This window comes from Sarcophilus harrisii, chromosome 1 (genome assembly GCF_902635505.1).
Source record: "Sarcophilus harrisii chromosome 1, mSarHar1.11, whole genome shotgun sequence".
Classification (NCBI taxonomy): domain Eukaryota; kingdom Metazoa; phylum Chordata; class Mammalia; order Dasyuromorphia; family Dasyuridae; genus Sarcophilus; species Sarcophilus harrisii.
Genome location: NC_045426.1, coordinates 311,298,063 through 311,442,241, shown reverse-complemented (window position 1 = coordinate 311,442,241; position 144,179 = coordinate 311,298,063).

Genomic DNA, 144,179 nt, shown 5'->3' with positions numbered 1-144,179 from the left:
AAAATAGGAGTAAAACCTGCTTAATGGGCCAATCTGAAGAGCCCCAAGTCCTTGGTGTGGGTAGGGATGTGTTGGAATCTTTACAAAGTGTTAAGACATTGGAGTTGATTTAATCTTAGAAAGAGTTATTTTGGGCCAGAACTTGAACTAGGTACTAAGTACAACTGATGGAAACAATGCTTGTGTTCACACCTTTAGAGAGCTCATAAGTATCTAAGTACTCCAATGGAGTTCACACATGTAGGGCTTAGTCTGAATTCATACCTCTCTCAGGACCAGAGAGCACTCTGGGAGATTAACCCAGAATCCCTCTCCCTCCAGAAGGTGGAGTTAACCTTTGGGAGATCACATAAATAGAGGGAGCTCTTGGAGCTTGGGAGAGACTGGAGATTGAGAAGCCATGAGTCGGAGCTGGCTGGAGGCTGAAGAAAGCAGAGGCAGAAGCCAAGGACAAAGCCAGGCAGAAAGAGGCCTCAACTAACCGGGCTAATTTGGAAGGAGAAATAAACGTTTGCACTTTTACCAGCTGGCTGCGATTTTGGAGTAATTATTTATTTCAACTGAGGCTAAGGTTGCCTCCAAGAAAACCACCACAGGGGTGGATCAGAGAAAGAGGATGCTGAGCATGTTCAACCAGCTCATCAACTAAGTCTTTGGAAAGGGAAAGGAGAAAAGCACAGGTCCTATACAATTTCCATAAAGGCTTATGCATGTCAATAAGAGGACAGGTGCTGCAGTCATTTAGAGAAGTAACTGTGGAATAAACTGTAATCATTTGTGTGAAATTTCTACAGAAAGAAGTCAAAGCTTTCCCCCAACCCTAACCAAAAGAACTTTGGAAGCCTAATCCATCACTAGAAGGTAGAAATTAAATAGTTGTTTCTTATCTTCCAAAGAAGAGTCACACACGGACAGAGTGCCCCCGGGGGCTGAGGGTCACTGCAGCAAACAGGGAGTTGTGGTGTGTGATTTATTAGAATGTGCACAACTCTCTTGGCTTTTTGTCCTTTAAGCAGTGCTGGGAGCCAACCAGACCCAGCTACTTTGCATACTAATAAAGATTGGTGCATGTAATTATTCAGCAGTCACAGTGTTATTCCTTGGAGATAAATCATCCCTGGTTTATTTACCCTTCTTTACTTAAGTTATTTTAAGTTGGCTTTAATGCATAGTTGAGAATGAGCCATATCTTAAACTGAGAGGCATTAGCCACCGGTTCTCCTTAAAGGTGGTTTTCAAAAATCATTAGGCTGTAGATATTCAATTTATTTCCTCCCGTGTGTCCTAAAATATGTCTCTTTGGTAATGCTCACTTCTCCCTTTATCACCTATTGTAGCACTTCTTGGTACTCCCCAGTTCACAATCACAAATCCCAATAAGGTTTGGTCTACACCTGCTCAAAAGTATAACTCACAATAGGTGTTTTGCTAATCAGTCAGAAATCACAACCACTTCAGAGCATAAACTTTTAATGACAAGTATAGTAAGAAAAGTTGCAACAAAAGTTTCCACTTAAATGTGGGACACATTTTTTCACACTTACATACAACATCACTCAGAAGAGTAGACATATTGTGAACATATATATCCAAACACTATCTAAGGAAGGGGATCCATTTAGGGAACCCACATAACCAGCACATAGGCAGGAGAGCACACTCACATAAAGGACATGTATATTTGAGCTTTCGGAATGAAGAAGTGACTGAAACTGATACTGATATCTTTCATTGGTATCATTGAGATGCTCCCACTGGGCTTGTTCCCTGGCCAATTTATTCAGTGTGCATTTTCTGTTGGGCTTATAGTCTTTGTCAGGAATGTAGTCTCTGGGAATATTGTTTTCTACTTATTTCAAGTGATTTCTGCATGAGTCTTCCTATGCCGGTTGATCCCAGGAGAGGTTTCAGTGGGCATGATTGTGAAACTTGTTTTGCCTCCAGCTTTTGGTTTCAGTTGGAAGATTCAGGGGAGATGCTTTTTTTTCCCCCATAAAAGAAGGGTGGATTCTTCGATTTCACTGTAAACATAAAATTCAAATATTAAGCTATACTTCTCTTCAAAAGGTAAAGTCCTAACCTTTTCAGACATTATTAGCCTGAATGCATCATACATGCATGTAGCTTTTCCTCCCATTAGGAACATTTATCTATTCTCAGAATCTTGGCCAAAACATTCTTTTTCAAGAGAAGATTCATCATCTGAAGCACCTAATTCTCTGAAACACCAAATATCCCCCGTTAACTATTATTCACAAGCTTAAATCTATTTTTAACTTCTATTTCCTGTTCACTAAAGGAGGTTGCTCTGTCAGAAATCTTATTTTGACTTAGAGTTAGAAATTCCTTGTATCTTTTTGTTTAATGTTGGATAGTGAAGCTACACACAGTCTGCATAGTTTTGGGGTTACTTTTCCAATAGTCTACAAAGAGCTTACTGAATCTGGATCTTCTTTAATTTCTTTAATCTTTAGCACAGTGTTTGGCACATAGCAAGAAGTTAATAAATGCTCACTCTATTGATCAATCTACCAATTATCTAGCTACCTAGATAGCTAGCTAACTGCTACCTAGTGCATAGTTCAAAAAAGTGCTCAAGATACAATGGTTGAATGAAAAACTCATACTCTACTTATCCAATGTATCATGAGGAAGAAGATATTCATTTATGTAGGGGAAGGTTGATGGGAGTAAGTGCAGCATTGTGGAAAGATAATCTATTATTATTTGCATTTTAGACCATAAGTCAGTAAAATGTTTTCTTTCATCTGGAATCACAGGCTAAGTTAGGAAGAAGCATTAGTTTGATCCATAGAAAAGGGAAGTCTCTATGGGGCAAGTGGGTTTCTAAATTTGAGCCGTTTCCCACAGGCTTTTTGACTATATAGAAAACACATAAATCAAGTTGAGTTTACATCTGGTCAGTTACTGGCCTTAGTGTATACTTTGTTTTGTTCTAGGGTGGTCTCAGAGATTTTCTAATCTGCTAGTATAGTTTTGGCCTTAAAGGCCCAATACCAAGTGGACTCCGTTAGGTTACTGGTTAATATGTACACAGATTGGGATAGATAAGAACAAAATATAGGCGTTAGACATAACTGCCCATTTACACTGACTGGAAACTGCCTTACTTATGTAAAAATAATTTTAAAATGTAGGCACTTTCTTTCCTCCTCTCTTTGTCTTTTTCTTTCTGTCTTTGATTTTCTATCTCTATCTCTGTGTGTGTCTCTGTTTGCCTCCATTGCTGTGTCTCTGTGTCTGTATCCCTCTTTCCACAATCTCTCATGACTAAAAGTATAGTGAGTAGTCACAGAATAAAAAGTTAACTGATCTTTACAGATATTGAACTCAGGATGTTAGTGTTAAAAAGATACTAATAAAGTAGTTCCCCCTTAAACCTGAAGCACAGTCTCGCACACTTGCAAATATCATTAATGCTATGAGCAAATTGGCTATAAATCAAAGTGGTGAAATATATCCCATTTATTCACAAGCTGCTATCTCCTTTCTAGGTAGTTTTTGCTGAAATTCTAGGCTGAGAGGACAGTTTCCATAATCCTGAGTGATAAACTTCTTCTTGTATTGGTGGCATTTTAATAAAAATAATAGTAAAAAAAGATAATAAAAAGCATGTACATAATACTAAAGTTTGCAAAGTACTTTTCAAATGACATCTCATTTTATTCTCACAACAGTCCTGGAAAGTAGATGATATTTTACAGATAAGGAAACTGAGGCAGTCTAGAGTCAGAGAGCTAGTAAGCTTCTGAGACCACATATAGACTCAGGTCATCCTGACTTCAGGTTAAATACACTATATTTTAGATTACCTAAGGATTCTCCAAATGTAGGATTCTCCAAAAAGTAAAGGTAACATTTATAGGCTAGGTGGGGATGAGCAGTAATTTGATGATTTTTCTTTCATGCATTCATGTTGCAACATTATAAATTATAAGAAATTATATCTGTATGTAATATTTATATATATGCATGTACATAGACATATCTATCTAATTATATGAAGAAATAAGAGAAATTTAGGGACACTAATAGAGAATGAGATAAAAATAACAGAGGAAAATATTGACCACATATTGACCATAATAATAATGTAAAAGAAAATTACACTAATAAGTATCATACAATGGTTAATCTGGGGGTCAAGAGGACAAGGAAGGTAAACATTCTACCTACTTCCTGGTAAAGAGGTGGTGGACTGGAAGCACAGGATAAGACATACAATGTTTTACTTAATTGCTCCTTTATTACTAGAGAGGGGTACACTAAGAAATGTAGCAATACAATAAAAGCTCCAATAAAATATGTAATAAAAGAAATTTCATTCTTTTGGATCCTTTAAAACATAATTTCTTTTGGAAAACGGAGTGGAAATATAATTCAAATGGATTTAAAATCAAGGTGCCCTATACCTTCTATTTTCATCCCCACACCCACCCATCCACCTCCATCTCTCATAGCAGTCTTGTCCTATTCTTCCCCATAGTGTGAAACATACCCCATGATTTCCCTGGTGCTCTCTTCATTTTCTGTAAGCTTACATGCCAAATGAGTCATAGTGGGGAAATGATTTAAAATGTAGTTTGGGTGGGAGTTAATCATTAAAAATGCATTTTCTTTGGGAGTTTGCTTTTTAAAACTCTGGGCTTGAAAATTTCTACAGGAAAACTCAGCTTTAAATAATTAAATCTTGCATTGTTTTAATTTTCTCCAGAGTGCCTCTTGAGAGAAAAATAAAGTTGTAAATTCAGTATTTATGTCTTTCCTCAAGCATTAGTTGCCAAATGAAATGGATTTAACTATTTTTTCCCCATGTGTTTAACTTGGTCTGAGAAAGCTCTCTTTAAATTTGTTTTAAAAAAACAAACACCTTACTTATGTATAAAAGAATTGCACATGTTTAACATATCACTTGCTGTCTAAGAGAGGAGGTGGGAGGAATGGAGGGAGAAAAAATTTTGGAACACAAAGTTTTGCAAGGCTGAATGTTGAAAACTATCTAAGCATATATTTTGAAAATAAAAAGCTAAGAAAAGGAAACAATGAAAATAATAACAAAAAAGTATCTTATTTAAAAAAAAAAAGAATTCCAGATATATTGATATCTTATGTTTTAAAATCAGAGTCATTTCTGGATTTATTTCAAGCCCTAATTGGAACGGAGCCATCTCTTTAACAAAAATAGATGAGCAAAAACAAAGGATACAATCACTGCTTCTAACAATATATGCAGCTTTCTGCTCCTATGGTCCCCTACCTCTCTACTTCTTTACCTTTTCTTTGGAACCAAGATTGATGATTGAAATTATTCAAACTTTTCCTTAAGTGTTCTTTTGCCCTTGGTTTTATTGTAGTTATTGCTTATATAGTTCTCCTGGTTTTCCTTTCTTCCCTTTGTATCAGTCCATACAGATCTTCCCATGTTGCTTTAAATTTTTCTCATCCATCATCACTTAGAGTACATAATATATCAAAACGTAATTTGTTTAGCTGTTTTCAAATAGATGAGCACTTACTTCAAAACCCCTTATTTTCCAGAATAATAATGAGAAACCATTAAAGAAAGATGATCTAAAGAATTTGTGAGTTCTTGTCTCTGATTGAAAACAGACTGGACATTAAGAAATGTGGTTCTGTAGCTCCCTTCCACCTACAACCCCCAGAGCTAGGGCAAAGTCAGCTTCTCTTTTGGTCTGTGCTTCACTCCATAGCACACACAATTCATTTTCAGGAGGAATCAGGAGCTATGTGCTTCATGGACAAAATCAATTATTTGTCTGAGTGCTTTAGGCACCTGTCTCCCCTGTACCAGGGAGTCCAGATATGTTGAATGTGAAAAATATCCAGCAAAGTTAACTAGGAATTTCATTTTTGAAGACACATAAATTCCCAAGCAACACTAACCTCATCGTTGGGTTTTTCCCTCCATCTCCCCAACTGCTGGCCTCATTGCTGTAATTACCTTCAATCCAGGCAAGACTTACTTGTGTGGAGCTCCTGAGGTATTTTGTGGCCTTGATGCAGACATGGGGAAGGGATTTTCTTTGTTATAGGTTGTAGAGGGTTGGAACTTAGGAGAAGTATACTTGAAACAAGGATACTTACACCAAGGTGTTAACCCAGTGGAATGGATGAGATGATGGTTTTCTAGTATACATATACTTAGTACTTAGCATGTTGATGTAATGGTTCTCTTGTTCACACATAATCAGTATTCTGTAATGATATAATTGTAATAGGGTATTTAAAGGCTGAAAAGGACTGGAAATGAAACATTCTATCTTTGACCATCCTCTTGGTGGCTCTCCTGCCTCCTGCACTCCTCCACAGATCAAGAGTGAGTCAGTCAGAGTCAGACAGACTGTGGAGGAGAGACTGAGTGAAGGAGAGTATGAGAGTGAGTGTGCTCTAGCTCGATCTCAGATTAGAGACTGAAGAATAAGGACTTTAGATTCTATTTCTGACTATCCTTGTGGTGACTATCCTGCTGAGACCAAGGCCTGTCAAAAAGACCTTCTCAAGAAATCTAGCCCCCAAATTACAATAGGTGTTCTGCGTGGGGGGAAATCTCTGTAAAGAACAAAAACATAAACCAAACCCTTTTATGTGTTTAACTTTCCAAATAAAATGTACCTGAATCACTTGGCTAAGGGGATGATGCAACATGGTTTCATTTCTTGAATGAAGGACAATCCTGTTCCCTTCACAGGAAATGTTTCTTCAATACTATCATCCCTACCACCAAAAAGGTCTTCCTAAATATGACTTCTATGAATTGGGATGTGTAATTGACTACAAGACCTTACTGGTCCATATTCTCTTCTCTACCATATCCACAGAGACAAAGAAGAGAGATATTTCCTTTTGTATGCCCTTTTCTATCCATGGCATGCTTTAGCCAACTCAAACTCTTATTTCTTCCCTTATAAACCCTTATTTTTTCCTACCACTAAACCCTTCTCTCAGAAAAGACTGGTAGAATTTTTTATGCTTCAGTTAGAATTTAAGCTATAGGATTACAAATCTTGTACACTGAAAGGACACTTGAAGATCATCTAGTTGAAGATGAAGTTGAAGATATTCACTTGACTCATATGAAAACAGATCCAGAGAAATTAAATGACTTGCCTAAGAGTGAATATCAGAGCAGAATTTAAATCTTGACCCTTTGGTTCCAGAGGGCCTTTTTGCTCCTACTGTAGCACATGAATATTGCCATTCTTCCATGAGCATGGAAATTTGAAATCTCATCTCTGATTACAGGATTAAAGCATTTGTTCCCATTGGGAGATTTTTAGGTATCTTACAGAATATAGAGGAATCTAGGGTAAGAGGACAGGGAGAAAGGAGAGGAAGAGATACCCTTCCTGAAATCAGAATATATTTGCAGTTGACCTACCCAAAGGCAGCCCTCCTCTCATTTTGCCTATTTATATTTCTTTTCTTCCTAGGGTGTTTGTTCTTCCCCTGCATCATCATAGATCATTTTGTGTTACTGTGTCACAAAATTGTGATTCTGAAGGGTTAAAGACTCTCTTTTTACTGACCACCAATCACCATTCAATCAACAAAGATCTATTAAGCATCTACTGTGTGATAAACACTGTAAAAAAAAGGGTATTTACATTGTTCAAGCATTTTGCATTTGTGATCTTATTTGTTCCTCCTAAGAGTCCCGTGAAGTAAAAGCTATTCTTTTCCCATTTTACAGCTAAGGTAAATGTGTGCTGAGCAAGATTAGGTGATTGTCCATTATTACTGAGCCAGTAAGTGTCAGTGCTACTCAGATTTTCCTTTCTCTGAGTCCAACACTCTTTGATCTAGGGATTAAAAGTAAAAAAAAAATATAACAGTCCCAGCATCCAAAGAATTTATATTTTGTTGACTTCGATTCCTGCCATTTTATTCTGTAACTTTGAATGAATCTTGCAGAAAACACTAGATTTTGTCTGTAGAGAATAATTTCATTGAAAGCCATAATAAGTAGTATCTTCTCTTCTAGGACATTGGCTTCAGAAACAAAAGTTTTTGAAAGTGAACATCTGAGAATTTTCTAAATATGCTTGACACCTTCAAATACTATAACTTAAGTGTCTTTTTGTAAAAATTGTTTAAAGATTGGACTTTGCACTCCTTTGGACCTATGTCTATGTGGGTCATAGAAGAAGACAGAAAAGATAGAAGGGAAGAGAAGAACAAATAAAGAAGACAAAAAAGGAGAAATGAGAGGAGAATTAAGAAAGAATGCCGAGAGAGAGAGAGAGAGAGAGAGAGAGAGAGAGAGAGAGAGAGAGAGAGAGAGAGAGAGGGAGGGAGGGGAATCAAGAAAAAACAGAGGAAGATATATAGAAAGGAGAAATGGAAGGTAGAAAAGGAGGTCATTTGAGAGAGAGGAGAGGAGAAGGACTGAGAAAGGAGATATGGGAAGGCAAGAGGAGAGGAGTGAGGGAAAAGAGCAAAAGAGAAAGTTCTGTTTGAGAAAAGACTTCATTGCCCTAGCAGAATAATGAGAATTTAAAATACATCCACATTGTTCTGTCTTTTATCTTTCACTTCCTTTCACCTCTCAAAGTAACACTAGGCTAGTCTGTAGTAAAACAAATCGCTGCTCTCTGCCTGTGTGTGCTGATTACAACATTAATCCATCTCCTATCCATCTCCTGTGTGAGGACTTCTTCTGTTGTACAGCAGTCCTCATTAGAGAGCTGTCTCAGGTGCTTTTTTCTTCTTCTCCTAAAGAGCAGCATTGTCTCCTTAATTCAGGAGTTTAAGCTAATCTGACACCTGAATGTAATACTGTACATCGGGCAGATTTAATAAGCCACTTCTATCCGGCACATCGATGTCCACCTTTTCCTTGGCCTTTCTTTATCTGTACCTCCCCCGTTCACAGAACTGGCAGGCGAAAATCAGCATTCAGATGAGAGACATGCTCTCCTCCACCTGTATCTGTGCTCCATCTCCACTCAGTCCTGTCTCTCTCTCCGAGGTACCAGTGAATAAATGCTGAAACAAACAGTCGCTGCTGGGGCTGCTGGCTGAGATAACATAACTCATAATGCCGCCCTAATTACTTACATTATAAAGCTGGCAGGTCTGGCACACTTGCTCTCTCAAGGCAGCTTTCCAATTAATCTTTTCCTTTTTTATTAAGGATCGTGTCTTGCAGTTGTCGTGGGGGGTGGGCGGTGGGGGTATGCACCAGTTTTAAAGAGTTCAGCATGATATGGAGGGCAGAAGACTTTGGGGTTAACAATACTGACATTATCTCAAACATGTTCTTTTCTCATTTTGGAACATCTGAAACAATATGGAGCACATTACTGTCAGCCTGTTCTCTGGGGAGAAGATGTATTTACCATGCATATTGGCTCTGGCTGCAGTGGTCAGCCAGGTTATGAGGAAGCTGGGGCTGCAAGTGCATATGCTTGATATTCTTGGCAGAATGGCACTAGGAAGGATGAGCGATTCAGTTTAGCTTGATTTCATCAGCGGTGTGTACATTAACTGAGAGGTGTTATGCTTCTGAGGGTCAAGTTCACTTCCTAAATTTCCTTCTGCCCCACCAGGTGGTCCTGGCCCAGTTTTTTGTATCTCGAAGTCCAAGTGAGGCCAGACTAGCAGGCATCTGGTGGGTGAAAAATAAGAATGGGAAATAGTTTATTACAAGTGAAGGAACAATGCCAAAAAAGTGGAATTACTAGGTTTTTCCAGAGTTCCCAGTTCTCACTGTAGTTTCAGCTTTTGCCCAGTCATTCCTCAATGAATATTTGCTCACTGAGTGAAAGAAACACAAGCAAATGAATAAATGAATCCTGGCACACATATGGCCAGTGCCGGACTCTAGCTTTCTAAAGCTGTTCTTGCTCATGGAATATGAGAGATTCATGCTTATTATCCTTATTTCATTTTGCCTTTATCTGAGAAGTAATCTTGCTGTTTCAAGCTGGTCAGATCCAGCTGTTTCCTATAAATGCTGCTCCCTGTTTACTCAGGGAATCTTTCTGTGTGTATGTGTATATATGCATGCACATGCATGTTTCTATGTGCACTCACTGAAGGGAAGGGCTTAGTGCTTCCTAAAGTATATTTTTAATTTATAAAAATGAAAACAAGATGATGTGAGAATTTAAGTTTTGTCTGTTCTCCCCGAGATCTCTTCTTAGAGGATATATGAAATATGAGAGACTATAAATTCAGCATTTTAAGATTAACAAGGTGATGTAAGTGAAGCTTTATTAGTGAAATGTGCTTTTCTCATCCTCTCTACAGACAAAGGTATATGTCCAATGTCCCTGGAACAATGATCATATATCTGAGCTTCTTGCATGTAAGAAACTGATTTTGAAAAATATCACAAATATCACAAAAAATGTAAACATTAATGGGTATAAAGAGAAGCCTTTGTTATCTACAAAATGGTCAGCTGACTGTAGGATTGTAATCTACATTATAAGTATGTATCTTGACCCCTAGTAAGTCAGTCTGAGATCACTTCTCTTATTGTCTTCTGGAGATCCATCCCCCCTTTGCCATCAATGAGGAGTTCTGGCATAAACTGTTCTTGGGGCAGTGTTTGTTCTGTGGCTCATAGATCTAAATCTAAAATGAACCTTAGAAGTCATTTAAACCAATCACTTTATTTTACAAGAAGGTTAAGTGATTGGCCTAAGATCATAGAGGTAAGAAAGTGTTGGAGACAGGCTTTGGCTTTTTATAGACAAACAAAAAACCTCTACAAATTCCCCCTTCAACCTCCGCCCCCCCCAAAAAAAAAATTAAAAATGTAGAAGATGAGTATTATTCTATCTGAATCAACTTTTTATACTCTTGACTAGTGAGTTTTGGTTGTACTTTTTAAAGAGTAAGAATGATAGCTAATGTTAATGGGGTCAGAGATCTCAAGCTGAAAGAGGCTATTTAATCCAAGTTCTTCATTTTGGGAAGGAGGAAATTGAGGGCACAAAAAATTTTTGACTTCCCCATATACTAGCTAGTCCAGCAGGTAGTAAAGTATTGGAGATAGGTTTTGAACCTGGTTCCTCTTACTCTAAAATAGGTATGTTTTCCATCTCATCATGATTCCTCTTCCAGATCTGTTTTAGTGAATTCTTCTCCTGGCTATCTCACTTCTGAGGAGACAAGAAAGACCACACTGGACTATTTCTATGCCCCAGATATCTCTTTGGTTAAGGTGGAGAGAAATGAATGCTTTCTTCAGAGAAATGTAAAAGAAATTCAGAGTTGAATTTAATTTAAAAGCACACTCACTGGATTGGAAGTCGTAGGATCTGGGTTTGGAAACCAACTGAACATTTTATTATCTGTGTAATGAAGGAAAAGTCACTTCTTATTTCTGAGACTTGGTGTCCTCATCTGAAAATGAGAGGGTTAGATTAGATAGCCTCCAAATTTTCTTCAGTTCTAATTGATGTTCCAATGACCCTAATATAGCCAAAGCAGGTTGAAAAAGAAACCATTTTAAGCTTCTAAGAAAGTTTAAATAAGAAGCACAGCCTTTTCCCTTTCTCCTAGCTTCTGCATGTCTTGCCATAGCGTGCAGCGAACCTTACCTCCCTCACATTTATCCAGTTTGCTTTATTCCTTGATACTGCATTAACAGAGACCACAGGATTATCACCATGAACATGAAAGCATCCCCTGTTTTTTAAACAACACCATAAATCAGCTTTGCCTTATTTCAAAATCTAATTCAATTACAGACAAACTATACCTTCTGGACGATTAAACTGTAAATTGCAGGTGTCCACTGGGTTATTAGATTACTAAATGTATTCCTTTCCATAACTCAGCTCCCTGCCTACTGTATATTTCTCCATGCTTGCTCAAGGATGGGGACATTCTGCCTGACATGTACCACACTGCATAATATTTATAGTGCATCTAAAATAGAGAAGATCTTCTTCAAGGAGACACCAATGCATCATGCAAACTCTTAGGAGTGATGATGCTTTTCAAAGTGAAAATTCCACCTGATTGATCTCTTGCTCTCTTCAGGGCTCAGGTATTTGAAAAGAGAAATCATGAAATGTGACTTTTTGGGAGTTTTCCATGGAAACTCTCTTCTACTCGTCTCCTTGTGGTGATGACAGGCGAGCAAGAAATCTTATTCTCTTTGTGATGAGTTCCAGGGGAGGCCAGTGAGTAAAAAAGTGCCGGGAGCCAGGATTTGGGAGGCAGATCAAATCTGGGATCAAATTTGAAATCTACCATTTACTAACTAACTACATGAGGTATCATGTCAGACTTGGGGCCAAAAAAGACTTAAATTTGAATGCTACTTCAGGTACTTTCTAGCTGTGTGACCCTATAAAAGTCATTTATTCTCTCTTTACCTCAGTTCTCTCCTCTGTAAAATGAGGGGCTTCGATTAGGAGACCTCTGAGATCTTTTTCTACATAGAAAGTCATAATCTTATGACCCTAGGAGAGATACTGAATTCCACAGATAATTGTGTTTTTTATCTCTAAAATGAATAGGTTGGTTGAAAGCAATCAGTACTGGTATCATCCTTCTCTGTCCAGGGAACAGAAGTAGATTTCTTTTTTTTTTTAAACAATAGCTGTTTATTTTCAAAATATATGCAGATAGTTTTCTACATTCAATCTTGCAAAACCTTGTGTTCCAAATTTTTCTCACTCCTCTCCCTCTCCACAAACAGCAAATAATCCAATATGTTAATCACGTGAGATTCAGAAGTAGATTTCCTTGGGTATTATTACATTAGTAGGGAAAAGAGTTCTGCAGTCAGAAGAGAACCAGGATTGTATCTGATCCTTTCTGGCTGGGTGACCAAGTTATTTAACTTCTCTGAATCTTATTTTTCTCATCTGTAAAGTAAAAGAGAAAAAAATCATACTCTAGTATCTACTTCCAAGGCTCATTTACAGATCAAATGAGATGCTATAGGTAGAGTATCTCGAAAACCTGAAAGTGTTATATAAATGTCAGCTATTACAATGTTCTTCCTGTGGACCTAGCACATGTCTCAGGAATCTTTATTGAATTAAAGGAACTATGTTAGCACAAAGAACTCTTTGACTGCTTGTAGCTCTCACCCCCTCTACATTTCAGGCCACTTAGCAATGCCTAGAGATGCTTTTTCTCTCTTAGAAGGGTCAGGGAGCTCAGCAGGCAGAGGCCGACATCAGCGTTTTCTTTGACCTGTTTGTGGCTAACCAAAAGTACCAATTTATGATGATAATGAAAAACATTGCACAGTTGCTTAATGAATCTGTCGCCCTCAAGGGTTTCTCAGCTACAGAAATTATAGTTATCACAGGATGTGCTCTCTCACCTGCCTTTCCCATCTCCTTTCTTCTGGCTTTATTAAGGAAGAGATCCTGACATTGATTTGGGGGGTCTCCAGCTTCTTCTACTTTCCTCATTGCTAATATGCCAGATTGTCATTTCTCCTTGCAGAGGATTGATTGACAGCCCTGCTACACGGCCCTAGTGCTAATGCCTCATCTTTCAGTCCTAACATTCATCACGCGCATCCCCAACAGCTCAAAATAAACGAACTGCAGCCGCAAAACCCAAAATGAGCCTGGTCCCCTTTGAAAGTCTGGTCTGAATGTCTGGCCGGTACAGGAGTGTGAATTTAATCTGAATTCATTTGTCTGCCTTTTCTGCTTTGTCTGAGGACTCACTGGATTTAAGCACCATGGTTCCTGCAGAGAACTTGCACTAAGAAAGTGGGGAATAAAAAGCAGCAGCAGAGGGGCCTGCATTTGGTGCAGGCCTTGTTCCTGACATCTTGGGTCAGAGCATTGAGCTGGGTTGTAAATCTGCTACAGAGAATTCATTGTTGCTGCATCTTGGCTTTTAGGCTTTTATATAATTGTACCGTGGATAATATTGCAAAGTCCTATAAAATTAAAATCAAGTTTGAAATAGGGTTTGTTAATTACAGTATTTAACTGTTGTCGTTATTGTTTCCTAGGAGATTAATGAGGTGAATTATTGTAACATAATTAGACTACAGTATATCTAATCTCTTATATACCCTTGTGGTTTACTGTTGTTCAAGTATCATTTGAAGGTTAATTTCACTTAGCTGGTATATATTTGGCAATGCGCTTTATATTGAAATATGTTTTTAATTATATTTGACAATCATTAGGCAGTGGCTCTGCCAGCCTGATCACTGTAAATTCTTATAGTTCAAGTAATGATATAACTAGTCATGTACTTGGCAGGCAAATCCAGTTGGATAGACAGTATTTCCTTAGACATTCAGATGGAAACTTAATATGATTTTAGGCAAATCATAACTGCACTCAGCCTCAGTTTTCTCATTTGTAAAAGGAGAGGTCCCTTCCAGCTCTAAATCTATTATCCTGAAATCAGATCTTCATATACTCTGTGTGTCAATCAAACTGGTCCACTTGCCATGACCCATACATTTTGTTCCACTTCTCACCTCCTTTTGGCATTTACAGTTCTTTTCAACCTGGTCCTAGTCAATCTTTCTAGCCTAATTATGCATAACAACTCTTCACAAGTATTTCCATCCAGCTAAAGCAGCCTTATGGTTGTTTCTCATGCACAGTATTCCATCTTCTGTCTTTGTATATGAGTACCAGCTAGGTCTTATGCCTAGAATGCTCTTCCTACTGTCTCTCACCTCTTAGAATTGATACCTTTATTAAAGGTTCAATTCAAGTATGATATCCTTCAAGAGACCTCTGCTTTTTCCAGTTGTCACTACTTACTTAGTTCATTCATTTTCTATCTATGTTGTATATATCTTGTATTGACTCATCTGTGTTATGTGTTGTTTCCTTCAATAGAATGTAAACTCCCCAAAGGTAAGGACTTTTTTTTTTCTATCTTTTCATCTCCAGAGCTTAGCACAGCATCTGGTACAGAGTAGGAGGTGCTTAAGAAATATTTTAAGATGTAAGTTGAATTCACAGGGCTTCTCTCTTGGCCATTCAAAGTGGGCTTGTTTAGAATTATACCTGATTTTATTCTGGAGAACTCATAAGCATATTCTGACAGAGATGAGTGCTAATAGACACTGTCACTAGTATTTGTTTTCAGGGGTTCCATCATAGAACATGAATGGTTCTTGGTACAAAGAGAAACACTATGTGATAAAAGAAAACACACTGGAAACTATTCTCAAAAGATTTGGGTTCCATCTTGGTTTTTCCCTTATCAGTTGTGTCACCTTGAGCAAGTCATTATCTCTCTGATTTTCAATAACTTCATTTTTCAATTCCTTAATTTTCATTCATCTTCAGAATGAGAATAGCAATTCTTTAATTATGAAGCATTTATTTTTTTCTCTTCTACCCAACCCCAACTTCTAAAACAAACAATAATATCCTTGTAAGCAAGCAAAATGAATTCCCTCAGAGGCTACATCCCAAAATATGTCTCATTCTGCATATAAAAGCTCTGGCAAGAGGTAGGTAACTTTTATGAAATGATACAGAGGGAAATTATTCTTGTCTTATCCTCAAATTACTGTTGTAGGGATTGAATTGAATGATGTTGGTAGAGTATATTGGAGGAAGGCTATAATAAACTGTTTTGTATTGAAAGTAAAGCTAAAAGTGAATAAAGAAAATAAAGGCAACAGATTATATTCAACTAGTCAATCAATAGCATTTATTAAATGCATACAGTGTTCCAGGCATTATGTTAGGCACAGACACCACCCTTTTTGAACTTACATTCTTCTGGGAGACATGTCCACATAGAAGTAAGGACAAAATTCAATGAAAAGTACATGTGAGATAATGAGGACAGAGTACCAGCTGTAATAATAGCGTTCTCTATAAGATTTCATTTAAAAATGAGCTTTGAGGAAAAATAAAGATTCTCAAGGTGAAGTTGACAAGGAAATACATTCCACTGCATTTGTGTTAGAAACTGAGTACCATATGATGAACAACAAGAAAGCCATATTGGTTGGACTTCAATGTAGGTGAATGGGAAAAAAATTATGTAGCAAACTTGGAAAAATTGGTTGAAGTTGATTTGTGAAGTGCTTTCAATGCAAGATAGAGGAATTTGCCTTTGATTCTAGAAATAAAAAGAAGTCCCCAAAGTTTATTGATCTGGGGGCAATGATATGGCGCTTCAGGGATATCACTTAGGCATTTGCTACTAGTATAGTTTTAAAGAGAAGAGAGACCCGAGGCAAAGAGACCCAGTAAAAGTCCATTGTAATAGTCCAGATGAAAAGTGATAAGGGCATAAATTGGGGTAGTGGTACCTGTGTGAGGAAGAAAAAGGGGGATGAAGGAAGAAAATAAACAAGGAAAGAAGAAGTGATGGAAACATTTATTAACCACCAAGGCACTTTAGAAACATATCATTTGCTCTTCACAACAACTCTGGGAGGTACTTGCTATTATTACTGTCATTTTGCAGTAGAGGAAACTAAGTCAGACAGATGTCAAGTGACTTGCCCAGAGTCTCACAGTTAGTAAGTGTATGAAGTCATATTTGAGCTAAAGTTTTAATAATTCAAGGACCAGCACTCTATCAATTGTGCCACTTAGATGTAGGGGAGCCAGAGAGAATCCTCTAATTCCAAATCTAATTCCTTCAAGGTCTTGCTAAGAGTTGGGTATACTAATTTTCATTAACTAATTCACAATTGAATATTAATAATAATAACTTAATATGCTTTTTTCTCCAGCATTTTAAAAAAGAAGAGGCTTGGAACAGTAGTACTTCATTTTAAAGGAATAAATATATATTTGAGAACATTTCAGGCTCTTGTGCAGCTCCTTGAGAGAGACAGATAGACAGAAAGAGACACATATACACAGAGGGGCAGAGAGAGACAGAGGCAGAGAGAAAAAGAGGGAGAAGGAAAGGGAGAGGGAGAGAGATCTGGGACCAGTGGACTTTCTTTGCTGCCCTCAGATCACATAATGCAAGTAAACAACTATTTTCCTTAGTCTAGAATCTGCTCCTAACCAATTAATTAACTGGTTTCCCATTTATATCATGAAAGCTCTGGGACAAAAGTGCTCAAAGGTCCCTTCTAGTGGGAATATTCTAACATTCTGTGCAAAAGTTTACTAGAGGCTGACACAGCTGAAAATGAAGGAAAGAATCAAAATATCACCCCACTTATAGCAGTTTCATCAGCATAATCCTAAATTTTGTTCAATAACCTTTGTTAAGATATGCTTGTGCTTACAGTCTTTAGATTCTTTTCTATTATCTCTAAAGACATTCCAGTTTCTGCCTCCAGATCAAGGATAATAAATGGGCTTGTACTTGTTGACTCTTTCCTTTATACTATCCCTCTTCTTCTCCCCCCCGCCCCAGGACAAAATATATCTCTCATTCCACAGAGCCTTTGAGAATCTCTTCTGAAAAAGATATGCCCCCAACTTGCAATAAAGATTTTAAACAATCCAATTTCTGAAAATGAAATTGAACTAGCTGTAATAGAATTTCCAAAGTATGTATGAGTGTGTGTGTGTGTGTGTGTGTGTGTGTGTAGGCGACCTTAGTCCAGACACATTTAAGAATAAATTCTACAAATATTTAAAACCAATTAATATCTAAACTATGCAAATTATTCTCAAAATTTGATAAAGCATTCTGCCAAACTCCTTTTATGAGATAAATACAGTTCTAAATAGCTAAGCTGTAGAACAATAAAGAAAAGAGAGAATACTAGACCAGTATTAGCAATGAATATTGACATAAAATGTTAAATAAATTCCTAATAAAAAGACTATAGTAATTTTTTAAAACTCTATGACAAAGTAGCATGGAAACAAGGGATATTAAAGTACTAGGAAAATGATTAACAAAATTAATTATATTAAAAACATCTAAAACCATATAATTTTTATGTTAGGAGGTAGAAAAAGATCTCTGACAAAGTATAACTGTCATTTATGCTGAAACTCTTACAAGGCAGAAGAAACTAGGTAGTATGGCTATAAAATACTGGGTATGGAATTAGGAAAGCCTGAGTTCAAATCCAGCATCAGACATGTATTACCTATATGATTCTAGGGAAGTTAATTAATCTCTTTGTGCCTTAGTTTCCTTATCTATAAAATTGGGGTAATAATATTACCTACTTTTTCTATGAAAATAAAATAAGATCATGAACATAAAATGCTTAATAAACTTCAAAGTACTATATAAATGAAAATTATTATTATTACTTTGAAAGTCACTTTAACATGACAAAAATTATATCTAAAACCAATAGTTAACTTTATTTGTAACAGGGAAACATTTGAAGCTTTCCCAATAAATATAGAAACAAAATAAGAAAGTGCCCTCTAAGATTTGATTTAATTCTAGAAATACTAACAATAGCAATAGGAAAAGAAAAAGAAATTAAAGGCATAAACATAGGCAAAAAATCCATATATATATGTTGAATACCTGTATAAAGAATCAGCAAAAAAAAAAAAAAAACAAACCCTGAGACAATCAATAAATTCAATGTTTCTTGCTCCCAATCAGTTTCTCTGTTTTCCTCCTCCATTCCCCAAATTTCCTTGTATTTATTTTGAATCTATTTTATATATTATATATGTGCATATCATCTTCCCTGAAAGAACACAAGCTTGTCCCTTGAGGACAGACTATTTCAGTTTTGTCTTTCTATCTCCAGTATGTAAAATAGTGCTTAGGATATAGTGGATGTTCAATAAATACTGATGAATGACTAGCAAAATGTAAGAATATTAAATTAAACCATGACATTGCACAAAATTCCTATATAACTATATAAAATAGAAAAGTAAATAATAAAAATCAGTCCCATTTAAAATTATTTTGTAATACGTAAACTATCTCTGCATCAATTTATTAGGGCATATTAAAAACCTACCTTTACTCCCCGTGTGTGTGTGTGTGTGTGTGTGTGTGTGTGTGTGTGTTTGTCTGTCTGTCTATCGATCTATCTAGTTATTCATCCATCCATCCATTCATTCCTCCATCCATATACACAACTATCAAATTCTCTTTAAGGAATGAAAAACATCCTAAATAATTGAAGGCCTATCTATTGCTCATGATTGTACTGCACTGAAGTGAGAAAAATGGTGATACCTATATTATTTTACAGATTTAGTGCCATACTAATCAAAGCATCAGTAGGAAACTTTGTAAAAATAGACAACATAACAATATTCATTTAGATGCAAAACATCCAGAATAAAAAAGTAATAAAGAAGGGGTATTCATCACTTCCAGACCTCAAATTACATTAATACATTACAAATTACATACAATAATCATTGGAACTAGTTAAAAAAATACAAAGGTCAGTGAAACAAAGTAGATAAAGAAGAACCAGAAACAATACACTCAATAGTTCAGTGTTCAATAAATCTGGAAACTTAAATTGTTTTGGGGGAAGAATTCCTCGCTTGACAATTTTTGGGAAAACTTGAAATCCATTTACATAAATTTTAGGTTTAAAGCATCGACTTATATGGTATACCACAATGAACTCAAAAGGATATATATCTTAAATATTAAAGGTTAAAAAATAAAACAATTATAAGAGAACTGATTAGCTACTTTTCATAACTGTGGCTAAGGAAGAATTCTTAACCAAATAAGAGACAGGTTGTCACAGAAATGAAATAAATAATATTGGTTATATGAAATTTAAAGCTTCTGCAAGAACAAAATCAATGCAAGTAGGATAAGAAATGTCATTGTTCTGAAAAACATTTTGGCATTGAATCTCTCTAATGGGATTCTTATATTTGAGATATTTAGTGTATGAATATAAATACATAAGGCCATGTTTCATTCTCTGGTTGACTTCAAGAGATTTGAACAAGAATCTCACAAGAAGAATTACAAATTATTAATAACAATATGAAAATAGCTAATAACAATGTGAAGATTAATAATAAGAGAGGCAAATCAAAACAACTATATTTTTACTTCACAAAGATCAAAAAGACAATGCTAAAGGAAATGCAGAAAACTACATTACACTGCTGGTGAAGCTGTGAATGGTCTCGGCCATTCTGAAAAGCAGTTAGAAATTATGCTAAAGATATGATTAAAATGTTAATACCCTTTGACCGAGAAATCCCACTATTGGGTATATGCCACAAGCATTAAGATGAAAAGATAAAAAGAAAGGTCTTACTTATACCAACATTTTCATAGTAGTGATTTGTGTGTGTATGTGCATGCATATGCATGTGAGAGTAGCAAAAAACTGCAAAATAGATGCTCATCAGTTGGGGAATAGTTAGACAAATTGACATTTCTTGAGAAATACTAACATTCTCCTGTCTAAAGAATGATATGATCTCTTCAAATTTCTTCTAGTTCTAGAATTAGTTAGATGACTTGAGCAGAATCAGACACTACTCTGAAGTCTAAACCTTCTTGCATGACAAAATTTGCTCCTTTTTGACAGAACTATGCAAACATAAGATACAGATTCAAAAAATAAATCATGGCAGACATGGTCATATCATTGTCTAAGGAGGATAATGCACCTTCTTTAGAACATTAAGAGAAACAGGGGCTACTTCCCCTTCACCTGTAAGTCAGAGCAAAGGTGGAGAGGACATTTTGGGTTATTATGAGTCATTTTGAAATGTTTAATTTAGCGAAGGACAGATACAGCATGATTCATGGAAAGAAGATCATGCCTGACAAATCTGCTTGAATTCTCTGAATACATCATGGAATTGGGAGACAATAATTCCTTGATGGGCAATTTATCTGAATTTCAGGAAAGCATTTGATCCAGTATGACCAAAACTGATTGATTTGCAAAAGCCAAAATTGTGCTTTAGGGAAGGAATGCTGAAGTGGAATCCAAGAGGTTTAAGTTGAAACCTATTCTACTTGGGGGCAAGAAGTCTGTTTTTAAGAATAAAACAGATAAGTTCATGAACTGGCTGTAACACTTTAAAATTGGAAAACAATCTTTTGGGTGGAAAAGCTTTTGGAGCATCAACCTTGAGGATGCTATTATATGAGTTGTTAAGTTTCCCAAAGGCACTGCAGTGAACAATAGCAAATAAAGATGAATTGTGCAAGCCGTCTGCATGGTAGCAAAGGAAATCCAGTGGCCTTCTCATCTGAGATAGCAAGATGAGAAACTAAAAGTGAGATGAGATAAGATTCCAAGAGAAATCAGAACAGAGAGCAGCAGTGAAAGTAAAGGAAAGCACACAGGTTTTGGAATCTTAGAAGTGCAGAGGTGAAAGGGACCCCAGAGGCTCATGAAATGTCTGTCCTGACTAGGGACTCATCAATCGGGAAAGCAGGACCCAGGACAAAAGCAACACAAGGGGCACACATCGGATGCCATGGAGGTGGAGAATTCTGGAGAATACTTCAACTTGGAAGGGAAGTTTGCATGGCCAGGACCCAAAAGGAAAAATGGTAGTCCTAGCTAGACATTCACCAATTAAGAGAGCAGAATCCAGGGTACAAGCATCCTGAGAGGGGCAAAGTTGCTTGTATAAGTGACTTGCTTTATGTCACACAGGCAATATCTAGCAATTATACAACTTTTTAAGGTTTACAAAGCACTTTAGAGATATTATCTTATTTGATTTATTTGGCATGGTAAATAGCAAAGCCAGGACCTGTCTTCTGACTCCAAATTCAGTGTCCATTCTACTATATAAGAGACTCAAGATCTTCCCTATACAGTATTATGAGACACTCTGTCTATGCACGAGTCCCACCTCACCAAGAAGGTATTCAAGTTTATTTTGGAAACTTTGGGACTATAAAGTATAGTATACGGGGAAGAACACTGTAATCAGAATTGGAACTGGATTTAAGTCCCGACTCTACCATTTTAATGGCTGTGTGATAGACAAGTCCCTAAAACTCTTTAGCTTCATTTTCTTCATTTGCAAAATGAAAACGTAAAGCCAGATGGTGTTTAACCTCCTAACCAGGTCTTACAATTTGTGAATTTAAGGATAGAATGGGACATATCCAGCTGAAAGCCAAAAACAACTTCTTCTCATTGGATAGAACAATAGAACCAGGGCCAAGAAGACCTAGATTCTCACTCTGGCTCTGTTTGACTCACTGTTTGACTCCATTACTCTCCTTTCTAAGCCTCAGTTTTCTTAGCTCTGAAATGTGGAAGAGGATGAACAGAAATTTTCATTCCTATCCCATAGAGTTATTTTGAGGCTAAAATGAGAAAATGAATGCAAAGTGTTTTGCAAACTTTCAAGTGTTATTGAAATACTTAAATAGTAATTGAGAAGCATGTATAGTGTTTTGTAAACTTTAAAGTACTATCCATGTCAGTTGTTTGAGAAGTGTAATTCTTTCATGTTTGACATTTCTTTTTGAGTACAAAATAAATATCCATCCCATACCTAATATGTATTGTAAATTGGGTGCTTCTCTTCTATCCTCCCAAATTTTAAAGTGCTACATAAATATCAGTAGTCATTACTGTTCTTGGCAAGAGTAGAGTCTAGGAGATGAAAATCCTCAGGATCATTTAAAAGACACAGCTAAGTTCCTTTGAATATCTGTTTCTTGCTTCCATATGCCTATACTTTGCCCTAACAATTCAGCTACAGCTTGAAAAAAAGACCAATGCTAAAACAGAAACGGGATACTAAGATTTTAAATATAAGCTACCACCTTGCCTGGATTCTTCTTCCTCTTCCCTTAACTGTGAAGCTGCACAGGTCATTTACTCAGACAGCTCGTTCCTCCACCATACAAAAGGCCACGTCTATCAAAATTGTCTTTTCCTGCCCATGATGGAAGGAGTCATGACATCATGTCATCTTTCACCTTAAACTGATGGTGATAAATGGTGGCAGGGTGAACTTTACAATGCTTGGCCCCAACAACTGTCAAGTGATTACACTGATGGGCCACAGCATGTTCACAGCCTGGACAAGGAAAACATCCTTAACTCCAAAGACATTGTTGAGACACAAGAAGAATAGTAGCTGCTCTGCAGAACTTCCTGAGAATTTATTGGATGTTTAATGCTGCTGGAAGTACTTGGTAGGATGGTGGGGCACAGGTTGGGGAGCAGCATTGAGAGTGAGTGAAGAGGGAGGAGTAATCAACCAAGCATTTATTAAGCACCTACTTTCCTATTATATGTCAGATACTCTGCTAGAAACAAATCTATCCACATGGAGTTTATATTTCTATTGAGTGAGATACCATATACATATATACCTATATGAAAAATAAACAAGGAGTAATTTTAGTAGGGAGACTCTAGAATATGGGGAAATCAGGCAAAGTCTTCTGAAAAGACAGTGCTTGATTTGAATTGGCATACAAATGCTCAGCTGAACTTACAGAGGATAGAGCATTTGTTTCTCCTTGTTCTGTGTCCAAAAATTGAAGTTTGTGGACTGAGTCTGACCTCTAATTCAGAGAATTAGGTTTCCTGATATCATTCATTGTTTCATTAGAAACTCTCGCTGCCCAGGCATTCCCAGAATAAGCTTATTATAATAAAAGTTACAACTCAGAAGTTCAAGTTCTTCAAAAGGGGAATAAGAGAAGTACCCAATTTATAATACATATCAGGTATGGGATGGATATTTATTTTCTTCTCAAAAAGAAATGTCAAACATGAAAGAATTACACTGGGCACATTACAAGGGTTACCAAGGTTTGGTTATTTTATTTTAATTTAATTTTTAACTTACAAAATAGAAAACAAGCATTTCTCTAACAGTACAATAAAAAGATGATTGTATTTGAAATTGTAACTCTACTACATAGAGTTTGTTATTCCTCTCAAATACACAGCAAAATTATTATATAAATTTCCTTTTTTTTTCTTCCTTCCCCCTTTCCCTAGGGATGGCTACCATTAGATACAAATAGCTCTCTCTATACTCTGTCAGTTCTTCCTCTGAATAGAGATAGCATCTCTCTTCATATGTCCTTTATAGTTAATTTAAATACTTATAATTGTCAATACTTATAAGTCAAAATAATTTATTTACTTAAAAAATATTGATGTTATTCTATGCAATGTTTTCTTGTTTCTGCTCATTTTCATTCTTCATTATTTAATGCAAATCTTTTCATGTTTCTCTAAAATCACTGAACTCTAAAAACACTGGGTTTCTTATAACCCAGTAGTATTCAATTAAATCAGGTTGTGTTCAGCTATTTTCCAACTGATGGGCATCTGCAATTTCCAGTTCTTTACCATTATAAAGAGAGCTACTAGAAACATTTTAGAACATATAAATTCTTTTCATTTTTCCCTAATTATCTTTGGAAATAGATCAAGTAGTAGAAATCTTGGGTCAAAGGCTTTGGTTGTTTAATAACTATTTGGGCATAATTCCAGATTGCTCTTCAAAATGGATCAGCTCACAATTCCATCAATAATGAATTAGTATCCACAATCCCTCCAGCATTTGTCACTTATCCTGTTTATCATTTTAGTCAATCTGGTAGATGTAAAATGATATCTCAACATTGTTTAAATTTGTATTTATCTAATCAATAATGATTTAGAGCATTTTTAATATGACTATAAATTGTTTTGATTTCTTCTTCAGAAAATTGCCTGGTCATATCCTTTGACCATTTATCAATTGGGAAATGACGTGTATTCTTAAAGATTTGACAAAGTTCTTCATATATTTTTGAAATGAGACCTTTTAGTTATTTAAATTATAACTGTGATTACAATTGACTGGGAAGACAATATTTAAGCCACAGCAGAACATTAATCAGTTTTGCAAAGCTACTAATCATATGTATTATGTATTTCACTTCAGCATCACATTCTTGGATCCAAAAGCATTATCTTTTTGGATTCAAACACTGTCTTCTTTCTATTGCCTCTGTCTCCTATGGAGCAGCTTCCCTTGATATCTTCTATTATATTCCCAGGCTTCCCAGGATCTTTGGACATTTTAAAAATCACAATGTCATTGCCAATCCTAGACATATCAATCATCTAAGTCAGAAAAAGAAATAAACTCAAAAAAGCAGAGGTCTCCATATGTTCATGGCCACATGGAAGGTGGATGAAAACAAGGAAATCTTATTTTCCACCATCCAAGCCTCAGAATGAAGCTCAATCCTCACATTTCCCAATAAAGCTATAAATGAAAAAAGAAAGGTAGGGGAAAATTGGAGAATCCTAATGTTTACAGGGTTGTGAGAAGAGGCAGCATGTTATAGTAGAGAGAGCACAACTGAAAGTTCGGAATTCCTGCTTTAGAGTCTTATCTCCTATTTAGATACTACTAGCTATATCAGTTAGTAAACAAGTATTTATTAAACACTAGCTATGTGCTAAGCCCAATGCTAAGCACTGGGGATATAAATAAGAGTAAAAATAAAGACACTCCCTCCTCAAATTTAATGGGGGACGATAATACATAAAAGAGAGTTGGGAGTAAAGATTGGAGGGAGAGCCCAGAGAATAAAAAAATCGGTCAGGAGAACAATGAGGATGGCTTGTCTAGGCTCAAACTGGAAGTTTTGGGAATAACTCAACAAGAGGAGAAAAGGAAGATAACAGAACAAAAGCATCCTACAATTTGAGAAGGCTGTAGGTGATAAGGGAAACTCTTTCACTTGTAAAGTAAGGAAGTTGGACTTGAGATGGCCTCCATTTTCTCATCTGTAAAATGAAAGGGATGGATTTGACTTTTCTAAGGTCCCTTTCTACTATCTATCTATATCTTTATGATCCCACAAGAATGGGTTGATACAAGCAGAAATTACATACTATAATAATAATGATGTTATAATTTAACAACTTGTATGCATATCTCTTAAAGATCTGCAAAGTGGGTTTTTTGGGGTATATTATCTCATTTGATGTTCACAACCCTGTGAAGCAGATTATGCTATTATCCCCATTATACCAAGGATGAGGGTAGCTGATTGATTTTCTCAAAAGGAAGTTAGTGTATGAGAAGGATCTTTAACTCATATTTCTGGATTCTAAGTCCAAGTCCAATTCTTTGTTCAGTTCTGTTCACAGTACCACATAGTTGCAAGAAACAAATAGGAAATAATATTGAATAATTAAAGGTCAAAGATAATTAGGAAGAACTCAAGAGTCAGGCTGATGAGTTTAACCTGTATCATAAGGCATGGGGTCATGTGATTGCTAGCAGGAAGTCATCTTATATACTTGGAAGAGATTATATTTACCTAGTGAGTTTCCCGTTATTGGGCAATATACATATACATATAAATGTAAATTTTGGTATTCAAGTGAGATACATATATAGACATACATACACATAAATATAGATAGAAAACTTCTCTGTGTATGTATACACACATACACAAATATAAACATGTAACTTGGAGACCTTCAATATTGGGAAATTCACTAACCTCAGAAGTCCCTTCTATTTTCTAATAACTCTAATTGGGAGGGAAAGTTTCCTTATAAATGAGGGGAAATTTACTTTCCTGTAATTTTCCCCATCTATTGTAGTTCTGCCCTCTAGAATCAAACAGAAAAAAACTCACAATCTCCTTTAACATGATTTTTTAAAAATATTTGAAGATATCCATCATGCACTCAAATCCAAGTATTCCTTTCTCTAAAAATGTGCTTAATTAGAGATTCATATTGGAAATAAGGCTCTATGATCACACAGAATAAGATGTACTTGATTGGTTGGTTGTTGTCCTTAGTTTTCAAAGAGGACCAAAATGATATCACTATGTTAGGGTTGAGTTACAATGTGTCTGACTGGCTGATCAGACCAATATGGATTTGTAATGCTCTGCTACAAGTCAGACACAAATAGTCCCTATGAACATCTGGGATGGTCTCTAACTTTGTGCATCTCATGTTTCTTCTATGCATCTAATGTTTCTTTTGAGCTAATTCAATTCTGCTCTGCTCATAGAACATAGCACTTTCTCCAGTGAGGGTACATGATGCTGGGAGTTTCTGTGCCAATGTCTCCTATGTCACATAATCAACTCTAAAGTTCTTAAGAAAGACCTTGAGAGTGTCTTTGTATCACTTTTTCTAACCACCTTGTGGGTGTTTGCCCTGTGTGAATTCTCCATAAAATAATCTTTTTGGCAACAAGCTGTACCTGAATAGTAATGTCCTCTAACTTTGCCAGAGTAGATAAAGCAATCCTACTCTCAAGGAGCTTATGCTATACCAAAGTATAACCCACAAAGTAATAACCCTATCTGCCTTTGAAGACTACTAGGAATAGAAAAATCATTACCTCCTGAAGTAGCACATTCATTGATGTGTTAGATTTTTCTAGTTGTGGGATATTTTTCTTATAAATTGGTCCATTGGTCCATTATCTGCTTTTCTAATCTGCCCCTGTTACTAATTCTGGCCTCTAGGCTTCAGTAAATTATTATAATTATAGCTGCTTATATCTCTATCACTATCACTGTATTTGTATTCCCAGCACTAAATACAGGTCCTGGCACACAGTAAATGCTTAATAAAAGTTTTATCTACTGTTTTGTCTGTTTATCTGTCTGTCTATTTATCTAGCTATCTATCTAATTTGTGAATATGTAATGAATTTTAGAAGTCATTATAGTTTTCTTCTACTTCAAGTGCTATGATGCTATAAACATATAGGGTATTCGGGTTATTTATACCTTCTAAATCCAATTCTCCCTGAGCAACAAGAGAACTGTTTGGTTCTGTACACATATATTGTATCCAAGATCTACTGTAACCTATTTAACATGCATAGGACTGCTTGCCATCAGGGGAAGAGGGTGGAGGGAGGGAGGGGAAAAATCGGAACGGAAGTGAGTGCAAGGGAATAATGTTGTAAAAAATCACCCTGGCATGGGTTCTGTCAATAAAAAGTTATTAAAAAATAAAAAATAAAAAATTAAAAAAAACACTTCCTTAAAAAAAAAAACATATAGGGTATTCAACTTTACAGATATAGGTATGCATATCCCTTTAATGAATTTAAAGCTGCAATAATTTTTAAAAGTCACCTATTACTATCATGAAGATTCAGGAAGAAAGACCTACCAGTCTTCTCTGTAGTATGTGAGCCAAATCCATCATTCTACATCTAAGATTAAACAATCCCCCCCCCCCCATCAAATCAAGTAATTGCAAGTCATCTTCCTTATATTTTAGAGCTAGAAAGCACTTTTCTTTTCCTTTTAAAAAAACCACTTTAATGAATAAATGATATTCCCACTGGTTATTTATCTACTTTTTGAATTTGAATAGAATCCTACTGATAATTATAGCATTTCACTATTTGATAGAAAATTGGCACCTGCTTCATGTAGATAATAGCACAATTTAACATTTACGAAATACAGAATTCTCTACTAATTTTTTGCCTTGAAATTTGTAAATTATCGGTGGAATTACTTATTAAAATTCAAAAGTTTTAGCATCATGGAGCCAATGGGAATCAGCATTTGTTCTTTAAAATTTTTGAAGCTAGAGGAAACTGTAGACCACAGATACTCAGGCCAGCCTGTACCAAGACTCCTTTGGAGAGAAGCTGTTTCTTGGCAAAATGACTTTCTTTGGAGGATAGTTTCAGCCTGGGACCAGGAACTCCTTGTAACTATTTTGCCAAATTCATTAAAATTCTATCCAAAGCAAAGAGAAGAGGTAGATTTTATTGTTGTTTGTTTGTTGTTGTTTTAGGTGAGCCCTTCTAGAGGCCTTGAGCCAGGGCAACTAGAGAAAATTTAAATAGTAGAATACGAATGAGAACAAGAGGAGCTGTCCCAGTTTCCATTTAGACTTTGGGACCTGAAACAGTGCTAGGATTTTTGGCACCTTGTGCAAAATGACTATCTGTACCTTTAGGATGCACTATTTGTTTAGAGGCAGCATTGTGATACAATGGTTACAGCACTGACTCTGAAGTCAGGAGGACCTGAGTTCAAATCTGGTTTTGGATACTGTGTAGCCCTGGGAAAGTCACTTAACCCAAATTGTCCCCAACCTCTAACCCACTCCCAAAAATCATTGTTAAAAGATATATCATAGAAACATAGAATTTCAGTACTGTAAAAACCTCAAAAGCATCTATTTTTTAAGTCTGTTTGATAGAATTATATCTATAGCTCATGTTATAGTGTAGTGGAAACATCTGAAGTCAGAGGGCCTAAATTCAATTTCTAGTTCTTATGTTTACTCAGAAACTTTGTTTTCATTGGTAAAATGGAGATGATAGAATAGCGTTTTCTTTCTAAAAATGGAAATAATAGAATGGCACCTTCTTTCTGGGGTTGTTGTGATTCTCAAATAATATATTTCAAGCACTTTGTAAATCTTAAAGTATTATATAAAACTTTGTTATTATTATTACCATTATACCCTATAGGGTGACATCTTGCATATAGTAGGTATTCAGCAAATATTTACTTGAATGATTAAAAGAAGATAAGTGTCCTCACCTTGCAGTCTATTTATTGTTTTCTTGCTGGTTATAGTTTTCAAGAAATTACTTCTCTCCTGCTCTGGATACCCCTGGCCTATGCACCAGAGAATTAAACTCATGGCCTTAAGTAGAACTCTTAAAATCCTTACCAGAAAAAGACTTGGGGTGAGGACCTTGTTGTGACTCATTCAACAAAGCTCTTAAAACCTTGTCCAAAGTGAGGGAGGGAAAAGGTTTTTTGAGGTTAGAATGGAACTCACATGGGTACTTAGAGGTGAAGGGTTTAGAGATTTTTCTTCTTCTGTCACTTCTAATTATTCCTCTGGGTGGATGATTTTTAAAAAAAAAAAAAATTAAATCTCAACTGTTGTTATATCTGGGTTTTAAAACAGAATTTTCTCACTGTTGCTTTCTGCTTATAATGGAAAGAAGTAGCCCTGGAGGAAAATAGACCAGGCAAGTGATTGTTTTGGGATTCATTCATTCCCAGTATTTGTGAATACAGTCAGGAAAATTTTTCCTTCATGGTTGGGCATCTTGTTCAATTTTAAAACTTGCAATGAATATATTTCATCAAATTTATGCCCATCACTGGTAGATTATCTTTGCTGAAAAAGAAGATGCCATCAAAGAGATGAGATCCTGAGTGGCAGAGCATTCCAACACAGGGAATATTGAAGAATGTACAGAAATGTTTTATCTGTGTGCTATAGCCAAGCCACCTTACCTCCCTCCATCTTAAATGAGAGGGTTAGAAGTTGATATCCTGCTTCCAGCCTCTAATCTTCTGCCACGTCCTTTCCTTTACTCTGTAACTATCTACATTTTTCCATTCTATATTTCTGTTTTATATAACATTTTAAATATTTCAGCAGTTCATTACCTTTGGATTGACCTGTTGTTATACCTAATTCTACACTATTGTGGCTAAGGAGATATGATTTTTAGAAGACATCTTAGATTCTGAGAAGACATTTTCTTTCTTTCTCTCTCTGTCCCTCCCTCCCTTCCTTATTCCTTCCTTCTTTAAATTTCTCCCTTCCTCCTTCTATTCCTCCTTCTCTTCCTTCCACATTCCCTTCATCCTTTTTCTCTTCTTTCATTTTTTCTTTCTTCCTTCCCTCCATCCTTTCCTTCCTCTTTTCTTCTCTCTCTTTCTCACTTTCTCATTTCTTCCTTCCCTTTTTGTTTCCCTCTCTAAAATCACTTTCTTTGCATGTAATTTTCATCTGGCCTTTGTATTAAAATAAGCATGCTAGAAGATTAATAATCTAATAAGATCAGAATAGTTTGGCATGACTCCCCCATCTGTTTGAGAACTGGCTCTCTAGGTTCAAATTCATCTAACTCAAAACTGAGAGAACAGAGTCAAACTGCAGGCTCACTGTACAGCAGTGGATCAGAGGTTGTGAAGATTCTGTCACTTGACTGTCCTTGAGCAAGAAGTGCCTACCAGTAAATTGTTGTCAATGCACAAGTAGATCAAAGTTGTGTTTTAGTTGGTCTGTCCTCTATGCTTTATTCCCCTTTCTAGGGCTAGGACTATTTAAACCTTGCCTTTTCAAGCAAAAACTAAAGGTATTCTACTATAAACATTCCTCTTCTTGGTGCCCACTTCCTTACCTCAGGTTTTCATCTCCCCTCTCCTCATATTCCATCTAGATAAAATGAAGAGTTTCAACATGAATTAAAATTAGGTCCTATAGTCTTGGAAATGGTGTAAGACCTCATGGTCATCACTATATTATCATATTCAGTTAATGAACAAACATTTATGAAGAATGTCCTATGTGACAAGCTATATATATCTATATCTGCCCTCAAGTGGCAGCCATAAGAAGAAACTAAGCAAATCTAATATAAAATGAAACTGCTAGAAACCAGTTTTGGAGATAAACCATTGGTCAACATAAGATCAGTAGGGGTTCAGAGAAAGGAGAAATGAGGATAGATTAAATAACTGGAGAAAAATTCATTAAAACATAGAACTTGATGAAATGACAATAACCAGGAGATCATTGTACACTACAAGATTATATGATGATCAATTCTGATGGATGTGATGATTTCCAACAATGAGATGATTGAGACCCATTCCGATGATCTTGTGATGAAGAGAGCCATCTACACCCAGAGAGAAGATTGTGGGAACTGAATATGGTTCACAACATAGCATTTTCATCTTGTTGTTGTTGTTTGCTTTTTTATTTTATTTTCTCTTTCATTTTTCCTGTTTTATTTGATTTTTCTTGTGAAGCAAGATAATTGTATAAATATATATGCATATATTGGAGTTAACATATATTTCTACCATGGTTACTATATATTGGATTACTTGTCATCTAGGGGAGGGGGTGGGAGAAGGGGAGGAAATTGGAGCACAAGGTTTTTGCAAGGATTAAAGTGGAAAAATTATCCATGCATATATGATATATATACATATATTTTTTACTGAGGCAGTTGGGATTAAGTGACTTGCCTAGGGTCACACAGCTAGGACATGTTAAGTGTCTGAGACCAGATTTGAACTCAGGTCCTCCTGACTTCAGGGCTGGTGCTCTAGCTTATGCACCACCTACCTGTCCCCATACATATATTTTGAAGGTGAAAAGCTTTAATAAAAAAAAAGATATTAAAAAAAATGCCTGGTTTGGTGATCTAGGAAGTAAAGAGAATTAAGTTTAGATTATAGAACCTTGAAATATGAGTACAGGGTTTTGAAACTGATGTACTAGCCTAAGAGAACCATGATGAGTTCTTGAGCAGGGAAGTAACATCAATTGTACAACCATTTATTTAGCACTTAGTATGTGCCAGGCACTTTTCTGAATTACAAAAAATAAAAATATAAGCCATGACTCTTATGAAGAGTTTAAATTCTAATGACTACATTTAAAACTATATAACTCCAACGCCATGTCTTTCAACCTTCTCATTTTATTTTTATTTCAACCAAGGTAAATATCATGCTTAAGATCATATAGTAACTATCAGAGACAGGAAAAAAGAGATGTTTTCAGAAGATTAGTCTGGCTGTCGTGCAGCTTTTATGAGATGCCTAATTATATATCATCCTAGGAGTAGGGGACATAGGTCTGCTTCTAGTTAAGCATTACTATTGTAGAAAAAATGATTGAGTTCATCTATCTGTTGATATGTATAGCCAAGGGAAGGGAAACATATAACATGAGTATCCAGCATAACCTGTAGGTTATGTGTTCTTTTGAGATGCAAAATGAGTTTTCTAAAGCTCATTCCTGACTATGTCATCCACCTCCTCTATTAATTCTAGGGCTATGCTATAACTTCTAGGATCAAATAGAAATTCACTGATATTTAAAACTCTTTACAACTTAGTTACATTTCCAACCTTGTTATACATTATTCCCCTCCCATCACAATATAGTCTAATAACAATAGCTAACATTTATATAATGCTTACTATGAGCCAGTCACTGTGTATAGCTTTACAATTGTCATCTCATTTGATCCTCACAATAACAAGGGAGGTTATTATTTTCATTTTATTGATGATGAAGGGCAGATTGGTGGCACAATGAATAAAGTGTCAGACCTAAAGTCAGAAAGACTCATCTTCCTGAGTTCAAATCCTACCTCAGACACTTAGAAGCTGTGTGACCTTGGACAAGGCTCTTAACCTGTTTGCTCATTTTCCTTATCTGTAAAATGAGTTGGAGAAGGAAATAGCAAACCACCCCCATATCTTTGCCAAGAAAACTCCAAATGGCATCACAAAGAGTTGAATGAACAATAATAGATGATGAAATTGAGGCAAGCAAAAGTTAATTAATTTCCCCAAAGCACATAGCTAAAAAGTTTCCGAAGTACAATTTGAATGCAGGTCTTCCTGACTCCAGCACTTTATTACACAGCTAAATGCATCTTCCAGGTCTTCCTCACAAAAGAGGATTTCCCCTTCTGATGAATCTTTATACTGAAAGATTCCCCATGTTTGCAACTCCCTTCCTCTTTACATCTACCTCTGGAAATCTCTGATTTCTACTCAGGTTTAGTTCACGTGCCACTCTCCATCTGAGATTTTTCTTGGTCCCCTCAGATGCTACTGCCTCCCTTTACATTGTATCTATTTCCATTATACCTTTATATGTCCCTAAAAGAGGCAGTGTACTTGGGGAATAGAGTTCAGAACCAGGGACATCTGGGCTTAAAAGCTGCCTTTTGACATATATTGTCTAAGTTTCTTAACCTTTCAGTACTCTAAGCAGCTCATCAAATCAGTAAGTCAAAAAGGAAGTACCAACCTATACTGGTAGAAGAGTGTTCTGTATCAATGAAATTATATATCTTGTTTCTGTCTCTGCCTCTGTCTGTCTGTCTCTCAGTCTCTGTATCTGTCTCTCTTTCTGTCTCTGTTTCTCTCTGTGTGTCTCTCTATATGTCTCTCTGTGTGTCTCTGTTTCCCCCTAGAATGCAATCCCTTTGAGGACGGAGGATATCTCACTTTTTTCTTTATATCCCCAGCACCTGGATTTTACTAAGAAGTTAATAAATATTTCTTGATGGATTCTGAATGTCATCAGCATGAACTATGAGTCTAGAGATTTCTTGTCTCCTATAATGACTGAATCCCATTCTGTGATTAGTTAAATCAGGGCCTTGAGCCAAGAGATGCCTATTTAGCTCACTCAATCAGGGAAGAGTGTGAAAGGCTTATTCACCCAGCTCTGGACATTGAATTTTAAGAAACTAGAATATTGTGCCAGAAATCTCACATTTTCTAGGCACTGAGTGTCCAGTGTGTGAATTCATGAGGGGTTCCCACTATAAGAATATGACCCACTGGGGCCAGAATGATATAACTTTGGGGTTCATCATTGATGTATCTTCTACAAGTCCCCAAGCAACTCATTTTGTTTCCTTTTTCTTGATATGATTGACCACCAGACTTGCAAGCTAACGTTAGTCATCAATACTTTCATTAGCATTTTTTTCTTCTGTGTTTCCCTTGAGATCTTTTTCTAAAAAGACAGGAAAAAATAACTTGGGGTGAGAAGTCAATGTTATCATCTTGCATCTTCTCTTCATCCTTCAGGATTCCTTTAAGATGTCGCGGTATGCATGTGCCTTCATGGGTCCATGCCTCTGAAATAAGCCTTTCACCTTCAATTTATATTAGTATCTCTTTCTCAGCTACTACTGGGGAGAATGCTAAAGTATTACAGTGACTATTTCTAATAATCAAGATTTGCTTTATGTATACACCTTTTCTTCAGTAGTGCACAGCGCACAACTATCTACTGTTGTTTTTCTGAGCATCATGGGGAAGATACCACTATTAGCATCTTTTCATGTTGCCTACCTAAAACTCCACCAAGAAAGATGAAATGTTTTGAGTAAGAAGATTGTTTTATTTTTAACTTTGCAAAATGCACATACCTCTGAGAAAGGAAACACAAAAACAGAATGGATTAGACTATCCAAGGCTTTATAAAATGACATTTTTTGGATACTACCTTGGACAGAGGAAAAGGTAGAAAAGGCTTCAGATAGCTGGGTTGTGTGTGTGTGTGTGTGTGTGTGTGTGTGCATACACATCAGAGAAGGGAAGAAAAGTGGAAGTGGGAAAGTGTCCAAAATCAAACTCATCTGCAGATAACTTCAGGATTTCTCCTTCACTCCAAGGCTCTTATACCTGGATTTTTAGCTACTGTTTTTCTCATAGTTTGATAGCAGTGACTGTTTCATTTAAATAGTGTATGCACAGAAATAACTTGCAAAACTGGAACAAGAATGCCAAAAACTTCACTTGCATTTAAAACTTTTGCAAAATTCATCTACATCCTTGCTCTCCCACCTTCATCTTCAGCTCCTGAATTCCTTCAAGTCCCAATTAAAATCCTATCTTTCATAGAAAGCCTTTTCCATTCCCCCTTAATTTGAGTCCCTCTCTTGAATATTTTCTATTTATCTTATAAATAGCTTGCCTTTATAGTTGTTTGCTTATTCCTTTCCCCATTTTTACTGTGAGTGGCTTGTGGAGAGGGATTTCATATAATGCCCAGCATATAATAGACACTTAATAAATGTTTGATAACTGATTGGCTTTGGTCACATTTGATCTTTATAGCTTCACAACACCTATAATATGTGTGTGTGTATATGTTTGAAAGTAGGTGATTTACAGAAGTATTACTTTTTAAAAAATAGATAAGTAAACTGAGGCCCTTTGGGATTAATTGACTTGCTCAGTGTCACATAGCAATTTAGAAGCAGAGCTGAAGTAATAAGCCCTGCTGTGCTGACTCCTAGTCCTTTTTCTCTTAGACCACCCTGAACCATGAACTGGGTCAGAATAATTTTCAACAAATCTTCCAGAGTCCCTAAGAAAGAGAAAATGGGCTGCTTCAGCCCAGGGCCTTCCCTGCTAAGCACTTTCCATTCACCTCAGCTCTCTCCCATGTCTATTATAGGATATGTCTGGCCTTGTGAGTCATGCAGCATATTATCTTTCAAAGCAAGCCAGTGAGATTAGAGAGAGCCTCTCATGAAAAGCAAGTGAAGAAAATGACGGCATTAAATGAAACTCTAGCCTGGGTGAATGGGATTCCTACTTTTGTCTCTCTAACTAGAGAAAAGCACTGTCCAGCAATAAGCATCCCCTGAGGCTCTGGGCAACCAGTTCCTTCCTTTTCCCCCATGCCCCAGAATTCATTGAGCCTGCTTTTGTGCTGTCCTTTAGCAGAAGGCTTTTGTTACTGGCTGGTTACTGGCGGGGGAAAAACAACAAGGCTAAAAGTAAGTGAGTGATGAATCAAAATTATAACATTCTAGTCTCTGAGGATCAGCTAATGGCTTCAGCATTGGGTTTCCCCCCCACCATGATTTTAGTGTCTAAAAAAGAAACATATGATGTGTGAGGAGAAGTATAAGCCTGTTCTAGTTGTAAGTGAAGTTTCCGTGAGACAAGCCTATGTGCTTTCTACCCTTATACAGCCTGTACTCAGTCTAATGCATCTGTCAAGACCCTTAGTAACCACAGGCACCAAGGAAACACAGAAAAAAAAATAGATGTATGCCTGGTCGAGATGGGTATGAAATGTTTTTCTCTAAAACTGTTTTTTTTGAGTAATGCTATTTGATGGATGGGTAAAATGTTTAGTGTACCAGTCTTATAGGGGAACTAGGGGTCAGTGGAGAGAGTGAAGGAATTGGTGGGCTGAGAATTTGAACTGGAGAAGAATTTCACAAGTTTCATTGGACTGTAACTTTACTTTGGGAAAGTAATATATGTCTAAAGGCTGGATATTTCTCTTGTACTTACAGACCTAGGTATTAAAAGAAAATAGCTTGTTGTGAAGGATCAGCATAGTATAGCATTGTGGTGTCAAATGTGCTGCCCACAATACTAATGAGAGTGCCCTGAGCCAGACTAAAATGTAATTGAAAAATATTTAACAAAATACAATAAAATACAACAAAACATAGATAATCTCAATCTATGGTTTTCTAAGGCAGCATGTAGCCTTAAGGATCCTTATGTTTAGTGTAGTAGACCCTCTTTCTATTTGAGTTTAATATAATAGAGAAAATTAGGAGGATTTGATCTCTGGTCTTACTTCTGATACCTTGAACAAAAAAATCACTCATTCTTATTGGACAGAGTTTAAACAATAACAACAACAACAAAATTAAGGTGTTATTATCTGATGGTTGGATTGGCTGGACTCTGAGATTTTCTAAGTGCATGTTCCTATGGTATAAAACCCTTGTAGATAGGAGATCACTCAAAGATTTGCGCTAAAACTGACAGAGAGCTCTTTCTGATGAAAGTTCTATGACAGGAAAAGAAGATGAGCCAGTCATGTGGCAAGAAGTCATGTATTCCCCTGGTTTCATCCTGGCAATGTCAAGAAATCTGAAGGAAGTACTTCAGAACATGGGAGGGACCTCCTTCCTGAGGCTTTATGGGAAGGCATAGGCAAGAAGTTCACAGGAAAAAGACTGATTTGCTGGTGATTTGTATCAATGAAGAGAATACTTAGAATGATGCTATCAGAGATCTAATGAAGTACATCTATCTCCATAGTCATATCTGTCAGAGACCTTCAAAGGAATCTGGTCAAACCTTTTCCATTTTAGGGATAGGGAAACAGATATGGAAAACAACCAGCTAAATGATTTGCCCAGAACACAAAGGAAGCAAGCAGCAGAACTAGAATTTAAACCTCAGGCTTCAGGCTCCATGTGAAAATTCTCTTTCTACCATACCTTCATCAGCAATTTAAGTCATTTTGTTATAAAGCTTTCATTAAAGCTACACATAGAATGTTAGTACTGGAAAAGATCTCTGTAATCCAGTGCAACTCCTTATTTTATAGATTAGAATATGAGGACTCCAAAAGTGAAGAAGCTTATCATAATTCATATACCCTTGCAATCTATAAAATCTATAAAATAAGGAGTTGCTCTGGATTACAAAGGGGAAAAAGGTTATTGTCAAACTGCTTTTGACTAATATTTTATGACCCCTTCTCTAACTGCATTTCTGCCTCCTCCCCAAAACACCTGAAGCAACTGATAATAAGTGGTTTCTTTTCAATAGACACAGACCCAGTCTAAGTTTCTATTATAAATCTAGGGATGAACTATTTTCTTAAGCCTAGGGGATATACTCTGGTTTGAAAACAAAATAAAAGTAGCCAATAGACCAACAGATTGAGGAAGGGACTGCCATGATACAGAAAACTGGTTTTGGTGAGACATCTTCAAACAAGAAATTATCTGTTCCCCAGAATGAATGAGAAGAAAAGCAGGAAAAAGAGAGGGGGTGGGAAGACCATACTGAACTTCTGGAACTATTACATAATTTGGTGGGATGTTGTAGCTTTTATCTGTGTCTCTAAGGTCTTACCAAAAATATTTTTATTTAAAACTAGGGATGTGGAGAACAGATATGTGTTGGAGTAGGATGGAAGAGAGATATTAGGAAGACAACCTTATCTAAGGTTACAGTTTCCTAAAAGTAGCTCTGAAGTGTTTATGTATCTAAGAAACAGTATGAAAATGATTGAGGAGGAAATTTCCGACACAGAATCTCAGGGGGAAAATGATAATAGTTCAATTTTGTAGCACTTTAAAGTTGGAAAGATACATTAGTTTATTCCCAGCAATTCCACAAGAAATATACTATAATTATCCCCATTTTACAGATCAAGAAAGCATGGATTATAAAGATAAAATTATTTGCTCCAAGTAATACAGCTAGAAAATGCCTGGGTGAGAATGTGAACTCATGTCTTCTTTACTCCAAATGTAACTATTTTATATTCTTTGAGGTCTAATCCTGACTGAGTAGATTCTCAGTATGCACCCTACCCTTGGCATTAATCAGCTGTTATGAAGAAAGAGCTTTGCCAAACTAAAAGTACCATAGAAATATTAGTTAATGTTCTCTGGACTTCAATTTGAAGGGGTATAACTATACTTTCAGGTGTCTGGCTAGCACTAAATCCCCTGATCCTACTTTTTGGTATTCCAGTGGATTACATGATTGGCCCATAGAATAGTCATTATTTTAGGGATAAATCCCTCACGGAGTTAAGGTGGACTACTAAATATGAAAAGTACTTTCTCTCCCTACTCCCTAGTCAATACACACATGTACCTTCTCCATCAGAGGAATGAAAGGAATCCATTCCAACAATAATTGCAACAAGGAATCCATAAAGCTTGCTTGCTTAAGAGAAGGCATCCATTGGCGAAGTTCCCTGTATAGGCCTGATTAATTGATACCAAACTTGTGAGTGACGTTTTCATTGTACCTTTTCCTTTTAAGCAATCATACAGTGTTGTAAGTCTGGCTTAGATGCCTCAGACTTCAAATCAGATGAATGATATTCCAGACAATTCCTCCGAGCCTGCCTCTCAGCTTGATCCAGGCAGTTGCAAGTGCTTTTAGTCACTTGTGTCTATCATGTCAACCCACCCTCTTGCCATAACCATTCCCGCCTTCTATTCTACCCCCACTTTTCTGCTTGCAAAGTTGGATTGTGTTCTTGTTCTTCTTTTAAAACTGCATTACCCGATTTCACCCCCCGGTGGTTGTATCATTCATTTTCCCTCTTTCTTCCCCAACAGTGTCACACAGCGTTTTCCTTCCCTAGGTTTTCTTGTAAAACTATTTCTAGTCTTATAAAATCTTCTTCCTCCTCTAATGCAGCTGTTTCATGCACCCCACACCTTCTAATTTGTTAGCTGGTTGTTAGATTATCAAGCCAAGGAACATCTGTTTGGAAGCTTTTGAAAAAACTGCTGAGTACCCATGGATTTCTATGGTTCCCTCCCAATCCTACTGAGAATTGGAACTGTCTCGTCAAGATTATAGGACTAGAAAGTGGAAAGGAAATAAAAATGTTTCTTTCTTCTCCTCCTCATTAGTTTATCAGATGTCCTGCCATACCACCACCACCACCATTCCTCATCCTCACCATCACTGTCATCATCAGAGACAACAAATGCTCAATAAGGATAAATGAGGTACAGAATACAGAGATGGTATTATTTACCTCTCCTTTAATCCATTATGCTTATTATACCTTCCTGAAATTAGTTTTCTTTATTCCTCTTCATGCATTCTACATTCTAGTCACCACAAGACAGTATACAGTCCTGCTCCCTCTATTTCTCAGTACCAGAAATTCAGAACTTTGCAGTAGTTTCTAATAGACTGTCTGTTTTAGTACTAGCTGTCTATCAGCTCCCAGTAAGCTTTTGCTCTCTAAGGGCTACCATGATGTTGGTAGCCCCTCAACAATTTTCCATATCCCGAGACAAGATATCCACAGCATTGGAAAAAGGGAATAAAGTCTGGCATTTGAGGTTGGGTTTTGTTGCAGGCCCATGTGTGTGGGGATGGCTGGTGTAGTCTTACTATGCAGTAGCTAGGAAGGGTGTGTGTGTATATGTGTGTGTGTGTGTGTGTGTGTGTGTGTATGCATTTTCCTTCTTTTGGATTCTTGGTGTTCCAAGCAAAGGAGATAGCCAGAGTTGTCTTATCTTTAGAAGTCTGAATTTATTGTCAAAACCAAATTGGTGTTTCTACAGCTTTTTTTTTCAAACATTATATAATTCCTTTGCTCAAAAGCCTCAGCTTACTATTGAAGATCTTGCTCAATATACACCTCTCCTAGCCGCAATGCTTGTATACCTTCAGCATCCCTCCACACCAAGTACCCTCCATGTCTTTCACTTTTCACCTTTTTATACAGTCTTCCCTGTTAGACTGTAAGCTTCTCAAGGACAGGACTGTCATTCTTATTTGTATCTCTTCTGTTTAGCAAAATGCTTGGCACATCACATTGTATCACACTGTAACATGACTCCCAAATACCTAACTCCATTTCCTGTCTCCCTAATTCTGAACCTAATGCATTGCTTAACCACTTCCAAGACAAACCAGTCATCCTTGCTTCTTCCTCCTATTTATTTCTCTGACACTTCTTTCCCTATCCAAATACTACTCATCCTTTACATTTAGTTTATAGAACTCCCTTCTTCCACAAGGGACACTTATTTCTTCATCTGTCTTGGCTTCTTCAGTTCACAATAAAAAGCCCCTCACACAAAATACCATAGTATTAACTGTTGAGATTGCTTACTGGGGCACACCACTCTTTGTGTTGATTTTTTAAGTTAATTGCAATAAGTTTTCCACCTGTGCTTAACCTTAATTACTTCTCAGTTTGTGATTCTGAAAGATTTAGAAGTTGTGGGGTCATACCTTCTTACATGTCAAGGGGAAAAGGGTGGGTCAAGCAAGTGTTTCCTATGTTCCATATGAATCATCTACACTTCTAGTTCTTATCTCTATCACAAATGAACCCCTCCCTGACTTTTATATATATTTTTAAAAAGCTTTGGATCCCAGACAAAAGAACATCTCAGTAATCATCAATTTGATGAGCTTGCTTGTTTTAAATTTGACTTTGCATGTATGGAGATTATCTATCTAAATGTACACATTTACATTCACAACAACAATAGCTAACATTTTAGATAGCACTTATTGTGTGGCAGGCACTGGGATAAGCCCTTTACAATTATTATCTCATTTCATCCTCACGATAACCGTGCAAAGTAGATGCTATTATAAGCCCCATGTAACAAATAAGGAAACTGAGGCAGGCAGGTTTAAATGATTTGCCCAAGGTTACACACAGCTAGTAAATTTGGGGACTAGACTGGTATTCAAGTCTTCCTTAATCCTATCTGGCTGCAAATTCTGGCAATCAGTCCTGCCTTTTCATAGCTGGTTTTATATAACAGGAATTCACTCTACCTTGTATCTGCTAGATTGAAGTTAAAGATTTTGACAATAAACTTGTATTTCAATTAAAAACCATGTTAAGCATTTTCTATGTGTGAGACACTGGGGATATATAGATAAAAAGGAAATAGTCTTTGTCCTCAAGAACATTCGACTTACATTGTATTCTACTAATGTTCTATTTAAGGGAGGGGGAGAGTGTAACCTAACTGGGATAAATATAATACAAACCATAAATGAATGAATAAATGAAAAAGACACTAAAGTACTTAGAATATATCAGCTATTGTGCTGAGCTTTGAGGATACAAATATAAAAGTCAGTGCCTGAACGCAAAAAGTTTTCATTCTGATAGAGGAAGAGAAAAACATATAAAGGAACGATGGTATGGGAAGTCACAGATATTGAGAATGATACAGTAGATTGGTGATTTGACATACCCTTTATAGAAGGAATGGGAATGTTGGTTTGATCAAATTTCAAAGTAGCAACAAACTTCCTTTGCAGGGAAGATGCATGGCTGTTTACAGTCAGCTCTCACCAATGAAGATATTGTAGATCAAGATCTGGAGTTCTGGTTTAGAGGTAAAGCCACAAGCTTTGCCGCCATTGTAGCAGCAGCAGCAGTTCCTGCTGCATTAATACCAACAGTTCTAGGACAGAGGTAGCCAGAATGAGAAAGCCTGGTAGGGTCTGGGGATAGCTAGATATAGTAAGCTCACTAATCTCACCAATTAGGACAGCATGGTATGGAAAGATAAGGGCAAAGCAGAGATGAGGCAAAGAAATATAGCAATATTTGAGAATAGAGCAATAATAGCTAGAACCAAAGGGGTAGGATATTGGAGTGGAAAGAGGGCTGAACTCAGAGAGGAAACCTAGATTTGAAACCCTTCTCTATACTTATTAGACATTGGGACCATAGGTCAATCACTTAATTTATCTGAACCTCAATTTCCTTTTCTGAAAAGTAAGGACAATAATAGCTTCTCCATTTATATAGAGTTTACATTTTACAAAGTGTTTTCTTCACAATAGCCCTGCGAGGTAGCTACTGCTCATTTCATAGATGAGGAAACTAAGGTACTGAGAGGTGAGCTGATTTGCTAAAAGTATGTGAAACCCCATTTGAAGTCTTTCCACTGCACCATATTGCCATTTTGCAAGCATTATCTTGGAAATTGAAAAGCATTACAAATAATTTATTTATTCTTTTGTAGGTTGTCTAGACTTAAGAAAATGATGGAGACAATTACAGCAATGCAGATTAAAAAAGAGCCAAGTGTTAAACATACCTGCTTGCATCTCTAATATTCTTCTCAGGACTAGAGGGATGAGCCTTTGGAGGTTACCTGAGTTCCTATCTATAGAAATCCCACAGAGCATTGTAATCAACCAAAAACACTGAAGAATTCAGTTGGACTCATCTAAAGTATTTCAGTAGCTGCCCTTATCTGTAGCTAAATTGCTAATCTTATTTAAACCAATCAAATTCTGAGCCAGCTTATCTCCAGTCTTTTATATAGCCAGATCACTAACCCTCTTATTTCTGGCCCAACATGTATCCTTGGATGCAGGTGGATCATTCACAACTTTGTACCTTGAAAACATTATCTTAGGAAGAAACTCTCCATGAAGGGATAGATTTCACTGGTTAGCCTGGAGAGCCAAGGCCATTCCACATGCTTTGAGATAGTATCCTACAGTTCCAATCCTAATTGATAGTTGTCACCAAAAGCAATGCTAGTCAAGGGAGAGTTCTTGTTGATGAAACTAAGATAACAAATGCCACTTTGAATATATATCCACATGGATGTATGATGTACCCAGGAAAAGATAAAATGAGGAGGGAGATGAGTGAAACCACACTGAATTTGGAGTTTGAGGACCAGGGTTTAACTCTCTGTGACCTTAAAGAAGTCATCTAAGTTCTCTCCTCATAGTTTCCTTATTTGTAAAATAAAGAGATGACTTCTGAAAGCTCTTCTAGCTTCTAGCCATTCTGTACAGAAAAGGGAATACAAATGAAACTTTGGGATCCTAGAATGAAAAATCTTGTCCATAAAGACCTAAATGAACTAATGCATAGTTTTGTAAGCAGAACCCAAGAAAAATATATTCATACAAGGACTAGACTAAACAGAGTAAGCTAAGCAGACAGATAATAAGATAAAAGTAAATATTACACAATTATAATGAATAGTTGGTCCTGGATAAGAGATGAGGAAATGTTCCTTCCTTTTTTCATTAAAGAGGCAGGTAACTGTGGATAGAATATTCCATTAATCACTTGCTTTCCATGCATAGATCAACTGATTCTGCTTAATTTGTTTTGCCCTTTGTTTCAAAAGAAGGCTCCTAAGAGTAGGAAGGTGTTAGATGGAGGATGAAGAACTTTTGGAAATGTAGAAAACAAAAGGTTTCAGCACAACTTCCTTCCCCTCCCCCCAATTTATGAGCAAAAAGTCATAGTTCAAAACCTACCTCTATTATTTACTATCCGTGCAACTGTGATCAAGTTATTTAATCTCTCTTGATTTTAGATTCATCATCTATTAAATGAGGGAGATGGGAAAAATGACCCCTGAGATAGATTCCTTTCTGCTCTAATGATCTTTCTTATGTGTACAGAGAATTTTGGAAATATTAGAGACCCTGATTCAATTTCTTGTAAATAGGGTCCATAGAGTAAGTGCTGGATTGATAGTGATAAGTTCAATTTGAGCTTCCTGTGATCACAGGAAAGACACTTCATCTTTTTGGGCCTCAGTTTCCTCATTTCTATAATCAATGAGTTACATTATTTGCATGACCTCTGAAGCTCCATCTGATTCTTAGTCCATCCTATAATCTGTTCAAGCTGTTATATTCAAAAACAATCTCAAAGGTTTGTAGTTAAGGGATAGGGGAATAGGGATTGGCTTTATGGCAATAAAGCCATATTTTGTAGCAAAGTCTTAGATGATTGTTGAAATCTTTGAGAGAGTATGTACCTTCTCACATAAACCAGCATTTGATAAGAAGCAAGACTTGCAAATCCAGAATGCCCTGGTTTTGAGGTCAGCTTTTGATTAACTCCATTACTCTGTCATTCAGGAATCATACTATTAATCTTATATGTGGTTTCCTAACATGAAGGTGAATGTGCCCTTGTTCACTCCTTAGCATTGTCTTTTCCCCCCGTGCTTGTGCTACACATGATAAAGAATAGTGAAATCAATTCAACATCTTAGGGAGACTCCTAGTGCTGCTTTTCTGTTAGTAATAGAAGGTTTTAAAAAAATTTCTATGATGCCTTACTCATTTCAGGGCTCAAAAACACTTGGCTAGCTATAGATCAACTTACATTACTTTCCTAAAAATACCCCAGAGTAACACATTTGGAGAAGGTGTGATCCAGCCACCCACTGCCATATGTCTCTCTAGTTCTTATTCCTGTCTCCACTCAGAGTTTTCTACAGTCTCCTATTCTCTCTCTCTCTCTCTCTCTCTCTCTCTCTCTCTCTCTCTCTCTGTTTCTCTTCTCTGTCTCTGAGTGTTTTTCTCTTCTCTGTCTCTCAGACTCTCTCCCCTCTTCTCCTGTCTCTCCTCTTCTCTCTGACTTTTTCCTCTCCTCTTTTTTCTTCTTCTCCTCCTTCCTCTTCCTTGTTCTCTCTTTCTCTCCCTCTTTCCTCACCTCTCATTCCTGCCTCTCCTTTTTCTCTCTCTCTCTCTTTATCTTCCCTTCCTTCTTTTATCTCAGGCTGTCTGTATGTCTGTCTCTCCCTCCACCTTGTTTTCTCCATTCTCCATTTTTTTCTTCTTCTCTTCCAGGGGAAAAAATAGCTAGCTTTGGAGTCAGGGAATCTGGGTTCAAATCCAACCTCTGTTACTAGGTACCTCCATGGGCCCCAGTTTCCTCATTTTTAAAATGAGTGAACCAGAGTTTAGTAACTGGTTTCTGGATTCCTTCCAATTCATACATATATATATATATATTCTATGTTTATTGTACACAAAGAACTGTCCTTGATGTAGGAGGAGATTCAGGGTTTAGATTAGACCTGCTCCCTTCTTTTCATGGAGCAAACTATCTCTTGGGAGAATAAGAGAATGAGTGAATGAAATAAATGGAGAAGCATTAAGTGATTACCATGTCCAAAGCACTGTGCTAAGTGCTAACTGTACAAAGGGAAAAATACAACATTTTTTGCTTTGAAGGCAATCACATTCTAGGAGAAGATAACCCATTTAGAAGGTTTCAGCTGTTAAGTCAAATGGCAAGGTCCAGTGGCGGTCCTTAGGGCATAACAGCAAGGCTGATGGTAATGTTTCTTCTTTTCTGTCATTTCCATTAACAAAACTATATTTCTTTCTCATATTGAATCATGTAATAATGCCAAAGACTTGGGCAGGGAAAAGTTTCTTTTCTGGGCCTTTGGTAGCTGTGCTTGCTGAGGAGATGGAGGCTTTAGCCCCTGCCAAGAAGCAATTGACAGCTCCCATCTCTGTAGGGACTGCTTGCTTGGGTGATAAACATGGGGACAGAGTAGAATCGGGACCAGTGTCTGTCGGGGCTCTTGGGCTGACCTGCTCATGAATTGTCATTGGTGGGCTGTTGGCATTTGTCATGGTGGATGCAGAGATGGCAGATCCCATGGGAAATATTCTCATGGATTAGAGGGTAGTTTTAGAGCTATTTGTCTTAAGACTGTTTCTAGTTTACTGCGACATATTCAACATATATAGGACTGCTTGCCATCTAGGGGAGGGGGTGGAGGGAGAGAGGGGAAAAATCGGAACAGAAGTGGGTGCAAGGGATAATGTTGTAAAACATTATCCTGGCATGGGTTCTGTCAATAAAAAGTTATTATAATAAAAAAAATAAAGAAAGAAAAAAAAAGATTGTTTCTAGTTGAACTCTATCAATTATTAAATGAGAAGTATGAAAGCAATAATGATAATAATTAATAATAATAATAGCAGTGTTATAAGCCTTACAGAGCCCTTTACATATATTAACCTGACATACAGAAGCACTGATAAATAAAATACACATTATTACATAAGTGCATTAGAGAATTGCCAAACAATGCTCTAAGAGAGGGCTGAGAGAGAGAGTCCTGTAGTGAAAACAATAATCCATTTATATCAAGGTTTACAAGATTCTTTCTTTCCAACAACACTGTTAGGAAGAGAATGCAATTACTGTTACCTTCCTGTTTTATGGGTAAGGGAACTGTGGTTCAGTGAGGTTGTGACTTGTCCAAAATCACATAGCTAAGGTCAATTTCAGTATTATCTGAGGGTGGAGAAGAGGCTGGTTACTATCAGCATCTGAAGTGAAAAAAATCCACACACAAGTGAAGAAGGATGAGCTAATTATAATGTTGTAGCTGTATTATTTTTATCCTTTCCAGAAATGAGAAGAAGGCTAGACTTGGTTTCCTGCTTGGATGTTAATCTGGTCCAAATCATCCATCTTTTTATCTCTTAGACCCTGGGAGGGAGTTTTATGAGGGGAGGATGCTTAAGGTTTTTCATCATAGGATCCTAGATTTGGAAGGGACCCTAGGAGGCCATCTAATTTAACCTTCTTGTCATGCAGATGAGGAAATTAAGACCCTCGAAGCTTAAATTTCCCAGAGTTGGAGGCAGGAGAGGAGTATCAGATGCAGAATTTAAATCTGGGTCCTCAGACTCCAAATATGGTATTATTTTACACTGTATCTTTACTATATCAATTCACTCTCTGTTGCCTCATAGCTTAGATGTGCTAAATTATCTTGGCTGTAAAAAACATAAGGAGTAAAAAGGAAAAAAACCCCAACATATTCAGAGTTAGGCCTACTTGAATGAAAACTTACATATGGGGGATGTAATGTCAAGGGCTAACCATTGTTTCCTCTGAATCTTTCACCCTCTATACCTCTTCTTAGAATCTAGATCATATAGGCCTATTAATCCCAGCAGGCCTTGAACTCAGGTAATTAATTTCCTGTAGTACAAGCTTCAACCTTGAATATTTGTACTAGTTAGTCCTACAGAAAATAATGTTATGAGACCTATATTTATTTTAATATATCAAACAAGTAGCCTTCCTCACTGAATTCATAAGGAAACTGTACTTCCCTGGGACACAGAGAAGATTATTGTTATTCAGTTGTATCTGACTCTCTGCGATCCCATTTGGGGTTTTCTTGGCAAAGATGGTGGAATGGTTTGCCATTTCTTTTGCCAGCTTATTTTACAGGTCAGAAAACTGAGGCTAACCCTGTTTGCCTGGGGTTTTCTTTTTTTGACTGAGTCTGAATTTGACTTTTGGTATTCCTGACTAAGGCCCCATTGTACTATTTAGATAGCCTTTCAAAAACCTGAGGGCGTCATCCTCAAACTGCAGTAAAAGCTCAAGAAATCACACATCAGAAATACTAGAATGAGGTACCAGAATAGTCTTAAGCAAGATGCCAGATATGTGGATTCTGCAAGGTGAAGACAATTCAGTACTTACTGCACAAACCCTGAAAGAAATCATTAATCTGGGGAACTAGAAACCTTGGGGACAGTAACCAGGAATAAAGAAACTTGCTGTGGTTTATTTATAGTACTTGGCAGCATAAACGCCAAGCCCTGCCTTTGATAAGCTGAACTGTCCTTGGTGTCCTTTGGACAGGTGGTGACACTAGCCACTGGGCATCATTCTGTCCCTGTCTAGGAACACCCAGGAAATGAAGTGAAAGTTGCATGCAGCATTTCTCCATTCTGATTTTCATTCCTAGATGCATAGGCAGGAGAGGAAAAAATGGATGCAATTTTTTAGCCACAAGCACAGTGTTTAAAAAGGCAGCATCTCTGAGGGGCCAGGGAGTAACAGCAGCAGGGGCAGCTGCCTAAGGGAGTGGGTCCTACTATGTAGCTCCATCACGTATTTGGTATTTTTCCACAACAAATAGAAACGGAGACCTTGTTCGCTTTGGAGCCACACAGCTGCGAGCATCAAGGGCACATCAGCCTGTGGGCAGCCAAAGCAAACAAGAAGGGGTGGAGTTGGGACTTTCAAGTTTCCACAAGCTGTGACATCCCAAGAGAGGTTTCAAGATGGTTAATATTCACCAGGTACCCAGGAAATCAATTGCTGTATGAGAGAAGGAAGTCTAGGGGCACCAGGTCACCAAAAATGACACGTCCCCTGGAGGTCCATAAGGGAATTCTACTGTACAAATGGCAGAAATGCTTGCAGATCCAGCCCAGATCATGGTGGCAGGCCCCAAGAGAAGTGCAGTAGAAATTCTGTTGAAGGACAGAGAGCTTTTCTCCTCTAGGCACAGAATCATTGAAGAAAAATCTTCACTCATTCAAGGAGTTCTTTCTCCTTCCATCCTTTGTTTAAAAAGTTCAGAATGATGTTTGGATATTACCTGCTTACAATGATGATATGGAGTAGTAGAAGGAGATCTAGGGGGTTCTGGGTGTGGAGCATTGCATATACTGTTAGATTCTATTAATATGTTGGTTAATTTTGCTGATCTGATTTTTTTTCCCCTTTCATTTTTTTGCTCTTTGTTACAAGAGATGGTTTGCTGGATAAGGGAAGGAGGAGGGAATATATTTAGAAATGAAGCAGCATGGGCAAATGAAAAGAGCACTCATTCTCGGGTCAGAGAATCCAGATTGAATTCTCACACTATTCATTGGCTGCTTTTATGATCTTAGACAGTCACTTAGCCACCCTTGGCCTTAATTTCCCCATTTGTAAAAAGAAGGAACCAGAAAAAAATAACTTCTAAGGTTTCTTCCAGCTCAGAATTTATGTTAAAAAAAGAAAAGCTGTTAATTTTTAAAATTTTAGAAGTGCCTTATCTGGAGTCACAACTTTGGTTCAAATTTTGCATCTGCTGACAGGAAAAAATAATGATGATTGTTGGAGGGGATGTGGGAAAACTGGGACATTGATTCATTGTTGGTGGAGTTGTGAACGAATCCAACCATTTTGGAGAGTAGTTTGGAACTATGCTCAAAAAGTTATCAAACTGTGCATAACCTTTGATCCAGCAGTGTTACTACTGGGATTATATCCCAAAGAGATTATAAAGAAGGGAAAGGGACCTGTATGTGCACGAATGTTTGTGGCAGCCCTTTTTGTAGTGGCTAGAAACTGGAAACTGAATGGATGTCCATCAGTTGGAGAATGGCTGAATAAATTGTGGTATATGAAAATTATGGAATATTACTGTTCTGTAAGAAATGACCAACAGGATGATTTCAGAAAGGCCTGGAGAGACTTACACGAACTGATGCTGAGTGAAATGAGCAGGACCAGGAGATCATTATATACTTCAACAACAATACTAGATGATGACCAGTTCTGATGGATCAGGCCATCCTCAGCAACGAGATCAACCAAATCATTTCTAATGGAGCAGTAATGAACTGAACTAGCTATACCCAGAAAAAGAACTCTGGGAGATGACTAAAAACCATTACATTGAATTCCCAATCCCTATATTTATGCACACCTGCATTTTTGATTTCCTTCACAAGCTAATTGTACAATAATTCAGAGTCTTATTCTTTTTGTACAGCAAAATAATGTTTTGGTCATGTATACTTATTGTGTATCTAAGTTATATTTTAATATATTTAACATCTACTGGTCATCCTGCCATTTAGGGGAGGGGGTGGGGGGGGTAAGAGGTGAAAAATTGGAACAAGAGGTTTGGCAATTGTTAATGCTGTAAAGTTACCCATGTATATATCCTGTAAATAAAAGGCTATTAAATAAATAAAAAAAAATAATAAAGTAAATTCTGCTTTAAAAAAAAAAACAAATTTTGCATCTGCTTTTTATTACTTGTATGATTTTGAGAAAATGACTTCAAATTTTTCAACTGTAAAATGAGGAGCCTTTATATCTAGCACCTAGCACAGTGCTCAACACAGTCTAGGTATTTAATAATTGCCTGCTTAATTGGCTGATAGGTAACATGCAGGCTTCCTTTCAGCACTAAATCTGTGATTCCCAGAGTATAAAAGACATGATGGGAGTTTAGGTCTTCCTGAATTCCCTCCTGGAGTGTTATGTTCCAAAGTCCTCATAACTTCTTATAAGATGTCTCACTTTCCCAGGAGGCAGATATGGTTAGTTTAGAGTAGCCAATCAAATCCTTTGCCCCAAAATGCTCCATGGAAGGACACATTTTGACCTCTCCACAAAAAAGCCTGCATATAAACTCAAGCAGGAAGAGATGAGTAGAACAAAGGGCAGTTCAGTTGCCTCGAGCTTTAGGGGTGACATGGCCAGAGTTATCAAGCAAACAAACGAAAGTGATAAGTGTTGGAGTTGAACTCAGTCTTCCTGACACTGAGGTCAACTCTCTATCTACTACACATTACTCCCTTTCATTAAAATAAATACAAGGTGATTTGAGTGAGGGCAGTGCTAGTTGAGGGAGGGGGAGATCATGAAAGGATTTCATGTGGAAAATGGATTTTGACCTGAGTTTTAAAGGAAAGTGAATATTATAAGAAGCAGAGATGAGTAGGAAATGTATTACAGATATAGAGGTGGGTGAATGGGCAGTCTGTTCAAAGGCAATAGAGACATAAAATGGAGAGTTGAATATGAAGAACAGGAAGAAGATTAGCTTGACTGGATGGTAGCATATGGGAAGAGTAATTAAGTCCAGTGAAGTAGGAAAGGTAAGTTGGAAGCAGACTGTAAATACAGATGAATTTGTATTAGACCCTAGGGACAAAAGACAACCACTGGAGTATCTAGTGAACATAGTATCTAGTCAGATCTGGACTTTGAGAAAATCATTTTGGCAGGGTGTTGATAGAGTGGATTGCAATGGGGCTAGATGAGGCAAGTTCTTACAATGGTTTAGGTAAGAGGTGACAAGGGATTGAACCAAGGCGATATCTATGTGGATAGAGAAAAGAGGATGAATTTGAAAGATGTAGAGGTTAAAAAAACAAAATCTGGTAATTGATGGTATAGACTGAATTCCTTTTCTGGGAGATAACCCTTTAAATACTTAAGGCATAGCTAAAAATTTTTTTCTTAATCTTCTCTTCTTCAGGTTAAATAGTCACAGTTCTTTTACTCACTCCTTAAATAGTATATACTGGAGTCTTTCCCCATCCTGGTAATCTTCTGAATGTATGATATCTCATTAATGTCCTTCACTGATAAAGAAAATAAGGTTAGTGTAAAATGACCTGTGCTCAATAAGATCATGATAGCTCTTATAATCACCATCTCTTTTTTTAAGTGTTTCCTATTTCCTTAATAACACAGTCTAGAATTTTGCTAGGAATCAAAGTTAAACTCACTATGGCATTCAGAACCAAGTATGGTATTCAAATATGGTATACATGTTGAGCTCTCCGACACTTTCAGATGCCTGTTCTTCTATCTTGCATCCCCATCTTGCAATTGTTCAGTTGATTTTCGACTCCAAATATAAAATTTTGTGTTTATCCCTCTTTATCTCAATTTATTCAATTTAACCTAGTGATCTAAATTATCAAGATCCATTTAAATCATCACCCTGTCAAACAGTATTTTAGCTATCTTCTTTAGTGATGAAAGGTTAAGAGCATGTCATCTATGCCTTTATCTTTATTGTCAATAAAACTGTTGATTAGCACAGGATCAAGCACAGATCCCTGAGGTACTCCAATGGAGACTAAGTTGATATCAAACCATTAATTACTACCCTTTGGACCTGGCCATTCAGTTAGTTCCATATGCATCTAAATGTATTATTATCTAGTCCTTAATACTCCATATTTTCCAGAAGAACAGCATAGCAATTTTTATCATATAGCTTGCTAAAATCTAGGTAAATTACATATAGCATTTACCTAATCTACCAGTTTAGTAACTCTGTCAATAAAGAAAATAAGTTTCTTTTCAAAAAGGTTGTGCTGGCTCTATGTAGTCACCCTCTCTTTTTCTAAATATTCATTCACTATTTTCTTAATAATAGTCTAGATTTTGTCAGTAATCAAAGTTAAGTCCCGTAGCCTATAATTGGAGAACTTTTTTTTTTTTTTTTTTTAGAAAATCAAGACTTTCCCCTTCTCTAATCCTTCAGTTCCTTTATGGTTTTTCATGACCATTCAGAGATAGGATCCTGACAATGTTTCAGTAGTTACATTGTTCTAGCTCAATGCCTGGCAAATGCTATCAATGTTTGTTGAGGGATTAATTGTCCATTTCTTTCAGTATTTGAGGTTATTGTTTTTTCTTTGTTAGATGAGCCGTCTTTAACTTTGACTTCCAGGAGACAGTAGTAGAGATAGGCTTTCCAGGATTTATAGGATAATGTATAATTTCAGTTGGAATTATAATTAGGAAAGAAGGATTAAAATTCTTCTTTCAAGTGATTTCTGCTAGATAGAGACAAGGGAATGCATGAAAGAATAATGCAGAAGGGCACATTGTTCTATGGGGCAATAGGATCCAGATCCAAAACCAAAGCAATCAAAGGGAACCTGAGAGATCCATTCTTGATTACCTGGCCATGCATCCTAGGGACAGTTTTATCACAGTAGGAATTGATGGTTATGGATACAGATTCTAAGCATGTATTGGATATAACCAAAAATCTTTTGCTATCCGCTTCCTTCTTCACTTTTCTATAAATGTGTCCTTGAGTCCATCATGTTTCAACAACCATGGAGAAGATGGTGTTGCTGAAAACCTTGTCAGGAAACCTATAAATCCTGCTGGTGTCATAGGGATGATTCTCATGGAAAAAGGCTGTTCATACCATCATTTCCATCTTCTTTAATGCTAATTACTTTTTTCACGTCAACATAAAAATCATCTTAAATGTCCCCATTAAAGTTGATGTGATTTCTGACCATAGACTCATCATCTCTGTCTAGAGAGACTTTCAGGGAGAAAATGTTCTGTGAGCTCTGGCTGCAATTTTCAGTGATTTAGAATATCAAGTTTGTATGATTTTTAATCATTAAAGGCAATGTAAAAACATATTTTATACACAATCTTTTATCTTACATTTATTTTTATATTTCTCTATAACAATTTATTGCAACACATATATCACCATTACTTGAGACATTTATAGCTCCATTAAAATTCAATGCCGCCATAAATTTGGGCTCTTTAAAGTGTTGACATTTGTAACAGCTTCCACAAGGGCATATTTTATATTGAAAGTGAAACTTGGAGAAGAAACTTTTGTTAGGGAAAAAAATAATAACATGGAGTGAACTGGAAGAGAATAAGTTTTCTCATATCTGCAATGACTAATACCACATTAAGGGACCAGACTATTGCTGAACACAGCCTTGCTATTTCGTGGTATTTAAGGATTAGCAGAGTCATATGATAATGTTATCATTGAGGAGAAACATTCAGCACAGTACAATGCTTTTTTACTGAGGAGAGAAGGGAGAATTTCAGGAAGAAGGAGAAATTTTTGATCATAATTTTGCCATTTTATTTCTACATAAAGAAAGGTTTTCCAAATGTAGATCTCCATGGGGTTTAGGATCTGATCTGATCAGGCACTTTACTGCTGGCCTTTTCAAAGTATGGGGGTTTCTACTCAGAAATCAAGGAGTGCACTTCATCTTATTCAATAAATAAATGTTTGCTGATTATCTCTTTTGTCTTCAGTGCTCTCTGGATATTTTGGTAGATATGAATGACAAGGAAGATGTTGATCAGTCTTTTTTTAGTCATGTCTGCCTCCTCGTGACCCCATTTGGGGTGTTCTTGGCAAAGATATTGGAATGGTTTCCCTTTTTCTTCCCTAGGTCACACAGCCAGTAAGCGTCTGGAGCCAGATTTAAATTCACAAAAATGAGTCTTTTTGTTTCCAGGCCTGGCTTTCTGTCTATTGTGCCATCCATCTACTTCAAGGAAGACAGAGAAATTCAGAAAAGGAGAGGTAAACAAGTGGAGCAGTAGTCAGAATGATATGGTGGGAAGAATAACAGCTTTGGAGTTTGAGGACTTCAGTTTAAATTCTATTTCTTCTCACTACCTGAGTTAGCTCAAACAAGTAGTTTAACTACCTTAAGCTTCAGTTTCTTTAATTATAAAATTATGATGGCCTCCAAGGTTCTTTCTGGCTTTAAATTTATGATCAGTTGATCTTTTGATTAATGGAGGATACAAAATTTGAGCTAAACTTTGATGGAGAAACTTCAAATAGGAAGAGAAGAGATAGGACTAACGATGTTCCTGAGATAAGGTGCAATTTTTCAGTGGTATGATTGGATTATCACTATACTTCAAGCTTATGTCCAGATTAATTAGGACTGAATATAATCAGGAAAAATAATTTTAAGAAGTGAATATTCCAAAGACTTCCTCAGGTCCCTGGTCCTACATATTTTCTTTATTATTATTATTATAGCTTTTTATTTACAAGTTATATGCATGGATAATTTTTCAGCATTGACAATTGCAAAACCTTTTGTTCCGACTTTTCCCCTCCTTCCCCCCAACCTCTTCCCCCAGATGGCAGGTTGACCAATACACGTTAAATGTTAAAGTATAAGTTAAATACTATATATATATATATATATATATATATATATCCATATGGTTATTTTGCTGTACAAAAAGAATCAGACTTTGAAATAGTTTACAATTAGCCTGTGAAGGAAATATAAAATGCAGGCAATCAAAAATAGAGGGATTGGGAATTCTATGTAGTGGTTCATATTCATCTCCCAGAGTTCTTTTGCTGGGTGTAGCTGGTTCAATTCATCACTACTCTATTGGAACTGATTTGGTTCATCTCATTGTTGAAGAGGGCCACATGTATCAGAATTGATTATCATATAGGTCCTATATATTTTCAATTGGAAATTATAGAATTTCCTTGTTACAAGTGTGTCTCAAAAATCTTAGTGCTGCACTAAAACTTTTGGGACATACTGTATAATATCTCACACCAAAAGTTTACTTTGTGCCCCTTTTCTGAGATTCTATCATGGAAAAGAGGGCTCAAGTGGTCCTACCTGGTAATCAAGATGTTGATAATATACTATATTCATCTATATACCCATACATTCATTGAACCTTAAGGATTGGAAGAGATCCTAGAAGTTATCTAGTCAAACCATCCACTTAATTTTAGGAACTCTTCTATAATATCCCTGACAGATATAGACTCTTTTTTAATATCTCCAGTAATAGGTGTAGCAAGTAGCAAGCAAAAAGTAGGTGTAGCAAGATTTATACAATCTGATTCTCACCTAAAAGTCTTCCCTGAGCTTCATTTTCCTCATTCCCATTTCTAAACTGAGATCTAAAGTAATCTGGGGGACATGTTTCAATATTTTCTTTCTAAATAATAAAATTGCAATCTCTTTCTCATTTAATTACACACTTGGCTCTAACTCTAACCCCAGTTCATTAACTATTATTTATTGACTGAACTGGAGAAATCTCCTTTCCCAGTAATGGCTACTTTTATCTATCTCTATATTAAATCCTTTAATCTCCTATGATGAAATAAATATCATAATTACCTGTGCTTGGTAAATGCCTGTTGATGGATTAATTGATTGGACAGCTTTCTTCAAAAGTTCTTTATTATATTGAAACCAAATCAATCCTGTTATCATTTCATCCATTGTGTAAGTTTTGTTCTCTTGTACAGCATAATATAGATCTACAAATGCTTAACAAGTACCTCCTATATATAAGGCATTTACTAAATTATTTGATAAAAAGAAACATATGTATATAATATATATGTATATATATATATATATTACATATATATTTATATTCATAGCTATTTATTTATCATCTATTTGTCTCTATCTATCTGTCTGTCTATCATACAGAATCTGATCTCTAGGAACTCATAGTTTGTTTGGAAAAAAAATAACAGAAGTCAAATGGTTGCCACATTTCTTTCAAATGCTATGGGGTGGGATGGGGAGGCAAGATGTGCAGGGTTGGTGGGTAGTAACATTGTAGAGAAGAAAAAAAATGAATTGGGAGAAATAAAACATCAGTAAAGCATGTTAAAATACATAGACAAAACCAAAAATAATCTAAGGAATGGAACAAACAATAGTATAATTTTGTTCTTACCATATTAAATTTAACATATGCCTTTTATAAAACAAATTCTACTTTAAAAAATTTAAAAATTACTTTAAAAATGATTCATATATAATTCATCTGCCTTTTTACTCTTTATATACTGAAATAGTTATGTTTGTTGATGTTATAATTCACAATAGAAAAAATTTGAAAATGATATATTTGAAAATAGAAAATTTGAAAAGACATGTAAATGAATATTAATACAGACTGTATTTTCTAAGTACCAAATGAATGAATTTGGAGTTCAAAGGCTAGATAGATCACTTGTGTTTAAGGGTAATAGGGGAAAAAGAGACACAAGACTTATGCCCCTGGGAGTTAGAATGAATAACAGAGGAGTCTGGATAAACTAAAGGCTTGGATAGCAAAGCTGGGTAAATGAAATTGGCTATCCTCTGTGAGGTTGTGGCTTTGACCCACAAAGTCCTACTCAGGATCCACATCATACTGTGAAATTGATCCTGGGTTCTCAAAGGTTATGATATCTGAAACACAATCTTTGCCACATCTAAGCTGCAGTGGCTTTGAGTACTGGTCTCTCATTGGATGGCTAATGTGTCAGAAATGGTAGTAAAAGTCAGAGACAATAGAGTAATACATAAAAAAATCCATCATGAAAGCATTGGCCATTAGAAGCATCTAGATAATGTCAAGAAAACCTGAATTTCAAGCCAACCTCAGATGCCTACTAGCTGTGTGACCTTGGGAAAGTTACTTCACCTTTGTCTGACTCACTTTTTTTGAACTGTAAATTGGGAATAGTAATAACACCTATCTCCTGGGGTTGTTGGCAGGATCAAGTGAGATAAAATTTTTAAAATGCTTAGTACAATTCCTGGCACATAGTAGGTATTTAATAAATACTTGTTACTTGTCTTCCTTCTTCCTCCTTTCTTCCCTCTGTTCTTTCTTTCTTTCCTTCCTTCCTTCCTCCCTCCCTCCTTTCCTTCTTTCTTTCTTCCTGCTTTCTTTTCTGAGGTATGGAAGAATTTGTTACTTGCATTAGTGAATATTGTACCTATACAGCTAGATCCTATAATATGAATAATAAATCCCTCCCTCCTTTAAGTGTATGCTTTATTTGAATCCTCTTTTCATATTTTCATTAGGTTAGAACTAGTTATCATATTTTACATAATTTTAAGTTTTTGTATAATGGGAATGTGAATAGATGTGATCCTTCATGTGATTCATTATTTGTACTAATCAAGACCTGACTGTATTGAAGTAATAATCAAATCCTGATGTATTGAAAAAATGTGTGTGTATGTGTGTTTGTATGTTTCTTCCACATATTTTTTTTTTCTGATGTTGAAAATTTGGATCTGGAATACAATGATTACATAGTATATTTTACCATGGGACACATCATGTAATTTCCACTGGCTTATTACAATTATTTCTGAATCAAAAGTCTATGAAAATTTTTGTAATTTTTGTGATTTTTTCTCCTCCTTTCTTTTTTCTTTTTCTTTCTCTTCTCTTCTTCCTCCAATTTCTCCTTCTTCTCCTCCTCTTTCTCCTTCTCCTCTTCTGTTTCTTCTTTCTCTCCCCTCCCATTTCCCCATCTCCTCTGATTCCATTGAAGTAGGAACTACACAATATAGAAATTCCAGCTAATAGGTCACCTTTACAAAATACTTTAAAGTTTGAAAAGACTTATACATAGATTATTTCATGAGTTCCACTACAATAACACCATACTATTATTTTTATAGATGACAAATCTGGGGTCAAGAAAAGTTAAGTAAATTGTTCAGGGTCCTATAGCTGGGAAGTGTTTGAGGTAGGGTTTGAATCCAGGTCTTCCTCAAATCAAGTTCTATGTTTCTGAATAGTCTCTACTAATCCAGTTTAGCTGAGGGTACTGAGAGAATAAAAGATTTACCTAGGGTCAGGCTTTTAAAATGATTCAAAGTCAGGTCTTGAATCTAAGTCATCCTAATTCTGTGGCCCCATTTCTATTGTGCAATTCTGACTTCTCAATTAGCACTATCATCAACCTGCCATCTGGGGAAGGGGATGGGGGGAAGGAGGGGAAAAATTGGAACAAAAGATTTTGCATTTGTCAATGCTGAAAAATTACCCATGCATATATCTTGTAAATAAAAAATTATAATAAAAAATAAATTAGCACCATCATATATACCATTGTATATATATAATTTCATATATCAATATATATCATATGTTATCATATATAGCAATAGCTTTAATGTATGTATATATCATGTGATATCATATATGTCAATCTCATGTATATCATTATATACCATATATACTATTAGATATATCCTATATATTGTCACACATATACTCTCCTCTTCTTCCTTTTTCTCCTTTCTTCTTCTTCTTCCTTTTTCTCCTTTCTTCTTCTTTCTTCTTCTTCTTCTTCTTCTTCTTCTTCTTCTTCTTCTTCTTCTTCTTCTTCTTCTTCTTCTTCTTCTTTTTCTTCTTCTTCTTCTTCTCCTTTCTTCTTCTTCCTCCTCCTCCTCCTCCTTCTCACAGTGGAAAGTTATCAGTTTTATCTCATAGCCAATAATAATTGTTTGAGTCAAAGCACCTCCATATATAGTATTTCTCTGGATCTTCACCCCATACCTCTTTGGTAGGCAGACCAGATATTATCTCTACTTGATAGAAGAGAAAACTGAGGCATGGAGAGAGATTTTTGAATTATTTTGTTATTGTCTCTACCATAAAGTTCCATAAAGCTCAATGAGCTTGGAGAACACAATTTTGCCTTTCTTTATGTCCTCAGGGTTTATTGCAGTGTCTGCCACTGAGACAGCTAGGTGATACATGTTGGAAGAGAGACCTGAATTTAAATCTATTAAAACATTATAGTCATTAAGTCCTTCTTCCTGCCTTTGTACCAGGCTTTAAGTAATATCTCAAATAAACAGGTATTTTTAAACAACTTGGGGAAAAGGCAATTATTAACTTCCTTGGGTTAGTTAGCAATTTGAAGAGTTTGGCTAGACCTTTCTGGACTTCTGAAGAGTGGCAGTTTGGTCTGCCCACTAGATTTTAAAAGACAGAACTGGATATAATTGTCAACTCATTTCTTCACTCTCAGATTCTTAGAGCTTTATAGTTGGTCTATTTTTAAGATCAAGATGGAAAAAAATACAATTAGAAAGAAAAAAAAAAAACCTTGTACATATCCATGTTCACAAAGCAACATGAATGATTTCATGCATACTAATTATAATTATGCCAACTATTCTCACAGCTAGGTCCTTTCAGTACTTGTTATTCTAAATAATAAAAATTATATTCTTTTTACTCTGCAACATAATGTACTTACACATAAAAAGCTTGATTGCAACAAGCATTTTATCAAAATTATTAATTTTCTAAACAAATTAATGGTTTTTATTTACAATCTGTGGAATCTTCTAGAACCTGTGAAAAAGTTGCCATTTAGAAACTTGATTATGTATTCCACACTCTGAAAAAGGTTACTGAATAATGGTTGATGCTGTGGAGAAGCCGACCTCATTTTGCACAGTTCAACCTTGGAACCAATTCCCATTAAAACAAAGTTTTCTAAGGTCTGAAGCAGAGCTCAACAAATTTGCTTTGGATTTAGGAGGCTGTCCAAAATTTAGGAGAAAGGCACAATTCTCAGAATAAAAAAAAAAAAATCAGAAGGAAAAAATAGGCAACAAATTGCCAATGGGCAATTCTTTTCCATCTCAGGTCCAGAACTAGAACCCTAATTTTGGGCAAGGAACACTGAATTCTTCCTCAGGGTGCCAGAATTTAGGAAGGCATTGACAATATTTTTAGTTATTTAGTACAATAGGAATAACTGAGCTTATTTTCTACTTAGCAAGAAGAGCTAATTAAAATAGGAAGCTACCACAAAGGCATTCTCTAAACCCCCAACCTTCCTTTTGATGGTTGCATATTGGCTGAACTTTTAGCTTGGCTGGGCAGTAATCTCAGGGTTTCCTGGGGTCTCTGTGTTCTTTGTGATCTCCCCTTTTTCTTTAGAAGTATTGTGTGCATCTTTCTCCACATTCAAAAACTACTAGTATTGGTCCTGTCAAGGAGCAAATAATGATCACTAAGTTTCTACAGAACAGTCTCAAAAATCTTCTCTTTAGAACTCTCATCCGGCATTTACAAATATATACTATGGATCTTATTGTTTTCTCAATTCTATCCTATCTAAAGTTAAATTCTTTGTTTTCCCCCCAACCCCTCTTTCTGGCTTTTTTATTTCTGTCACTTGCATCATTTTCCTCATAGTAACACAGATTTAAAATGTCATAGCCAACTTTTGACTTCTTATATCTTATGCCCAAGAACCAATAAATTCCTGTCCTCTCTGTTTTTCAAACTATCTTTTTACTTCTCTTATTTTCCTATTTCTGATCTGTCCAATCCATTGTTTTTCTCTAAAACTCTTGTAATAATCTTCTGTTGTTCCCACTTCCAGTCTTTTATTTTTTAATTATTTTCATCATTTCTTTTCTATATCTCTTGCACTTCCTCCACTGAAAACATAAACAAAACTATGCATAGTCAAGCAGAAACAAATTTCCATATTGGTCATGACCAAAAATGTGGCGCCTATGTTGAGTCTATCACCTCTGTCAGAAGGTGGGCAGCATTCTCTATTGTTGGTAATCTGGAATTGTCATTGGTCATTGTTTTGATCAGAATGTCAATCTAATTTTTTGCATTACAACTCATGCAATTTTTATACCTTGTCACTGTGTACACCTTATACTTAGTGTTCATCTCCTACGGATTAAAGTGTAAATTCCTTAATGTTCATTCAAGCTCCTCCACAGCCTACCTTCCAGCTTTATTTCACATTACTATTCCTTTCCATGCTCTTTCTTTCAGGCAATTTGAATTCCTTATCCATCATTTGCTCTCACTTGTCTTCATGACTTTGCTCATGTCATCCCTGGAATGACCTTTCTTTCCCCCTCTAATCCATACCTATTGAAAACCTGCCCTTCCTTTAAAACCCATATCAGGAACAACTTCTAAAGCACGTTTTCCTCTGTATTTCAATTTGGGGGTGAGGGGGCAGCTAGATGGTATACTGATGGATAAAGTACTGGGCAGACCTATGTCCAAATTTGTCCTCAGACCCTACTAACTACATGACCCTGTGATCTGTAAACAGGAGATAATAATAGCATCTACCTTCCAGGATTATTGTGGGGATAAATGAAATAATAATTGTAAAATACTTAGCAGAGTGCCTGACACATAATAGTGCTATATAAATGTTGTTCTTGTTATCTGGAAATGCTTCCTTCTTTCTCTAATTTCTCTGCACTTTGTTTGCACTTCTCTGCCCTTAAATTATATTTTTTATCAGAAATTTGTTGTGCACTTGTCTTCACATTATTTTGTTAACTCATTGAAGATAGTCTTCAATTTCAATAAACTTGGGATGGAAAATGCCATCTGCATCCAGAGAGACAACTATGAAGTCTGATCGAAACACACTATTATCTTCTTTTTATTTGTTTTTTTTTTCCTTTCTTCTGTTTTTGTCCCCTCTGATATGATTTTTCTTGAACATGACACATATGAAATATTTTTAAAAGGAGTGAACATATTTAACCTATATTAGATTGCTTGTTGTCTTGAGGATATAAGGAGATAGAAAGATATGGAAATAAGAAGAGAGGGAGAAAAATTTGGAACCCAAAGTCTTACAAAAATGAATGTTGAAAATTATCTTTAAATGTATTTGGAAAAATAAAATACTATAAAAAAGAAGAAAGACATTATTTTCTACTCATATCCCCAGCATCAAGCACAGTAGCTTGTATTTTGTTAATGTTTAATAAATGTTGGCTAAATTAGATTCTACTTGACCTTAATACTTTCCAGACCATGTTCTTTCCATTCCCTTAATCTTCCTCTTTTTTCAGATGTACAAAGAGAATCATGGATTTTGGACTGTCATAGCATCTGTGAAGGCTAAACAACCTTAGGAGTTCTGAGAGAGGTCCCCATGTTTTGTGTAGAATATAATCTTTCTGAGACTAGAAACTTTCAAACTTCAGTACCTGCCATGGGGCCTGGATCATAGGGATAGAGATTGTAAATGGACCTATTATTTCCCTAATATTTGAAAACTTACAGAAAATCTCTTCATCAGTGCAAATCAGCACTACTCTGTGATTTAGAGTCTTAGAGAGTTGTCTAGAATACTGAGAAGTTAAATAACTTGCCCCAGGGTCATCTAGCCAGTAAGTGTCAGATGGATCCAAGTCTTTTTAGCTGCAAGGCTAGTTTTCCATCTACTGCATCACCATAGCCTTTGCCTTGCATATGGCAGGTAGTTAAATGCTTGTTGGATTGAATTGAATTGGTGTCAGTGAAGGGTGCTATGGTGTCTTGTTATTAAATTAGTATGAAATCAGAAGTTAAAAAAATAAAGTACACTTCTGTAATTTCAGGTCAGAACTCATTACTAATGCCCACGGCCAAAAGGCAGTCTTCTCAGTGACCAAACACCTGGGACTTTGTCAAGGCTTGATCTAAAGGGAACTCTTTCCAATTGTTTAGTGATATTAAGAGCCATAAGAAAATAGCCTGCATTTATAGCCTTAGGCATAAGAATTGGAATACCATCATGAAAACATCAGTATCTTCATCCCAAGGGAAGGAGTAGAAAGGAATTGTTCTCTTTTGTTCCACATTGCTATATCCTTTTCCCTCCTCCTTCCTGACAATGGGATACTTTCCTTTCTCCCATTTGAATGAGGAAGGATGAGCAGGCTTCTGCAAAGTGACAGGGAGGTTTCAGTAGATTAGCTTCCTTGCAGAGGCCCCGTAAGGGTCGTTTGGCTGGTGTAGTCTCCCACCAACTCCTTTTTATCCCATTTAATGACCCAAGAGAAGAATGACCTCACTCAACAAGGGCTGTTGTCTGGTACAGAAAGAGAAAGAAGCAGAGCTCTGCTAATGTAGGGAGGCTTAACTGGCATAGATCTTTGAGGCTCTAAGGTCAGATGGGTTATTAGAGGGGGTTACAAAAGAATCAAGCTTAGAGCTGGAAGAAATGTTACAGATTAGATGAGGAAAGTGAGATTAGGGGACTTGTTAACGGTCACTTGGCTAGTGTAGGAGGCAGAATTTGGTTCTAGACATAACTGACTCCAAATCTACCTACCAGATCTGCTATACCTACCAAGCTCTATCTACCATACCTACCAGGCTCTATCTACCATACCATATTGCTTCCAGAATACTTTGTTGTTCAGTAGTTTTTCAGCCATGTCTAACTCTTTGTGATCCTATTTGTGGTTTTCTTGGCAAAGATACTGGAATAGTTTGCTATTTCTTTCTTCAGCTCATTTTACAGATGAAGAAATTGAGACAAACGGAGTTAAATGACTTACCTGGATTTATACAGCTAAGAAATGTCTGAAGCCAGATTTAAATTCAGGAAGAGAGTCCTCTTGACTCAAGACTTGGCACTCTATCCACTGTGCCATTTAGCTGCCCTTCCAGAATATTCTGCTGGGAAAAGGACTGACCAGAATTCAGAAGACCTGAATTTGTTTTAGTCATACAAATGTTCATGACCTTACATAAGTCTCACCAACTTTGAATATAAGTATACTCATTGCCCTGGGAGAGAGAATGATACTATAGTAATTTAGTTTCACCCTGACACACACACACACACACACACACACACACATCTCTGTTTCTATCTCTCTTTCTCTCCATTTCTCTCCCTCCATCCCTCTCTCTTCCTCTCTCCCCCTTCTTCTCCCTCCCTCTTCCCCTCTCTTCATCTCTTTTCATATTTCTCCCTCTCTCTTCTTCTATCATCTTCTTCTTCCTTCTTTCTTCTCTCTCTCTCTCTCTTTCTCTCTCTCTCTCTTTCTCTCTCTCTCTCTCTCTCATACACACACACACACACACACACACACACACACACTGTAGAGATTAAATGAAGGAATGAACATGGAAGGAGAAAGTTAAAGGTACTATACAGAGATAGTATCAATAATATTCTCCAATGACACTATAAGCTCCCTGAGGGCAAGAATAATGTCTCATATACTTCTTTTTTTATCTTCCAGTACCTAGACAAAGGCAGAATATAAAGCAACTGCTAAACAAATAGTTACTGGATCAATAATGGCTGGTAGGTAGTAATGGAAAGAAAGTATAGCACTAACCTTTGTGTCTTTAGAGAAGTAGAAAAAGCTCCTCTAATCTCTAAGAAATCATTTCCTCTTGAGAAGGCTAAGTTTTAGGATTGCCATCTAGGTCATACATTAAATTAGAGTTATAACAACATAGAATTCCTTAAGTCACATTAAGTCAACAATCGTTCATTAACGTGCTTCCTATGTGTGAGGCATGTGCTAAGTACTAGGAATATAAATAAAAGCAAAAAATAAATAAATAAAGAATCCCTTCTCTCAAGAAGCTCACAATGTTATGCAGGAGACATGCATATAACTATGTAAAAACAAGACGTATATACCAGATAAAGTGGAAATGATTGTAAGGGAAAAGCACTAATATTAAGACGATCTGGGAAAGGTTTCCTGTATTCATTGGAACCTCAGTTGAGACTTGAAGAAAGGAGAGTTGGATTAAAAATATGTTGTCCTAAACTATCGTTTGCCTTGCATTTCTTAAATGATGTTAGATATCCCTGATGATCTGGACAAATGTTACTTACTGTGAATTTTCACCATTGTCCTCTGGTGAGTTACCTTGTCCCTTTTCTACCTCAATCCCCTTTAGGTTCCTCCTTCTTCATCATGGATATATTCCCTACCACTCATCTCTCCTGATTAATCAAGCAGTCTATCTGGTACTCTCTTCCATTTACTCTTTGATCCAAGGTCATTGGCTCCCTTTTGGTTCCTCATACAAGACATTCAACATGTAATAATGATTCCAAGTCTTTTTATCCTGTTGCAAACTTACAACTGCCTAGTGCACTACAAAATAATTTTGAGAGTGTAGCTGTACCCAAATGGAATGATGGTCACCATTGATGATGATGGATAGTCCATCAACTACTCTCACTTGAATCCATTTCTTGAAATATGTTCCTTTGGGGAAAGGTAGAAGAATGGAATGATAGAGGGTTCACAGAGCACATTGGCAGAAACATTCCCCTAACAGCTGTGTTAATTAGCATCATCTGGGAAAAAGTGACCTAAGGCTTTCTCTTCACTCAATGACTCTTCTGTGTTCATCTTTCTCACAGCAGACCACCTTTTCATAGCTAATAGACATCAATCTCCCCAAAGATACTGATCAAGGTTTAGATGTTGCAAGTGTTGTGGGAAGACAAGTCAACAATCTAAATCATTAATGATCAAGTAGCTAACAAACATAACTATTGAGCATCTTTGTGCCAAGAACAGTGCCTCACAATATTTCAAGACGCTTTCTTTGATAGTATAGAGTGGCTATGTTGGGAACTCTCTCTGCTGTTTCATATCTTATAGTCTGAGAGAATTATCTTAGGACTTTGAGAGATAAAGTGAATTCCATAGTCATATAGCCATTATATTTCTAAGGCTTCACTTGGGATCCGTTCTTCTTATTCCAGGGCCAAGTTTCTATCATCTGGCAGAGATACTGCTGTTATAAAGGGTTTTATTAATTATTTTTAGGTTATCTCAGGTCATTTCTGTAGGATCTCAGAAGCAACATACCTCTATGCATATTTAAAATGATCTGACTCCAGACAAATAGTGATATAGTTATGAAAGAGTCCCTATTTGACACCCTCAAAATTCTCCATTTTTCCCCACTGGTTTTCAATAATCAATCAATTTCAATAATTTTAAATAATAAGAATAGCAATGATTTAGTATGACATATCAAAAAGCATGTATGGATTCTTGAACAACTGATTTTATCACTAGAGTTTTATTTTACTGTTACTGTTGTTGTTCTTAATGTTGAATTGTATTTTCTAGGAGCCCCATCTTAAAATGCACATAAGGGGAAGGGAAAGGAGAAGGGGAAACACATGAATTCATCATTAACCAATAACATCTTAGTAGGAACTATTTTATCAGATTATTTTCTAACTTGCTACCTAAAAGCAAGCAGGTCTCTGAAGAGACTTGGGGGAAAGGTGTTAAGGAGAAGGGAAGAAAAGTCTCTAAATATGTTGTTGAAGCCAAAAAACAAAAAAATAGACCTGTCTGAGACTATGTCCACTGGAGAATTGAAACCAATATGGAAAAAAACTAGTCCCCTTGAGGGAAGGAGACAGAAAACTTCAAAGGGAGCCAAAGAAGATCTGCCTGGAAAAGTGGTAGGACTTTGAAGACAAATTTGACTTCCTTTATCATTTTTTCTAAGGTCAACTACTTCTGTGAATTGATAATCCCTTTCTCAATGATGATTCTGTTTGGCATTGAAAGCCCCACATATTTAGAAAACATGGCTTACATAGTGAATCACAGTTAAAAGAAGTCCATGTTTGGAATATCTGTGTTCTAGCACTTAACACTGTCAGACCCAGGTAAGTCACAACTTTTAAATGCCCCTAAATAGTTTTCTGAAACTATAAACTACAGGGAAGTTGCTGATTCAGGAGCTCTTCAAACTGATGAAATCACAGGTCCTGACTAAAACAAAAACCACATTAAACTTAGAATGAGTACAGAGCCAAACCTGGAGTCAGGAATACTTGTGTTCAAATAATCCTGGACAAGTCTTTCCATCCTTATTTTCCTCATCAGTAAGATATAAATAGTAACACCTATCTCCCACAAGACTCAAATGAGATAATATTTCTAAAGTATTTTGCAAAAGTAAAAGTATTACAATAAATGTTAGCTATTATCATTATCACCTCTAGATAATTATTAATTTTTTTGGAAAATATTTTTGCATTTATTATTTCATTTTTATCCCAAAAATAAAAATTTGGAAGATAGGTAAGAGCAATGAATTATTATTATATCTTGCAAAGTTTTTAGGGATAAGTAAAATGAGTATTAGAGAGATTTGATGACTTTTTCGGGGGGGATTCCACAAGTTTGAACTAAATTTCACGTAGATAAAAAATATTTTCATTTTTTTGTTGTTTGCTTGCTTATTTTTTCTTTGTCATTATTTTCCCTTTTTGATCTGATTTTTCTTGTACAGCATAATAAATGTGAAAATATGTTTAGAGAAATTGCATATGTTTAACCTCTATTGGAGTGCTTACTGTTTAGGGAAGAGAGGAGGTGGAGAGTGAGGGAGAAAAAATTGGAACAAAAGGTTTTGCAAGGGTAAATGTTGAAAATTATCTTTGCATGTATTTTGAAAAACAAAAAGAGCTAGCATTATTTTTAAACAGGACTAATAAACACCCAAATGAATTTTTCCCTTGTTGCCAGTTCAGAAGATCCCATCTGAGAGGACACAGAGAAGAGGGTTGTTTGTCTCCCACATTAGAATGTGAATTCCTTAAGGGTAGAGATGATATTTTTACTTTTTCTTTGCATCTCATGCACTTAGCACAATGCCTAAAACATAATATGCATTTTAAAAATGCTTTTTGAATGACTAGAAAGTAGCTTTTGCATTATAATTCTATGGAGCTTTGCTAGTGCAGTTCAGCTCCGGGGGCAGCCTTCCCATGAAGAAGTGTGTGTGTGTGTGTGTGTTTGTGTGTGTGTGTGTGTGTGTGTGTGTGTGTGTGTGTGTGTGTGTTTAAACAGTTCCCAAATGACTGGGCTCATCTCATTTCTTAAACACCTAGTTTCCTGTCTTGGAAACTTTAATAAAGACAAATTTGAGAAGTAATGAATGAGGAATCAATCCTTGTAGAGCAATGAAATTTATTGTGGCTTAACTAATCTGGTACCATTTATGCATGCTGCCTGCCTTCCCCACCATCTGATGACTAATTGATAACTAATTTCCTCAATTTGTAGTTCATTACTTATTTTAGCAGAGAAGCTTATACCTAACTCTATGAATCAGAAAGGCTTCCTGAAATCAATGAAGATATTACTTGTCAGGACAGTTGACAAATCATCTACCAATATCCAGGGTCAGATAGGTCTATAAGGACAATGGACATCTTTTGATGGATTCTGCTTAAGGAAGATCAAGAGTCTCTAGGTGGAAGATTGGAAGTGTGACCCTAAACAGTGAGCTGGAAGGTTCATAGATATAGAAGAGATCTCATAGGGTCACCTACTCCAACCCCTCAATTTGTAGTTGAAGTAACTTGAGCCCAGGGGAGTTAAAAAAAAAAGTTGTCTAGGTAATTAGTGCTAATGTAGGGGAGAAGAAAGGATTTAAACCCAAGACCTCTGACTCCAGAGACAGTAGTCTTTACACTGACCCCATACCACTTCCTCCATAAGAAAATGAAGCACAAAAAGATTCAGTGACTTGTCATAGAAAGTGCCTTAGCTCCTGGGAAGCTCAGCTTTTGCCTTCACCCTTGCTCTCTGCCCAGGGCACTTATTACACAAGTGAACAAGGAAACAACTTTTGACTCAACCATTTTCACCTAACTATCTTGAGAATAGTACAGTGGAAAGAACACTGCTGATGGAATCAGAGGATCTGAATTCAAATTCCCCTCAGATATTTACTACCTAAATGACTTTAAACAGATCATTCATTTCCTTTGATGAATTTCTTCACTATAAAATGAAAGGAGAATTAGATGACCACTGAATTCCCTTCAAGCTCTTTGCCTTTGATCCTGTGACCTAGGATTCAAAGGGAATTTATGGTAGACTTGATAAACCTAAAGATATGCTTCCAAGTTTCCAATAACAAGAACAAGCAGTAGGTAATGCTGGGGCTCCTCTTTACCTGTCTCTGTCTGCCCTGCCGTTTACTCTGATGGTGGGGCAGAGGGCAGCTGTTACACAGAAATAGGACAGTTTCCAGTAATTATGGCTTTTGAAAAATATGCTGGTCAATGGCTTTTTAACAAGTGATGCTATTAATCCCGAGTGTTCTCGATTCTTTATTTTGTTTGGGGAAAGAAGTCAGAGGCAATATTGTGTTATTTATCCCTGGAATAATGTTGCCATAGTAACCTCTCTACCTTATAACAACAGCAGTGAAGTCACTGAAGCAAGGAAGCATGGAAGCCTTTTTAATAACTAGGAGCATGGGTACCAAGGTTGGTGATGGAGAATACCTTTGTTGGGGGGCCACAGCATTTAACCCTAAAGCATGATGTGCGGGGCCTGTCTCTGAGAAGAGTGTGGTTTTGTGATGTCCAAAGTGAGCCATTTGTATTAAGTTGCTCTGCTATTAGCATTGTTTCACATGACACTCTTAGAATGCAAGAATGTAGGGTTGCCATGGAAACCAAAAAAATGTACAAATTAAGACCCAGAATAGGAAAGCTTCTACTATTGCAATTCTGTTGATCATTATTAAAGAAATTATGTAGTGCAACTACAGGTATTGAATGTCAAAAAAAAAAAAAAAGCAGGGGGGATACATTCAACATCTTAATTTGGTGCATAATTCCTCCTTTTTCAGAATGGTAGAGGATAAAGAATACTGGATTTGGCATTAAGTGACCTGGCTCAAATCCTACTTTTCACTTATTATCTGTATGGTCTTGGGCAAATCTTTGGGCTTGAATTTCCTCATCTGCAAAGTGAAGACTATGGACTAAATGTCATCCAAGCTCTGTGGTAGTGTGAAATCTGCAATCCTGTGAAATTACTCAGTGTTGTAGATACCTTAACAACACATACCCTTGAAGATGATATGTCTGAGCACAGATGACCATGGACTTTCCACCTTTGTGGATTTGTGAAATTGTTATAGCAACTAAGTGAGGTTCTTTAAAGAACATTAGTTGATGGAAGAAACATGGTGGAATGGAGAAGGCGAAGTAACTCACCATTCCTCTTTAAGGCTAATCACTTGATCTGAGACTTTGATCTTATTCCTTCATAACTTTTCTAGTACCTTGATCCAACAACTCTCTTGCTACTTTCTCCCATATCTTCATTTTCTAACTTAACATAGCTCCTTTCTATCTGCCTGCTAACATATTTAAATCTGTCCAAGGTAATGAAGTGAATAGAATGCTGAACCTGGAGTCAGGAACATTCATCTTCCTGAGTTCAAATCCAGCCTCAGATACTTACTAGCTGTCTATCATCTATAAAATGAGCTGGAGAAGGAAATGGCAAAGCACTCCAGTATCTTTGCCAAGAAAACTACAAATAGAGTTACAACAAGTTGGACACAACTGAAAAATGACTAAACAACAAAATTGTACAAAGAAGTTTTCCCATGATCATTCTCTTCCATAAAGTAATCATTCTCTTTCTCTTCCCCCTCTCCCCTCCCTGTTCCTTTCCCTTCTCTCTGTCTCTGTCTCACTTTCCTCTCTCTCCTCCTCCTCTCCCCTTCCCTTCTCTTCCCCTTCCCTTCTCTCCCCTTCCCTTCTCTCCCTGCCATTCCCCTCTCCTTTCCTCTCCTGTCCTCTCCTGTCCTCTTCTCTTCTCTTCTCTTCTCTTCTCTTCTCTTCTCTTCTCTTCTCTTCTCTTTTCTCTCTCTCTCTCTCTCTCTCTCTCTCTCTCTCTCTCTCTCTCTCTCTCTCCCTGTCTCCTCTCTCTCTGTCCCTGTCTCCTCTCTCTCTGTCCCTGTCTCCTCTCTCTCTCTCTCTCTCTCTCTCTCTCTCTCTCTCTCTCTCTCTGTCCCTGTCTCCTCTCTCTCTCTCTCTCTCTCTCTCTCTCTCTCTCTCTCTCTCTCTCTCTGCCCTCTCCCCACTCCTTCTGCCTTTTTACCTTCTTGCCTGTCTCTGTTTACTGTTAAACTATTTAGGAAAAAATTGTCTGGTCAGCAAGTCTATAAGTATTTATTAAGCACTGTTTATGTGCTAGGCACTCTGATAAGTTCCGGAAACTCATAGAATACCTCCATTTCTATACTATTCTTCTGTTAAGTCCCATTGCAGTTTGGTTTGTGCCTCTATTTGCCTTCTGAAACACTAGTATTTTCCTAATCACCATATTAAACCACCTTTTTTGGTCTGTTTCTCCTGTTTGTAACTCTTTTCTGAGCACTTGGCTCAAATTTCTGACTATCTGGAAGTCCTACTACTACCTTAATCTCAAAATGTTTAGGATTGGACTTCAGTAGAAAGAACATTGACTTGGTTCTTGGTTAAGATCTTGCCTTAAGATCTTGGTTAAATTTTGCCACTGACCCTTAGTACCTATGTGACTTTGGACTTAACCTTCACTAGACTTCCTAAGTTATAAAATGAAGTATTGAATTCAATACAATACAATGCAGCTCTGTATCTATGATCCTATATGTTTGCTTTCCACTTCTCAAAACCTTCCTCCATCTAATCTGGTTGAACTTTTTTTTAATTATTTTTAAATCTTCTAGCAGATAGGGGCTATTTTTATTTGTCTTTGTATCTGTCCCTAATACCTAGAACAGTGTCTGACACAAAATAGATGCTGAAATACTAGCTGAATTGTGTTGAAAGTTTCTTAATTCTTCCCTCTATCTCTGGGGAATTTTCGCAGGATTAGCATCTCTGGTGTGAGGGCTTACTGAGCTCTTTTTAGCCTTTTTCATCTACCTGCCACTTAATTCTTGCTGGAGACTCCAAGAAGCTGTAGTATGTGCAGCAGCCACACCCTGGTAAAATCATTTTGACAAATAGGCTAATCCAAGTTGAAGGTAACCAACAGATCTCAAGCTCAGAGGGATGTCTACCCAAGCAAGTAAAGATATCTGTCAATGGGCAGATGAAAAGAATTTGTTCCAATGGCTGTGAAGGTGGCTGAAGCAGGCTTAAAGCTCAGTCAGACATCAAAGACACCAAGGGCATACATTGCAACCTAGGCAAGCTCCAGTGGTCTTGGTTTTTGTCTTGCTACTAGGTTTTGATAACTTTGAAGGAGAGTAAGATTGACTGCAACTGTGCCCCACTTAAATCCAATTTACACACCAGTCAAAACACTCCCCCAGTGATATCTTTGGTCCTTTGAAAAGGAAGGGTGAGATAGACTTCTGGGGGCAGAGCCAAGATGATCGAGACAGCACACATTTCTCTCTGACCTTCTTTACAACCTTCACACTAATTACAAAATCCAACTTCTGAATTAGCTCTGGATGGGCATAACCCACAGATATTGGGAGTGCAACAAATTATCAGCAGCAGATAATTTCAAAGATCATCAGAAAAGGTCTGTTTCAATCTTAAATGGAAGGGAGGCAGCCAGTGCAGCCAGCACAACCAGTACAAACGCCAGTGTAGACAGCACAGAGTCCAGGGTGGTTCGGACTCTGCTGGGGGTGTAGACTCTGCAGAATGGTGTGAACTTTGTGTGGCAGAGAATCTAGGGGGAGGAATCTACAGCAGTGTTGGCCACTCTGCCCTGGCTGCAAGCTAGTAGATCAGCAGAGAAGTTATAAAACATCCAACACAAACACAAAAGGTCAATAGTGAACCTCAAAACACCAGAATCTAATAGGACCTGGCCATGCCCACCCAGCAACGGCAGTGAGTCAGTATAGACCCAGCATAGTGGCAGCTGCTTATAGAGGAAGCCACTGCTTGTAGAGGAAGCTTTGAAAACCTCCCCCACCCTAAAGACAAACCTTAACTTAAAAAAAAAAAAAGAGTAAAAAAGTAAAGAGAATTCTGACAATAGACAGCTTCTGTGGTGAAAGAGAAGAACAGACTTCAAATCCTGAGGAGACTAAAGGCAGATTGTCTCCAGATGAAGCCCCAAAAGGTGATATAAGCTGGTTCCCTCTACACAAGGCTCTTGTAGAAGAAATTAAAAAGGATCTTAAAAGAGAGCTAGAAGAAAAATAGGGAAAGGAAATGAAAACTTTGCAAGAAGGTTTGGAAAAGGTATATAACTCATTGAAAGATAGATTTAATAAAATGGAAAAAGAAAACAAGTCCAAGAAAAACAGAATTTGTGAAACAGAAAAAGAAAATAACTCCTTAAAAAACAGAATTTGTGAAATGGAAAAATAATTCCATAGAACAAAACAACTCATTTAAAAATTCAATTGGACAAGTATAAAATGATGTAAAAAAAAAAAAAGTAAATGAAGAAAATAATTCACTAAAATTCAGAACTGAATAAATGGAAATGAATGACTGATTGAGACAACAGGAATCAGTCAAGTAAAATAAAAAATATGAAAAAATAGAAAAAAATGTAAAATATCTAATTAGGAAAACAATGGACCTAGAAAATAGATCTAGGAGAGACAATCTAAGGATTATTGGACTCTCTGAAATAAATGATAAAAAAAAAGAGCCTAGACGCTATCTTTCAGGAAATTATCAAAGAGAACTGCCCAGATATAATAGAATCAGAAAGTAAAATGACCATTGAAAAATTCATTGAACACCTCCTGAGAGAGACCCCAAGATTAAAACCCCAAGGAATATCATGGCTAAATTTGAGAACTATTGGACCAAGGAAAGAATATAACAAGCAGCCAGAAAGAAACAATTCAAATACTGAGGAGCTACAATAAGGATTACTCAGGACCTAGCAGCTTCCACTTTAAAGGATCAAAGGGCCTGGAATCTGATATTCTGAAAGGTGAAGGAACTTGGAATGCAGCCAAGAATAAATTACCCTGCTAAAATGAGCATTTTTTTTTCAAGGAATAAGATAGACATTCAATGAAACTGGTGAATTCCATTTATTTTTGATGAAAAAACCAGAGCTAAACAAAAAAAAATTTGACCTCCAAATATAGAACTCAAAAGAAGCATAAAAAAGGTAAAAAGAAAAAAAAAACTCTTGAAAACTGTATTTCTGTTATGGGTACACATTGAGAGGATAATCTGATTTTACTGTTGTAATATGAAAAAGAAACTAGAGATGGAAAGGGGTTTGTAACAGAAAAAAAGGGGGTCAAAGTGGAGGTAAAATGAAGGAAATTACATCTCAGGAAGAGGCAAAGAAGACATATTATAACTGAGGGAAAGAAGAGAGGGTGATAAATATTGTGTGAATCTTACTCTCATCAGATTTGGCCCAAAGAAAAATTATTAGATATATTTGGTTTCACTGAGAAACATCTCTCATCTTATAGAAAAAAAGGCAGGGGAAAGGTGAAAAGGGAAGGGATAGGCTAAATAGAAAGAAAATGAGAGATAGTAGGGGGAAAGTATAAGTAAGGGGGAGAGTCTCTAAAGAAGAAGGATTACTTGAGGCAAGTAGTAATCATAGTAAAATCCTGGGGAGGAAGGAAAGGGGAAAAGGAAAGAGAAACGTGTAATTTGGGATTAATAAAATGGCAGGAAATACAAAATTACTAGTTTTAACTGTAAATGTAAATGGGGTGAACATGCCCATAAAATGTAAATGGATAGCAGACTGTATTAAAGGACAGAATCCTACAATATGTTGTTTACAAGAAACACATTTAAAGCAGAGCGATACATACAGAGTAAAGGTAAAAGGCTGGAGCAGAATCTATTATGCTTCAGGTGAAGTAAAAAAAAGCAGGGGTAGACATCTTGATCTCAGATCAAGCAAAAGGAAAAATTGATCTAATTAAAAGAGATAAGGAAGGAAACTATATCTTGCTAAAGGGTACCATAGATAATGAAGCAATATCAATATTAAACATTTGTGCACCAAGTGGTGTAGCATCTAAATTCCTAAAGGAGAAGTTAAGAGAGTTGCAAAAAGAAAGAGACAGCAAAACTATGATAGTAGGAGATCTCAATCTTAATCTCTCAGAATTAGATAAATTAAACCACAAAATAAATTTTAAAAATTAAAGAAGTAAATAGAATACTAGAAAAACTAGATATTATAGATCTTTGGAGAAAATTGAATGGAGACAGAAAGGAGTCCACTTTCTCCTCAGCAGTTCAAAAATTGACCATATATTAGGAAATAAAGACCTCAAAATCAAATGCAGAAAGGCAGAAATAGTAAATGCATTTTTTTTTCAGATCACAATGCAATAAAAATTAAATTCAATAAAGGGCTAGGGGGAAATAGACCAAAAAGAAATTGGAAATAGACCAAAAAGAAATAATCTCATCCTAAAGAATGAATAGATGAAATACCAAATCATAGACACAATCAATAATTTCATTCAAGAGAATGACAATAATGAGACAACATACCAAAATTTGTGGGGTGCAGCCAAAACAGTAATAAAGAAATTTTATGTCTCTAGATGCTTACTTGAAAATGAAGGGCAAAAATTTAGAGCACGTGTTTTGCAAAGGTAAATGTTGAAAACTATCTCTGCATAAGTTTTGAAAATAAAAAGCTTAAAAAAAAAGAAAATGAAGGGTGAACAATAATTCAGACAATTACCAAATCCTGTTAATTCTCCATCACTCCATAACAGATTTTACATTCATTCTCTCATTTAGTGTTCTAATATTCATCATTATCAATTGCTCTTACTATATCACAAAAAATATCCAAATTTTGCTTTGCTTCTCTTCTCCATTCTAAGTAATTTTTCATATTACCACTAAAATAATCTTTTTTATGGATAAATGTTATCAGAAGTCACAACCCCTCTGTTCAGAAGTTTCCAATGACTCCTTTTTTGTCATATGTATAAAATTCAAACTCCTTTGCCTCTCATTCAGTAAAGACTCCCTGGTTTGGAGTCAAGAAACCCTGAGTTTGAATCTTGCCTCTATTGTCCTCTCTGTGACTGTGTGCAAATCACTATCTCTCTACAACTCTTTTCCTCATGAAATGAGTAAATGAGTAAAATGAGGGGATTGCACCAGATAACCAATCTCCAATATCTCTTCCAGTTCTAATTCATTTTATTGTTCTGTCCTTATCTCATATTTTCTCTTCTACATCTTATAATGTTACCAGATTAGACTGTGACATTAACTAGGTCAAGTTACTTAAATTTCCAAGGTCTCAGTTTCCTTTTTATGAAATTAAGGAATTAGACTAGCCCAAGCTTAATTTCCCTTAGAATTTCAAAACCATGATTCTCCATTCTTTTAACCTCAGGGCCTTTGCTTAATCTATTTCCTCTCCTTGGGATATCCTCCCTTATCTTTACCAGGACATTCTTACCTATCTTTTAAAGTCCATATCAAATGTTACTTCCTCCATGAAACATAAGACTTTGTTTTGCATCTCCCTAAGACATTTGAGTTTTTATAAATATGTATATATATATATATATATATATATATATATATATATATATATATACATATACACACATATATAAGTATATACAAATATATATATATATTTATATATATGTACATACATACAGATGATGAGGTCGTAGGTGTGGCTGGCAGAGAAAGAATAAGCATTGGTGGAATTGCTCCCTGGGAAAGACACTGAGAGAAATCAGTTTAGCCTCCTGGTCCCACCTTCTGTGGAGATCCTCCCCCCTGCCCTGTGGATGGCTCACCTTGCTGTGTCCAACCAAGAAATCCAAGTTGTGTCAAATCTCTGTGGTTAAATTTTACCTATATATCTGTCCATGGCTCATGTCATCTTTGCTTTGAGCCAGTCTACCACCATACTCTGCCTTGTGGTGTTTTTCCCTTCGCCCCTCTGCCATGTCATATAGTATCTTTCCTCTTATCTCCTAACATGTCTAAAACTCCTTTTCTTACTAACCATATACTCTCCCAACCTTATTTCATATTTACCACTCCTGATACCTATTGTATTTCTTCATTTTGTCTGTCACCTCTTCTCCTAAATAAACCTACCTTTTGCTAAAGAAAATGATCATTGTGAATTCTTCACATGACTGACCCCCAGCATTGGGTACCTACATCAGTCTCTTAAACAACCATATCATTTATATATATACACACACATAAACATATAGATGTGTATATATGCACACACATAGGTACCTAGATATACACATATAGATATGTGATTGTGTATAAATAAATACACATACATGTAGGTACCTACATGCATATGTAGATACCTACATATGCATGTATCCATATATGTACCTCTATCAACAGATTAAACACTCAGGGAGAGCAGGAACCAAATCTCCCAAATATTTGTTTCCCTACCCTCTCACTTAGCACTGTGCTCTGTACACAGTAAATTCTTAATTCATGGCTGTTGAACTGAAGGTATGATGATGATCTTTATCATTATCATTTCAGTAGCAAAGTGCTGCAAGTCTTTAGTAGGTCAAAACCAAGTCTTAAGCAAATAGGTTATGATGAAGGAATAGAATTCCCAGGTATGTGCACGTTGAGTTAGGAATCTAATTGGTAGACTTGTGTCTATAGACGTCCTTTCAGAATAATGTTTTAAAACATAAAATAAAATACAGAGAATTATAAAGGAAACAAATGGTATTGAAATTCAGTTATCAAAATATTGAAAAAACCCTAACCAAAAACCAAATTCATATATCAAGTTTAAGAACCCTGTCTCTAGGGTCATCTGATTTTATTCAAACTTCCTTGGTAGTATATCAATCATTACTCTGACTCGGCCTGTGAAAATTTAGTCCTGTACAATAAAATGGAATGTAAATTCCTCAAGGGCAGGTACTATTTCTGATTTTTGTTGTGGTGTTGTTCTTTTGTTTGTTTGTTTTTATCACTGGGGCTTTGCATAGTGCCTTGAACAAAATAGGGACTCATTAAATGCTTGATAAATTCATTTGAATGTTTAGACAAATTTAAATATTTCATTATTCCCATTTTATAAGCAGGTAAACTGGGATCAGTGAAAACAAAGCACTAAGAAAAACTAGCGATTCATTATAATCCAGGATTCCTGTATTCCTGTATTTCCTACCCACACTTGACATTATCAATGAATTTAGTAATATCCATTGTGGGTACTAAACTAGAGCCTAAACATGCTTTCCATGTTATCCTTCCTACCTTAGAACTTTATGTGGAATGTCCAGACTAATTGAGGATGTAGCTATAAGTGTCTCAGCATCCCCTTCACTCGGCTTTTTCATTTTAAGTGTCTTCTACTGATGATCAGCACTAGATTTCATGAAGCTTGACTCACTGAACTAGTTTTAAGACTTGTTATGTCTGGGAAACACACACAAAAAGATATTCTCTGTAATCATTGAAGGTTCTCCAATTGCATGTGTTTCAGTGATGAGTCACTCCCCTCCCACTCTCCCCAGACACACTGATAAGATATAAAATATGTCAGTAAAATGATGAGAATGTGTTATTTCTCTGGGGCAGGTAAGTTCTCCCTCAGACTCTGGTAGAGAAAAGAGCCAGATCCTCAAGTAAAGACCTGACTCCTGGGACCAGGGAGGAGGTACATTTGGGGATTCCTTAACTCTTTCTAGCCCTAAAGATTGCTTTTAGTAAACTGCCTGCTCTAGCACACGGTACTTTTATTTTATTTATAAAAATTGCTGCCGTCGCAGTCTTTTTTGCCTCATGAAGTCAGCACAAAACTGAGAATATTCGTTCCAAGGGAGTATTTTTAAAAAGCTCATTTCATAAAATGGTGACCTTACTATCTTGCCCTGAAGGTCAGTAAAATAGGTTGTTCCAAATCAATGTGGCCAGTGTAAAGTATAAAGAATATTCTACCAGGAATCAGAAAATTATAATAATGATGATAATGTAATATTGTTAAGTATTATATAATCCTTTTGGGGGGCAGAATGATTTCATCAGAAAACTTGATCATTGCAGATCAGCAACTTTTCAGAAGCTTCTGGAAAGAGTACATTATTCATTTGTTGTCTTTGAATCCTAAGTGCCTAGCACTAACTTAGGCATATAACATGAACTTAATTCATGCTTGTTGACTGAATGAACTTTTTATTTTCTTTAAAAGTTGTCTGGGGCCCAGAGAGACTTATTTATTGTCACATAGCCATTAAACCAGACCCAGTAATTGCATCTAGATTATACTACTTGGCGATCAGCTATCTGTACATTATGGCAAATTTTCTAAATATATTTGAGTTTCTATGTGTGTCTTTTTGTGTAATCTATGATATAATAAAGTATCATTTTATATCATCTTAGAGTTTATAAAACCTTTCTGCTTACAATACATATCTAAGCTTGAGACATTCTCTCTCATGATGTTCCTACTATTGACCTCTTAGCCTTTAAGTCCCATCTAAAGGGACTTTCTTTACTCTAATTAGTGTCTAGCTTTCATTAATTTACAACTAAAACTCTACTTTCTATAGGAATTCTTCCTCAATCCATTTTAATTCCATTGTCTTCCTTGTCATAATTATTTCCTATCTATCCTGTATATAGCTTGTCTTATGTACATTTGTTTGCATGTTATCTCTCCATTAGATACCCTTATTGAGGGGTAGGGGCTATTTTAATTTTTCTTAGTTCTTGGCTAGTAATAATAGGCACTTAACAAATGTTTATTGATTGAATTGCCATTTAATATATGTAGCACAGATATCCCCTGTTTTGCAGGTGCTGACTTTTTTTAAGCTTTTTATTTTCAAAACATCCATAAATAATTTTTAACATTCATCCTTGCAAAATTTTGTGCTCCAATTTTTTCTCCCTCCCTTCCCCCTTCCCTCTCCCCAAGACAATGAATAATCCAATATATATTAAACATGTGCAACTCTTCTATATACATTTCCAGAATTATCATGCTGCATAACAAAAATCAGATCAAAAAGAAAAAAATGAGATAATGCAAGCAAACAACAACAAAAAAGTGAAAATACTATACTGATCCATACTCAATCCCCACAGTCCTCTCCCTGAGAACAGATGGCTCTCTCCCTCACAAGACTATTGGAACTTTCCTGAGTCTTGCTGTTGAAAATAGCCACATCCAGCAGAATTGATCATCATATAATCTTGCTGTTGCCTTGTACAATCTTCTCTTGGTTCTACTCACTACACTCAGCATCAGCTCAGGTAAGTCTCTCCAGATCTTTCTGAAATCATCCTGTGGATGGTTTCTTATAGAACAATAATGTTTCATAACGTTTATATACCATAACTTATTCAGCCATTCTCCAACTGATAGGTATTCACTCAATTTCCAATTCCTTACTATTACAAACAGGGCTGCTACAAACATTTTTGCACATGTGGATCATTTTCCCTTTTTTATGATGTCTTTGGGATACAGGCCCAGATACTTCCTCCTCTAAAGCAGAATTAGAATGGTCATAACTTGTTTAGGGTCATAATGAATTAACTGTTAAAGTTGTTATGCTGGATTCTTTTCTGTTACATCATACATATTCTACCCTTTTTTAAAAACATGACTTGGAAAGTCACTCAGTCTCGGATTCCTCACATGTATATGGGGATAACAATCCCCAAAGGATACAGTGATCAAAGGCTTTTCCCCACCAATCAAACAATAACAATGAATATAAAAAAGATTTTATAAGGCGCTATAGAAATATAAGGTAGAATGGGTCTTCAAGGTTCAGTCATTTATAGAAGAAGTAAGACTAACATAAGGAGCTTTTTTTATGTGGGAGTTCCCTATACTGATAGGGAAAAGTCCTGTAACATCATTTCTTCTTCTTTTTTTTTTATTTTTTTTTAATTTATTTATTTTTTTTTTGATTCCATACTATTCTGGGTGCCTTCCCAACTCCTAGATATTAACAATCCCTCTTTAATGGCATAAAGTTATCTCTTCTATACCATGGTAGTTAAAGGCAAAGCATTTTGCATAATCTAAAACAATTGGGAAAAGAAATGAGTTATACAAGAGAATTATGGAAAAAAAGAGTCAATAGCTTAGGAAAAGAAATACAAAAATTAACTGAAGAAAACAATGCCTTCAAAGGTAGAATTGACCAAATGGAAAAGGAAGTAGAAAAGCTCACTGAAAAAAATTGCTTAAAAATTATAATTAAGCAAGTGGAAACTAATGACTTTATAAAACAGCAAGATATAATAAAAACAAAATTAAAATGCAAAAAAAGAAGAAAATCTGAAATTCCTCATTGGAAAAACAACTGTTCTAGAAAATAGATTTAGGAGAGATAATATAAGAATTATTGGACTATCTGAAAGCTATGATAAAAAAAAAAAGCCTGGATGTCTTTCTTTCTTTTTATTTATTATTTTTTATTAAAACTTTTTATTTTCAAAACATATGCACAGATAATTTTTCAACACTGACCCTTGCAAAACCTTAAGCTCCAAATTTCCTCCCCTTCCCTCTATCTCTTTCCCTTGATGGTAAGTAATCCAATATATGTTAAACATGGTAAAAATATATGTTAAATTGGATAATATCTTTTAATATCAAAGAAAACTGTCCTGATATGTTAGAATCCAAGAGAAAAATTGAAATAAAAAGAATTCACTAACCACCACCTGAAAGAGTTCCCAATGGCATATCATAGCCAAATTCCAGAGTTCACAGATCAAGGAAAAATTACAAATAGCCAAAAAGAAACAATGCAAATATTGTGGTACTATGGTAAGGATTACAAAGCTTCCACATTAAAGAATTAGAAAACTTGAAATATGATATACCAGAAGGCAAAGAAATTAGGATTATAACCAAGAATCAACAAAATTAAATATGGGGGGAAATGGATATTTAACAAAATAAAAAACTTTTAAACATTCATAATTAAAAGATCATAGCTGAATTAAAAAAAAAAATGACCTCCAAATACAAAGCTCAGGGGAATATAAAAATGTAAAAAAGAAACAATAAAGAGAAAAATGTAAGAAATTCAATAAGGTTTAACTTTATATTTCTACATTTTTATGAACTCATGCAAAGTGAAATGAGCGGAAAGAAGATAATATTGCACACAGTAATAGCATTAGTATAAGAATGATCAAATGGGAAAACTTATGTACTCTGATCAAGATTATGATCCAAGATCCAAGATCCAAAGGACCCAGGATGAAAATGTTACCCATTATTTCTAATGGAGCAGTAATGAACTGAACTAGCTATACCCAGAAAAAGAACTCTGGGAGATGACTAAAAACCATTACATTGAATTCCCAGTCCCTATATTTATGCACACATGCATTTTTTATTTCCTTCACAAGCTAATTGTACAATAATTCAGAGTCTGATTCTTTTTGTACAGCAAAATAATGTTTTGGTCATGTATACTTATTGTGTATCTAAGTTATATTTTAATATATTTAACATCTACTGGTCATCCTGCCATTTAGGGGAGGGGGTGGGGGGGGTAAGAGGTGAAAAACTGGAACAAGAGGTTTGGCAATTGTTAATGCTGTAAAGTTACCCATGTATATATCCTGTAAATAAAAGGCTATTAAATAAAAAAAAAAAAAAAAAGAAAATGTTACCCATTTCCATAAAGAGATCTGATGAACTCTGAATGAAAAATGAAACATACTTTCTTTTCTTTTTATTCTGTCTACATTTTCTTTCATGACGTAACTAATATAGAAATATGTTTTGCATGACCTTGAAAGAATAATTAAAATTAAATTGCTTGTCTTCTCCAGGACAGGGGAGGAATGGATAGAAGTGAGAGAATACAGAATTTAAAATTTTTAAAAATGAATGTAATTTTTACATGTAATTGGTAAATATTTAACAAAATAAAAATAACTTAAAATAAAAAAACCTTTTATATTTATATATGGCAAGATAATATTTGTAACTTTTAACTTTATTACAGTAATAGCAAATTAAGAGGAGTACATGTAGACAGAGGGTATGGATATAAGGTGATTTGATGGAATGATACCCTGCCCCTTCCCCCAAATAAAGATGTGAGGGGGGAAAAATCACTGGACAAAGAGGGGGGAGATTGAATGGGGATAAATTATCACACACAAAAAAAGAAGCATGAAAGATTTATTATAATGAAGGGGAAGATAGGTGGTGGCAGGCAAAGTTTAAATCTTAGTCTTATCAAAATTAGCTCAAAGAGAGAATATCATACACACTCAGTTGGATACAGAAATCTATCTTATCTTACAATGAAGTAAAAAGGGACAAGGATAATAGAATTGAGAGGGGGAACTCAGGGTAGATTCGGAATGATGATGATCAGAAATAAAACACTTGTAAGGAAGGAGAGGATAGGCAGTAAAGGGGAGGGGGAATAAACAAGGGAAAAATAGGATCTAGGGCAATGCACACTTAGTTATCATCACTGTAAATATAAATAAGATGACCTCACCCATATGTAATGGAAGCAGATAGCAGAATGCATTAAAAAATGTGATACCTACAATATGTTTACAAGAAATACATTTGAAGCAGAGAAATACATACAGGATAAAGGTAAGGGGGCTAGAACAGAATCTATTATGCTTCAGCTAAAGCCAAGAAAACAGAGGTAACAATTGTGATCTGTGATATAGCAAAAGCAAAAATAGATCTAAATAAAAGGAATAAAAAAGAAGCTACATCTTGCTGAAAGTACCACAGACAATGAAGTAATATCAGTACTAAACATATATGCACCAAATGGTATAACATTTGAAATTTTGAAGGTACAAGTTACAGAAGGTACAAATTACATTATAGTAAATGACCATTATAATCTAGTGTATGATAAACCCAAAGATCCAAGTTTTGGTGCAAAAATTCATTATTTCATGAAAGCTGTCAGGAAACTTTGAACACAGTATGACAGAAACTAGGTATAGACCAATATCACATACCATATACCAGGATAATGTCAAAAGAGGTACATGATTTATACACAAAGGGTGATATCATAAGTACATTGAAAGAAGATGTTTATCTGTCAATTATTTGTCAGATTTATAGATAAAGAAGAAATTTAGGACTCAAGAAGCTATAGAGAGCATTACAAAATGTAAAATAGATAATTTTTATTATATAAACTTTAAACATTTTTGCATACACAAAACCAATGCAAACCAAATTTTAAGGAAAGTAGAAAATTAGGAGGGGGAATTTGCAACAAATATATTCAATAAAGGCCTCATTTCTCAAATATAAAGGAAACTGAGTCAAATTTATAAAAATACAAATCATTCCACAATTGATAGTTAAAACTAGTGGTTTTCAGAAAAGAAATCAAAGATATCTATAGTCATAGGAAAAACTGCTCTAAATCACTATTGATTACAGAAATACAACCTAAAACAATTCTGAGGTACCGCTTCACACCTATCAGATTGGCTAATGTGACAAAAAAATGAAAATGTTGGATGTTGGAGGAGATGTGGGAAAACTCAGACACTAATGCCCTTTTTGTGAGGTTGTGAATTAATCCAACCATTCTGGAGAACAATTTGGAACTATGGTCAAAGGACTCTAAAACTGTGCATATCTTTTGATCCAGCTAAATTTATATCTCAAAGACATCCCAAATAAGGGACATTATTTATAGCAGCTCTTCTTTGTGGTGGCTAAAAATTAGAAATTGAAAAGCTGTCCATCAATTGCATTATGACTAATAAACAGCTGTGAATTGTTATAAAATATTATTATGCTATAAGAAATCACAAGCAGGGTGATCCTGATGCATAATGAAGTGAACAGAAACAGAAGAACATTGTACACATTAACAGCAATATTGTTCAATGAAGAATTGTTAATGACTTAGCTATTCTCAGCAATACAACCATCTAAAATAATCCCAAAAGACTAATGATGAAGCATATTTTCCATCTCCAGAGAAAAAAACTGTTATTTGAATTGAGACTGAAGCATGTTATTTTTTACTTTCTTTCTTTCATTTTTTTTCTTTTATACTGGTCTTCTTGTACAAACTGCCTAATATGGAAAAGTACATAATTGTATATGTTTAACCTTATATCTTATTGTTTCCTATCTCAGTGAATAGGGAGGGCAGCAAGAAAGGGAGGGATGGAATTTTGAACTCAAAGCTTTAAATAAAAATGTTTAAATTTTTTTTTAAAAAATTGAGTTTTAGGTTAGTTTATATATTATTTAATTTAGAGTGGTTCCTAACAATTTTGTGTCATTGACTGTTTTTACAATCTGGTGAAGCTTATGGACCCTATCTTAGAAAGTTTTAAATTTATAAAATAAAATACATATGATCATAAAGAAAGACAATTATATTTAAATACAGCTATAATGTTAAGAAATGATATTTTAAAAAAACATTTATTTTAAATATTATTAAGGGCAAATTTAAGCCATATTTAATATTAACAAAATTACTAATTATTTTAATTATTTAATATTTTAAAAACAAACAAGCCCTGGGTTAAAAACCTCTAAAACCCAACTTCTTCATTTTATAGATGAAAAAACTAAGGCCCAATTAGCTTAAGTAATTTGCCCATAGAATAATATACTTAGAGGTGAAATGATCCTCAAAGGTCATTTAGTGTAACTCTTACCTAACCATGAACTGAATTTCATAAAATGTTGTTCTTTGAGAACTGACCTGAATTTTTGGATTGGTATCACTCTTGTAACTCCTAAAATCCTGACTATAAGGAGTCTTTCTTAATCAATAATAACTGGTCATTTAGGGAAACATGGATCCTGTCCCCAGAATAAATTACTCATTAGTAAAGTGAGGATTTTATTTGCAAAAATGTAAAATATTACCTATATGTGAGCCACATTTTTTTTTGTAAACACTCATATTTTTGCTTATCACTGACCAGGTAAATGAAGGAAATGTGGCAATGTCCACAATTTCTACAAAGGACCCATGCAAATATCTGGTGTAGAAATAGTCCAATATATGATCTCAGATAAATAAAGCTTTGCCTAACTATGCCCAAAGGGCTATCAAAAATGGGCACACCCTTTGATTCAGCAGTATTTCTGCTGGACTTGTAACCCAAAGAGATCATAAAGGAGGAAGGGGGACCCACATGTGCAAAAATGTTTGTGGCAACCCTTTTTGTAGTGGAAAGAAACTGGAAACTGAGTGGATGCCCATCAATTGGAGAATGGCTGAATAAGTTGTGGTATATGAATGGTATGGAATATTATTGTTCTATAAGAAATGATCTACAGGATGATTTCACAGAGATCAGGAGAGACTTACTTGAATTGATGCTAAGTGAAATGAGCAGAATCAGGAGATCATTGTACACGGATAGCAACATTGTACAAAGATCAATTGTGATGGATGTGGTTCTCTTCAATAAGTGATCCAGGCCAATTCCAATGGTTTTGTGATGAAAAGAGCCATCTGCACCCAGAAAGAGGACAGTGGGAACTTCAGTGGACTACAACATAGTATTTTCACCTTTTTTGTTATTTGCTTGCATTTTGTTTTCTTTCTCATTTTTTTTCCTTTTTGATTTGATTTTTCTTGTGTGCATATTAAATGTAGAAATATATATGGAAGAATTACATATGTTTAACACATTGAATAACTTGCTGATTGGAGGAAGGGGTGGGGGGAAGGGAAAAAATAGAACCCAGGTTTTATAGGAATGAATGTCAAAATTATATTTTTTAAAATAAAAAGTATTAATTTTTAAAAAATTAAATAAAGCTGTGACTAGATACACAAATTCAATCATATTGGAGCCATTGATTTGTATCCAGGAATTATTTTTTATGTATTTAAAGAAACAAATATAGTCCAAGGACTGGTTATTGATTGAACTTAGTTATTTCTTTTCTCTTAAATCTCTTCAAAATAGTTGGTGTTTTTCATTAAAGACAAATTCAGTCATATCTTTTCTATATAAATGCAAAATCCTTGTGATTGGGGTCCTTGTGCTTTCTGACAATTGAGATTCATTTCTTAAAAACTTGAGAGTTCCCTAATTACACAACAATGCATTCTGCTGTGCTTGGGATGACCTATCTTCTACCTGAGCATTTTCTCAGAGTTAGAAGATTGGGGGATATTTTTAGAAATAGGCAAGTATTTCCTGTTTTCAAAATATGACAAGTTTCTACAGGAAGAAGCAGATAGATCCCTTGAACCAAACAATGATAGTAAAAATGAAAGGGACATCAGAGTCAATCTTGTTCAACCCCTATTCAATTCTATTTACTATGGGCTCATTTAACCTCTGCTTCAAGACTTCCAGAGATATTAGATCTGGTTCCAACATGGCTCTAGTTTTGATTTAATTTGGGTATCTAATAAAATGCTCATAACTTATTGATATTGATAAAAAATTTTGTCTAATAAGTCATTGTTCTAACCCCACTGAATTTAACTAACCAGCATTTATTAAGCACCTACTATATATAAAACATTTTGACAAGGACAGAAATTGAAATAGTTCCTCTTTTCAAGGAACTAAAGTCTATTGGGGAGAATCACACTATAAAATTATTGAAGACACAGCTCCCTACCTTATCCACAGAAATAATAGGTGAGATTTTCTGAAATGCCTTGCTATAATTTAGATATATAATAAATTGGCAGTTTGCCCTTCTCTGCAGGTCTATTATACCTTTTTTTAAAAAGGTAGTTAACTTGACAAGATTTGTTCTTTTATAGGAAAAAGAGTATGGGACTCAGAGGCAGCAAACTTGGGTGTTTATCCTAACTCTGACACTTATTAATTGTCACATGTTTGATAAAACTATTAACCTCACTTAGCTTCTTTCCTCTATTGTAAGATGAAGATAGGGGTAGTTACAGTATTTAATTCCCAGGATTGTCATAAAATATAAAATTTAGAATACTATGTAAATGTCAGTTATTATTATTATTACGATTATTATTTAGGGAAATATGGGGTACAACCAGGGAAAGAATAAATAATTTGGAATCCAAAGATCTGAATTCAAAAGTTGGCTTTTTTGAGTAGCCCTGGGCAAAATCACTTAATGTTTCAATATTCTGGGCAACTCCCTTAAGACTATCTGAATTGACAGAGAGGAGTTTCCTCATCTGGGAGTTCCCTATATCAGTAGCTATATGTTCTACCCTTATCCTTACCACTATTCCTAATCTGTGTCCCTGGTTTTTTTTTTTTTTTTAATTTAAAAGCCTTTTATTTACAGGTTATATATATGGGTAACTTTACAGCATTAACAACTGCCAAACTTCTTGTTCCAATTTTTCACTTCTTACCCCCCACCCCCTCCCCCAGATGGCAGGATGACCAGTAGATGTTAAATATATTAAAATATAAATTAGATACACAATAAGTATACATGACCAAACTGTTATTTTGCTGTACAAAAAGAATCAGACTCTGAAATATTGTACAATTAGCTTGTGAAGGAAATCAAAAATGCATGTGTGCATAAATATAGGGATTGGGAATTCAATGTAATGGTTTTTAGTCATCTCCCAGAGTTCTTTCTCTGGGCGTAGCTAGTTCAGTTCATTACTGCTCCATTGGAAATAATCTGGTTGATCTCATTGCTGAGGATGGCCAGGTCCATCAGAACTGGTCATCATATAGTATCGTTGTTGAAGCATATAATGATCTCCTGGTCCTTCTCGTTTCACTCAGCATCAGTTCGTGTAAGTCTCTCCAGGCCTTTCTGAAATCATCCTGTTGGTCATTTCTTACAGAACAGTAATATTCCATAATATTCATATACCACAATTTATTCAGCCATTCTCCAACTGATGGGCATCCACTCAATTTCCAGTTTCTAGCCACTACAAAGAGGGCTGCCACAAACATTTGTGCACATACAGGTCTCTTTCCCTTCTTTATGATCTCTTTGGCATATAAGCCCAGTAATAACACTGCTGGATCAAAGGGTATGCACAGTTTGATAACTTTTTGAGCATAGTTCCAAACGGCTCTCCAGAATGGTTGGATTCGTTCACAACTCCACCAACAATGCATCAATGTCCCTGTTTCCCCTCCAACAATCATCATTATTTTTTTTTATCATCTTAGCCAATCTGACAGGTGTGTATCTTAGAGTTGTCTTAATTTGCCTTTCTCTGATTAATAATGACTTGGAGCATCTTTTCATATGACTAGAAATAGTTTCAATTTCTTCATCTGAGAATTGTCTGTTCATATCCTTTGACCATTTTTCAATTGGAGAATGGCTTTATTTTTTATAAATTAGAGTTAATTCTCTATATATTTTGGAAATGAGGCCTTTATCAGAACCTTTGACTGTAAAAATATTTTCCCAGTTTATTGCTTCCCTTCTAATCTTGTCTGCATTAGTTTTGTTTGTACAAAAACTTTTCAGTTTGGTATAATCGAAATTTTCTATTTTGTTCAGTAATGATCTCTAGTTCTTCTTTGGTCATAAATTCCTTCCCCTTCCACAGGTCTGAGAGGTAAACTATCCTGTGTTCCTCTAATTTATTAATAATTTCATTCTTTTTGCCTAGGTCATGAACCCATTTTGACCTTATCTTTGTGTCCCTGTTCTTATCCCTGTCTGTATCCCAGTTGTTATTGTGGTAAATTAAACCATCCCTTCTCCTATAACCCAAACTGATATTTACTTTCTCAGATTTCTTAAAGCATTTTATTTAATACACCCAATTTAACCCTTGATTACAGAGGTCCATTAATTGCCACATGGGATCAGATTCACTGTTCATTTATTTTGTAGTCTACCTTGACTGAGGAACTATTACAAAATATCTCATAGAGACCATTGATGCCTTTCTTGACATTTTACTAAAATGTTAGCGACAAAGCACAAACTTTTAAATGTCTTTTAATCACCTATTACAGACCCCTTACTCATAAACTCAAATCTTTATGAAATTCAATCTTTACATCTGTGCCATCCTCTTGGCAGTAATGATTTCTATAACTATAATCTTGTTCTCTGATTCTTTAATAAGATTAAGGGCTTCACAGGAAGGGTGAGTCTGATATTTCTCTATTATGTATGTCACTATATCAAAAACAGAGTTGTGAACTGAGTAATCCATTATATTTTTTGAGGGGGGAGGAGACAATCAGGACTAAATGACTTGTCCAGGGTCATATAGCTAGTGTCTGGGGTAAGATTTGAACAGAAATCCTCTGGATTCCAGGCCTAGTGCTCTATCTACTGTACCATCCACTGGTTCCAGTCAATAAATACGTATTTGATTCATGAAAGAATTCCACCTGCAAAAAAAATCATATCAAACTAGGGTATCTTCAAATGACAGTGCTACTTGAGTATTTCATGAAAGGATTTTCATTTTAGAGTTAGAGGTTCTCAGTCCAACCGTCTCGTTTTTAAAAACCACAAGCATAAGAATGTTGAAGTGCCTTGTCCAGAGCTACAAAGCTGGCAAATATCAAAACCAGGAGTGGAACCAAGATTCTTTGGTTTCAAATTCAGTGTTCTTTCCACAACAGCATTTGTTCTCTTCCCATGTCAAATCTTTACAGATAAAGATTTAGACAAACACTCCAATTCACCTTCTGCCTTACAAGCATTCCATGGGCACCAGCAGGGTGTGAGTGGAAGGCAAAGGAGGGAGGTGAGAGGGAATAGCTCTTACCATCTATTTATAGAATACCTTTCATCCACTCCTTAAGAAAAACAAAACAAAACAAAATCTTTTTTTGAAGGGGGAAGCCTGTTTACTATAATTAAATATTAAAAAACCCTCATTAACAGAGTTTGCTTTGCCTAATACACAGCAGTATAAAAATGAAAGGGTTTTAGTTTACTTCACTCCTCCTCTTTACCCAGTATTTCTCTTTCCAAATTCTGATTTTTAAAAAATTTTTCTTCAGCAGTTAGGCCTCGTGACAATCTACTTGACCTAATGAAGTTACATTAGTTTCTCTCTGCATATGATATTTTTTTCCAGTGGAAAAGGTTAAGAAACAATGAGGCTATCCAGCATAACAAATGCACATCACATCCTAATATGCAATTAACTAAAAATAACACATTTTCATTCTAGAGAGGGGACTGCATTTAAATAAGTATTTTCTTCAAATAAACTTTCATTAGGTCAAATTTCTGTACCACTTGCTTGTTTAACACTGTATGTGTGTGAACGTGCACGAAGTGCAAAAATTACCTCTTCATTTTTGTTTTGGGATGGCAAAGTAAACTGAGATATGACAGCATTAGTAAACAGCGTTTGCATAAGTAAAGTTGGTCTGGAACACAGATGCTAAAGCTCACTCTCTGAAATCTGTTATTCAAGGATTACTATGGTTTCTGGGTTTGTCATATGATAGAAGCATAAAATGTTTGCTCTTTCTATGTCTCTCTCTTTCTGTGTCTCTCTGTTTCTCTGCATCTTTCTCTCACTCTCCTTTTTCTCTCTTCTCCTCCTCCTTCTTTGCTTTTTCCTTCTTCTTTTTTTTCTCGTTCTCCTCCTCCTCTTCTTCCTTTTCTTCCTCCTCCTTCTTCTCCTTCTCCTTTTTCTTTTTCTCCTCCTCTTCTTCCTTTTCTTCCTCCTCCTCTTCTTCCTCTTCTTCCTCCTCCTCTTCTTTTTCTTCCTCCTTCTCTTCTTCCTCCTCTTCCTCCTCCTCCTCTTCTTCTTCCTCTTCCTTTTCCTCTTGTTCCTCCTCCTCTTCTTCCTGCTCTTCCTCCTTTTCCTCCTCCTCCTCTCCTTCCTCTTCCTCCTATTGCTCCTCTTCTTCCTCCTCCTCCTCTTTCTGCCTCTCTGTCTTTGTCTCTTTGTTTGTGTTTCTCTGTCTCTGTCTTTGAGCTTAGGATCCATCATCTTCCCTGCAGTATAATTGAGAAGTGATGGGAAATTGAGAAGAAGTCTGGCCACAGGTGCAGAACACAATACTCCTTTTCTTCTGTTTTCAGTCAAAATTAAATATCGGCGCCAATCCCTTTCTAAATCTGCCAGGTGGTAACATTTATTTTGGATGAAACTCCCCAAAACATTGACATAGTCCCCAATTCTAGAACCAGTGATCCTTTTCCCTACATGTTATTTGAGTGGGATTCTGCCTTGCTGCTGCTGACACAAAAGACAATATTCTCATAGAAGCTACTCAAATGTTGCTCTGCTGAAGTAGGACCATATGTCCCATTTTTCATTTCATCCTATGTCTCACAAAAGCACTCTCTTCACCCAAATTCTGCTGTACTCTGGCATGATATCAACCTGGTCACTAAGAATGACTTTATTGTCAGTGAAGTAGCATTTTGTGGCTCAGGAGGCAAGAATTAGACACTAGAGAAAATGAATATGGAGGTGGAATAATCAGAACACAGGGTGCTTTTTACCCAGATAATTTCAGGCAAGTCATTTTACTTCCTTGATTGTATTGAATGGCTTCCAAGTGTTCTTTCATGTCTAGATCTTTGAATTTTGAGTCTGTATTTAAAGTTTACAAGGTTTTTAAGGAAGGAAGAACTTTTGATAGCATAAGTTGTCTGTATGGGTAAAGATTTTTCATGGACCAAAAGTTGGGAAACATTCTAAAAGCTGGCTGCTTATTTCTGAACATATCCTTTCCTACCTAAGATAATATGGCCTTGATCATTCAAGGAATTATATGAGATTCTTCCACCCTCATTATTGCTATATTCAAAATAGACAGTATTCACAAGGAATCATAGTTTTCAATGACTCAGGACAAAACTTAAGAACATCATTTTGGTTCAGTTCAATTCAATTCAGTACAATCCCATTCAATATGCATTTCTTAACTGCCAACAATGTGTAGTCACCATGCTAGGTTATAGGAATTTAAAAGTAAAAATAAGCAGTGCTGTTCTCCAGGAGGTTACATTCCTTAAAGAAGGTAGGCTAGAAAACAACATGCACAGAGAAACAAATCCAGAATATCTTCAAAATAAATACAAAGTAATTTTATGGGGAAGAGGAAGCACTAAGAATTGAAGAAAAAGAGAAAACTGTCCCATACAAGATAGTCCTTGAGTATGTCATAAAGGGAGCTAGGACAAATGGGAGAAAAAGCTTTCAAACATCTATCCTCCCACACATTTTTGCATTATTGAACAAAGTATTATAATCATTCTTTCTACACTGGAATGCCCATGTATGGTACTAATTCATTTAAAGAAGTCAAGAGATAAACAATGTGCATTTCAATAAGTCTTTTCTTTGCCACATACCATTATTTAGGTAAAGAAGATGTTGGAGATTCATTTTTAAGCATTCAGGAAATTTTTAGCCTAGGAAGGAAATCTAGGATAAGATTATCCAATTATGTAATTATTGGAAATAAAGTAGAACAAGGGAAGACATTAATTTTATACCTACATTTCTATAGGTCTCTACATCTTACTCCATAGCATCTCTTATTTATCTATCATTAGGAATGCTTAGGTGAATAATATTTTTTAAATTTTAATTGAAAATTCTGTTTTTGTGGGAAAAGCAATCACGAGTAGATAATCTGTTCTGAGATTCAACCATCCATTGTAGGAGAAAGGTTAGACGGTTGCTGTAGGATGTCATAACTCAAAGAATTATCATTTACCTAGTGACAGTTACCTGAAGTGTTGAAATCACGCCTAACAGGAATTAACCAACCTCTAGAGGATTTAACTAACAAGCTCAAACCCACTAAGTCTTGGCAAATGTCACAGGAAGATAAGTGAGCCTTTGTCAGGCACTGACACTGTAGTGAATGTTTATCCAGTCACTTTCTTTTCAAATAAAATTAAGAAATAGTTGGTGAACACAAACTATGTGCCATGGCTAAGTGACAGTTAGCTGGAAGGAAATAATTCAAGTAATAGAAATGGAAGGATGGATCACCATAGATCTTCAGGAATTGTGATCCTGAATAACAGAATATCATGGGGCAACAGGATGAAGTATTAAGTACTTTAGGAAGCATTTTTATCTGAGAAAAAAAGACCAAATCAGGAAGGGAAAGAAACCCATAAAAAAGGTCAGTGGGGACACCAAAGGCGAACTGCATCAATTCTGCAACTTTGCAATTTTGCAACAGGGACTTAATAAAAGCATAGCAGAAGTCTGCTTGGTGACAAAGCAGGAAGGCGAGTTTTATCATCAAAAGTTTCTTTTGTATTGTCTGTCTAGCTGTGTCAGAGGTGTTCCACAATGCTGTGAGGGAGGCTGAGCATTATTCATTTCAAAATCCTTCATGCTCCTTCCTCTCTTCAATAATCTTTTCTCTTCTTAGGGGCCCAGTGCTCTCCTATCTGTGAGAAAGCCATTTGATAAACTAATCCACACTAATGTATTAGGGACTTAATGTGTTATCTCTCTCTAAGGAGTATTTATATTTTCAAAGAGGTTACAGATAGAGGGAAACATTCTACCTAAGTAATGAATCTCAGATGTTAAAATCTCAGACATCAGTAGAGGAGATATTTTGGCCAAGTACTACTCTAAGGACCTCTCCCAATCATAGAGCATTGCTTTGTGTTCAGTACTTGGCTTCCCAGGAAAAGTTCTCTTATATACCTAACCCTTCCTGGAAGGCTAATAGCTATTTGGGAGTCCAATGTATCTTAATAAAAAATGGAAATGGTTTTGCCCCTTCATTTTAATTAACATTATGTCTACATTTCTGTGATAATGGATAATTAAGTGAGTTCCCTCGACATTGGAATGTTCTTGGAAACAATTTATGCTTTAGTTTTACTACATGAAAGCTGTTTGGGTTGGGACTGAAGTTTCATCATAAATATGTCTGAGTATGCCTAGTGCACGTCAGTGATTTATATTCATCTGGCTGAAGTTCTGCAGGCCAGGAAAGTTTGCATGCAGCATTTGAATATGGGTAAATATTCTGCTATTTGCATTCTCTTTTCAGTGTAGTCAGCCAACTGGTCAACAAACATTTGTTGCATTGATTATTAATCTTTTAATCTATGTATCTATATATGTGTGTATGTATGTATCTATACATATATACATTCATATACATGGAGATAAAGAGAGTAAATATATAGACATATTCATTATATATTCATTTTCCTGCTTCATGGCATCTTTCCTGAAATTTTGGCCAATGAAGTCAAATCATAGAACTGAAATTTCAGAAGTTAGTCTGATATTCTGCTCCCTTGAGGCAACACTGTACTTATTTTTTTAATTTAAAATTTATACTTTTAATGAACAAAAATACATATTTCCTCTTAGCAGCTATCTTCCTTTAAGAAAAAACCAAACAAAACCAACCCTCGAACCAACATAAACTTCCTTATTGGCTGTGTCCAAAAATATGTCTCATTCTATATACTGAGTTCATAACTCTCTTATAGGGGATGGATAACATATGTCATTATTAGTCCTCTGGAGTTGTAGCTGGTCATTGAATTGATCAGAATTCTTGTCTTTCAAAGCTTTTTGTCTTTACATTACAACCCTGTACCTACCATTGATACATGGATACATAACTGACTTCTAAACTGTCCAAGCAAGGAGATATCTGAGTTTCCTTTTACTATGTACACTAAGTATGTAAAGTAGCAGTCTCTAAACTTTTTTGGTTATGTGCTTCTAATAATAAAAATACTCTGAATGCTCCAATATGTGTATATTTGTGTTCAGTACTTGGCTTCCCAGGAAAAGTTCTCATATTTATAAATTTATAAATTATGCCCATGTATATATATATATATATATATATATATATATATATATATATATAATATAGTCACACTAATAATTAGAAATTTTAAAAGGGAGGTATAAAGAATTTTAAAAAAATCTGATTTTAGAATCAAACCAGACACTGAGGTTTGTTGGGTGAGAGAGGCATAGACAGATCTATGACTCAGGAAAAAATGACTTCTACTACTGTGTGAGGCTGAAACATCAGAAAATGCTCTCACCAGGGACCAGTTCAGTGAAAAAAATTGATGATGTACTGGATCTGGGTGGTCATTTCTTGAATAAACAAAAGGGAACATTTGTGAAAGATGTGGATGCATCAAGAATAAGATTAGCCAATTTATTAAATTTATAGGATGATGGAAAATGAAGATGTGGAGGATGACCCTGAGCTTGTAAACTTAAGTGAAGGAAGGACAAAGATGACCTAAATTGATTTAGTAAACTGGAAGATGAGTGAGTTTAAGGGGAAAGATAATATGATGAGATAAAATATGAAGATCAAGATCTACCCATGTCTGCTCATACTGTGTGACTGATTCTGTTTCATTCAAACATAAAAAAGAGGGAGGCAGGGCTGTTAGCAGTTACTACAGAACTAAAGAACCTATCTTCCCAAGAGCACCTAGAGTAGTATCATTCCATGATTTGGGAGGTAGGACAGAGAACTGGAATACTTAGGGGAAAGAAATGCATTTTTTTCTTGTGGTTCCTTGGAAACTGCTACTCTGAATGGGAAGGAATAGTATTGCTTATGGTATAAATGCTCTATGGGACCAGTTCCTTCCTCAGGAGAAGGTTGAGAACTTTTAAAGGAGATGGAGAGGAATAATGTGGGAATGTTAGAAGATAAAGTAAGGATAGATAATTATTTAAGAGATAAGCCACATAGACTCTAGTGGAGAAGGTAGGATGGGATCTATCTTACTAATTGGTTGATAATACACATTTTGGGATCTGACCTTTGTTCCCTACTTTAGACACCTGCCAAATGCAAATTTTAACATGTTATAATATTTTGGGATAATTAGGAAAGTAATAAGAATACTTAGACATATAATAAGGCAATTTTAAGCTTGAATCCAGGAAGAAGTTCCTAACAATTAGTCCTCTAATTGTCCTCTAGAAGAGGAAGGGTCTGTCTCTGAAGATAACAACTTCCCCCCATTAGAAATTCTTCCAAGTAGAAGACATATGACTCCCTATTTCCAATGTGTAGTGGTGGGATTCTTTTTTCTGGTATGGTTTTGACTCTCTCAGGGATTAATATGGGGGGTCAGTGAACTTGTGTGCAGATAGATAGTAAGATAACTATATTTCAATATAATTGGTTCCCTTTGTAACCCTCTATTTTTTATTTGATTTACTTAAAAGCATTATTCTGAGAAGTTCAAAGCCTTCGCTAGACTGTCAAAGGGATCCATAATACCACAAAGTTAAAGAATTCCATGACTAGATGGTCCCTGAAATCTCTTTGATCGCAAAATCCTATGATTCTGTGTTGTGACACTTTCATTTTGTTCTCTACCCTTTATAGATAGTTGACCTGGACTATGTGAATTTAAAAAAAAAAAAAAAGGAAGGAATAAGACTCAAACATATAAGCATAGATATAGGTACCACACCCCCATATTTGATATCATTGAGGTTGCAAGTGAGAAGGGAGGTCACTTCCTAGGAATCTTACTTCTCTGATGTCTTCCACAAAGCTTACTTGATAATCTGTAGATCATTTTACTTCTGACTTACATAATGGGAGTTGAGTTCACTTACAAATGTCAGAAAGAAAATATGTTTAGTGTTGGAAAGAGAGACTATTTAGTATGACTCCATTTTATCATAAAGAAACTGAGACAGTGTTGAAGTGAATTTCTCAACATGCATACAATCTGCATATGTATATATGTCTGCATGTGTGTACATATATCTATATTACAATGTAAGGCTCTGGGATAGAAGCCAAGTTTTTCTTCTACTGTACTTCTTACTTCTAGGATCTGAAAATAGACTTTCAGGCTATCAAGTTCAGACAAAGGAAAGAGAGAAAAGAAAGAAAAAAAAAGAAAGGAAGGAAGAAAGAAAAAGAAAAGAAAAGAAAAGAAAGAAAAGGAAAAATAGAAAACTATTAACCTGAAGGAGCTTATTGGGTTGGGGGAAAGAGGTATGGGTAGAGGGGGGGAGACAACATGTGAAAATATGTGACAGTTATATAGCACTTAGCAGTCTGCAAAGTCTTTTTATGTATCTTATTTTTTTTGAGTCTCACAACAACTCTGGGCAGGAGGCTCTTCAGGTATTATTACGCCCAATTTACTGAATAGCTCTTTTCCCCCTGGTTAGCTCTGAAGAGGCCCTTTTAATGCCAGACACAGATCTTCCGTTCCAGCCAAGACAGTTCCTTTGACATAAAAGACTGCCCTCTCGGGAAAGTTGACAGCTCCACAACCCCAGGTATATCCCCGGAGTTGAAGGCTAAAGTTTTTCCCCATGAGAGCAATAAGACCAGTCTCAAAGATTGCTCAGAAAAGCTATTTGAACATTACTGACAATTTGCTCATATCCAGGGCTGTTTGGTTCCTATCAATGTGAACTATTATCATATGAGGAGATCCAAGAACTAAAAACTACAGTTTCTAATCATTAAAGCTTTTTTTTTTCTTTTTCCCCTGTAGGCCCATGGATGTAAAATTGTAATGGAACTTAGAAGCTTAGTCCAATTCATTCATTTTTCAAATGAGGGAACTGAAGCCCAGAAAAGCTAAATAATGCACTTTATGTAACATGTCTAGCTAGTGGCAAATGTAAAATTTGAACTAAGGGCTTCTGAAACTAAATTTAAAATTTCTACCTTATCACACTGCCTCATATCCAGATGTACTTCTTCTCTACCATGGACTGAGAAGTTTGTGGCAGGGAAGGAAGTTATACCTAAAAGTATAATTTCAACATCAAAATTTGAGAAAAAAATTAGTTTTTTTTCCAAGTCTTCCTAGAAGCTCCTCCAAACTTCCCTATTTCTGCTGAGGTCATCACCATCTTTTTAGTCCCTCAGCCCTTGTCCACTCACATGGCCACTATTCTAGTTCAGACCCCCATAGCCTTAGCATCCTAATGAAACTCCTCATATTCCATGTTTCTTCTTCTTTACACATGCCAAAATAATCTTTTCAAATCACAGATCACGCTATGGTTTGATCCTGCTCAAAGACATTCAGAGGCTCACAAATTCCTCAGTCAGACCTGTAAAACCTTCCTTGTTGAATTCTAGCCTAACTTTTTAGATATTTTACATGATTCCCCTCTACACAGTCTATTTTCTAACCAAATGGGTCTAATTGCTGCTGTCTGAATTTTGATGCATATTCTGTCTCATTTTTTCAGACGGTTCTAAATGTGATGGAGGATCTCCCTCCTCATTTTTACCTCTTAGAAACCTTAGTTTCCTTCAAGGCTTAAATCTGATGCCACCATTACCCAAGTATTTTTCTGTTATCTCCCTCTTCAAATTATGTTGTATTAATTTTTTCCCTTCAAATGTTGCATTTTTCTGATAGAATACAGACTCCTTAAATATCTAGACATTTTATTCTTCTCATAAGCTCTCCAGTACCTAGCATAGTGCTTTAATTATAAGTGTTTAATAAATATTTGCTGGTTTGGTTTGAATTGGAGAAGTCACAGCACTTACTTACATGAAATTCTCACATTATACTGCCTTTGAAATTAGGCCAAACAAACAACTGAAAGAAAATTCATTTTTCTTCCATTGAGACAAAACTTCACAAAGATTTTTCCCCTTTCTGTTAACTGAACCTCTACTAACCATCAAGTACAAGGAGTAAGAGTTTGAGTTCCAATGCTATTCATTTTATTAAGAGTTTACTGTGTATTTGATAGTAGGGGATATGCAAAGTTTACATGACACATCCCTACCTTCCTGTAGCCTATAGTCTAATACAGTTGAGACCATTATTTCACTCTTCAGAAAGTAATGCTCCAAATCTACAGCAACAGTCAAGGTAAATAGAAAGAGAATCCTCTTTTTCCAAACCCATCAAGAAAAGAGGAACTGTAAGATTATCTTGGAATTTATATTCTAAGCCCTCTAAGTTTTTGAAAACCGAAAATTGGAAAGGACCTTAGAGATAATTTAGTCTATTTCTCTTCTTCTTTGAGTGTCTTCACATACTTATGGAAAAACAAGGTCTTTTAATGAGTAGGCTTGAAATGATTTGGGCAAAACTTGGGGTAAAACCTCTACCTCTTACATAAATATGATATCAGTATCTTTTCATCCAAAACCTGTCTACATTCATTGATTCTCAGTTTGTCTCTGTAGAATTCCAAATTTGCATTGAATTTAAATTCTTCAAAGGTAAGAAAAACACATCCCTGTTAAGGTTTTAAAACCAACATTAAATTCTGTTCTCTTTTGCCCTTACATTATAGTACAAAGAAGTTTTCATTAGATGATCACATCGTCTGTATCTGGCATTGCACAATTCCATTTTGTGCATCAAAGATGTATTTCTTTTCTGTTGCATTATATTACACTATTTATTGAACCATTTATCACATAATGTGGTTCCTGGGTTCAGTTTTCTTGAAACTGCAGAATCAAATATCCATGTCTCCATATATCTGAGCTCTTAGTGTAGCTACTTTTGTAAGAGAATTGCTCCTTGGGAGTCTTGACAGACTGGGCAATCTTCCCTGCTTCTTTTCCCCGGGTGCCGGCAGTAGTTGATTGTAAATCTATAATGGAGGAGGTACTCAAATAGGAGAGTAACACCCAGAGAGTCTCTTGGCTCCTGAAATGTGCTCAAAAACTATTCAGCAGTATTTTCTCTTAGCTTTTTAAGGCATTCACAAGGGGGAAGTAAATCTTTCTTTGTCTTCATCTCCTACCCTTCTTCATAGTCAGGGATAGCCTGATAAGTATGTAGGTGCCCAAAATGGCCCCCACATTTCTCTCACTCTGTTGCCACAATCCCTACAATTCTATATTAGAGATTTATTTCTTTGGGTTGCTATAGAATAATTACTTCTCAGGTTTCAAAACAACCTGAGGTCATTTATTCAATTTGTATCTAAATACCCTCTAATAATATTCCCCAATAAATGGTATTCCAATGTCCCCAGTGATCTCCAATAAAAAGACAACCAATTCTCCTGAAAGACATAATTGTGAGGCATTTTCCTCTTTATATTGAGCTAAAACATGTATCTCTGAAATTCCTTTTATTATTTCTAGTTTTACTCTCTGGGGCTCCCCAAAATAAATCAATTTGTTCTTCTCCATAGCAAAATTTGAAGCCGCTTGAAAAGGTACTTGAACATTGATATCAAAACTTCCTTAAATTTGCTCTTCTCTGAGTTAACCATTCCCAATTTTTTCAACAGATAGTACTATTTAAAGTTCCTTTATCATCCAAGTTACCTTCTTCTGGACATATTCCAACCTGGAAATGGCTTTCTTAAAATGCATAATCCAAAACTGATGTTCCAAATATGTCTATTCATGGAAGAGACCAATGACACTCACACCACTAACACCCCTTCTGGATTGTATGTTCAATTAATGACTGTCCAATTTCACAACTCAAGTCCTACCTTTGGGAAGAGTCCTTTCCTAATCTTTCGTGCCAGATTTTAGGGCTTTCCCTCTGAGATTATATTCGCTTTACCTTGTATATATCTTTTTTTGTACATAGTTACTTGGATGTTGTTTGTTGGATTTTGAGCTCCTTGAGAATAGGAACTACTTTTTTTGAGAGGGAAAGTGGCATTTTCTTGTATCCTTAGCACTTAACACAATATGTGGCACAGGGGTAGGCATTTAATAAGTGCTTGTTAACCTACCATTTCATATTAAGTTAATAGTCCACTAATCCCACCAGTTCTCTCATATAAAATGCTATGTAATTATATCACCTCCCCTGTCCTGTACTCAAGCAGCTGATTTTTTGAACCCCACCCCCAAAGAAGACTGGGTTCAGTTTTCTTGAAACTACAGAATCAAATATCCATGCCTTCATATATCTGAGCTCTTAGTGTAGCTACTTTTGTAAAAGAATTGCTCCTTGGGAGTCTTGACAGACTGGACAATCTTCCCTGCTTCTTTTCCCCAGGTGTCAGCAGGAGTTGATTGTAAATTTATAAGGTACTTGAACATTGATATCAACACTTCCTTAAATATGTTCTTCTCTGAGTTAACCATTCCCAATTTTTTCAACAGATAGCATGATTTAAAGTTCCTTTATCATCTAAGTTACCCTCTTCTGGACATATTCCAACCTGGCAATGGCTTTCTTAAAATGCAGAATCCATGTATCCCTTAGCAGTCAATTAATTTCATTGTATGTTCTTATACAGTGTTTTAGTCTACTGACATCTTTTTGGATTCCGATTCTCTTGTCTAATATGTTAGCTATATGAGACTTATGTCTATGTCATGTGCATAAGTGCTAACCTAGGTTAAATAAGACCTAGAATATGAAATTCCAAAGCTGTTTTAAGAATAATGTAGAATGTATACATATATTGTATTTAACTTATACTTTAAAATATTTAACATGTATTGGTCAACCTGCCATCTGGGGGAGGGGGTGGGGGAAGGAGGAGAAAAGTTGGAAGAAAAGGTTTTGCAATTGTCAATGCTGAAAAATTACCCATGAATATATCTTGTAAATAAAAAGCTATAATAATAATAAATAATTAATAATAATAAATTGTATTATAAATTGTTTATATAAATATATAATATATAAATTATATAATTAATTATAAATTTAAAAATAATAATAAATAATAATAATAAAAAGAATAATGTTGGGCAGAAAGAACTGATAGTAAATGATATGAATAAATGATTTAAAACATGACTATACAACAGTGATTCCACAAACAGAAACCTATATACCTCCTATCCCCTCTTTTATTTGCTTCTGCTTACATATGAGACCCATAGACACAAGTCTGTTGTCCCTACTGAGTAATCTGGAATTTATCAAAAGAGCTAACCAAGAGGCTAGAAAGAGAAAGTACCCCTTAGGAAATTATGCCCTTTAATGTTTGCATTGACCTTTCCATGTGTTCTACTAGAAATAGAAAAGAAAACAACAATAACTTAAACCAATCCTGGACACAGTGTCATTATACGATTAAAATCTTGATGTGTGTTTCTTTTGTGTTGGAATAAAATTTGGCTTTGCAACTTAAAAAAAATATTTAGAGGAGGGCAACTAGCTAAAACCTTTTTAAAATGCTTAATAAATGATTGTTGATGGAATGATTAGTTAATTGAATCTTTTTCAAATTCACAATTAGCCTGCAAAAGAAATGTGATCAATTGAGATAAAGTATCTGGGGTGGGAGAAAAAGTGAAAGTAATAATCAATAGCACCTAGCTTTGTTAATGTCTACAGGAAGAAATCTATGGAGTCCTTGATGATGAGGTTTAGAAAACACTTGTAGGTCTGTGTCTTTAAAATGAATTTGACCGAGGGAGGTAGATTACATTCCCTTAGCTTGTGGGAGAGGACAGGGGCTTTTTCAGCTAAGGATTTCAATGCTGCATGCATGCAAATCTTCATGCTCCATGGGATATTGACCCTGTCAGCAAAATACCCCAAGCTTGACTTGAGACCATGCATGTTGGATTATATTTAAACAGCATTGCATTGTCCTATAATTGCTTCACTTGTGCTGGGCTTGTTTCCCCAAGAAGACTAAGTTTCATGAAACTGAGGATAACATTGTGTTTCTTTTGAATTCTCTTCTACTGGGGTCAAATTGTTGATAACTTTAGAATTGGAAGGGGACTCAGAGTCTGTTGAAAGTAACCCCCTCACTTTGCGGATGAGAAAACTAAAGTTTAGGAAAAATATGTCATAGAGATAATAAGCATTAGAGGCAATATTAGAAACCACATTAGTGCTTTTTCTTCTCTATTTTTTTTGCCATGGAGAAGACTAAGTAAATATCTGCTAAATTAAATTAAATACATAGGCAGCTGGATGATTCAGGCTGTAGATTTCTGGCCAAAGAGCCAAAAAGCACTGAATTCAAATAAAACCTCAGATATTTACTGCTTGTGTGACTCTAGCTAAGTCACCTAACCCCTATAAGTTTCTCATTTGGAAAATGAGACAATATTAGTAAAGTGCTTCATAAACCTGAGAATGCTAAATGGTGGTGTTGTTATTTTTATTATTAACCTCAGAGCCTCATAACGCTGTGGTTGTAGGAGTTGATTGGATTTTTTCCTCCCCTTCATGATCTCCTAATTCACCCTTAATAATGATGGCACATCTGAGATGCCAGCTAGCGGGTTAAAGATTCACATTTTATATGTCATTCAATAGTGTTGTTTATGGGTTCAAGGGTATGAGTAAGGGTCCTACTCATATTTCAGGGTTTAATTCCAGTGTCACCTTCATGAAAAGCTGTTTCTTATGAGATGGGTTTACAGTGATCTCTCAGACTCTGTCTCTGTATCTCCGTTACTTTCTTTAAATTGTTTCCTATAGCACCTATAACCTTGACCACTAATGCTATCTTATGTTATTTTCTATCTGTATCGTGTATTTATTCCCATACTAGATAGTAGGCTCCTTAAAGGCAGAGATGGTTGCTTACATTTCTTTTTCTCTCTCAGAGGATCTAACACTAATTACCTTCGAAAAATCATGTTTAGTTCTTCTGCAATGAAAATCATGGGGTTTAAAGCTGGAAGGGACATTAGAAGTCTAGACTGAGGGTTCTAAATCTTTTTTGGAGTATTTTAGGAACCTTTAGGAGTCTGAGAAAGCCACAGATTATTCACAGAATAATGCTTTTAAAAGCATAAATTAAAGTCCACAGATTACAAAGGAAATCAATTATACTTATTAAAAGCTCTCTCTATATGGTTATTTGTATACATGTCTAAACAAATGAATACAATATAAAAATATAATACATTATAATTTTAAGATATATATATATATATATATATATATATATATATATATATATATATATAAAACCAAAGGTTAAATGTATTGAACTAAATGATCTCTAAAGTACCCCACCTCAAGTTCTGACATTTCTATGATTCTTTGATTTTCAGAGTTCCAGGGTTATGCAAGAATTCCAAGTTTCTATGGAAGCTTTTGTTTTTCTTTAGGCTGCTCTCAATTATCCTAATGTGTGGCTGTTTGGGTCTGCTTATCCTACTGTGGTTTGATATTAGTTGGCTTCATTTTGACACTCTAATGAAATAAAAAATGGAAAATAAGTAACTGATTACATCTGTGATTGGTGGAAAGAAATGGAAAGGGGGGCTGAATGTGTTGAACTGATTGAGAGAAGCTGTGATTCTCCTCTGCAGAGAGCTTTACTTGGGGTGATTAAAACAAGATCTGCATCGGATGGCTCCTGGGGCTGTTCATCAGTATTTAAGGGAGCTCATAAATCCACCAAGGAGACAGTTCTCTGGCAAACTTCTCCTCTGTGACCTGATTGTAGCAAAAATCAAAGGCACTATCCAAGACATGCAAAAAAATCACTCTTAATGAGTTGGCTGGAAGAACCAAAATATTTCCCAACAACTTGCTGATCAATGAGTTTTCTCCCCATGAGGACAACAGTTAGTCCTCCATAAGCTTCTAACTCAATTAATCAATCAATCAACAAGGATATATTATGTTCCTACAATTTAGAAATTCCCACAGTGCTAGACACTGTCAGGGATATGAAAGTATAAGGTATGTTAACTGACCTCACAGAACTTGGATTCTGTGTATAGAGAAAATCATGGGGAGGTATATTGATATGGTTTTGTTGGTAAGCAATCATTCTACCAGTGCAAATTTCAACCTCTCTATTTAGATTAAATCAAGGTTTCTTAAGCTTTTTCTACTCATAAATCCTTTTCACCAAAGAAATTTTTATGCAGCCCCATCTCAGATATGAATGAGGTGTTTCTGGCAGCATTCATGCCTGTGCAGTAAGTGTTGTGTGTTCAGAACCAAGGCTGCAGTGAAATCAGTGATACAACATGGGCAAATATTTCCAGAAACACCTCATATCCAATATGCATTTGATTTTGAATTAATTTTTGATCACTGCATTCAGAAACCACTGTTGCCATTTTTTTTTGCAATCCCCACATTTATATGCCCCATATAGAGTTTCAACCTACAGTTTAAGAAGCTTTGGATTGGATGATGATCTACAAGAGTTTCTGGGGTTGAAAAATTCATCACTTAATGACTGGCATTCTCAGTGTGATCATCTCCAAACTCATCCAAGCTGGTCTTAGATCATAGATCATACAATTTCTCCCCTTCTGTCTTGTTTTAATACTTTTCTTAAGCATCTAATCCACTTTGGGGATTCTAGAGGTAGTTTATTCTCATGGGATCCTAGAATTGTAGATACAAAATTAGAGGGGGACTTTGAAGCATTAGAGTAGAGGAAGATTATATATTTTAAGTACTAAATTATCTAAGAGTTCAGAAAGAAGGGGGCCAATGAAGTCTGAAGGAGCTAGGGAAAGTTTAATTTAATTTGAGATTTTCTAAACCATGTTGGGTTTAGATAGGTAGCAGAGAGTTATTCAGAAAAATGTTAAGTAGAAGTAATCCCAACTGCCACCTAGTCCAAGTCGTTATTTTAGAAATGAGGAGACTGAGACCTAGAAAAATTAAGTGCCTAAAGTCATACAGGAAATATGAGGTAGGAGAAGAATTTAAATCCAAATCCCCCAAATCACTTTGCAGTGGCACTTCAGTGCAGTTCCTTTGGTTCACTGCCAGATTGTGGGAGTTCTCAAAGGCCAGAGCACAATATTCCCAGGTATATATAATCCCTTTGATCTGTGAGGTTTGGTGTCAGCAAGAACTACTACTGGAGAGTGAGATGCCATCCAATGGAGAGTTGGAGTTAGATGGATAGATATATAGATAAATGATGGGATAGATATTTCTTTAATAGCAAGTGAACAGAAATGAGTGAAAGAAGGAAAAAAAAAACATACATTCATCGATCTACATATTCCAAGCACTGTGTTGAAGGCCAATGATATTAATACAAAAGACGTCCCTGATTTAATGGAGCTTATTTTCTAATGGGAGAGAACACACACAAAAGAGACTGTTAGGGGCAGCTGTGGATAGAGCACTAGCCCTGAAGTCAGGAGAACCTGAGTTCAAATCTAGTCTCAGACACTTAACACTTCCTAGCTGTGTGACCCTGACTAAATCACTTAACCCCAGTTGCCTCAGGAGAGAGAGAGAGAGAGAGAGAGAGAGAGAGAGAGAGAGAGAGAGAGACAGACAGACAGACAGACACTGGTGGCCAGGAAGGTACACTTTGGTCTGGAAAATTCCTGGGATAGTGAGTGGATCCAAGGGGGAGTAGATCAGCACACTCAATCCAGAAACAATGGCAGAATTTATTTGATCACAGTTTATGTTCCTATTGGGGTGTGTGTGTGTGTGTGTGTGTGTGTGTGTGTGTAATGTATACACTTGTAGAGGAGATGACTTGAGAGTAAGAAGTGACATTAAACATGGTACCATGGTACCAGGCTGAGGCTCTTGTGAAGCAATGATATTGGTGAGGCGATCACCAGTCATGATGTCAGAATGTATATAATGTGGTGCTACAGATATTAGCGATAGACATAGAGAGTTCCATAACTTCCAGCTCCCAGTGTTCCAGTGAAAATACTGGAGTCATCTTCTTCCTTTTAGGTGATCATTATAGAGCTAGAATCCAAACTTAGGCCTGATTACCACAAGTTTGATTCCCTTTCCACTATCTTAAAATGCATCCTTAAAGGAAACCACTTGAACAAGGAGGTGGGAATAAACATAATATGTTTATAGTGTGCTGTACTTGATTTGGTAAGAGGAGACAATGTTTTGTAGAGAAGTAGAAAATAAAGTCAAATGGGTATAGGATGATCCTGGATTATGGGAAGCCTTTAGCATTGCAACAGACTCTATGCCAGGGGATGAGACCTATTTACTTATACAATAGCTAACTTCCCATCTGGCCTTCCTATCCTATGGTCATCTCTGGTGCTGCTCTACAGGGGAAAACAAAAGCAGAAGGATGAGACCTTTACCAGCTTATTATCTGGCCTGGCTCAGGGATTATTCCTACCACCTTTCTCTTTTATTCCTATTTATATACTGCAGAACTGGAAAAAAAATATCATGAAACCACACTGACAGGATCCACTACAAATTTTTATTATCTAATTTCAACTGGCTCCTCATTGCAGCAGGGCAAACATTCTATTTCTACTTAATTGATCTTCTTTTCTTATTTTTCATAGCAACTGTTGCAAATGCTCTCATCTCTCCTCAAACTTCGATGGTACTTCATTTTTCTATCTCAACTAAGGATCTTATTTTATACTTCCCTGAAAAAATCGAGATTACTAATTGAGGGTTTCCTGTCACCCCGTTCCCCTTATCTCACATCTTCAAACATATCCTTTCTACCCCTACTGCCCAATCTCCTTCTTTTGATCTTTGATGAAGAAGTAGCCCTTGTCCTTGCCAATGTCAGCTCCTCTACATGTATCCTTGATTATATCCCTTCCTATTTTCTCTACTGAATTTCTAATTTTACTTTGTTTTCTGTCTTCCATCACTTCCTTTCTCTTAGTTCTTTCCTTCCCTTTCCTCCATCCTTTAAAATATTTTCCTACCATCCCCACCAGCTCTTATCCAGTTCCTCTTTTCCTCTTCTTGACTAAAGTCCTTGAGAAAGCCACTCAATGCCTACACTACTTTTCTCCTCTCTTGGATTCTAAACCCTGTTTTCTGACTTAAAACCCAATCATTCAAAGGAAACGTTTTTTTCTCTAAAGATACTCATGATCTCTTAATTGCTAAATCAAATTGATCTTTTCTCAATCCTGATCCACCTTGACCTCTTTATGGACATTTGAAACTATCCATCACTTTCTCCTGGACACCCTCTCTTCTCTAGCTTTTCATGACATTGTCCCATTCTGGTTTTCCTTCTGATGACGCCTTCTCAGTCTCAGTGCAAATTGTTGACCTCTAGATTCAGACCTTTCTCCACGATACCACAACTATATCATTCTGCTTTTTGGGTTCAAGCCTAATCAAAGATAATTATCAGATCCTTTGCTGTTTTTACATTTCTTCACTAAATATGGCATATAATCTAAATCTATATATTACCACAAATGACATCTTAAACAATCCCTTCATTTTACAAATAAGGGTCCTGAGGCTCAAGGTGGTTATGTGACTTGTCTGCAGTCACACAATAACTAATATGCATTAAAGGTGGCCTTTGGACCCAAATCCTCTCACTCAGAGTCATTGTTCTTTCCTTTGTACCAAACTGCCTTCCTGGACTTCAGGATTCAAATCATTGGACATGATTTGAGGCACTTATGGTTTTAATCACTCTCTTCTGAATATTCTCAAGCTTATCAATCATTTTTTTCCTATAATATGATACTCAGAACCAAACATAGTATTCTAGTAAACTATCCTTACCTCCCTACTATAGGGCATTGAGTCTCTCTGGATATAAGCTAGCTTTCTTGGCTACTTTTTTTCAACTTATAGTGAGTTTTTAGTCTACTATGACCTCCAGATTGTTTTTCCTAAGAGAGATTACTATCTTACCACAGCTCTTCCTTTTTATATTTGAGAAACTGATTTTTTGAATCCAAATATAAGGCATTTTATTTATCCCTATTAAATTTTATCTTAATAGATTTCACTCAAAGTGAAAGTTTAACCTGTTAAATCATTTAAAATGCAAACTTAAGTAATTAGCTCTGGGAACAAAAGAGTAAACAAATGCAACATCATTTTATCTGACAAGGAGGGAAGGAGTTTGACAGAGGAAGAAGAGAGACAAAAAGACAGTACACATACCCCGTATACACACAGTTAATATCCAGGGATTGATGTTGTCAATGAGATCCAAGTGCTTTTTTGTTCCAAGCAAAAAAAAATACTAATAATAATACGAAGAAGAAAGAAAAAAATAATAATCCCCTGAAGCATGCCAGATCTGTGAAAAGCTCGGCTGTATGCAGGACTTTTCTGTCTCCTAGCATAATAGAAACCTCACTCAATGAGACATCTCCCCCTCCCCACAGGAAATGTCAGTGTTGGCAGCTGACAAATTGTTCAACTCCAGATCTGATACTAATGTGACAGACAGGCCTTTCGTGCTAACAAAAAGTTTATGAGAGTCCTGGAGTCCTTGTGTACAGAATGAATCTCTCTCTCTCTCTCTCTCTCTCTCTCTTTCTCTCTCTCTCTCTCTCTCTCTCTCGCTCTCTCTCGCTCTCTCCTCTTTCTCACTCTCTCCCTCCTCTTCTCCCTCCCCCTCTCTTTCCCTCTCTCTTTTTAAATAGAACACGAAGTCTGAAGGCACATTTATGTAGGGAGGATTCATCAAAATCTCTAATTAAATACATGACAGCTGGTGAATTAAAGCATTTTGTCTTAGCTCTGCCATCCTATAATACTTTATAATCCTGAGAGTCCAAAGTATGAATTAATTATAATTCTAAGAACCCTGATACCCAATTGAATGGGGAAGGAGGGGGGGTTGAAGGAAAGGAATCAAATGGTGGCTTCAGATGCCTCAGAGGAAGAGATGCTGTGTGGTTAATAATAAATAAGGAGAAAAGAATTATTGCTGGATTCTAGAATTTTATTTAGGGAAGGAAGCAATCATTAAGAAGCACTTGTAGACTTTTTAATTTATTTTTATTGATTGATTTAAGCAAGAGATGATGTGAAATGGCACATAGGAAGGTAGCAAGAACTGGGTTCAAGTCCTATCTTTGATCTGCATTGATTGTATGACTTTATTCAATTCACTTAATCTCAGTGCACCAGGTAATTCTTAAAGACATTTATTATTAGCATCATTATTATAACAATAATACTATTTATGTAATGCTTTATGATTTGTAAAATACTTTACAAATATCACCACTCTTTATCATCAAAACAACCTTGGGGGCTAAGCATTATTATTATCTCCATTTTATGGATGAGAAAACTGAGGCAGACATAGGTTAGGTGACTTGCCCAAAAACGCACAGCTAGTGTGTATCAGAGGCTAAATTTGAACTCAGATGTTCACTATTCATAGTCTGGTACTTACTACCCAGTGACAGAGAAGGTTCTGAATTGCTTTGATAAAATTCTTCGGGGAGCACTCCTTATATCAATGAAATCTGATTTAGTTTAAGGCTATGTTCAAATCTAACTAGGTTGACTTTGTGTTTGCTTGTTTATATGTGCATATGTGACTCAAATCTGTTTATGAATATAAACTCAGATACAGGAAAAATAAAGTTCCCACAGTGGGATGGGGAGAAAACAAAAGTCCCTCTATTATTGACCATTGGGATTAGATACATTAAGCAATTTATTTGATGCTCTAAAATTCTAGTGTCATCTTTCTAAATGTAGTTAATAGTCAAAGACTGCTATAATTATTCTTTCCATTTCAGTTCAATACAACATTTCTTAAATGTTTTAACATACTACAAAGTGCTGAGACTACAAAAACAAAAGCAAATAGAGTTCATGCCATTAAGGCATTTTTTTTAGAGATCTCATGCTCTTAAACATGGGATAATAGATAGAATAGTTGAAAGAGAGAGAGAGAGAGAGTCAGGAAGATGTGGATTTCAATCCTATCTCAGACACTTACTGGCTGTGTGACTCTGGATAAGTCAGCTTACTGCTCTGATCATCTCTGAGGTCCCTTAAACTCTTTCTTTCCTCCCTCCCTCTTTCCCTCCTTCCCTTCCTTCCCTCCCTCCTTTTCTCCCTCTTTCTTTCCCTTCTTCCTTTCCTTCTGCCCTTTCTCCTTCCTTTCTTCCTCCCTCCTTTCCTCTTTTCCTGACATCCTTCCTTCCTTGCTTGCTTACTTCTTTTCTTCTTTCTGCTCCTCCTCGTCCTTTTACTCCTCCTCCTCTTTTTTCTCCTTCGTCTTCTTTCTTCTGCTTCTCTATCTCTGTATGTCTCTCGGTATCTGTCTGTCTGTCTCCTTTAGTCAGTTTGCAGGTTGAATCTACGCTTACCCTTAAGATTGGGTACAGAATGTAGGAAAATTATTGATGGAATTCAGTGTATTGTGAAAACAACTTGCATTTTTTTCTGAATTCAACTATTTCCTTTCTTAACTACTTTATTGGTATAGATGCAGCTACTGTATTTTTCAGGTAGGTTTCAGTAAGCGTTGTTTTGAATGTTCCAAAGAAATAGCTGATATTTGAGTTATGATTCTTAGCTTTTGTTTAATAATACAATAGAGTATCTAATATTTCAAGAGAGGGCAGGAAGTACTTATATCACATGTAATATTTATAAGAAAAGGGCCAGAGCAGTCCTTTTTGTAGTGGCAAGAAACTGGAAACTGGAAGGCCCATCAACTGGAGAATGGCTGCATAAGTTATGGTATATGAATGTTATGTAATATTGTTCTGTAAGAAACGACCAGCAGGATGATTTCAGAGAGGTCTGGAGAGACTTACATGCACTGATGCTAAGTGAAATGGGCAGAACCAGGAGATCATTATACACTGCAACAACAAGACAATTCTTGTTGTTCATGGCTCTCTTCAACAATGAGATGATTCAAACCATTTCCAATTGTTCATTGATGAAGGGAGCCATCTACACCCAAAGAGAGGACTGTGGGAGCTGAATGTGGACACAACATAGCATTCTCAATCATTCTGTTGTTGTTTGCTTGCGTTTTGTTTTCCTTCTCAGGTTGTTTTTTGTTGTTATTGTTGTTGTTTGTTTGTTTTTTTGTTTTGTTTTGTTTTGTTTTTTTGTTTTTTTTTTTTTTTTGCCTTCTTGATCCGATTTTTCTTGTGCAGCAAGATATATTAGATTTAACATATATTTAACATGTATTGGACTAACTGCCATCTAGAAGAGGGGGTGAGAGGAAGGAAGGGATAATTTGGAACAGAAGGCTTTACAAGAGTCAATGTTGAAAAATTACCCATGCATATGATTTGTAAAGAAAAAGTTTTAATACAAAAAGAAAAGAAAAGAAAAGAAAAAGGGCAGATTTGGCTATCCTGACTTCAAGTGAACAAAGTTATGTTATCTAATTGGGAATTTTTATGTTTGGATATTTTCTATTATATGGGATTTATAGGTCATGGTTTAATTTAATTGTCAGCAACCCCACAGTGAAAAAAAAAAGTAAATATCCACTTGTTCATTTCATTTCTTTCCCGTTGTGTAGATATGTCATCAGGACCCATATGCAAACCCAAAATATGATAATGCTTTCCCTTGGGTGTTGGTTTTCCTTTATTTTTGATTCAACATGCATGTTAGTGTTGGAACTTTAGGTATTCACATTGTTAAAGTCTGGAATTGTTACTTTTGTGTCCTTCATGTTCAAATGGGACCAAAATTATACCATGATTTTGGGGATCAATGTACACTGTGTTTAGGTGTGGCTGATCAGACTGATACCAGTTTAGAAGGCTTTTACCATAGTCCCTATGATCATTTATCAGGGAACTATCTCTAAATTGATAATCTAAAGTGTTTCCTTTAAGCTATTGAAATTCTACTTTGCTCATTGAACACAGCACCTTCTTTTATGTGGGTACACCATGCTGGATTTTAGTGTCTCCAGTGTTTCACAACTCATTCCAAAGTTATTTAGAGAGATCTTGAGAATGTCCTAGTATTACTCCTTCTGACCGTCATGTGAGCTCCTGCCAAGTATGGATTCTCTGTAAAATGGTCTTTTAGGCATATGTATGTTGGCATTCAGATAATATGGCCAGCTCATTGGAATTACACTCTCTGAAGCAGAGTTTGAATGCTTGTGAGTTCAACTCAAGAAAAACCTCATTGTCTGCTGTCTTGTCTTGTTAGATGATCTTCAGAATCATCCTAAGATGATTAAAATTGAAATGATTCAACTTTCTGGTATGGTACTGGCAATACTGTGAAGGTTTCATAGGTGTAGAGCAACAAATCAGTACAATTTTTCTGTAGAACTTCAGTTTGGTAGGCAGCACAATACCTTTTCTCTCTCACACATTTTTGGAGTCTTCCTAATGCTGAGCTACCCTGACATATCAACTTCATTGTTTATATGTACATTCCTGGAAAATATGCTTCCAAGGTAACTGAACTTTGCTACAACATTCAAAATTTTCTTCATTTATTTTAACTGATGTTTCCATGTAAGGATGGTGGTGCTTGCTAGTACCTCTGTTTTCTTGGTGTTAATTATTAGGCCAAAATTAACACAAACTAAAGCTTGTAATATTAAGAGACAAGATTTCATAAAACATTTGATAATATCATTTCTTCTTTTTCTCTTCATCCTCTTTCTTTCCCTTCATCCTCATTCCTCTTTTCCTTGTCTTTCTCCTCCTCTTGTTCTTCTACCTCTCTCTCTCTCTTCCTTTCTCTAGGTATATGTGTATGTGGACTGGTTTCCCTCCCTTTTATTCTTTAAATCTCTTTGTTTGACTTCTTAGTTGAGGAGCATTGCTATTGAGGAATCTAAGTACCATGTGTCATACCATGTGGTGAATGCAATGAGTCTTTCTGTGGGAAGAGCCAACCAGGACAGAGAGGGAACTCAGCAGGAAGACTAACCGAGCAGAACACCTTAATGATGGCTTAAGAAACTTACAAATAAAGCTAAGATTTCTAATGTTTAATTTCAAGTGACTGAACGTTAACATTTAATTAACTTCTGACTGTTAAACCAATATTAAATTTGGTAGGAAGCTAGTGAAATTTCTCATTTATTGTACACTCACATGCCTGTTACATTGTTATTTGGGAGGATAAAAATCCTGAAAGATAGCACATGTAACAATATGGGAGCTCAGATACATATGCTCACCTGACTTAAGACCCCTCCATTTTTATGATCAATATGTAGTTGCCATTTATAAAGTAGTCAGCATACATTATTTCATTTGAACCTCACAGTGGGGAGAAGGGAATGGAATAGAAAATAATCATTTTCTATAGCACTTACTACATTCTAGGTAGTGTTAAGCATTTTACAAATATTATCTCATTCGATTTTCACTACAATCCTCTGAGTTGTGCTGTTATAATCCCCACTTTATAGTTGAGACTAAGGCAGGCAGAGATTAAGTGACTTCCTCAGAGTAACAGGATTAGTAAATTCATGAGACAGCCTTTGAACTCAGGTTTTCCTAACTCCAGTGCTCTATCCACTGTGCCACTTTGCTACCTCCCAGCAATCCTCTGAAGTAGGCAAGTACTAAAGGAATTATTGTATTCTTTTTTTGTAGATAAAAAAGTGGGGCTCATGGAGATTATGAGATTCTATCCAGGGTTACATAGGTAATTAATATCAGGAGCAGTATTCAGTCTAGAATCTCTCCTTTGGGGTGCTGGCTCACTATTCATAGACTACCATAACAATTTACATTGAGAAACATTGTTGTCTATGGAAAGAGTACTCAATGTGCAGTCAGGAAAGTCTTACATTTGTTTGCCATGAGCTGATCCTATAAACTAGAGTTAAATATAACAATAAAAAAACAAACAACAACAATAACAGAGCATTTTAATAGCACTTTACAATTTTATCTTATTTGCTTTATCTCATTTGAACTACCTTGTAAGAGAAATACTATCATTTCCCTCATTTTACAGATGAGGAAACTGAGGCAAACAGAATTTAAGTGATTTGCCTAGGGTCATACACCTAGTAAATATCTGAAGAAGGAGTTCATTTCCAAGTTCGTCATTTTATCTACTGCACCACTAGCCTGCTTAACAAGATGTCACTTAGTACAACTAAATACTCAAGACACTATGTGTGGAAAATAACAAGAGCTCCTATTTATGGAGCATATTGAAACTTTCTTCAGAATCATGCTATTAGGTGATTACTAAAGATTTATTCTTCCCATTTTACTGATTAGGACACTCAAGTACAGAAAACTAAAAGTAGTTGACTATAGACATACAAGTACAACTTATGGCCAAGAAGAGAGAACTCTGAATCTTCTTATTGCAAATCCAGGGAAATCTTCTTCTGTGCCACAGATGTCTATTAAGTTTCCAGTGTCCATCCTGAATTTTATGACGACATGATTACAAGTTTTGAATTAGAAGTGACCTGAGAGATCATCAGATCCAATCCCCTTATTTTATAGTAAAGTTAAGGAAAGTGAGGTATAATGAGATTGACTTCTGGCTGGGATTTGAACCCAGTGTCTTTCATTCTAATTTCACAGTTCATTTCATTACACTCAGAAAGAGATGCCACAACAAAATACATACTATGGTTACTCTCATCCATGTTCTTAGGATCCTCTGGCAGAAAGGGTAAATGAAGATGATTCTAATCTAACTCTGATTCTATTCTCTAATGTTCTCAAAGACAATTTGACAAACTTGACCTAGCTAAGAGATGGCAATATGGAAGCTGAAAGCCTAATAAACAAAGGAAAATTGAGACCAATTTTTTGGACAATAGATCATTTGGCTATCTTGATAGTCTAATGGACTCTGCCCAAACTTCCCTTGCCCTACCTCCCAAATGATTTCTATGATATCTTTTATTCTGTGTATTCTTTTTATGTGGAATTGGGGGGAGGGTGCAATTGAGGTTAAGTGACTTGCTCAGGGTCACACAGCTAGTAAAGTGCCAAGTATTTGAGTCTGGATTTGAACTCAAGTTCTCTTGACTCTAGAAGTGCTCTATCTACTGTGCCATCTAACCGCCCCTTCTGTATATACATCTAAGGGCAAAGTCTTCTTTGGTTATGCTATAATGTCTTAAATTTGGTGATAAATGGCCTCTAAAGCTATCACCAAAGCTTTACCTAATGTTCTGTCCTTATGCTAGATAACTAATTCCCTGACTTCATCTTTCCACTAAGAATATCTTTTCTATATATCAGTATAACTTTTCTTGTTATGCAGACTAACTTGGCTTTGAAAGCTTGAATCATATGCTTCCCTTGGGTGTATTCATACCCCCTTTGGGTAACAGGAGACCAATTATTAAACACACTCTTCCCCCTCATCACCACTGAACCGAGATATAATCCAATGCAGAGGAGTCCTAAATCCAGTTAAGTGCTATTTGCTTGAAACATTTCAAAGTAGCCAGCTTGGCTGGTCTTCAAATATTTTGTTAGCTAATCAAAGCCAGATTGCAGTCAGAGGCCATACCTAAATTTATTAGGAAAATTAATAGGCCATTTAAATTTTATTGGAATGAAGTGAAAAATACAATAAGTATTCACACTAACAGATAGTCACTCATTATTGTCCTGACCCATGATGAGAGCAAATAATGAAAAATTGACTTCTAGGTTAACCAGGGGACATAAGATTGGGAAGGACAGTTTTCAGAAGGAAAGCTTCACTCAATGTGTTTAAGTTTGATTGAGGGGTTTGAGGCAATGGAGCATTTTTCTTCCACCCACATTAGATTTATTTTGGAAAATAGTGGGTCTGGATGGTTATTATTGAAGATCATCATGTATCCTTTAAGGGCATTGAAAACCTATTCTGAGCATTGCTTGTTGTAGCAGTAAGCTGTGGGTTGCAAGAAACCTGCTTCCTCATCTAGTCAAGGATAACCTCAGAGTTGCCAACTTAGTCTCAGCCAGAGAAAAACTGTCAAGGGTAAAGTCTTTAAGGATCTGTGCTCCTGTTCTTTCAATGGAGTGAAAAATACAACACAATCTCTAAGTGGTAGCATTAGAATCCATAATTATTGCCAGCTGATTCTTTCTGGAAGTCTAATTCTTGACTTCTAGAAGTGGCATTAAGTGGTGAGAGAAGGAGAGTGTGATGGATGCCATGTGTGCCGGCTTCCTTTGTCCCTCCTCCTCCTATCAGCATGATCCACGTTCTAGTTGCAAGAAGGAGAGATGAGGTAGAAGGTCCCCTAATGAATAAAGGAAAACTCAGCCCATTTTATTTATTGGAGAGTAGAACAGAGCATATGGGAAAGAGGCTCAGTAATGATCGTTTGACTGTCTTAGTGGGCTAGACATTCTTCATGAAGGGTTACCCTCTCATATGATGCTACAGTTTTGATGAAGATACAAATAAGTTATAAATAGCCCAAGTACCATAGTGCCTCTGTTCCTACAGAAAGGCCCCAAGGTTACCAGGCGCATGTGTGACATAAATGCAGTAGAGCATTTTAATTAGATTCCTTTACCAGAACTCCTGACCTTCTGTGTAGCACATTAATGTATTTTACTAATTATAAATGCAATTAAAAAGTACTGAAATAAAATTAGGCTGATCTATCTAATTTACATTAAGCACTTTCAAATTATGCAGATTTTTAAGTCTCCCTCTTTTTTTTTTTTCAATTTGTGTTTCAGGGTAAAATTGTCTGCATTAAAACAGCTGGAAAACAACCTTGTAGGAAAACAAATTTCTTTTCTGTGATTATTCACAGTGTGTGAGTTAATTTCCTAGGCAGTAATATACTTAGCTATCATTAGGGTAGTGACTCACACAATAGAACACAGGCAGGCAAGTGATGACGATTTGGGGGTGTTGGGTGAGCCCGGGTTTTCGTTACTTATGGGAATGAAGTTCAGAGGCTAACTAGGCAAAAAATACGGATCTGATGGTCGCAAAACAGTTGAGATTTATAAACTGAAATAGTAGCTGAAGCAATCTGCAGATCATAGAGACAAACCATCTGGTGAATTTATCTAGCAGAGCAGGTTTCTGCTGACGAGGTTGAACTACAGTAGCTCGGATGCCGAAATTATTGCATGCCATTATTAAAAATAAGAATGTTCAATTTAACTGGCTGTGGAAGTTACGGACTCGTTGCAGCTATGTATTAGTAGATGAAATGGGGCAGAAATGGAATAGCATTCCTAGCCCACAGCATCATTTCCCAAAGGATTTGCCCTATGTATGGATTTTTTCCCCTCTGTGTTGTGAAGAAACAATCCAAGACTAGGTTTGTTTGGAAGCTGTGATTGCATGAAGAAGAGACCTTTGCGGGGCTTCCTCCTGGATTAAACCTGATCCTTTGGCTCACTCAAAGCAGGGGTATAATGAGCTGCTCTCCAGAGTTGCTTGTAAGCTGCTTACAGCTTCCCTTGCAAGATTTACCCGCTCTTGCTTCGTGCACTCAATTTTATTTCCAATCCAAACTTTGCCCTTTGAGCTTCTGATCAAAAGTGAGCCTAAAATAAATACCTCTAAATTATGCCAGTTGAGCCGAAAAGAGGGGAAAGAGAGAGGGGGAAGGAGGGAGAGAGGGAAGAGGAAGAGGAAGAGAAGAAGGAAGAGGAAGAGGAGAAGAAGGAGGAGGAAGAGGAGAAGGAGAAGAAGGAGAAGGAAGGAAGGGGGGAAGAAGGGACATAGAATATGTGGAGAACAGATAGTAGAGGCCTGAAAGACATGAAAGGAGAATGGGTAAAGGGGGAAGATAGTGGATGGAGAGAGAGAAGAGGTGTCTCTCTGTTTGTGAACATGTAAAAGAGAAAGAGGTAAGAGGTGTTCTACTTTTTGACATTGCAGTTTAATGTTTCTATTAACAGCCAAGGGAACTTGCTCTAGCTTAGAGGCCAAAATGGGAGTCTTAAGAGCTGCTTAAATCATCCTCACAAGATAACCACAATACCACTTTAATGGGATTACTTTCTCTCTATGCTCTGAGACCAAAGCAAGAAAGGATAGGGGATGGATAAGAATTGTGAAGCTGTTATTTTTTTGTTTGTTTTTTTGTTTGTTTTTCCTGGAAATATCAAGAATGGGAATGGAGAGAAAGAGTTAATTCCTTTCTCCTCCTATTATTAGGAAAGACAGGTAAGATATCTTGAGTATTTCAGGTTTAGTCTTGACAAAACTAACCTTATTAACTAACAGATATGTAGTATTTCTACTCCAATCCTCTCACCTTAAGAAATATAATCTAGACCTGACATTTCTTTAATATAGAGAATGCTCAGATCAGGTAACTCTTTGACAGGTAAGCCTGGGACTGTCTCTATATCAGTCTTAAAAAGTGACCTTAGGACACTAAAAGTCTGTGACTTGTCCATAGTCTTGAACCCCTCAAAATTTTCTTGGCTTCAAGGTCCATTGTTTATCCACAATACCATTCTGCTTCTCTTACAGACATTTTAAATAATGAAATTGAGACTCAGAAATATTAAGTCCTTCCCCAAGGACACTCAGGTAGCAAGTGGTAGAGCTAGGATATATCGCTTTATATGGTTTGATTGTGATGAATAGCAATAATATTAATAACTCCACATTTGTTTAGCACTTACTAGTTATAATACGTATTACATGCATCATTTCATTTGAATGTCAGACAATCCTAAAGTAGATAGGAATCAGCATAACAATCTTCATTTTCTGTGGAGGAAACCCTTGTTTTGAGAACTATAGTAAAGTCACTATCTCTGCAAAGGGTATATCATTAGATTGTTCAAATTGTTCCACTCACTATCCTTGTGACTTCCTAGGTTATAACTCCCTTCCTCAGCTACAAGTTCCCTATATTACTGTAATCTCTTCCACATCATGACTTTTCCCATTATTGTTTCCATATATCACAATTTGGCATAAAAATCAAATAGAAATTTTGGGAGAGTTTTGTGGAAGCTGCAGACAACATGCAAAGGCCAGCAGAAACTCAGAAAATATATAAAATAGATGTATAACATTGTATAATAAATATCCACATATTTTATCTTTTAACATCACAATAATTCAGACTTCTCTGATACAAAATAAGGGCCAACAGAATTAACATGGATTTTATAGAACATGGAGGCACCATATCTCTTACCTTTGTGATGTGAAAGGGCTAGCTGGAGTTGTCTTCCCATTTAAAAATATATTCCATGAGTATAGGGATTGTCTAGTTTTTAATTTGAATTCAGTTTTCAAACAGGCTGGTCATATACTGTCACCCAAACTTACCTTGTATACTTCTTTCCTTTTTCTACCTTTTCTCAAAATGTTCTGGTACAGTAATAATAATAATAATGATAATGATAACAAGCATTTATGTAGCACTTTGAGATTTGTAAAGTGATTTAGAAATATTATCTTTTATTCTCACAAAACTCTGAAAGGTAGGTGCTATTATTATCTCTATTTTAAAAAGAGGAAGCTGAAGCACACAGGTGAAGTGACTTGTCCAGAGTCATACAGTTACTGTATTTGAGACCTAATTTGAATTGAGTTTTTCCAGGCTCTGAGTCTAGCACACTACTCACTGAATTGCATAACTCTCAGGAGGACTAAAACTTATTTTAGAATCAGAGGAACTGGATTCAAATCTTGCCTCTCATGATTACTATCCATGTGATCTTGGACAAGTCACTTAATTTCCCTAGGCTTTAATTGCCTCATCAGTAAAATACTATGAATACATTTCTTGGTCTCTGAGGGCCCTCCCCTTTCTATATCTACTACTCACAACTTCTCTGCCTATTCATGTCCTGCCTGTTCTTAGAGATATATCTGAAGCTCATTTGTCTATTAGCAGTCAGGTCTTATCTGACAAAATGTGGGCAGCTAGAGTAGATGGAGTCAGCAAGACCCAAATTCTTGTGCCCAATCAGACACTTATTAGCTATAAAAGACCCTGGGCAATCACTTAATCCTTTTTACCTCAGTTTCCTCATCTACAAAATGAGTTGGAGAAGGAAACGGCAAACCACTAAATACCAGAAATACTAATTTTTTTCAAGAAAACCTCAAATAGGGTGACAAAGAGTTGCACACTAGTGAAAAACAACTCAACAATAATATAATAATATAATCCTTGGCCCACAGCCATATGTCTTAGATGCTACACAACAGGATGCAGGCTGACTCTGTAACACAAGGTTTCATAGACCACCCAAAAAGGCAATCTCACTCTGAGTCCCAGTATAATTCACAGGATGAAAATGGGAGAACAGTTGAACCAAAGCTAACATGCTGTCGAATTAAAACAGAAATCAGAATTTGTTCTGACAAGGGAAGTGCCTCACCTCTGTGCTGCTGTCCTCCCATCTCCTCCTCTGTTTGCTTTCTATAACTAAGTCTTAATTAATAAATATAGCCTTTCAGAAAGGAAGAGTATTAATGCGAGTGTTTTCTTTGGAGCTGGGAGCTGCCTGCCATGCCTCCTGTTCTCTGCCACGCTTACCTCACAGACAAACATATTTAGCAAGTATTTTCAGTACCTTCATAATAAGAATTGACATTTTCCAAATGAGGATTTCCTTGTTGGGCCTGGTAGCTCTGATGGATATTTGGGGAAATTGACGGCCCCTGAGAAATGTTTTTGCCATTACCAGCACTTCTCTGACAGGTTTTTAATAGTCCCACTAAAACTGCAGGATATTGAAAATTTTGTAGATGAAGTGAAAATTGGCGAAATGTACAGAAGTGGAAAAATCCAACCTTTGGACTACAGAATTTCTGGAACATGGGCTTTTAGTATCCTCATAATGAAAGAAGTGAGAGGATTGCCATTTGTAGAATGGGGTTAATGACACTAATATTACATTATAAGATTCTAAATAAAATATTTTGTAAATCATGAAGTGCCATAATAATAGTCAATATATGCATGTATTTTGCTCCACATGTATGAGCCAATTTGATCCTTATAATACTGGGAGGAATACAGAAATACGAATGACTCCATTTTAAGCTAGGGTAGTAGACTGGAATTTTGAATTGGGGTACTGATAATGTGGTTGGAGAGTAGGGTGAGATTTCTAACCTACAATGGTCATTCAGTAACATGTACCATGTTGGAATCTAAACCAAATCCTTTGCCTTCTCCATGATTATGACATCATTTCTTGGGGGAACTTTTCATGGTGATAAGAACTCTCTAAATGAATGAAAAAACTCCTTTCTCTGCGTATCTGCACTTAACTATTGCGACAGTGTTCTATGTCCAGATAGAATTTTCTCCACATCCAAAATTTTTTTTATAACTAAGTTTCTCCAATATTATGTTTCTCCAATAAGGAAACTAACATGGAGAGAAGCTATATCCTTGTCCATAACAGAAATCTAGAGCTGGAAGAGAATACAAAGGACATCATAATCAAGAATCTCATTTTATAGATTAGGAAACTGAGACTGAGGGAGGTTAAAAAAAATTGTCCAAAGTCACACAAAAAGAAATCTTGACGCTGGAGACAGTATTCTTTCTTCTATGCTAATAAATGTCAGAGACCAAAATTGAAACTTTGGTCACTCCTGACCCCATGTCCTTCTACTTTACAGTGCTTATTCTCAATTATATAAATATGAGATATTGTTGGGGATAGGAACAGACCCTGTGATATTATAGCTGTGGGGAAGTCTCTGATGAGGAAAACCCCTTTCCCAATGCAGGTTGGCACCTTCCATTTATAGTCTGTGAGAGGTGCTTATAGCCCAGCTTCTTAAATTGCAGTTTTTGACCCTATATGGGACTGCAAAACAAAATGTGGAGGTTGTGAAATTATGATTTATTAGCAGTAAATGTTCTATTCGTATTATTTTTATATATCTATACACCTGGGGTCACATAGACATTTCTCAAAGGAAAAGATGTGAGCAGAAAGAGTTTAAGAAGCCCTGATCTAAAGTACTAAAAAGTACTTTAGTACCAATTGCCCTTGGTCACACACAAGTTTGTCTCAGAGACCAGACTTAAATCTTCCTGACATTCTGTCCACATTTTCTCAATATTATTATTAGTAGTAGCAGTGTTGTTGTTACAAAATCTTAGGAGTAGGTTAAGCTGGGACAAAGGCCTTAGGAAAATACTAGGGTGAAACCCAGTTCTCTTTTTGGAGGGTGTTGTTAATAAGGAAGCAAGTAAGAGAGATGACATTACAGAGTGTGGTTTATATGTTTTTTTTTCTCATGGAGGATACTGAGGGACACTGCTTTTTAAGCATCACAGCAAATACTTTAACTGCTTTTGATTTAAGAATTCAGGCAACTGAATGCTGAGTAATCATAATGACCAATTTTGGCCCTGGAGAAGAGTGGAGGAAGCAATTCACAGGGAAAAGAGTCCTAAAACTGGCATTTTTGGATCTAGGTGTGAATTTGGGTCAAAGGCTTAGGAAATATTTCACCTTACAGAATGATCTATTCTTTCATTCTATGTTATTTTCCTTCATTTCCAATTTGATTTGATTCAATTCAATCAAAAGCAATTCAATTTGACTGAATTCAATTCAAACAATTCAAACAATTTAATTTCATATAGGATATAAGACCCAGTGTGAGGATGATTAGACTCCCTTGATTCTTAAAAAGAAAAAAAATTCCTTTTAAAATATTTAAATAAGTCATTTTAGTGTGTAATTGCTCACCAGCATAAACCTTTCCTTATAATAATAAATTGTAATAAGCAAAACAGTAGTGTATCTAGCAATGTATGCAACATTCTGTATGGATAGTCCCTAATCTCTTTACCAGAAATACCACAGCATGCAAGACAAGAACTGGAAGATCCCCTCAAGTTTATATAACCCTACCATTTCACTTTATATATAAGGAAACAGTCTCATAAAAGTTAGATGACTTTCTCAAAATCACCTTACTATGTCTTTAGTTTTCATCAAATGCCTCACAGCAGGAAATTAAATAACTAAAATAGGATTGGTTAGAAAACTAATGGTATAAATCCCTATTCTGAAATCCAGGGCCAAAGAATCCAAAGTATATGAAAATTTGAGATAAAAAATGATGGAAACTAAAAGATGAACAAAGTATGCTACTGTGGGATGAACTCTCCTGATTAGCTCTAATATTGTACAAGGTAATTGAACAGTGCCAACTAGTCTCAAAAAGCTCCAAAAAGCTGCCTTTTTGGTCCTAAATATTCTGATCCAAGTAGATTAACTCTAAAACAATCAAGGAAGCAAAAAGAGATTGGACCAGATGATCTCTTTAGAGATCTCTTTTAAGGACTGAGATTCTTGAGGCTGCAACAATTTTTTCCCTTTTACTGTTGATTTCAGTTTTTAGGTTAAAAAAGAGAATTTTCCAAGAACTTAAGAATTAGGTGATTTGAATTGGGAACTGTGCCCAAAGAGCTACAAAATTGTGCATACTCTTTGACCCAACAGTGCCACTACTGGGTCTGTATCCCAAGGAAATCATAAAGGAAGGAAAGGAACCCAAAATGTTTGTAGTAGCTCTTTTTGTCTTAACAAAAAATTGGAAAATGAGTAGATGTCCATTATCTGGGGAATGACTGAATAAACTGTGGTATACGAAGGCAATGGAATGTTATTGTTCTGTAAAAATGATGAACAAGCTGATTTTAGAAAGGTCTGGAAAGATTTACACAAACTGATTTTGATAGAAATAAGCAGAACCATTGTGCACAATAACAGCAAGAACATGTGATGATCAACTATGAAAGACTTTGTTCTTCTCAGTGCTTCAGTGATCCAAAGTAATCCCAATAGATTTTGGACAGAAACTGCCATTTGCAGCTATGTTCACTTCTTTTTCTGTTTTTTTTTTTTAAATCTCTCATGTTTTTTCTTTTGTTTTGATTTTCTCTCCCAACATGATTCCAAAAGCAATGTGTATTACAAGTAAATAAATAAATAGATAGATGGCTTGACTTAGAGATAGGTGACTGTTCTAAGGCTGAGGGGGGGATTTAAATTGCCATTTAATAAACATACTGGTGGCAGTAAATCTTTTTTTTTTTTTGAGTTTATTTTTTATTTATTTATTTATCTAATAGCCTTTTATTTACAGGTTATATTTATGGGTAACTTTACAGCATTGACAATTGCCAAACCTCTTGTTCCAATTTTTCCTCTCTTTCCCCCCACCCTCTCCCCCAGATGGCAGGATGACCAGTAGATGTTAAATATATTAAAATATAAATTAGATACACAATAAGTATACATGACCAAACCATTATTTTGCTGTACAAAAAGAATCGGACTCTGAAATATTGTACAATTAGCCTGTGAAGGAAATAAAAAATGCAGGTGGGCATAAATATAGGGATTGGGAATTCAATGTAATGGTTTTTAGTCATCTCCCAGAGTTCTTTTGCTGGGTGTAGCTGGTTCAGTTCATTACTGCTCCATTGGAAATGATTTGGTTGATCTCATTGCTGAGGATGGGGTGGCAGTAAATCTAAGGAAAAAAAACAAATAAACAAAACTCTTAAATTAAGAATACCAGGATTGTCCTACTCAATCAGTACAGCTCAGTGTGGTATTGTGTTGGGCTGCTAACCAATGCAGAAAGACATATATTTCAAGGGTATATTTTCAAGCTTAGTATTGGAAGTGATCTCCAAATTTTATTGTTTCCATTAGTGATTGATGCTCTGGGATTACTATCTATGAATTTATACAGATATTATATCACTCTGTCCCCATGTGAGGCATAAAGTGTAGACAGCTTGTACACCTGGGTTCTAGGTCCTCTTTAGATCTATATTGGTTATCTGATTTCTGGCAAGGCATTTAACCTTTCGTTGCTCAAGACATGTCTCAGAGTAGATTGCAGAGAATGTCCTTAATTCTTTTGGTAGAAGAAATTTCCTCAATGGAAGTTTATTATATACCAATGAAATCACTATCATTCTAATATGTAAGAGGCATCTTAGGGTAATGGATAGAGAGCTAGCCTTTAAGCCAGTTCCTATCTCACACACACACACACACACACACACACACACACACACATATGGCTTTATATATGGGTAGGAGAAATTTGATATATACATGGGTATGTAGGTATATATATATTTACAAATGAGTAAGAAATATATATAATATATATATAAACCTTATATACCTATATATGTCTTCAAATAAATACTCATCAATAAATCAGTAAATATTTATTAAGTACCTCACATGAGCCAGACACTGTGTTAAGCATTGGGTATGCAAAAAGCCAAAAATAATCCCTGCCCTCAAGAAGTTTGTGTTCTAATGGGGGAGATAACATGCAAATATATATATGTAAAGCAAGTGAAACATAGAATATGTTGGAAATAATTAAGAACAGAAGACATCAGAATTAAGAAGCCATGGGAAAAGCTTCTAGTAAAAGATGGGATTTTAGTTGGAACTTTTAATAGCTTAGTAATCAGAGCAGAAGAAAGAGCATTCCAAACATAGGGGATGGCTAGAGAAAAATCAGTCTCTCCTTCCCTCTTTTTTTCTCCCTCCCTTCCTCCCTCCTTCTCTGTCTCTGTCTCTCTCTGTCTCTGTCTGTCTCTGTCTCTCTCTCATATATGTGCATTATGTGCATAAATGTACACGTCTGTATATAGTAAAATTATGTTTATGTATCTATTGTAGACATAGGTACAAAAATTCCCTAACCCACAAGTTGAAGTTCCTACTGAAAAGTTTGCAGGAAGTCTTCCCTTGTGTTTTCCCATCAGTCTGTAGATAACAAAGAGTGAGTCCAGCATCTTTCTCAGAATTAGCTGGACTTCATCAAAGACTCGTCCTTCCTCTCAGGAATTGCAGTGTCAACAGAGACAGAGCTGGAATCTTGTGATAATTTCATTTAATGTAAAAACGGGTCATTACCGAACACATTTGCAAAACAAAGAAATCAATTGGGTACAAGCCTGTTGCTAATAGGTCTCGTTATATCCTCATTATAACTTAATTACATAGGTAGCCCCATTAGTGAACAAACTAGGACCAAGGAAGTTTGGAGGATCTGGAGGCTATAGTGGAAGTAACAGATTCCTTTATACTATCTATAGAAGGAGGGACTTTAGAATGGGCCCAGGTCTCGTACTGCACTTCATGTACCCTTCCTCCCCATCCCAATCCCAAGATCTAGTGGAGAGCAGAGTTCTCCTTCTATTCCCTCTTCACTATTCCCTCTTCAACTCACTCCCTATTCAACTTCACTCCTCCCCAGGGGTCCAGACCCTAGCAACTATCTTACATCAGTAATTCTTGCATTTTTTGGTGTCATTGACTCCTTTGGCCTTCTGGTAAAGCCTATAAATTCCTTCTCAGAGAGATACTTTTAAATGAATAAAATATAATGCATTAAGATTGCCAAGGAAACCAATTATGTTTAAATGTAGTCATCAAAATATTTTTAATATGTTCAAGGACCTTAGGCTGAGAACTTTTAACTTGGATATAAAGGAAACTGTAGAAAGATTCACAAAGAGAAACAAAACATGCCCAACAAAAAACACTATTTTTAAAAGTTCACTAAGAATTCATGATTAGTATCTCTGAGTGTCTGACCTAAAATCTCATAAGAAACTCTCTTCTGAATATATTTAAAATATTGTTCATAGTAAAGACTAATGATAAATTAAAGAATTTAGGAATGTCATATGCATATTGTCAAAAGGTAAATAGAATCCTGAGACTGATAGAGACCTTGCAGTTCATAAACAAGTGGCTTGTTATACCAGAGAAATGGTCTGAAGAAATTTATGATAGTAATCAAAGAAATACATGATGAAAAAAGAAATTAGAGCTATCATAAATCAAGAGCCAGGGTAAATAATGTAATGAATGAATGTGAAAGCATTTATGTAGTGCTTACTATGTTCATAACAGCATGTTAACTGTTGAGAAAACCCTCAAGGAGCTTACATTCTAATAAGGAATAAGACCCATAGAAGAATAGTAACTTTTATTTTGGTTTAGAAAAGTATAGGGATGGAAAATAGAGCCAAAGAAGAGGAAATTGACAGAATCTTTCCAGCAATGATGCTAGTATAATCAGGTAGTCAGCAATCTAATATACATATAGCTGCCAACCTATAGAAACATTTGATCTGAGATCTGGCTCCCATTATTCTCCAATCTTGGTAGGCAGAAAAAGGAGGATCTTGGTAGGTGTTTGATAATGATTTCAGAACTGGAAATCAAGGTTTGGGGTGGACATGGACAAAAGGTACACATTATAGCAGGGTAGCTATTGCAGACAAAAGGCACACATTGTAGCAGGGCAGCTATTGCAGACAAAAGGCACACATTGTAGCAGGGCAGCTATTGCAGACAAAAGGCACACATTGTAGCAGGGTAGCTATTGCAAAGCAGTTGAGAGGTATAGTGAAGTATGGGGGGAGGGGGAACCTTCTGTAGATATAGTGGTATAGCTGAGACATTCACTAATCCAGATAGCTACTGGTATGTTCCCTTGTTTCTTCATGACATCAAGAAAATGCCCGGAACACCCCTGGAATGTTAGGTGGATCCTCTATGGAGAATTTATGGGAAGACACAGATGAGAGTCACCCAGTATAAATAAGAATTGATACCTGCATTATTGTGTGTGTGGGGGGGGGGGGGGGGGGGGGGGTTTGGGAACAGGAGGAATACCTACTTTAATGAGATCCCAGATCCAATGTACAATTATTTAGCTACTAGGGGAGTTTGTGTTCTATCCAGTCTCATCAGGCCTTGGTTCAGAGAAATGGAAGACCTTGTTCCTTTGAAGAAGTAAATGGTAGATACTTTAGGGGGGCATCAGAATTATTTCACTCTAGCACTAACAATGAAGATAGAATTACTGTCCAGCAGCAGAAGAGAGTTGTTTAGAAAAAGCTTAGGGGGAGAAAAATGGTGTTTTCCTAAACACTGTGTTGAAGAGATGTCAAAGTTCCATTTGGATTCCACTTATGTAGTAAATTTCCCTCATTGGGTAAGAAATTGAAGTGTGTCTAGTGGGGCCAGTGCCAGCCAAGAATCTATGCCTATTTCCGTGGGAACATAAACCATTTTTCTTAGGTGGGTGAAAGTCCTCAAATAGTGAGGTAATAGGCTTCTTTATTAAAAATTAATCTTCTTGTAAAACCAATGCAATACAATGCACTTTAATAAATCACACCAAGCTTCCGAACACATTTATTATACCTTCACAGGAAGCCACTGAGCACAAAGCCATCTCCTTTGCAGTGGGGAAGAGAGAGTTGTTCAGATTTACCCGCTGTTAAAAAAAAAAAAAAAAAAAAAAAAAAGATCATTTCAGCTGTCCTAAAACTTAGAAAAAGAAGAATGGGAGCTATGTTTTAACTTGAAAGTGTTAAAAATACACTAGATATAATAAGCAGGGTTACATTTATGGCTACTCTAAGCCCAGAAAATTAAGATGTTCAGTTATTCTGGAATATGGCACAAGTGACCTTTAGCTAAGAACATTGCACAAAAAGCTGAAAATAAAACCTGTTTCATATTGGATAAAAGTGATGGTTGTCTTGAAGACTTGTACTCATTTCTAATTCATACTTTTATATGATCAAGGTGAACTTATACCATAAATAAGGAGCAAATCTTAGCTAATTTATTTATTTATTTTGCTGAGTCAATAGGGGTTAAGTGACTTACCCAGGGTCACACATCTAGGATGTGTTAAGTGTCTGAGACCAGATCTGAATTCAGGTCCTCCTGACTTCAGGGCTGGTGCTCTATCTACTGCACCATCTAGCTGCCCTGCTAATTTATTAATGAAAGACATATTTGCATGGACATCATCAATGAAATTTAGGTGTTTGTTTAAAATACTCATTGTAAAATATACTTTTCTATTAGGAAAATATGACTGATTTTTAAGAGTAGGCTTCAATTGATTAGAATGCCCTTCCCTCATCCTAGCCATCTTTTTTAATAATAGTTTTTTTTATTTTCAAAATATATGCAAAGATAGTTTTCAACATTTACCCTTGAAAAACCTTGTGTTCCAAATTTTTCTCTGTTCCTTTTCCCCATACCCTTTCCTAGACATTAAATAATCCAACATATGTTAAACATATACAATTCTTATATATGTATTTCCACATTTATCATGCGGCACAAGAAAAATCAGATCTAAAAGGAGAGGAAAAAAGAGAAAGAAAACAAAAACAAACAACCACAAATAAAGTGAAAATACTATGTTGTGATCCACATTTAGTCCAGATAGTCCTCTTTCTGGATGTACCCATCTTTTAAAGAAATAAATCCCAAAGAAATTATACTGTGAAGCTATAGAATATTTTAAAAATGGCATTCCCTATCCCAGGGCTAGGAAGGCAGAGAGAAACCATGTTGTAAAGAGTTTAGCATTATATTTAATTGATTCTGAAAATAATAGGGGACCCATGGAGTTTATGGAATACAGGGTTACATAGACAAAGCTTTTGCTTCATTTTGGTAGCTGAATAAAGAGTGAACTGAGGTAAAATGATACTTGAAGCAGGGAAACTCCTGCAACCAGCAGACAAGAGCATACATAGTTTGGAGAAAAGGTGATATATAGGAGAAGTATTAGGAAGATGGAAATGATGTATATGTGGAGTAAGTATGAGTGAAAAGTCAAATGCAACAAGTTTGAAAGTCTGGGTGATTGGAATGATTGTATCATCAGTACAGAAATAAGTAAGTTTGGAAGGAAAGACCATGAATTTAGACTTTTTTCAGGTCAGTTTAAAATGTCTATTTATTCAAATTGCCTATGGGAGACAAGAAGTTGGAAGAGAGTTTAGACCTGGACTAGTAGATCTGAGAATCATCTCCATAGAGATGATCGTTGAATACCTAGAAGCTATAAGATCACTAGATGACTTAATATAGAGGGGGAAGAAAGAGGGCCAAAATCAGAAGACAGAACTTAGATTACTAAATGTGACTCAAATAAAAATCCAGCAAAGGAAACTGAGAAAGAGTGGTCAAACAGAAAGGAGGACAGCTGGGACCGAGCAGTGAATGAAAAATATTGAGAGAATAGAATATCCAGAAAAGAGGATGATCAATAATGTGAAAGGTTACAGAGAGTTCAAGAAGGATGAGGATTAAGAAAAGGCCATTAGATTTGACAAATAAAAGATCATTGGTGACTTTGGAGGAAGTATTTTCAGTTAAAAAATGAGATCAAAAGCCAGAATGCAGAGAGTTTAGAAAGACAGAATGCCAGAAAGGGAATTTAAAGCATTATTTGTAGAAAGGTCACTCAAGGAGTTTAGCTACAAAATGGAGGAGCACAGTTGCTAGTGGCAATAATGGTATCAATTGAGGATTTTGTTTGTTTGTTTTTAAGGATCAATATGTTTGTAGGTAACAGAGAAAAGCAGCCAGCAGACAGGGAGAGATTGATGATTAGTGAAAGAGTGAGATGATAGAGTCATCAACTTGATGGAGAGGACAGAGAGGAATGGAGTCCAATATGAATACAGAAGGAGTTTGGCTTGGTAAGGCCAAAGGTGCTACTTTTTGTTAGGCAGGGAAAGGAAAACATTATGAAGGAAGATACCTGAGTGATGTGAGAGAAGGAGAAAGAGAAATGTGGAAATTCTTGGCCAGTGACCTCAATATTATCAGTAAAGTATGGGGCCAAGAGTCTTAGTTTGAAAGGGTATATACAAAGTAAATAAAATGTTAGATGGGAAATTGGGAGACAGCCATAACAACTAGGGTTCAGTGGAAATTAGGGAGAAAAAATTTCTTATAAGATGTAGTTCTTGAGCTGAAAAAAACATAGGGATTGGAAGAAAGGGAGGTGAAGAGGAAATATATTCCAGGGAGCCTTTGCCAAAGCAGGGAGACAGAGGATGTCATGTGTTTTTTCTTGTTAGTATTTCTTACAAGTGAGCTTTCTCGATGAACTAGTTGCCTCATCATTCTGATCCCTATGGAAATATCATAAAAAATGTACCAGCAGCAAACTGTATATAGTAAGTTGCAGCTTTGAGTCCCCTGAGGACTTTATCATGAGTCTGTAATAGTGTCATGGGCAGCAGCAGGAAGGAAAAAAGATAATCCAGGCAGGAAAACCCTGACCTGGGGAACTAATGCATGTTGCTGTTGAGTTCTTTGTATGGGCAATGATGTCCTGATCCAACAGAAAGGTGTGGGCTTTGAGGATTTGATTTCTTTTCAGCCTGAAGGAAGGGTTTGTGCAGAGCTCTCCCATCCTCCTCTTGTCTCCCATGCATTTAAAGTCCTTTATTTGTCAGGCTGAAAACTCTTAGGGACATAGTCTCTAGCCATATTTTGACTAACTGATTCACAACAGGTCAAACCTAGAATCTCTTAAACCTAGAATCTTTTAAAAATAAAAGCCTAACTCTATAACCAAAAAGGCTAATTAGACCCAAACTTAATTAAGTCACTCTATGAACTGAAACCAGACTTACTCATAAGACAGTCAAAAAATGTACTACTAACTGCATTTATAGTATCTTCTTCCACTGGTAATGCTCTCTACTACCTCCTGACATAGAGATGATACATATACGATGCAAAATGAGGCTTCAATTTTGGGGGCCTTGGACAAAGCCAAATTTATTTTACCTGACTATGTATGTTTGTGGCAAGCATTTTGCTTTCTTTCCCTTTTTCTTTTAAATTGGAGGATGAGTAAAAGAGAGCAGAAATGATTACTTGTTAATTGAAAAAAAAAAAAAGGTGAAAAGCAGAAAACAAAAAACACACTATATCCATTCTTGGCTCCTAGGTCCTGGTGATCTCCCTCAGCTTTGATCCTGAACATGTCCCAACCTCACACCTTATCCCTATGAACATGGTCACCAGGGTTATTGAATGAAATCCCCCAAGGCTTCATTTGCCCACCATTCTCTCCCCAGTTTTCTGAGACCCTACTATTAACCTCTCCTGATTGATACTGTCTATTTGGAATTGTCTAGCAGGGTGTGGATGGGGAGCACCATTATAAATGTAGTTATGGATACTCTCTCAATCTGTACCTAGAATTAACATAGAGCACTGACTTTGGCTGGCTCACTTCCCTCCTCAAAGAGAAGGGTTTGTCTCAGTTGAGCAAAAATATTTATAAGCCTGGATTTCCAAGTGCTTGGTGAGCACTCACAGGCCTTTGACTTATCACTATTGTGACAATTCAAGCAACTTTGAACTTCAGGGACAAGTGCAAAGAGACATATAATGTGTCAAGAGAAGAGCTGCAGCCTGAATTGAAGCCAACTTCAAAACGGGGAGATTTGGAAAACAAGTCATCGTCCTGGCCATGAAATGATTTAGTGGTATTGCACTTTATCTTTATCCTGGCATTCTGAGCTTAGTGGTTGAAGGCTGGATGCCTCACTCAGCTCAGTTACTGAGAAAGCACCCTTCCTTATGTATAAAGTCTTGAAATGGCAAGATATAGGGGGATGGGAAAGATGCAAGGAAGGATATCAAAGGAAGAAATGGTAGGAGGTATTTCCCCCTTTGTTTCTGGGCTATCTGCAGAAAGGAGAATGATGCAGTATGTAGTTACCTTAGACCTAGGAATACTTAAATTTAAACCATGCTTCTGACCCTTCCTTGCTGTGTTATCTTGGGCAAGGCATCCTCTCACTGCAGGAGGTATTGCCCCCTTTTTTTCTGGGCTATCTGCAGAAAGGAGCATGATGCAGTATATAGTTACCTTAGACCTAGGAATATTTAAATTTAAACCATGCTGTGTTTCTTGCTGTATTATCTTGGGCAAGGCATCCTCTCACTGCTCTAAGCAACTCTTGTAGACCTAAATTTCTTTTTTTAAAAAAATAATTATTAAAGCTTTTTATTTACAAAATATATGCATGGATAATTTTTCAACACTGACTTGCAAAGCTTTCTGTTCCAAATTATCCCCTCCTTCCCTCCACCCCCTCCCCTAGAGGTAGTTCAATACATGTTAAATATGTTAAAATATATGTTAGATCCAATATATGTATACATAGTTATACAGTTATCTTGCTGCACAAGAAAAATAGGATCAAGAAGGAAAAAAAATGAGAAAGAAAATAAAATGCAAGCAAACAACAGAAAGAGTAAAAATATTATGTTGTGATCCACACTCAGTTCCCATAATCCTCTCTTTAGGTGTAGATGGCTCTCTTCATCACTGAACAAATGGAACTGGTTTGAATCATCTCATTGTTGAAGAGAACCACGTCCATCAGAATTGATCAGTATATAGTGTTGTTGTTGAAGCGTATAATGATCTTCTGGTTCTGCTCATTTCACTTAGCATCAGTTCATGTAAGTCTCTTCAGGTCTTTATGATAGCTTCCTGTTGGTCATTTCTTACAGAACAATAATATACTATTACATTCATATACCATAATTTATTCAGCCATTCTCCAACTCATGGGCTGTTTCCAGTTTCTTGCCACTACAAAGAGGGCTGCCACAAATACTTTTGCACATGTGGGTCGTAGACCTAAATTTCAAAGAAGATGCCAACCTGCTCTGGTAGATGGATTATCTGTACCTTGAAGTTCCCTACATGAATGAAATTATATTCTTTTTTCCTATCCCAAACCTTATAGTGTAGCACTGGTGATTAGATATCAGTAGTTCTTTAAGATATGTTTTGAGCAGAAGAGAATCAAAAGAAATGTTGTTGTGAAGGAGAGCCAGATTTCTCAGTTACCAATCACAGTAGGAAAAGAACTGAACTCAGAATCATAGTATTCAAATCCTAAGTTTAATACATGTTACTTGACCAAGGTCAGGCAAGTCACTTAACCTCTTTGTGCCTCAATTTTCTCATCTGTAAAATAAAGGGGCCAGACTAGAGAAAAGCTTCTTAATTATGGAACACAACCCCATATAAAGTCATGTAATGAAATGTGGGGATCACAAAAAAATTTGGCAACAATAAAAGGTATTGCACTAATATTTAATTCTTTATGTAATAATAAACAAGCACATCCATCTCATTAGTATGTAAATTTGCTTTTATCTTTAGTAAGTGGCAAAATTACATGTAAACATATTATTATATTATATTTATGTATTATTATATTATATATTATATTGTATTATGTAATATTATATAAAATTATGTGGCAAAATAAATTTCTTTATGATTTATTATCCATAAATGTTTGATTTGCATACCATCATTACAACATTACTGTTACTGTGCATAAAGATCTCCCAGTTCTTACTTCACTTTGTATCTGTTCATGTGGCTTCCCATTTTTTTCTGAAACTATACCTTTATTATTTTTATAGTATACTATTCCTTTACAATGATATGCCACAACTTGTTTATTCCCCAATTGATCAGCAGTTCCTTAATTTCTAATTTTTATCACAATAAAAGGAACTACTATAAATATTTTTGTATCTATAGATCCTTTTTCTCCCTTTTTCTTTGATCACTTAGGGATATAGGCCTAGTTAGTATTATTTCTGGGGAAATGGTATGTACAGTTCTATAATTTTTTGTGTAATGGTTCCAAATTGTTCTCCAAGGATTAGATTAGCCATAATTCCACTAACAGCTTATTAGTATAATTATTTTCCCTCAACCCCTCTAGCATTCGTCATTTCTGACTGGTAGTGGTACTTTAGAGTTGCTTTAATTTGAATTTTGCTAATTAATAATTATTTAGAGCATTTTTCATATGCCTATAGACAACTTTGATGTCTTCATCTGAAAAATGCCTATTTATATCATTTCACCATTTGTCAATTGGGGAATGGCTCTTCTTTTTGTAAATTTGACTCAATTCCCAGTGTGTCTAAGAAATGACTCCATTTAACAATGAAACTTGCTATATTTTTTTTATTGCTTCATTACTTCTTACTTATCTATTTTAACTTTTAGCAAAATACAGTTTCCCTGATTATCTCCTTTAATCAGGTCTGTTTTTGCTTTTGCTTTGTCTGAAGTTGTGATTACTACCTCTGTCCTTTTTTTAGCTTCAGCTGAACTATAATCAATTCTGCTCTAATCCAATCTAATCTAATCTAATAATTATTTTACCTCTGTATGTATCTTTTTATTTCAAGTATTAATCAAGTCTAAGATAAAGTCTAATCAATTTTGCTATCTGCTTCTACTTTACAAATGAATTTATTCCATTCACATTCTATGATTTCTAATTCACATTCTCATCATTCTCATATTCTCTCTCTCTCTTTTCTTTCTCTCTCTCTCTCATTTTCTCTTTTTTTCTCTCTCATACACACACACACACACACACACTTATTCAATATGTGTGTATTTCACTCTCTTTATCCTGTTCCTCCTCTAAAATCTGTTTTGCTTCTAACCATCACTTTGTTTAACTGCCCTTCCTTTTGTCATCTCTCCCCCATATCTCATGTCCCTTTCCTCTGTTTTCCTGTTGAGATAGATTTCCATACTCAAGTGAATGGGTATATATTACTTGCTCTTTAGATTCTGATGAGAATGAGATTTCAGCATTGCTTACCACCTCCCATTTCCCCCCCTTTTAAAAAAGCACTTTCTTGAATGCTTCTTTTACGGTGAACATTTCTCCATTCTAACTCTTCCTTCCCTCCTTTCTCAGTGCATCCTTCTTTCTCACTCTTTTATTTTTTTTTTTTTAGATCATCCCAACATAATTGATTGATACTCATAGTCTCTATGTAAATTCCTTCTAACAGTCCTATTAATGATAAGGTTTTTAGGAGTTATATGTAGCATCTTCCCATATAAGAATGCCAATGGTTTTACTTCATTGAGTTCTTTGATTACTCTTTATGTTTACTTTTTTATACTTTTCTTGAGTCTTCTGTTTGAATATCAATATTTCTATTCAGCCAAGGTCTTTTCATCAGGAACTGCTGGAAAGTCTTTTTTCACTAAATGTTCATTTTCCTCCCTGAAGGAGTATGCTCAGTTTTGCTGGATAGTTTATTCTTAGTTGTAATGTTAGCTCCTTTGCCTGCCGCCATATCATATTCTAAGTCCTTCACTCCTTTAATGTGGAAGCTACTACATCTTGTGTGACCTGACTGTAGCTCTATAATATTTCAGTTATTTCTTTCTGACTGCTTACAATATTTTCTCCTTGACTTAGGAGCTCTGGAATTTTGATACTTTTTTTGAGTCTTCTGTTTGAATATCAATATTTCTATTCAGCCAAGGTCTTTTCATCAGGACTGCTAGAAAGTCTTCTTTCTTCCCTAAATGTCCATTTTCCTCCCTGAAGGAGTATGCTCAGTTTTGCTGGATAGGTTATTCTTGGTTGTTATGCTAGCTCCTTTGTTTGCTGCCATATAATATTCTAAGCCCTTCACTCCTTTAATGTGGAAGGTACTAAATCTCGTGTGACCTAACTGTAGCTCTATGATATTTCAGTTATTTCTTTCTGACTGCTTACAATATTTTCTCCTTGACTTAGGAGCTCTGGAATTTTGATATATTTGTGGGAGTTTTAATTTTGGAATTTCTTTCAGAAGGTAATTAGTGGATTCTTCTAATTTTTATTTTAAATTCTGGATCTAAGATATCAGAGCAGTTTTCCTTTTAGTTGAAAATTATCTCAAGGATTTTTTTTAGATCATGGTTTTCAGACAGTTTAATAATTTTTAAATTGTCTCTGATCTATTTTCTAAATCACTTGTTTTTCCACTAACATATTTCACATTTTTTTCTATTTTTCTTTCCTTTGTTTATTGTTTCTTAATATCTCAGAGTCTTTGGCTTCTAATTGCCCAATTTTAATTATCATGAAATTATTTTCTTCAGTGAGATTTTGTACCCCTTTTATTCTATGTTTTAAGGATTTCTTTTCTTTAATGAATTTTGTGCCTCTTTTACTATTAGGCCAATTTTATTTTTTAATGTGTTATTTTCTTCACAATTTTTTGTGTCTGTGTCTGTTAATTCTTTTTCCATAATTTTTTGCATTCCTCTCATTTCTTTTTGCCAATATTTCCTCCATTACTCCTTTCTTGTCTTCCAGGAATTTTTGTTCTGCTTGTGTTCAGTTAGCATTTATTTTTAAGGCTTTGATAGTAGCTGTTTCCACATTGTTTTCTGAGTTTCTGTCTTGTTCTTCCTTACCAATGTAGTCTTTTTTATGGTCAAGTTTTTCTACCATTTCCTCATTTCCCCAGTATATTTCTTGATTTTTGACTTTATGTTAAAGTTGGGCTCTGCTCAGCTGGGGTGGGAAAGTACTGTCCCAAGTTTTATCCTTTTCACGCAGCTATTTTCAGAAATGGTTCTGGGATCTGTGAATTTTGGGGGCTTCCAAGATGGTCACATGTGGGGAGAAGTGTGATCATTGCACTCTTGGTCTTTACTCTGGTTTTTACCCAGGAAAGGCCCCTGATACCCCTGCAGCCACAAGCACTGGCATTTCTCTTGAACCTGGAAGTTGACCCCTATTCTCCTGTAGCCACAAGTGCTAGTGCTCATCTTTGCCTTGAAATTTTTGCCAGGTACCCTGCTCCCTTTTGATCAATCACAAGCACTCCATTCCACCCTGAAACTCTGACTATTAATGTGTCTGGGCTGAGAATTCCCAAAGCTGCTGCTATTGACTGCCACTGTTGCTGTCACTAGTGTGTATGTTCTGGTCAGCCTTCTACTCTAGTGTCACAGACCTCTCCTGCCAACCTCTTAAGTTGTCTTAGACATGAAGAATATTTCCCTCTGACATTTTGATGGCTCTGCCACTCCAAGATTTTATTTGAGGAATTATTATAAAGCTTTTTTAAAGGTGGGGAATGTGTTAGGCAAATTCAACTGAGTTGCTGTCTCTCTTCTACTATCTTGGTTTCACTCTACCCAACTCATTATCTTTTAAGATCCCTCCTAGCTCTAAATCCAACACACTAAGATCCCAAATTATCATTATTATCATTATACAGATGGGAAAATGGAGGTAAAGAGACTCACCCCAAATCACACAGCTTATCAAGGTGAGAGTTAAACTATAGACTTCCTTACTCCAATGTAGGGATTTGTTTACTATGCCATACAGATTATGGCCCAACTGGTAAATGCCAGTTTCCCTTTGCCCTGTCCACCAGCTTTGGACTTATGTATGGCAACCAATAGTGATTCGTTGTGAGGAAGGTCCTGGGGGGGGGGGGCAGATATTCCTGGGAGGTAGAACTTTAGGACATTTATCCCAGAATGTTATGCAATTCAACTGACAAAGTGGAGCATATAAAATGAAACCATCACAAAACAGAAAAATAAGCAAGACAATTTTTCCCCTGTGGGGCTTGCTAATTCCCTTCTCCTTAGCTCTTGGTGGTATGTACTGATCAATTGTCAGAAGTAACTGAAAATGAGTTTTGTAAAGGAGGTAAAAGTTTTCTTATAAAAAGGTATAAAATCATTTCACTGAAGAATAATAGCTGCTGTCCTCCCAAATCATTGCTTGTCTGACTCAGACATCATCCTGTGTGACACCGTGCCCCTCTCTCTCCAGCTCACCCAGCCTCACTGGGATTTTAAGTGGATCAGACAGTTAAACAAGCCAGTCTAGATTCATCTCTCTCTGACAGCAATTTCTTATTCAGAGAAAACCTTGATCTCATTTGCTGAGAGCTGCTCTTCCTCCCCAAGCTCTTGAAGCCTTTCTGATTGACAATTTCACAAAACTCTAGACCAAAAAGTCCTGCACAGTTTGAGCTATCCATCATCACATGACAGCAGAGGAGCCCACCTTGGCTGCCAACAACTGGGAGCACTTCAACTGCACCCACGATTCTCCCTCCAGCTTTTCCCTGCCTTGCCCTTCCCTTCCATGATCCCACAATATGCTCTCTCCTGCTTCTTCTGACTCCCATCTTTGGGGTTCCAACTCAGCATCCTCCCATGATGGGAATGCTAGAAGTTGAGGAGGGGAAGAAAATGAGGGGCTTAGGGTAGAAGAAAGCTAGTTTTCAAATGAGTATTGCAATTTCTCAAAACTCAGCATGTGATACAAGCCTAATGAAAAATAGTACAAGTTGTCTCTAGTGCTGTAGAGCCAGAAACTGGCTCCATTTGATAGCTTTAGAATGCAGGTGGAGGGAAGGTGGTTTTCAGTCACCTCCCACTCAAGGCTATACCCATCATTTTGGCTTTGGTGCCATCTTTTTCCCCTTCCTTTGTTTGCGAGTTCTCTGGCTGAGAGCCATATATCAGTTCTGCCACCTATTACCTCGATGACCTGAGACAAATCACTAAATTTCTCCAAGTCTATTTCATCTTGAAAATGTGGAGGTTGGATTAAATGACCTCTAAGATCCTCTGTAGTTCTACAGGAGTGACTATGAGTATATATTAAGCTAATCTTCTTTTTTTAATATTATTTTTTTATCTTTCTTGAATATGTCTTATTAGTGCATAGTTGTATGCAAATTGTCTGTGTATTAGACTGAGATCTTTGAGTATAGTATTATGTTTTGTTAATTGTTTTTCTCTTCTTTGTATCCATAATTATAGCTTATTTGTCCTAGGCTTATTATAAATATAGTAAATGCTTCTTGACTTGATTTGTTGGCCCATAGGTAAAACTCAACTCTGTGGTATACTGCATAGATCATTGAGTCTGGAGTCACAAAAACCCAAGTTCAAATTTGACATCACACTTACTAGCTGTATGACCCTGGACAAGTAATTTGACCATGATTGCTTCAGTTTCCTCATCTCTAAAATGATCTAGAAAAGGAAGTAGCAAACCATTCTAGTGTCTTTGGCAAAAAAACAAACAAACAAACAAACAAACAAAAAACCCAAATGGGGTCATGAAGAATAGAACATAATTGAACAAAAACAATAATAATATGATTATATGATTCCACTTTCAGTCTTGGGACTGGGCATACCAGTAGTGTTTACTTAATGTTAGCAATCTCAATAATCCTTCACAAACAGAAATACTTTTAGGAAAAGAACTATTGAGTCATTCTATAATTCATTTTGTAGATTGTTTTCAGTCAGTCAATTAATCAACAAACATCAATAAAACCCCGACTATGGGCCAAGCACTGTGCTAATTGCTGGGGATACAAAAAGAGACAAATGATAATTCCTGCCCTCAAAGAGCTCAAAATTTAATAATGGAGACAATGAACAGACAAATATATACAGTCTATATACAGGATAAATAGGAAATGATTAACAAAGGGAAAATTCTAAATTAAGAGGGTTTTGAAAAGCCTTCCTACAGAAGATGAGTTTTTAGCTGGGATTTAAAGAAAGTCTGGGAGAATAGAAGGCTGAGATAAAGAGGAAGAACATTTCAGGACAGATTTAGTAGTTGGGAGCAGGGTCCAAAGAGCCTGAGTTCATTCCTGTGTCTCCTTATTACTCATATAGGAAGGAAGGTCTTGGTAGACTTTGGTGATATGAGTGCTTTGCATATACACATTAATATATCTTTCTATTCATCCATATATGTATGTGTGTACATATATACACATAGGGGGTATATATGTATATATATATATATATATATATATCAGATGTATATCTATATCTATAAACATCCATCTAGCTATACAAACATACACATATACACACAGACATCTATGGTCAGAAAACTTAGGGATACTGCCATCATGGGTTACCACGAGTAACCTAGTTACTGAGTAGCCTAAGACAGTATGCTTCTTGAATTCTTGAACAGTTTAGAAGCTACTTCTAACGTAAGATTCTAACATGAGGTCCTTTTTGATCTTCCCATATTGTTAATTATCTACTTCTTGAAAGCATTTTACTTTATTTTATGTATTTAATTCTCTGTGTATATTTTTTATCTGTCCAGTAGAATTATATATATATATATATATATATATATATATATATATATATTCATTATTTGTCTTTCTTTCCCTAGAACCCCACTCAGTGACATGTTCATACTTGGTGCTTAATAAATATTTGTGGAACTTTACTTCAGTTTATTATAGTTTGGGACCTGGAATATATTCCTAAAAGATGACTCACAATAAACGTTACTGTACCAACAATACAAGGTAGCCAATTTAATGCTGAAGTTCTGATCCAATGGCTTTGAATTTAGACAAATGAAGGGAAAAGATACATACAAGTGTAGATACAGAAGTGAGAAGTTGTTTGGAAAAGAGTGAGTGTCCATAGGAAGAGAAAGGAACCAAGTATTTGATGTTTGCAAGCCCCTGTGCCTAAGTGACTAATGTAGAGAAAAGAGCTCTGAATTTGGAGGAAAACTAGAATCAGTTTTTAGCTCTATTACTCACTATCTGTGTGAATTTGGTCAAGTTAGTTTGTGCTTCAGATCTTCAGTTTCCTTATCTGTAAAATGAAGAGGATGAACTCTATGTTTGCCAAGGTCTCCTTTTAGCTTTTAAGCTATGACTCTACAATTCTCTTACTTTGGCATCAACTTGTATAAACCCTGGCATCTCTGAGGCATATAGACCCTATGATCCATCACACTATGGATCATTTCCAAACATGTTTATAGGAGTGAAATCCAGTTAAAGTGCACATTGCTGTTGGCTTGGAAGAAAAAGAGATGTTGTAAAAAGGCAGCATACAGCCTGAGAGAAATCCCATTTGCTTTATTTTGGCAATGATTGAGCATGGAAATAGGGTAGTCTATGTCTCATTTTTTAAATAGTAATAACTGGCAGAGTTATTGTCTATCCAGGCACTAAGTCCTATATAGTATCATCCCTGTTTCTCCCCTTCTCTCTCCCCCCCCACACACACACACAAAAAAAAAGAAGAAAAGAAAAGGAATTAGGTAAATGCAGAGATTTTCCATTTCCTGGATTTTGGAATATTGGATTATCAGCTCCGTGAGGGTATGGATGGAAACTTATTTATATCCTGTTTAATGTTTTTCAACAAGATTTGCTCCTGACAATTGACTGTCTTTGTAGCCCTGTGTAAATCACTTAATTTCAGAATGATCTAGGCAATTCTTTAAGGCCACAAATTACAAAGAAAGTGCCAATCTGCATTGATAGAGATAGTGTCCTCATGTGGAAGTCCTCTATATCAACAAAATAACTGATCTTCTCTTAATCCTTTTTTAATCTCTCATCTAATCAATAAAGAAGGATGTGTGGATTGAGTTTGATTTAATGAATCAGAAAGTTTCTAGAAAGGGTAAGACATTGGGCATTCAGTTTTCCCCACACTCCACACTTCCCCTTCCCAGCTTATTTCAGGAAGACAGGCATCCAGACAAGGTTATAATCAAGTGATGGAAGAGGGGCTAAATGTCTGAATGAGCCCTGGACAACTGTGACTTAAAGGAGTTTAACTACCTTCCAGCTGCAGCTTTCTTTTTGCTTTAGGATGTTCAGGCCAGCCCCCAAATCTCACTGGGGAGGTAGCAGCTGTTAGTGGAAATG